The 127953-nt window shown below is 40.6% G+C and overlaps 1 protein-coding gene across 3 annotated transcripts; it reads left to right on the top strand.

Annotated features, from left to right (window-relative positions):
- The first annotated feature begins 9529 nt into the window (after window positions 1-9529).
- On the top strand, window positions 9530-86850 carry SMAD2 (SMAD family member 2). 3 transcript variants are annotated; one of them, XM_045849832.1, is made up of 12 exons: window positions 9530-9848; window positions 10182-10265; window positions 37375-37663; window positions 66847-66936; window positions 67940-68133; window positions 69180-69314; window positions 72067-72141; window positions 77374-77427; window positions 78608-78820; window positions 81556-81693; window positions 81891-82035; window positions 86140-86850. In XM_045849832.1, exons 3-12 carry the CDS (start codon window positions 37428-37430, stop codon window positions 86261-86263), a joined length of 1404 nt encoding a protein of 467 aa, XP_045705788.1. In that variant the 5' UTR covers window positions 9530-9848; window positions 10182-10265; window positions 37375-37427; the 3' UTR covers window positions 86264-86850. The 3 variants fall into 3 exon arrangements, with proteins under 3 accessions (XP_045705788.1, XP_045705790.1, XP_045705789.1); XM_045849833.1 differs by having other exon boundaries at window positions 9791-9903; XM_045849834.1 differs by lacking the exon at window positions 10182-10265.
- Window positions 86851-127953: the final 41103 nt, after the last annotated feature.

Here is a 127953-nt window from a genome sequence, read left to right as displayed (position 1 = left end):
TGGCTGGTCTGTAGTGATCTCTCATAGTGGTTTTAAAAATTTGCATCTCTCTGATAACTAGTGATGCTGAGCATCCTATCATTTGTCTTTGGGCCCTCTGTATGTCCTTCTTAGAGAAGTGTCTGCTAAGTGAAGTAATCCAGGCGGTGAAAGGCAAATACCATATGATGTCACCTGTAAGTGGAACCTAATCAACAAAACAAACAAGCAAGCAAAATATAACCAGAGACATTTCCTTCTTGTTTATGGCCATGAAGTGTTCCACTGTGTAAATGTACCAGAGCTTTTTTACCCACTCATCTACTGATGAACACTTGGGCTGTTTCCAAATCTGAAGGCTATTGCAAATAATGTTGAAATGAACATAAGGGTACATATAGTCTTTTGAATTGGTATTTCAGGTTTCTTTGAATATATTCCCAGAGGTGGAAATGCTGGGTCACAGGCAGGTGTGTGTGTGTGTGTGTGTGTGTGTGTGTAAATTTTTTTTGAGGTAACTCCATACTGCTTTCTTTAGTGGCTGCACTCAGTAAAGCTGTTTTTAAAAAGTAGTAGAGGCTCTGGCTGTTGTGGCTCAGTGAATTGAGCATCAGCCTGCAAAACAAAAGGCCACAAAGGCCACAGGTTAGATTCCTGGTCAGGGAACATGCCTGGGTTGCGGGCCAGGTCCCCAGTTGGGGGCATGTGAGAGGCAGCCTCACACAATGATGTTTCTCTCCCTTTCTCCCTCCTTTCTCTTCTCTCTAAAAATAAATAAAATTAAAAAAAAATAGTAGAGCACATTTGTTATAAAGTTATATCTCAACAGGCTGTGAAAAAAATACTTTTCTAAATAATCTTTATTTGTAATAGTTCTGCATGATACTTCTTGGTAAGTGAAAACCAAATCTCTGACATCTGGGCCTTTGAAATCCTGCGTGCAGAGGCCAGGACGTCCCACTCAGTGCTGACTAGCTAGTGGGTGAGAAGTCACAGTGAGAAGATGCTAAAGATGCCAGCAAAGCTGATGCTCCCTGATGAACTCCAGGGAGGGAGCTGTAAATGAGGTGAGTGGAAAGATTATTCAAAGGACATAGCATAATTAGGAAGGAAACAGTAAAATCACATTTATAGTGTAAAACATAAACACACACCTGGAAACTGACAGTTTCTAGAAAACAAGATTGTTTTTGCGTAGACTTCTCTCCAGCTAGCTGTCAGGTTTGAAGAGTCTTCATTTCAGGCACCAATGTGGTTGACATAGTTGGAAGGAGTGTTGATCTGGGGTTTAGGAGACCCGTGTTCTAGTCCTGCCTCTGTTATTTATTCACCATCCAACAAACAACTATTGTAAGCTTGCTCCATGCCAGGCTCTGCACCTAGCACCGGTTATCCAAAGTTTCAAAGCCACAGACCTACCTCAAGGATCTCACCTTTCAGAGAAAGACAGTAAAGAAGTATGATAACTGCTGTGACAGGAAGGAGGGGACCTATTCCCTCCTAAGGAATGAATGCAGAAGAGGCAGGAATGAGGAAGAGGCTTAACCATGAACTGAAGTCTATTGTTAATTGTTTGCTGTCCCACAAGTACCTCATCTCCTTGAGGAAAGGGAGCCTTTTCTATCTAATTTATTTCTTAAAAACAGCTTTATTGAGACATAATCCAAATACCACACAACTTATCTATTTAAAGTATACAATTCAATGGTTTTTAGTATATTCACAGATTTATACAATCATCACAAGATAATTTTAGAACATTTTTATTACGGCAGAAAGAAACCCTGCACCCATTAGCAGCCAATCCGCATCCAGCCCTCCTTCACTGCCAGACTTAGCTTCCACTAACCTACTTTCTATCCTGACCAATTTGCCTATTCTGGATGTTTCATGTAAGCGGAACCTTACAGTGCGTGGCCTTTTGTGACTGGCTTGTTTCATGTTTTCAAGACTCATCCATGTGGTGGCACATTTCAGAACTTCATTCCTTTTCATGGCCAAATAATATCCCATTGTATGAATATCCCACAATTTGTCCATTCATCAGTTGATGGGCATTTGAATTGTTTCCACTCTAGGCTATTATGAACAATGCTCCTCTGAACACTGTATAGAAGATTTTGAATGGACATGTGTTGCCATTTCTCTTGGGTGAATACCTACAAATGCAATTGCTGTATCATACGGTTACTCTGTTTAATCTTCTGAGGAACTGCCAGCCTGTTTCCCAAAGTGAATGCACCATTTTACATCCCTCCCATCAGTTTCTCTATGTCTTTGCCAACATTTTTTTTTCTGACCACAGATAGCCCACCGGGTCTGGAGTGGTCACCTTGTTCATTTTTGTACCCCTAGTGCCTCAGAGAGAACCTGGCATAGGTAAATGCACAATTTGCTTGTTGAGAAAATTTGAGAACATAGTGGAAATTTGTCATTCGAGGGTTCCCAGCCTCTGACCCCCTTGATTTTGTTTGGGGTAATCTAGTGATTACTGTTGAGAAGCAGATCCCAATTGCAATATAGAAGCCCAAAAAATGTCAGCTCCTTATTTTCCCAGCCCTACTTGCAACCACAGCAAGAAACAAGTGCTGAACTTGGTAAACCTAATACATCTGCCCCAGCTTCAGAGAGGCAGCTGTGATCATACAAAATAGGTTTGGTGGAGAATCCCTTCTGGTGGCAATAACAGGTCCTACAGTGGCATCTGGTTTCCAAGAGCAACAGTGCTGGGAGTGCCAGTGGTAGGTGGCACCAGAATCCACTGCCATTGAAGTGGAAGTGTAAATGGAGGTATCCTGCACTGAATGGTGGTGGCAGCAATAGACACCTCCCTCAACGGGCTGTAGTGCTGCCCAGGCTTCCTTGCTTTTCCTTATTGTCTGAGCCTATTTCTGCAGTCTTCCCAGCAACTGTGTCAGCCTCCCGATATCTTTTCAACCAATTCCCTTCTCCTAGGTCAGCAACACCAATGTCTTCTGTTGCTTGCCACTAAGAACCCTAGCTACTATAATGAATACTGGATGGGTGGGTAGGTCGTGGGTGGATGGACGGATGGGACTACGTGAGTAGAGGTTCATCAGGTACAAATGCCTTCCAGGCAGAACAAAGAGCACAGCACAGCCCTGAGGATGAAGGATCATAGTGTACTGGGAAAACTGCCAGGAGTTCAGTCTGGCTGGGGCAGAAGGAGTATGTGGGTAGAAGGAGTGGTGAGGTGTAAAGCTAACGAGACTAGCCTGGGACAGCTCAGGAAGGACCTTTTTTGCATGCTGAAGAGTCTCGATTCCACCTTGAAAAAAAAGCACAGAAAATTATCAATTTAATCAATATAGTGACATCAGATTTGTAATTAGAAAATATGCTATTAAAAAAGTCCTGGCAGCAGGGAGAAGAATGAATTGGAGGGGAGGAAGGCTAGGTACAAGAAGACTGGTTAAGTAGCCAGAGCAGTAATTCCAATGGAAGACAACAAAGGTCTGAATCGAGGTGGTGAGCCTGGAGAGGAGGCACTGGCTCTGAGACATGTTACAGACAATGGAGGTAGAGCCAAGAATTTTGTTCTCATTTCAGTACATTGGAATTAAGGAACAAGGTAGATCATGGGTGACTCCAAGTTTTCAGCTTAAGTCACTCAGTAGATGGTAATGTCATTTATGCATACATTCATTCATTCAACAAAGATTTAATTAGTGTAGACCCAGCCATACCTTGTTGTGGTGACAATTACTCTACATCAGGTTCAGTTTATGTCTTCTCAGATTTTCTGGGCCTCAGCATCTCTGGGACCCTTGGCCTTTTGCTCTGTCTCAGCTTTCACCACAAGGGATTTAGTTAAGTCCTTGTGGTTTGACTGTCCGAGGCTGACCAGCCACAGGCCCACAGTTTCCTCCCATCGCATCCGGAACCTAGGGCGGAGCACCTGGCTTTCCAGTGGCTATCAAAGCGTATGGATAGCACAGCTGGGCAGTGTGGGAAAGTTAGCTTTCTGTGGGACAATCTTTGACCAATAGGAGATGGGGGACATAGAGTTCCTCACTTCCTCAGATTGTTTCAAGGCATGATTACCCCATACTCTCTGTATGAAAATGCCCTGTATGGCCGAGGAGTTGCACCTGTTAAGAAACCTGCAGTTTCTCTTCAAGGCTTGCCATTCATCAGTGGGTATCATGTTAATACATCACCATGCATTGCTCCCCATTCCTTCTTGCCTTTTCCCTCACTGTTGCCACTTTGGGACAATACCTCCTAAGCAAAGCATCAGCACTTAATCCTTGCATCAGGCTCTGTTGCCTGGGGAACTGGGCTGAGATACACCCAAACAGAAAAACAGGAGATGATGAGCTTGAGTAAACTTAAGTAAAAATGATCCATCCATTCACAAAAAATTTCTTGAGTGTCTCCATGTACATTTGAATTAGAGATACTATGGTGAACAAAACAGACATATTTTCTGCTCTTGCTGAGCCTACATTCAGTGGGGGAGTGGTAACGAATGTTAACTCAGCACAGAAATTAAAGAGCAGGATAGTTCCAAATAGTGACAACAGTTTTAAAGAAAAAATTTAAAAGGTGACACGATAGTGTGACTGGTATATGTGTGGGGATGCTAATCCAGATTGGGTGGTCGAGGGGACGGAGAGTAGGTAGAAGCGTGCTCCAAAAGGAGGATCAGGACTTCTATAAAAAGTCACTGGAAGGATGCCTCTGGAGACAGAGACATTGTCTAGCATTGAGGGATGTGTGGGTAGGAAATTTGCCCTTGTCTTGACTGTAGTTGAGATAGTTGATTAGGACATATGCATGGAAAGTAATGGGAGCAGGGAGATCGAAGAGAGGAGCGAAGGCAGGGAAGCGGGCGCAGAGCAAGGACAGGTGGGAGTGTTAGTGGGCAGTGCCAGAGGAGAAGGGCAGCAACTGTGTGTATAATCCCTGACACTCAATGGCCACAGAACTTTGGAGAAGCCTGGTCCTTGATTTCCTTAGCTCCAAAATAAGAGTATTGATCAAGCTTCATGTATGAAAGCAAGGAGGAGCTGATATGAAACCTCTACATAGCTATGTAATTTATTCCTTGAAATACACCGTTGAAATCTTTAGGACCCAGTAGTAATTGGCTCTCTCCCACCATTAATTATATTCTGGCCATTCACCAGCTAACACAATTGTCAGACTCCTTCAGCAAAATGCCTTTTTCATAACTGAGGACTGTTTACAGTAAGGACAAACAATTGGGGCTCATTAATTCAATCATTAGGACACTGATTATGCATCTATTGTCTACTCTAGTTAGTTATGTTAAATAAGCTCTTCAGTCTTCATCAGAACAATTATGCTAATATGCTTGAAATTTCCCAAGAGTGTTATACTTTCACACACTTATCCTGCCTACCAGCAGCCTGGCTCAGTCAACATGGTCACACACGGACAATTATAAACAAGGTATAAGGTCCTATTGTTGACATATGACTACAAATTATGCCCCTCACAACAGGACTTTAGATAATTTGTGCATCTGTTCTTTTAGGGGTTCGATAGTGGCCTACTTCCTATCATATATGTAGATCTTAGACATTTAAATACCTTTATGGGAATACTCAGTGGACTGGCATTGTAACACTCCAAGTCATATTCGAACATTCATTGATTAGCTATCTAGTGATCAATTGATCCAGCGATCAGTTATACCTTTAAATGTATAGCCAAGAAATATAATATTATCAGCTGTCTGGAGAATGATGAGAGATATAACTTATTTTCACCACCTATTTTTTCTCAACCAGAGCCAACTTCTCTCTTTGAATTTTGAAAACCTTACCTGTATGGGTTTTTTTTCTGAGTGATTTTCACCATAGAATAAGAATTTTCCATCATGACCAACCAATGCTTTTATGATTGGTCATAACAGATACCTGATAAACACTTGCTAGAGTCAATTCTTTTTTCTTGTATATGCTTTATTCTTGTCTCCATCAGATGCCAGTTTTCACTTTTAACAAAAAATAGCATATGCACCTGTGTACAGAGGCAGGTGTGACATCTTTAACATAAGTTCATTCAAAATATAAAATTTCACTGTATTGAGATAAAAACCCAGCTCGTGTTGAATTTTTCCTATTATTATTTTAACCAAAGTAATACCATGTTTTTGCTCTTTACAATTTTTACTTAGATTATCTCCTGCCGTCAGTGCCCTTTCAGGTGCAAGTATCTGGGTCTTCCCTTAAGCTGTACTAATGTTCATTTCAACATAGCTCCACCATGACAAGCAAATACAGAGATCAGGTGTCGAAGAGATGCTCAACAGCTGTATGGAGGGCGACTGCAAACTGGGAGGATAGGGCAAAGCTGTGTAGAATGCCTGCAGACCTACGACACACACAGCATTCTTCTGCTACGCAAGTGCTGCACTGCACTTTTCTTCAATTAGTATTTTGGTGAGGGTGTGGGAAGACAACTGAGAATGAGACACTTTCCTTACCCTTCTGGAATGTAGGCAAAACATACAGACAGGAGAAGCTACAAAACTGTTCAAGACTAAACACATCAAGATTAATCAAAGTGAAGTCATGATAGGTACTTGTATATCATCCTGACCATGACAGAAAATTCATAGGTGAGTGATATTCTTCCAGTTAGAGTAACCAGGAAGGGCTTTGTAGACCTGGTAAGAGAGGAGATGAGCTGAGTTGTGTCTTTTGAAAAATCAACACATAGGTAAATATTTTTAAAATTCCAGCTACAGAGATTAATAATGAAATTTAAGTTTTCCACTCATGACTTCCAGAAGCAACCATGATTACCACTCTTTTAATGTGTCTTTCTAGTACGTTTAACTACTTTTAAATCGATTGAGTTTTTGATTTCAATGATTTTGCAGTGTCATAAATAATGAAGGGTTACATTAGTGTCTACCCACCTAACAAATAAGATACACTTAATATAATTTATGCAATAGGGATTAATGATGATAGGTCTTGAGGTACCCTAGTCAATTCACAAATTGATTGTTGCCCCGGCAATCCCTGCTCCATCTGCCTTCAATTTTGCTTCTGGGCCCACTTTTGTTTAGATGCATTTCTACCAGAGGGGACAGTAGGCATGTTCCAATTTCTAAGCCCTTTGGGGACTGCATTGGTAGCCAGATTGCCCCACTGCCCCTGCCCTCAATATTAGAGATCCTGAACGGCTTCCTAAATGGAAGAGTTAGGGACCCAAAGTCTGACACTTTGTAGAGATGGTCTTAAACCTCAAGCATATCATCCACTGGATTATTGTACCCTTCGAAGTACCTAACTCCCATAGCAGGGTCTTCTGGAATCCCAGCCAGCCCTGCTTCTGTTTCTATCCCTACTCCCTCAGATAGATACCCAAATAAATGCACACTCTGGTCACCTGGGAGAAAATATTTGTGTGACCCACAGGGTAGTTTTTCATAGGGCATTTCATATTAAAATGGTTGGCTCATGTCAGCAGAAAGACAAAAACCAGAAGCAGGATTTCTACTTCTAAACTGAAGTGCCTTTGCCCTGGATCACAGGTGGCAAACACAAGGCCCACGGGCCGAATCTGGCCCTCCACCTTATTCTATCCGGCCTGGCACCTTGTTTCTACCAGGCAGCAGCGCTGAGCTCTCGTTTAACTGTTACGGAGTAGTTACCCTAGTCAATTCGGACGTAAGTTCATGCAGTCCTAAAATCAGATGCAGCCCTTTGAAGGCAACCTCAAGGCTGATGTGGCACCAGTGAAAGTGAGTTTAACATCCCTGCCCTAGACGACCCTCCCTGGTGGCTCTGGGATGTGGAAGCAGAGGCTTAGGAGGTGGGAAAGTTCCATCAGGTGGCTTCCTGGGTCTCCTTCACAAGCTATTTTTAAAAAGGGTGAGCAGAGCTGCCTCTAAGCTGACAACGGAAGAAAACAACCTTGGAGGTCAACTTTTGAAGAATTCCTGCTGAGTAGTGTCAGCATAGCCTAAGTAAACGCAGGCGACTGAAGGGAAGACATATTATCGATGATTTTCTTTTAACTTCAAAGCCCTGTGCTGCTATTCACTTTGATATTATTTTAATCATTGTACAACTACATTAGAATAGCTATCATTGCAGGTGAGTTCCACTTGCTAAAGACCACAGTTAAGAACAGAGCTGAATTCAAAACTACAACTTGCCTACCTCCAGCATTCATGCTCTTCATCACAACCTTCCCATGAGAAAAGTACTTCTGTTTGCGGAGAGAAATGAAGGACATTTTGAAAGGACATCTGGAGAACCTGTGAGATTCAGGGAATGGCCAAATAAATCTCTCTCCAGAAGACCCCTTCCTCAGGGAATGCTTCCTCAGGGAAGCATTTCTGAAAAGATTACACTTCAAGAACTGTGTTTGAAATGGTCACTTGGTACTTCCTGTTTACTTACTCGTATTGTTAGCGCCCCTTTCCTGCTTGTTTCTAAGTCCCTAGTGAAATGAAGTAAGGAGCATATGAGATTGAGCGCTGAACAGGGAGCCAAAATTGTTTTGTTTGTGCCACCAACTACCTGTGTGAGCCCTAACGTTCTTTTCGACTTTAGTTTTATGGTGCTTCCTAACACAGTACAGTAAGTGCTTAATAAATACCTGATGTGATTGATTAATCGGGTTCAATATTTCAGCAGAGATTTGAGTGTTCCTAAGGTAAAAGCTAAGTTACCCGAGTGCAGTCATGCCCCCAACCAGTTTTGGACAGTGATCAGCTTAATCAGGGTCTTGCAGCGCTGATGTTGGGAGCTTACCAACGTCACATGAACAGCGGAAAAATGAAGGGGAAGGTAATCCAGTAATGAAGGGGCATCGTGCTTACGTTTTAATCTTTACAAGGATCTTTCACACCAGGCAGTATTAACAGCATTTTTTATCGAAGAGAGAACCAAGATTCAGGTTAAAACTACCTGGCATCCCAGACCTGGACTTATTTACATTTCGGACCCCACCCCCGCTTACCACCACAAGGGCCCCGCCCACTCGCCCACTCTTTCGCAAATGGGCGCGCCCAGTGTGGGTCCAGTACCGCAGCTTCACCGAACCATCTTTCGGCTTCTCATTCTTCCTGTCCTCCGGGCGGCCCCGCGTTTTCCCAGGGGATGAGCACGTGTCCACTCTCGTCTTAGACTGAACAAGGTGGGCCAAGCAGTGGCCCCCAGCAGGCCCCACCCAATGGCGCTGGAGAGACCGAGGAGGGGGTCCAGGGCCGAGGCATTGAAGGACGGGTGATCGCTGGGGCTGTTTTCCCACCTGCGCTTCCTTCGCCCTCCCTCCCTCCGCAGAGTCTCTTCTCTAGGCTCGCCCGAGACGAAGTCAACCGAAACCGCGGGCGTCCCACCCCACCTCGTCCGCGGCGGCCGTCCCGGCCGCGCCTCGCCTCACGCTCTACGGGGGAGGCGGGACCAATCAGGGAGCGACGTCTCCCTTCCGATTCGAGGCCCCCGAAGCGCGGCTCACACCCCGAGCACCTCGCGCGCTGATTGGCTGCGCGCGCCGCCGGTCGGGCGGAGAGGGCAGGGCGGGCAAGAGGGAAAAGAGGTGGGGAGGTAGTGGCGGCGACTCTCGAAGCCCCGCTAGCGCCCCGGCCCTTCCCGGGCGCTCGGCCTCCTTCTTTCCCTCCTCCGCTCGTCCCTCTTCCGTGCGCGCCGAGCGCTGCGCTCGGCCGGCGTGCCTCGCGCCCTAACGGGCGGCCGGGGGCGCCAATCAGCGGGCGGCAGGGTGCCAGCTTCGGGGCTGCGCCGGCGAATCGGCGGGGCTCGCGGTCCGGGGTGGGAGGCGGGTCTACAGCGCGGCCGCGGCTTCGGAGGAGCAGCTCTTAGCCAGCAGCTAGTGATCTCCGAGCGAGCCGCCCTGAGGTGGGTGCGCCGCGCCGCTGCGGCCGGCGGCGGAGGGCGCAGGGCGGAAGCGGAGGTGGGCCGGCGGGCGCGGCGGGCGAGAGCTGGGCCGTCCGGGCGGCCCGGGGTTGGGGGGGATGCGGGCGCGCGCCTGAGGGGAGGAGGGGCGGTGGCGGCGGGACGCGCGTCCCCACCCCCTCCTTCCCGCGGGCGGTGGCCGGGCCCGCGCCCCCTCCTCGTGCGCCGGGGCCGCGGGCCGGGCACTAGCTTGGAGGAGGCGGGGCGGGAGGTCGGGCGGCCGCGAGAGTGTTTTCAGTTCCGCCTCCAATCTCCCATTCCCCTCTCCCCTCCCAGCCCCTCATCCCATTCGGAAGAGGAAGGAACAAAAGGTCCCGGACCCCCGGCTCTGGCGGGGCGGGACCCGGAGCCTTGGTCCAGGTAAAGCCGCAGCGCCCGGCGGGCCCTGGGGGCTAGGGGTGTGTTTGTGCTGGGCGCTGGTCAGTGAGGCTGGCGGCACCTCCTGGCCATGGGGGCTGGGGGCTGGTGGCTGGGGTGTGGCGAGGTCCCGGGAGCGGTGCGCCCAGCCCTCGGGGTACGAGAACAGGGGGGCCGGACTGGGCTGGCCGAAGGGAAGGGGTCGGCAACCAGAGTGCCTGCCGCCTGGCCTGGGGCTTCGCTGAGGCCCTTCCCCTCTGTCTCGAACACAGTTGGTAAGTTTGTAATTCTGATTTTCAAACCGGAGGGACAGAGCTCTTGTTTCGGGAGTGGTTGGGAAACCGTGTTAGGAGCTTGCGATACTTGGCTTCCACTTTTTTTTTTTTAGTCCCCCCCTCACTTTTGGTCCCGTAACCTTTGTTAACCATTATATCCTTGGAGTTCTGAAGTGCTTGTGTGTACTCTCACACAAACATGTATACGGCTGTTACTCTGTTGAGAGCCTTCTCTACTCACTTGTGAAAGTTGCTCTGAGTGGAGCCTATTAGGTTTTATCACACGTCTTTTGAGAGCACGCTAATTGATTTCACGTATTTCAAACTTGGTTTTCAAACTTGCAGCTTTAAGTGTTTTCTCTCTGGGGATACTGTCCTTGGATTGGGTACTTTTGTCTTTTACTGACTCAATCCTTATGTGGTTAATGGTTTCCTTTTGATCCTAAACAAAAGAAAAACAATTCCTAGGTAGGTTTTGTTATTTTTTTCCTTTTGACCCTTTAAATAGCTAAATGCTACGGTTTTTTGTCAACTAAACCTTTATTTAAAAAAATGAGCTCCAGGTCAAAACGAATTTGGAAGTAGCATTTTTGTCATATCTTGCTTGTTACAGTTTGAAATATCCTAAATTTTGGTGTTTTAAAATTTTTAAATGACACGTGTAAGGTAATTGTTAATAAATAAGTTGACCACGCAGACTTCCTTGGGATAATTTCACCTTTTCAAAAATGATCCTTGAAATTTAAATTAACTTTAGTTCTGAATGATTTTGTAATCTTAGTTTCTTTTCATTTCCTCTCTTCTGATTTCATATGAATTGAACATGAACCACTGATTGTAAGGATATTTTACTTGAGCCTAATAAGATAATAAATTTGCTATTACCCTGTAAATGCATTTGTCATTCTAGATGTCACCTGCTTTAAAAAAAATGTTTCTCTTACATGGAAGGGTAAGCCAGTTAGTTAGGAGTTTGAGGAGTTTTAATGTGAATAAATAAATAAGCAACTGTAACATAGAGATTGGAAAAATAATGTAAAATGGACTGATAAGTGTATCACAGTTTGAGGATTTTCTTATTTGTCTTAAGAAAACCATGCAAGAAAAAAACAAAAAGAAAACCATACAGGGTATCCATAGAATTTTCTCCACGAAAAGATCATTTAGCAAACATTTATATTCAGTTTAGAAAGTAACACCAATTTTAAAATTAAAGTTCCTTCGTTTTTGCCATAAAATTAATTGTGGTAGAAAATAAGAATAGTTCAAGTCTTGTGGGCATTTTTAAGGTGAGTACCCACTTACACCCTTAATGTTACAATTAATTGACTTGAAAGTAATTAATGTAAGTGATTGGGAATATCAATTTCTGGGCTTGTTTTAATAAGAAATTATTCTTAGAGCTTGTTTTTATATGCCATACCTTCTAAAGTGATTTAACATTGTACATTTCAACAAGTTAGATTTTTCAAGGTTGTAACTTCTCTGTACCTATTCATAAGTGGTCAAATTTCTACACAGTCTGTAAGGTTCGTGAAATAATAGTCTTGTGAGAAACTGTGCAGGGCAATTTCCTGTCATTTGTGGCTTGTCAGGCTTGGTGTGTGTTTTAACTCTGAAGTAGGAATTTGGGGATGGTTTTGTATATTTCAGCAGAAATCTCTTTAATTGAAACAAAAGTTGTTTCTGCTGCAAGAATGGCAAAAGGCCTCCTTTTCATATTCATTTTGTAAATATTAGAATTATGTTGCTGTAATTTTGTTACTTGGGGGGAAGTCATTATGAAAAACACTCTGTATAAGCTGCTGATCATAGACCTATTGAATTTTTACATTTTGCAAAACTTTTCAGTTGTGGCTTTTATAAAGGTCTGAATGTTTTTCTTATTATTGTTTGGTTTTGATTCTGCTGGTTTTGTATTTTAGGACTCCAAAGGCCTCATTTGTAGCACTTTTTTTTTTATACAGGTGTATTTGTAATGTATATAAAAGCAGTGTTTAGTGCATTCTGGCAAATGAAGATTTATTCATATTCTTGGGACAACAGTCATTTTTAAAAGATAGAGAGGGGCATGCATGTCTTAGATTCCTTGGGTCTCATGATGGGAGTAGAAGAGCCATTTTTAAGCTCTTAGTTTCTGTAAGAGGAAAGATGTTTTCCACTAAGTATTGCAAGCGTATGTCAGAAAATGTGAAAGATTTCAGAACCAATTCAGGAGCGGTCAAACGTTTATTCATCAGATAACTTGTACTTGTTCAATAAGCCCAAGTTACTAACTTACTCAACAAAACAGTCTTTGATATGTGTCAGGTCCTTAACTAGACAATAAGGTATCTAACAGAGAACAAGTGCACCCCGTCCCTTAATGGGATTAGATAAGTAGAAGCTCCTCCTCTCTCCTGCCCTGTCCTCCAGTGTTTAGAGTAAAAAAAAAAACCCATGTTACTGCAAATTGTGGGAGCATGTAATGCATTACTGAGCCAATTTCTAAAGTATGCTTGCATTGCTTTCCATAATGTAGAGGACAGCACGACGGCTGTCGAGTGTTAACTCACAGTGTCACTGAGAACTGTCAGTGTATGGGGAGTGGGAACTCACCACGCTTTTCGCACGGTCCATACAAACTGAAGATATGGCCTGTCTTTCACAAACATATTTGTTGCTGAGCAGATGAACCCTTGTAGAGCTAAGCTTAATTTGGCCTTAGTTTGTTTATCCATTGTTCTTTAGTTACAGAAACTGGTTAGGGGAAGAAAGCAAACTTGAATCGGTTAGGTTCCAATAAAAGCATCAGAAATAAAGTGTAAAAACAGTTAGCTAAACCAAGAATAAGGATTGGGTTGCAATATCATGTAGTGGAAAGGCCATGGCTTTTGGAGAGAGAGCTAAGCTAGTAGTGGTTTCTCAGTTACTATATTGGGCAAATTACTTAACTCCTGAGCCTTGTTTTTTTTCTGATTGAAAATTGAGGTAATATCTAACTCTTCAGGTTATTATAAGGATTAAATAGTCATGATTTAGTGGGGAGGGGGTAAAATACCTAGAACTTTGCCTCAGACATAAGGGTCTTCCCAGATGATCTCTTGTTCTCTTCTGTTTGTGGGTTTCAGTTGTTTCCTTTCTAATCCAAATGATTTATCTACACTCTTATCTTTGACCTATTATAAAAAGCATTTGAGAAGCAGACACTAAGCAAAAAGGCCTGGGGAGTCAAATCGTCCATGTCCCTGTACCTTACTGCTTTAGTCATAGGGGAGCCATTGAGACCTTTATTCAGAAGCTGTTGGCATGTACTTCAGACATTTCTAGCAAGGAAAGTTATCTGGCTTCTAAGTCCACAATAGATTAGAAACAAGTAGGTTGGGAGTAATGTGGGAGGTTAAAGCAGGGGTGAGAGGTGGGAAGGTGGGGAACTGTTTCCCACTGTTGTAAGAAAAAACAGATGACAGCCTGGTAGAGGTAATCTACAAGACACGGAAACAAATATTCAAAGCCTATCCAGCATGTCTGGGAACATTCAGTGCAGGACCAGACCTGAAAGTGTAGTGATGAGTGTTCATCAATTAGCTTAAGTCATGTTTGGGTAAGTCTTTTATTTAAGAGTGCAGCAATCTACATAATATACTTTAGGTTGCCATTCAGGATGATTAACAAATGTTCTTAACAGGGTAGGACATCGTACTATATGGAATAATTTGTTTCAGAGAAGAACTACAGTACCTGCTAGGACCAAGATGTTTTTCATTTGGTTTGCCATTCAGTGCACCACGATTACAGACTGAAACGCCTTTCATGCTAAGCTCTAGTAGTAAGGAAGGTGATCTAAATGGCCTAGCACCTCGTACCACACGTTTTCTTTAGAGTTAAGTCTGTCTTTTCGTCATTCTGCAAAGATGTCATGTAAAGCTTTTGACGAAGTCTTGGAGATAGAGTATGTTAGAGATTTCAGGGGCCAAACTGATGTAGACATTTGGCTTAATCTGTCTGTCGAGAGCTTTTTGCCTCTTATATGTGACTTCTACCCAATATTAACTTCAATACATTTTTTGATCATCCTCCTTCCTACCTCAGAGTTACTTTCTAAATTACCAACTCCATCAAATACTAATTGGTGACATAATAATAGCCTTGACTGTTTAAAAAAAAACAGGATATTTTTAAACCAGTAGTACAAAAGTAATCAAGTTTTTTTTTCCTTTAAAAATGCACAGAGAGACTTACTGCTTGCCTTTTGTCAGTTTTGATCATTTTTAGATTGGTATAATTGTGATGTATTCAGTTAGGACATATTTCAATAGTGATTCTGGATATATATCTCAAGGATAGTTCTTAGCTTCAATTTCAGTAATTTCATGTATGGAAAATACAATTTTGCCGAGCCAGGTAGATTTAGACACTGCCTTTGGTTTGGTCAGATAGACAGAAATATTTGGGTAATTCTGTGACTTAAACTTAACATTCTAGGATGTGAGTGGTTCTCCTTTCTCTCAGGGGTTCTTTTTAGACGTAGTGGACCTACACTGATAGAGTGGATAGGTGTTTGGTAAATTAATCTATGTTTAGGTTTGCACTCGTAAGAAAAATCCTGAAATGATTGATTCATTCTTGTTAAACTGTGTGAGTTTCCTACGAAATTGTCACTAATTCTTCCAGGTAGGTCTGTAATTTTTCAAAAACTGGAATTACTTTGGCCTCAAGATTAGAGCAGTGGAAAGGAAGTGTAGGCTTTAGTTGCAGTCTGTTCAGTACACATGTCCAGTTTGCACTTGAAAAGCTGCATTTTGTTGAATAATGTACAGTGCCCTACCCCTATCTCCCATCCCTTTTAGTGGGGAGGGTGTAATTTCATGTTCAGTGTACTCAGTAAGGAAGAAGAATAATCTTCAGGGAGCCACTGGAAGTTCATGGTTTTAATTCAGAAAACGATCTGAGGAAGTAGCGTAGTAAATCTGGGGTCTTGTAATTTGCCTGTGTTTAAAGTAAATTCTCATATGCTGCTTCAGCTTCTTCCAGAAATTCTTTAGAGAGAGAGTGGTTAAGGTATTGTGAATATTAAGGAAATGCTCCTTCTTAATCACATCCTTCATTGCACAATGTGGGGCGGTGAATCTGATTTGCAAAGTTCACAGAATGAACTCCTGATAAATGGTGCCGTGGAAGCTGCACCATTGGCTACGCCAATGAGCTTTCTCCCTTGATTTGAATGAACTATGGAAACTTTTTTTAAAAGATGCTCTATCTGTGGCAGTGAATGCAAATTTTCCAAGTTTAGACCAAGTTCCCCCTCCCCAAGTTTTACTTTATAGACAGGTGGTTAGGCTATATAGTTCATGTAAATTATCCAATTAAACTTTTTAAAAAATAAATTGTTTTACGTATGAGGAAGGTCCAGCTTTGGCCCGAGGTCTGTGCATTGATCATTTCTTCTCTAAATCACTAGTTTTCAGACTTAAACCATGTGCGAACGTGTGCACACACAACATCCACGTGTGCACACGACAGCATTGATAAGGCTCGTAAAAAACAAATCAAAACAACAGGCAGAATCTCAAAATGCAAGGAGAGTGGATAGGTGCTGAAGCCCTGCCTGCTTAGTTTTCCTGTCATTCTTACCCCTGGGAAGCCTGGGAAGCTCCACTGAGGAATAATAGATCTTAATGAAAAATGTTTGCCGTAGATCTGTGCTGTCCAATATGGTAGTCACTGGCCAAATGTGGCTGTTCCAGCAGTTGAAATACGGCACCTGTGACTGAGGAAATCAGTCTTAAATTTAACTTGAATGAATTTTGATCTGATAGAAGTTTCTTTTGGACAATGCTATTAAACTTTGTTTTGATTGCACTGTATGCATCTGACCTGCATGTGAGCTGCTGCATAGTAGAGGGTCAAGACAGACCTGGGAATTTGAAGAGCAGTTGGAGTACTGAATATTTGTGCTCATTTCAGTCTAGACCTGTGTGTGCTCCTGAAAAATGGATGCTTTTTCATAATCTGGGGGTGATAACCAGCATGTTAAGTTTGTTTACAAGCTGATTTTAGAACTGTAGATTCTACTCAGGAAAGATAAAAGGAATATAACTCAAGTAAAAAACAGGTGATCTTCCACAGCAGTCCCTATATAATGTGGCTTTCACTGAACTAAGACTACTTTTAGGGTTAAGTTCAAGCTCCAACATTAGGTTCAGCAGTTCACACAATTGAACACATGAGTGTTTTCTAGTTGCTTTGGTTTAAAAGGCACATCACCCATCGTTCTCCATGGGGCCAACTTAAGAGTTCCAGTTGGCAGTGTGTTTCCTTAATAGCTTACAACTTTGGAAAAAGTGTAGTTACAGTGAGAATAGAGAAGTCTGTTTTTTTTTTTTAATGGTTTTTAGTGTAGTTTAATTTTTTAAGATGTTTTCTGTTTTACTGATTTCTTTGACTAAAGAAATTGTAAAAATCCAGGTCATAAGTAATCTGCTTTTTTCTCTACCTTGTGTAATATATGTTGTTCATGGATTGCCAAAAAATCTAGCAATGATTTTATACTATTTTTGGCGGGACCTTCAGCAGTGTTTTTTATGGAGGCAGAACCATTACATTTCAAGTGTTTTATGTTGCAATGTCTAACTTGATTTTCTCCTGAAGTAAAACTTCATGTAGGTATTTGGGAATATTTTGTATTTGCAATGTGAAGCGATTTGAAAATACAGTACATTTGCTTCCTATATTTAATCACTTCCTTTGTTCTAGACTTGAACTTTGTGAAATGTTTTTTTGCCACTCTTTTTCATATTCCCCTTCCCACTGCCCTTTCAGAAGTCATCAGTGAATTCTCAATTGCCAAGTTTAGCGGTTTTTTCTCACTCGTATTACTTCCTTCAGCCTTTGCCGATATTGACTCTCCTCTCTCTAGATCTCCTAAAATCACACAGACATGCTAGAACAGGCACAGATGATTAGGCTCTTTTCTCCAGCTATAACTGTCGGGTAAAATGTCAGACCTGTTTTCTCTTCTGTATAGTTAGTTGATCTACAGAGAGAAAGTCCTCAATAACCAGAAACTTAAGAAAGTCAGTCACTGTTAAGGAAAAACTGGCCTTGGGGAATTGAAAGTAGATAAAGAATCTAGTAGCAGGGGATGGGGTTGTAATGTCATTCTGGGAAGTGAGATAAAACTCTGGGAACTGTATGCTTAAAAATACACATACTGTTCCGATATCATTGAAACATCTGTGGCCTCTGGAGGAAAAAAGCCTCAAATCTCTCAATGGAGGAACTAGAAAATACTAGACTTTATAGGTGGACTTTAAATATCACATGACGTCCAAGCAGGGTCAGTAAAAAGCAAGATACCAGCTAGGTGTAGAAGGTGGGGCTTTTTTTATTTTTAAACACAGCTGTATATTAATGTAATGTGAAATTCAAAAGGGTCAAAGAATCTATGTTGAAAAGTCTCTTGATGTCAGCCTGTCCCTTGCCACCCAGTTGCCATTTCAACGGCAAACAGCATTACTAGGTTTTTGTGAATTATTCCAGAGATTTTATGCATGTATGAGCACCTTTGTGCATATATTAACTTTTAGTACAAGTGGTCATATATTTTACTTAATAATGCATCTTGTAGATTATTCCATGTTTATACATGAGTGTATTTTTATGTTTTCTTTTGGTTGCACAGTATCTTTTTGTGTGGTTGTCTGTAATGTATTTCATCAGTCTTCAATTGATGGACTCAGGTTATTTCCAGTCTTGTGGTATTAAAAACAATGCTGCAACAAATAACTGTTTATACATCACTATATATACACGTGAGATAGAGTTCTGGAAGTAGGTCAATGGATAATTACTTTTGTGTATATATTTTAGGGAATGCATTTATTCTTTTTTTGAGTAGGTAATACATGCATGTGGTACAAAATTCAAAAGGAACAAATCAGTAGATAATGAAAACTAAGTCTCCTTCAGATCATTGTCCTACTACCCTGGTCTACTTTCTAGAAATGCAATCACTATTACTATTAGCTTCTAGCCACTAGCTACATGTGGCTGTTGAACACTTGAAATGTAGCTAGTCTAGATTAAGACGGGCTGCAGGTGTAAAATGCACACTAAATTTATAGTACTTAGTCCAAAAAATAGAATATAAATTTGGATATATTGGGGTGAATTAATAAAATTACTAAAATGATTAATTTTACTTATATTTTACTCTACTTTTTTGATGTGACTAATAGACTATATTACATATGTGGTTTGCATCCTGTTCCTATTGGGCAGCACTGGTCTAGAGAAGTATTCATGCATGTATAAGCATATATTAATATATGAGAATTCCTCTACTCAGGCAGGGTTGTTATTTTTTTCTTTTGCACTGTAATCTGTGGGAACAGAAATCTCTTGCTAGGATGTTGTGTTGTTATTTACTCAACCATTTACCGTGATCATTGTTGGCCCTATCAGTGAAAGTCATGCTTCCGTTGACTGGGATGTTTGTTAACTTCAGGGAGAGACCTGGGGTCAGTCTTGGCTACGTGTTTTTGAACCTGCTCCTATTGGCACTGGTCGCTCCTATACGTGATACACAGCAAGCAGTCAACCTGGGATCCCCCTTCGCCATCATCTTGTGGGGTTTCTTCTCTCCTTTCTTGAATTCCCTGCTCTTGTTTTGCGTTCCCTGCTTTTGATGAAACATATTCCTCAGGACTTTTTTTGAGAGTGTGGAATAAATATTTGGTTATATTACATTGCACATCTAAAAATAATACCTTCATTCTACCCTGATTGGGTAATAGAATTCTGGGTTGGAAATAATTTTTTTTTTAATTTTTCAGAATTATGAAGACATTGCTGTATTGATTTCACTTACAGTGTTAATGTCGAGAAAACTAAAGGGATTCGGATTCTTTGCTATATGAACTGTTTTTTCTCCCTGGAGACTTTAGCCTCTTTCTTTGTCCTCAGCATTCTGAAGTTTCATAGCCACTGGCCTTGATGTGGGTATGTTTTCATACATTATCCTGGGGTCTTGATGGGCCCTTTCAATCTGGAAACTCCCATCTTTCAGTGCAAGGGATATTTCTTGTTTTCTTTGATTAACCTCTTCATTATTTCTAATGTCTCTTTGCAAGTTCTGTTTGGACACTGAACCTCCTGAGTGGTCCTCCAATTTTCTTCACTGTTCTCTACTGTTTTTCATCTTTCTTTTCTACTTTCTGGGAGAGTTTCGTTGATTTTGTCTTCCAGCTCTTCTGTTGATCCCTCCCCCGCTCCCACCCCCATTTCTGCTATCGCGAGCTGTCCAGCAAGAGCTCTTAATCAGTGTTCCCTTAGTACAGCATTCTGCTCTTGCTTCGGGGTGGCTATATCTTCTTATTTCTCTGTGCATATTGAAGATTTTTACAATGTTTTCTTTCTCTGCATAGTCTCAAATTTCTTGAATTTGCATTTTTTTTTGTTTGCCTTTTCCCCTCCTCAGATAGTCAAAGTAATACTTGGTTAAGAAGGTTAGTGTCTAACAAGCTGATGGGAAACTAAGCATGTGGGTGAGGCTGTCTCCTTTCAGTTTCACTGTAGAGAGATCTGAGTGGGCTGTTTGTTGGTAAACTCTCAATATTAGTATTTGTACATTTTTCCTTTTGGGTTGGTCAGGTACCCCAGAGAGGAGTCTCGGTTTGATTAAATGGGTAAAGGTCTAGCTCTCGCTGCTAGTATTTTGGGAGCCAGAACCTGGTGGAGGAAAGGATGGGGAGTCTGCATTTATACTCATGTTCATTTAGTCCTTGCTTCTCCTGTTGGTACCCAGGCCATCTCCTAGTCTAGGGAGTCTGTTTACCCTCTTCTGAGGGATAAACAATTAGTCCTTGGGAGAGGGGCAGTTATCCACCTAATAATCTAAATGCTTCTCAAATGTCTCTCACCCAGTCCCCCAATCCTGCCTATTTCATCTCCTTTCGCCTCAGTTTTTGCTATGACCAGAGCTGTTACTTAGCCTTTTCAGGATCCTGCCATGTAAATCAGGACATTTCCCTGCAGCTAGGCTAGAATTAGTGGTCCCTCTTAGTAGTTCACAGTTACTATTCATCCGTCCATTTTCTAGTTATCAAAATTTTGCCCATTTCCTCCTTGTTCTTCTTGTCCTTGTAAGGATGTGTTTTTTAAAAAAATTTGTTTATTATCGTTTTTAATACACTACTGTCTTCACCCGTCACCCACTGATTGAAGTTTCCTGTTAAAAATGTTTTGAGGGTAACCCTTGGAAAGAATATAACTCCAAGTCAGTGGGGATGGAGGGTTGGGAACAAAAATTGGATCATTTTAATATAGGCAGGAAAGGAGGAAAAAAAAAACACAAAGAAAATGTGTAGGAACTAGAGAACATAAAATGAGTTGATAGAAAATAAATATCTCTATAAGCCTAATACATAACTTCAGATTAAGCTTGCTGGTTAAAGGAGAATGACTACTTTTTTTTAACCATTTGTGATTTTTAAAAGATTATCTGTAACCTTTGGAAACTAATCACATGGAAGTACAAAATTAGCAGATGTCTTAAAATCTGTATATAAAGCATAAATTATTCCTAATTTTAAACTCTCACTCATTAGTGTACCACTCAATCTTAAGGGGGAAAAAAGGGATCTCCAAATATATTCTTATACCATTCTTTAGAAAGGAAACTGTTCTTTTAACTTTACACCTGCCTCACATTGCAGTTTCAAAATACATCATTTAATTGTGTGGGCCATGGACGTTGCCAAGATGAGATTTTATGTTTCCCTCCCATAGCATCTGGTTATCAGAAAACCCATGTTTTCCTTCATTAGAGGAGTTTGCTCCTGCTGATGTTGGTGCATCGCTTCCAGAATTCTTCATCCTCATCTTCCCTTCTGGAGACATTTCCTCTGGATCTTCATCTTCACTCAAAGCTCCTGCTAGTGAAAGGGTGTTTGGAGCAAGAGTTGGAGCTGTTTCTTTAGGTTTACTCCACCCATGTTTGGCGGATATGGCTGAGGCTTTCTCCGTCGTCTGACTGCCCATGGCAAACCCAGACTGGGAGATCTTTGTAGGCTTTGTTGGCAGCTTCTTTAGTTGATCGCTTCTCAGCGCTGTGACTGCAACTTCCCCTTCCATTACCCTGGGGGCTCCAGCTCACTGCTGCTTCATAGGCTTCTCCTCTCCTGTCTTTCCAAAGGCCCACCATTTTTGCTGCTGCCGAGAGTGAAAACTTTTAATTCCAACAAAGTACTTTTTATTACTAGACACACCTAAAAGGATGATGACATAATTTCAAAGTAAAGGAATGAATAAAGATATATACTAGTCATAACCTGTGTCATATCCAGTTGGGCTGCTATAACAGAATTCTATAGACAGATTGTCTTATAAACTACAAATTATTTCTCACAGTTCTGGAGGCTGGGAAGTTCAAGTTCAAGATGCCGGCAGATTTGGTGTCTGGTGCAGGCCTGCTTCCTAGTCATAGACAGCTGTCTTTTTGTTGTAATCTTATAAAGGGTGAGGGAACTCCCTGGGGTCTCTTTTATAAGGGCACTAATCCCATTCATTGAGGGCTCCATTCTTGACCTAATCACTTACCAAAGGGCCTACCTCCAAATACCATCACTTTGGGGATTAGGTTTCAACATGGGTTTGGGGGAGTGGTGACACAAATATTCAGTCTGTAGCAGTCTGTATGGTTAAATTGGCAGCATTACAAGGACAAATCGACAACTGTATAATCATAAGAGTTTTAACACACCTCTCAATAATTTAAGAAAACGTAGATAAAAATACTCGTATAGGGTTTTAAAGTTGCAGTTAGTAAGGATGCAGCAGTCACAGAATATGTATTCTTTTTAAGTACCCATGGAATTTTACAAGAATTGTTTTTATACTAGACTTCAAAACAAATGTTAAGAAATTCCCTAAGAATTTATATCTTACAAATCACATCTTGGACCCTAGTGCAATTAATTAGAAACATAACAGGAGGATAGCAACAACTCTCAAATGTGAAGGGGTATAGTGAAAAGATTATTTCTGAATGTATGAGATGAAGAACAACTCAAAAATTAGAGAAGTGTTTATTTAAACAGAATGATAAAAATACCTGTCAAAACTGGGCTACAGCAAAAGCTCATTTGCCTCTCTGGGGAATTTTAGATAGATCCTTAAATGTTTATTAGTAAAGAACTAAATAAAAATTAATGAGTTAATATACAGTGTAATTAGTTAGAAAAAAGAGGGAAATAAAGTTCAGAAACATTAATGAAAAAATACATATTTATAAATGGAGCAACTAAAGCAAAGGTGCTAAGTTCAAAAGACTAAGTTTGCCAAGATCGATAGAGGAGGAAAAAAAAGGTATAGATATATTAGAAATGAAAGCCTTGACTACAGACAAATTGAGATTTTGAAACTAAGAACACTATTGAACAAACAGCTTTTTGACTTTAAATTAAAAAAATGTGGAATAGACAATTTCTACCAAAATAAGTTAACAAAAGTGGCCTAAGAATAAGAAACTTGTCCTGGCCCTGGTGGCTTAGTTGGGTAGAACGTTTCTAATACTAAAAGGTTGTCGGTTTGATCCCTGGTTTGAGGCGGGGATGGGAGGCAACTGATCAGTATTTCTCTCTCACATTGATGTTTCTTTCCCTTCTTTCCTCTTGAAAATCAATAAACATGTCTTCAGGTGAGGATTTTTTAAAAAATAAGAAACTTGAGTAGATTGTAATTTAAAAACTTAAGTTCATAATTAGAAATCTGCCCACACCGAGATAAAATTGAGTAAAAATCCAAAACCCCCAAAGCAAAACTCAAATGAAAACTCCAGATGGGCAAATTTTACAAACATGAGGAATCAGTAATTCCAATCTTAATACAGAATGATATAGGAAAAAACCAAAAAGTCATTTTGCAAGTCTGCTGTAATTTTGATACCTTCAACAGGACAAGTGTATCATGACAAGGGAAATGTATAGGCCACATCTGAAATGGCAATAAAAATTTTAGGTAAAATGTCAGTATTTCTGAAAAAAAAAAAATACCATGATTAATTAGGGTTACTTCAAGAATGTAAAAATGATTAAAAATGTTAGAAAACCCATAAATGAAGTTCATCGTATTAACACATCAAAGGAAAAAAAGCCATATGATATCTTGACTAAAATTATAACTTAAAAAATTAATCTATACCTTTGCCATAGACAAATGGCGAAGTTAAGTAAAAAACCAAAAACAAGTAAAGCCCAAGTGAAAACCCCAGCTGGGTAAAGAGGGAAAGACATGATAAAATTCAGTAATTGTTTTTGACATGAATTCTGAGAAACTAGAAATATAAGAGGGTGTTGGTTAAAAACAGAAAAGAAAAGAAAAAAGAAACAGGCCCAGAAAAGTACATATAGTATCATTCCAATTACATGAATTTCTAGAACAGGTAAAGTTACTTTGCCAGAAGTCAGATCAGTAATTGTCTGGGATGAGGAGAGAAGATTGGCCAAAGGGGACACAAGGGATTGTGGAATTGTTCTGTTTTCATTGGGACGATGGGTAGATGGACATGTACATTTATTAGTACTCATTGAATTATATACTTAACATCTGTGCATTTTATTATACATAAGTTATGCTTCAGTGAAGTTGATTAAAAAATTAATATATATAAAACCAGAGCATATCTATTCTATATACCAGCAACAAACAAAATTTAAATTAAAAAACCCTACAGGTTAAAATGGGAACACATGTTACAAAATTCCTAGAAAAAAAAACAAAAACGTGTAGGACCCTTAATGGAGAAAAAACAACACATGTTATTCAGATTATAAGAACATGTACCTGTGTTTATGGCTAGAAGACACAGTGCCATATATCTGTCAGTTTTCCTCTACTTGCTTACAAACTTAGTGTCGTCCCAATTAAAGTCCTAGAGAATTTACCGGGTACCAAGACATGTTATGTACCTTTAGCGGTCAAACCGTGATGTTTGCCTTGGATATAGACTAATGGAAGTGCGGGGGGCGGGGGGGGGGGGAGCCCAGAAACACAGGCGACATTGTAATCTGTGAGGGAGAAGATTCAATTTGTGGTGCTGGTGTACTTTGTAATCTTTCCTGGGGGTGGGCGGGTGAGGACACCTGGCTCACACCATACACAAAAACAAATCGGGGGTATGAAAGGCAAAACTTCAGACTTACGACTTTTAAAAGAGCACAGCATGTGGAAGAATTAAGAAGGTACAAATATATATATCATATACGATTTTAAATTGATGTGCTCAGATTGAAATTGATAAATTTGAGCACATTAAACTCACTTTCTGGGTGAAGATACACTGTGGCATGTGTATTGACATAAATAAATCATGTGAATTAAGAAAAAGAAGGTGAAGGTGAACAAATGATTTAAAGGGCTGGAGTCCTGAAAAGTCAGTAAACATGAAAGTATTTTTTTAATTCTTTTTTTTTAAGATTTTATTTATTTTTAGAGAGGGAAGGGAGGGAGAGAGAGACATCAGTGTGTGGTTGCTGGGGGCCGTGGCCTGCAACCCAGGCATGTGCCCTGACTGGGAATTGAACCTGCGATGCTTTGGTTCGCAGCCCGTGCTCAATCCACCGAGCTACGCCAGCCAGGGCGTCACATGAAAGTATTCTTAAACTTCTTAGTAGTTAGGGAGGTGCAGAACATCACTAGCCACCTTTGTGGTACCCACCTTTTGGTAAAAGTTTGAAGGACCACATTATGTCAGATGTTGGTGATACTGGGGAAAATAGGAATCCTTTGTTCTTCGGTGGGAATGACAGTTGGTGTAACCATGCCGACATTACTTAGTGAAGTCGAGTATGTTGTAGGCAGCAGTTCTGCTCCAGAGTATCTGTCCTAAGGCAGTGCCTTTTAAACATTTTTGACAGGCCATGGTGGAAAATGTATTTTACGTGTAACAAAAACTGAATTAAAATATTTGAACTAACTTGTGTTCTACTTTCTACTATATTGTTTTTTCTCAGTTTTATTCTTAACTTTGCATTTGTCATTTCTGCTTTCTCTTTTAAAAAATATTTCTCAGGATCAACTAAGTTAATTTCATGTTCACTAATGGTTGATGACCCTCAGAATTTAGAGGACTAGTAGAATATAACATATGGTAAAATGTTCGTTTTAATTGAGAGAGAGAGAGAGAATGTGTGTATGTGTGTATTTGGTTGCAATGTAAAATGTATTTCTTACTGTAGGGCTTTTTTCCATTTTGATCAAGAAATTTGAAAATTTCTGACCTTGAAGAGCTCTCGTATGTATAAGAAGATACATGCCAAACTACTCATGACAGCTTTGTAAGGGAGGAAGATCAGAGACAGCCTACCTAGTCATCAGAGAGCCTGGAGAGTGGGCCATGCTGGGGCCGCACGGGGGAACACTGTGTGATGACTAGACAGATAGACACATGTATCAGCATGGACAGTTCAAATAGTGGAAAAGACAAGTGGTGTGAGAGCATTAAAATTTCATATAAATTTATAAAATGTACAGCACTTTATTGTATGGATAAAATATGTAACAAACTGTTAAATGACCAGGGGGTGCAAATTAGGATGTTGGTTATCTCTGAGAAGCAAGAGGGAGGGGAATGGGATCACAAAGGTACACATAGGGGATTTTAGCTATACCTGTCTGTACCGTGTCTTATTTTTTCATATTCGATTGAATACTGCAAAATGCTAAGAGTTGACAGAGCTGGAGGACTGAAGTACTTAAATTTTTTAAAATAAACATTTCAATTCACAATAAGACCTAAGATACTGTATTTTAGGACTATAAGACGCACCTAGGTTTTAGAGGAGGAAAATGGGAAAAAATATTGAAACAAAAAATATGGTAAAATATTTAACAACATAAATGACACAGCCCCCCCCCCCCCCAGGGAGCCAGGTAAGCCACATTTGAACTGTAAGATGCACCCCCCATTTTCCTCCCAAATTTGGGGAAAAAGTGCATCTGACAGTCCGAAAAATAAGGTACCTGGAGAAATAAGCCGATTTAACAAGACATAAAGACCTTTATGGAGAAAATGATACAACTTGTTGACAAATATTAAGTCTAAAATGGGTGGAAACATCTCATTTTCATAAATAGGAATAGTCAATATCATAAATATATTGGTTCTCCACATTAATATAAATTAACCACACTTCAATCGAAACCTTATATTGGTGGAACTTGGCAAGCTAAACTTAAAATAACCAACATAAAATTGAAAAGGAAGGAGAGGGACTCACTCTGCAGATGTCAACACTTACGAGAAACAACAATAACTAAAATTCTGTGGCATTAGTGTAGGTATCAACAAGTATACCAATGAACAGAATATAAAGCCCCCATCAGACATTTATTTATAGGGGTTTGATCTGTGGCAGCAGTGGCATTATGAATTAAAAAAAGGTCAACTGTTTTATGGTGCTGATAAAATAGTCTATCCTTACAGGAGATGTTTAGATTGCTATCTCACGCCTTAAATAAAGACAAGTTTCTGATAGGTTGGAAACCTAAATGTGAAAAGCAAAACTAAAATGTCTGCAAGAATACATAGTGGGGAATATTTTTACAACATCAGGGTACTTCTTCATGCCTCAGACCCCTCATTTGTAATTAGTGGTTCCTATCCACCTGGGTTCTGGTGAGATTTAAATGAGTTAATGCCTATCTGACTCTTAGACTAATATGTCATAGAGTTAGCGTTCAGTAAATATTTCCTACTGTATTTGGGGGCAGAAAAGGGTTTCCTTAAAAAGAGGCTAAGTTGTATCATAAAATATTTTAGATTAAAATATAAATTTGTGTGTGCATTCTAAAAGATGTAAGAAAATAAACATTCTAAAGATTTGGAGATTTTTTGGAATACATATTCATTGATAGGGTTTATATCAGAATGAAAACAATAAGCAAAGGATTGATGACTTTGCAAAGACTGAACTGTTTAATACAACATGTAGAGAATGCTATTGTAAAACTGTTACATCGTTATTAATAACTTGAATGTTTTATTTGTTAGTTCAGGCTAATCAGACCTCTTAACTGAAACTTTCCACTGAGTAATCTTACGCCAGTTTTACTAAGGTATCACTTGATGAGCTTTTTCACTAGACTGTAAAGATAAAGTCTTCCTATTCTATTGAAACCTGCATTATATAAGTATCACTTATTGCTGGAGTTAGGAACAGAATTAGTATCTGAACTTATTTTTCAATTCTTGCAGATGTTGAAAAAAATTCTAGCTTTAGTACAGAGCTTGCTGCCGTGCTATTGAAGGAAATCTGTATGTTCTGTAAATGACTCATTCACATTCCAATAACAGCTTGATCATAAATTTAGTTTTCTTACTTTCTTAGTTCATTTTGTCTTCAACTTAGAACATATTGACATTGATTCCTTGTGAAAACCTAAATTCAATCTGTTTACATTTCAAAACTATTGGCTAAATATGATGCCTTAGATATTTAAAATATCTAAGGGATCCTTCATGTAATTTAGAGTTTTGCTCAACTGATTGAAATGCATTCATCAGCATTACTAAAAAAATACTATTTTATTGCATAATTTAAAAATTCTCCAGAAATAATCAGATGTCAGTCAGCTGTGGTTACTAAACATAACTTCGGGCTGATACCTTTAAGTGATCATAGTTCCAAAGTGGTCATAACTGTTGGTCTAAGACATGGGACACTGAAATTATGTGGTAGTACTAGGTCATGAGGTCATTCAAGTGACCAAGACTAGGTTTAAACTTCATTTCCATAAAGGAAAAAATAATTTAAAAGATTTTATAGAAAAGTTAGATCCCCAAGAATAAATCTCAACACATAAGAAACATCCTCCTAACAGAAGTGTAACAGAGAACCCGTTAACTCAGATTCTTCCTAACACTGGAAAGCCCTTTCATTTTTGTTGATTATATAATTTTAATTTTTATTCATTTTCTTAGGCTGAATTCTCATGAATGGATCAATCGAGTCAAAGATACAGACACTTTTAGATAGGTGATTCTTATATTGTGTTTGTCATACCAGTTTTTCACAAGCAGCAGGGATCCTTCATGTAATGTAGAGTTTTGTTCAAAGCATAAAACTGATGCGGTGCCGGAGCAGGACCCCAAGAGTCTTTTGGAACCAGGCATGGAGACTGGATGCTCTTCTTGCAGGACTAGTTGTCTCTGCCTTGCAGGGGCACACACTCTTCTTCGTGCGCTGACGACCCTCTCTTCTCAGCGTCTGCTCCCTGGTTGCGTGGTGAACGTGGCTGCTTATGTGAAGGCATGTATAATGCTGACCCTGTAACCTTAGCCTTCAGATTTGCTCTTCTTTCTGTGTTCCAAATAGTGATGAGTGTGGTATACATGCCGCTCAGTTACATTAGTTAGCAGCAGTTATCTTAGAATCTTCCATTTCCCTCAACTGTCCACATCCAGTTGCTCAGTAACAATGTGCATTTTCTCTAAAATAACTGAAGTAACAGTCCTATCATTACATGCCCTAACTTCTGTCTTTCGGCTTTTCAGTCTGGTCTTCCTCTCCTCTATCTCCTACCACATTACTTTCTTAAATGACCATATTCAAAACATTTTCCTGTCTCTAAAAAATGAACTTTCTGCCTGGTGTATTCTTTCTCTCTTCAGACTTCTGCTCTGGGGTCACTGTTGTGCTCCCTCTCCCTTCAAAGGGCTGAACTCATAAGCGTGTTTTCTGCTGGGTTGAGACTGCATCATCTGGCGTTGTCTGTATAGCTGGCTCCCACAGCTTGCTTTGTGACAGACAGGAGGATTTCGGCAGAGGCCAAAGGTAGCCGAGTACACCTTTTGCTGCATGGTAGTCCTAAATGTCTGCTTTGTATTACATGTATTTGGTGAGTTTTGTGGGTTGCTTTAGTTTGTCAAGTTGTAGTTTTATTGTATACTATGGTGTTTTTTTTATGTGTATTCTAGTCTACCACTGTAGACAGCAGTGCTACTGTCAAGTTGTCATTGTTGTTCCTTACGCCAACTCTGAGCAAACCTTACTTTGCCATAATTTCTCCTGCATTGCTAAAGAAAGTCAAATAGCCCTGCTTATCAGCCCCTTTCAGATTTCTAGTGTCTGAACCACAGCTGGGCTCTCAGGGGTGCCAGGGCAGCATTGTTACGTGGTGTTCCCTGTGATGTCCCCAAAAAAGGGTTTCTGTGGCCAAATAAATTTACGAAATTTGGCATACCGTATTGCCTTTTCTGGAAGACTCCTGAGGCAGTCTCCTGAATTGAGGTTGAGGACTCCTTAATTGTATTTCCCTTTTGAGGGGAATGAATATAATTATAATTAGATAGTGGCCATTATTTTCTAGCAAACTAGATCAAGGCCTAAGTATCTTCATTTGGAAGACCATTTTTGAGAATGGTCCTCTGAAAATTAAGTCTTATTTTTTTTTTTTTTGAGAATTACACTTAAACATTTCTTTCTTTAGTGAATGTATAGCTTTAGTACAGCAGCCTTACCGCTAGGGCCCCATATAAGTTTGTGATTGGATTAAATGTCAGGTAAAAAAATTATCCACAGTCCCCCAGGCCCTGTTCTCCATATTTACCTAAATGTGCCTGCAGAGGCTACCTGCGAGTTGTGGGCAGACACCCCTAGGCTTACATCTTTGGTCAACTACAACCTCCTCCCTTCTGAAACTCAGAGTTTGCATTGGCATTTTGAGGGTTTGAGAAGTTCTTAAATAAAGGAATCCACTTAACTTTATCATGGAACTTCTTAATGTATTGTGATACTAATTTTTTTTTATTGTAATTTACATTGATAAAATGGCCAAACTTGAAATGCTCAGTTCTGTGTGTTTTATAAGTGTGTCTACTCACATGTAACTGCTTCTCATAACAAGAAAGAAAACAGCCCTGGCTGGTGTAGCTCAGTGGATTGAGCGCGGGCTGGGAACCAAAGTGTCCCAGGTTCGATTCCCAGCCAGGGTACATGCCTGAGTTGCAGGCCATAACCCCCAGCAACCGCACATTGATGTTTCTCTCTCTCTCTGTCTCCCTCCCTCCCTTCCCTCTCTAGAAGTGAATGAATAAAATCTTAAAAAAAAAAAAGAAAGAAAGAAAGAAAACAATTTTATAACCTTGAAAAGGTACTTTGTTCCTTTGACCTAGAATTTAAAAAATTTTTTTTTTTTTTTAAATTTTTAGACGGGGGAAAGGAGGGAGAAAGACAAGGACAGAAACATGAACATCATTGTGTGGTTGCCTCTTGTGCACCCCTTACTGGGGACCTGGCCTGTGACCCAGTCATGTGATCAGTCATGTGCCCTGACCGGGAATTGAACCAGAGATCCTTTGGTTCGCAGGCAGGCGCTCAGTCTATTGAGCCACTTCAGCCAGAGCTGATCTAGCATTTCTGTGTCTTCTTTCCTTTTCTGAGACAATCATTTTGACTTATGTCACTAGATTAGTTTTCTCTGTTGTTGGAAGTCATTAGTGGAATCAGTATATGTTTTTGTGTGTCTTTTATCAGCATGATGTTTTAGAGATTAATCCATGCTGTGAAGTGTATAAGTAGCTCACTCATTTTTGATCCCAGGCAGTATCCCTTTGTATGACTATGCCGTGGTGATGTGTTTTTATTTTCTTGATATTAGGGCTGTTTTAGCTATATTGAATATTGCTCCTGTGAATATTCTTGCATAGGTCTCTTTTTGTGGACATAAATTTTCATTCTTGAAAATATACCTAGGAGTGGAATTGTCACAAGATAGCCTAGATATATGCTTAACTTTAGGAAGTTGACAGTTTTTCAGAGGTGCTGTACCATTTTACACTTACATCAACATGTGGTAGGCTGAATATATGTTACAGATCTTGAGATGCGGAAATTACCATGGAATATCTGGGTGCGCCCTAAATGTAATCACAAGAGGTGGGAGAGACTTGACTACAGAGGGAGAAGGCAGTATGACAGTGGAAGCAGAGATTGGAACTATGTGCTTTGAAGATGGAGAGAAGTGGGGTATAAGCCAAGGAATACAGGAGGCTATTAGAAATTGAACAAGTTGAGGAAATGAATTCTCCTCTCAGGCCCTTCAAGTCCTGAGAATACCTTGACTTTCTTTAATTCATTGAAACTCATTTAGGTGAATCTGTGTTGTTTTAAGACACTGAGTTTTTGATAATTTGTAAAGGCAGCAATAGGAAACTAATATACTCCCACCTCACTAACATTTGGTGGTATGAGGTTATTTTTAAACCATTATAGATGGTGTGAAATAGTATTGCATTGTGATTTTAATTTGCTTTTTCCTGAAGATCATTGACATTAAACACCTCCTAAGGGCCATTCCTGTATCCCCTTTCATGAAATATCTGTAATTTGTCTTTTGCCTATTTTTTAACAAAATTGAGTTCACGCTTTTCTTTCACTTGCAAGTTCTGTATACATTCTAGGTAGCAGTCCTTTGTCAGATATGTGTACATACATATACACAGATATATATAAAATACTTTTCTCCAGTCTGTGACTTGTCTACTCATTTTTTAAATGGCGTCTTGTTTGTGTTTTCCTCTAAGAGCTTAAGATTCTGCTTTTCCATTGGGATGGTATAAGATAATGCTTGAGGCTTATTATTTTCCACTTCGTTGAAAAGTTGTTGAAAAGCAGATTGGCTTGGTGCCTTGGTGAAAAATGGATTGACTATATATGCCTGGGTTTATTTCTGGACTGTCTTCTATTTTCCCTATCTGTTTATTTTTTTGTGTGCCCACTGTATACTCTTGATTACTTAGGCATTTTAGTAAGTCTTGAAATAAGATGGTATAAACCCTCTGATATCCTTTTTCTTTTTCCAGGATTGGTTTGTTCAGATTTTTAAAATTTTCATAGGAATTTTAGCATCAGCATATCAATTAATTAATTAATTAATTAAAGTCCTGCTGGAATTTGGATAGGGATTACACTGAATTTGTGTATTAAACTAGGAAGCATGGACATTTAAACAATATTGAGTCTTGTAGTCTATGAATATGTTCTTCATTTCAGTTTTCTTTCACTTAGCAATATTTTACAATCCTTAGTGCAGAGGTCTTGAATATCTTTCTTTAGATCTGTAGATTTTTTTGTTGTTGCAATTTTAACTGGTATTTAAATTTAATTTTCTAGTTCTTTGCTTGTACAAAGAAATACACTTAATTTTTGTGTGTTGACCTTCTGCCTTCAAACTTTGCTCTATGTTCACTTACTAGTTTTACTAGTATTTTGGAGATCCCGTGCAGTCTTCCGTGGAGACAGTAAAATCACTAGAACACACTTCTTTTTTCTTTTCCAATCTTTATGCTTTTTATTTTTCTTGCCTTAGTGTGCTGGCTAAGATCATCCAGTACATCACTGAATAGAAGTGACAGTGGACATCCTTGTCTTATTCCCAAATCATAAGGGAAGGGGATTCAGTCTCATTATTATGTTACTGTTCGAGGTTTTTCATAGGTGTCCTTTATCAGATTGAAGAACAGCTTTCTCTCTTCTATTTCTAGATTGCTTAAAATTTTTAATCAAGGATGTTACATTAACATTGTCATGCTTTTGACATCATGAGAATCATGAGGACTTTTTCCTTAATAACTGCAAATGAGGTGCTTGCCCCTTGGGATAAACTCCACTTGGTGATGATGTATTACAATTTCTATATATGTTACTGGATGTGCTTTGCTAATAGTTTGTTAAGGATTTTTGCATCTAGTACTAGCAGACCTTTGTATTTTAGGATCTTGTGCCCAAGCTAGTTTCTTGCTCCTGTTTCAACGTCAGATAGCTTTTCCTTTTACTCATTCCTGGGCATCAGTGTATCTTTTGTCTTGGTCTGGGACTGGTGATGGCAACGTGTTCTGCCTTCTAGCAGTAGACTGCTTATTGTTAATGGAGAAAGCTTGTTTTGTGATAAGTGGGCAAGAAGGTTGTGACCTGCCCCCTCCATTCCCCAAGCACATAGATTTTGCTCTACTCTTCCCTTTGAGGCAGGGGATCTTCCTTGGGCATAAGAGGCTTTCCTGCATTTCCCCGTCTGGTTGAAGGAGTTTGTTCCAAATGAGATGCCACTAGGGAGAGAAGCTCTCTTCCATCTCTTGCCCCAGGCCAGTCTTTTTCAAGAGAACTCAGTTGAGGCCCTTGGAAAATCGCTTGTGAATGAGTGAAGATTCCCCTTCTGTCTAGTCTTCCAGGGATTCTTAACAGTCGTCATAGCTGGCACTCACTTTTACTCTTATCTTTAATACTCAGTAGGTTTACTATGAGTATCTTTCCTTTGTATCTGTAGGTTGGTATTGGCCATCATTTTTGGAAAGCTGTTGGCCATTATTTCTTCTGCCTCATTCTCTCTTTCATCTGCTCCTAGGACTCCAGTTAAACTCCAGTTGACATTTGGTCTTGGATGTTTTGGGGTTTATCTCCATACTTTTTTCTCTTTGTATTTCCATTTAGGTACTTTAATTGAGCTTTTCTTCAAATTCACTGCTCATTTCTGTCTGTTATTAAACCCATCTAAAGATCTTTAATTTCCAATACTGTATTTTTTTATTTCTAACATTTCCTTGTGATGTTCTTTTATAGCTCAATGTCTATGATGAAATTCTCTGTTTCATTATGCATGTTGTCTCTCTCCCATCAGATCTTTTAGTGTTTTTATCATAGTTATTTTAAAGTATATGCCTGATAATTTCAACATGTGGGCATTTCAACATCTGAGCTTTCTCTGATCTGATTATATTAATAATTTCATCTTTTGACTATGGTTTGTTACTTCCTGTCTTATAATTTTTTATTGGATGCTGGACATTTGTATAAAAACAGTACAGATTGAAGTAAATGTTACTTACTTCCAGAAATGGGCCATCATTTCTTATGTTAGTCTGACAGTTGGGCTGAATCAGTAAGGTGAATAGCTGAGCTAGCTCTGGGCTTTGGTGCAACTTTAGTTTGATTTAGTGTAAGGGTTTTGAGAGCAGGATTAGGACTTTACTTTCTTCAAGATTATTTGTGTGGTTATAATTTCAGTTATTTCTTTGTGCTTTTAGATCCGAGCCATCAACTTTCTGACCAGTGGGTGATTTCTTTGCTTTGCAGCCCAGCTGTGTATTCCTTGGTCATTTTGGAGTTCTTTTGGCTCTTCAGTCCTGTCTCAGGCTTTTTTCTGCCTCTTTTGATAACCTTTCTACCAGTAGTACCTTGCAGGGTTTTCTGCCAGCAAACCTTCTCTACCCTAGCCTTGGTAGTTAAATGTCCAGAGTATCCGGGTAGAAGTGTTTCTCTCAACTCTCCTGTCTGACTGCAGCCCTTGGCAGCTGAGTATCTGGAGGTTTTTGGAGTGATTTTTTTCCCCCTCCTGCCCACGCCTCCCCTCTTCTCATCCCTCCCCCTATCTGAGGGCAGATTCATTGCATTTGAGGGAGACCATAAGCTTCTTAGGGTATCTCTCAGCTTTCCAGCTCAGCCCCTCAACCTTTGACATTTTGGCAAGCATTTGGTGAAGACCTGTGGGAATGAGTAGTGGTGTAGTGCAGGTTTGCTCTGTTAAATCTTTGGAATTCTGGTGTCTGGTCAGCCTGCCTTCATGTTGCTGTTAAGATGATTAAAGTTAGGCTGGTTTCTCCTTATAGTCATCTGTGGTGGGATTATTCCTCCTTGGCCACTCCCAGTCTCTCTTCTATCAAGGCTCAACACTTTCTGAAAGTTAGTTCCACTTAGCTTAATTTACATCCTTAACTCTGATGGGTTCAGAAAAACCATGATTTTGTAGCTTATCTGGCTTGTTGTGATTATTAGGGTGAAAGTGATGGTTTGTTGTGACTTTCTACAGCCTGATTAGAAGTGTAACTCCTCTCGTGGGATACTTTTTAATGTATGGTCTGGTAAATACCTGATAAAATTTATTTAACTCTAGTTCACTATTTGCAGTATTTTTCAGAGCTAGGTTTCTGAATATTTTTCCTCAAAAAAAATTTTTTTAATCCTCGCTTGAGGATATGTATTGATTTGAAAGAGAGAGGAAGGAGGAAGGGGGAGAGAGAAACATCAGTTGGTTACCTCCTGTCTGCACCCTGACTGGAGATTGAACCCTCAACCTAGGTATGTGCCCTGACTGACTGGGAGTTGAACTTGAGCTTTTCGGTGTATGGGATAGTGTTCCACCCAACCACATCACCTGGCCAGGGCTTCATTCCAAATCTTAACTCTCCAGTTCTATCCTCAAGTGGTAAATTATCTTGTCTCTTATTTTGAAATTGAAGTCATCAACATTAAAATTTGATTGAGGGGCTTGTGGATAGTGTGGGAAGAATTTGTGGTAGGTGGATAGAAACCAAGCAAATTAAAAAACTAAGATAATTAACTGTGGGGGAAAAGAAAGAGTTGCACAAAAAGGGAATCGTGATTAGTAGTTGAATGCCAATCTCTCTCATCAGGTACGAGAACTGCAATTGGGAGTTATCTGTCTTTAAGGTTGGAAGAAAGTGAGTGGTTGTGGTTTAAATCCTCATTTTCCACAGAGAAATTAATAGATAATACCTAAACTTGATATTTCAAAGGTTACCATTATAAGCCTATCATAGCAGGTCCCCTCTTATCCATGGGAAATATATTCCAAGACCTCCCAGCGGATGCCTTTTAAAACCACAGGTAGTACTGAACTCTGTATATGCTGAGTTTTTTTCTATAATACATACCTGTGATAAAGTTTAATTTACAAATTAGACAGTAAAAATTAACAACTAGCAGTAAAATAGAACATTTATAACAATATATTATAAGTTATGTGAATGTGGTCTGTCTGTCTGTCTGGTAAGCACTCTAATAACTGAGACAGCAGTTGAGTGACTTCGGGGCTGGGAGAGTACACATGGTGGGTGCACTAGAGAAAGGGATGGGTCACATACGGGGCAGGATGGAGTGGGACAGCACTAGATTCCATCCGGCTACTGAGAATGGCACGCAACTTAAAACCTATGAATTGTTTATTTCTGGAATCTTGCGTCTGACCGTTACGGGCCACAGTGAACTGGGGGTAACTGAAACCCTGGAAAGTGGGGTTGAAGATAGGGCTGGGTGCGGGGAGACTGCTGTACTGAGTTATAAATAGCAAACTAAGTATAAGTTTAAAGATTTTAAAGAATCATATCTTGATGCGAGAAGAACATATTTGACGATACTCATTATGCACATTATTACTTAGGTAAAAATTAAAATATATTTTAAAAAAGATATAATTAAAGGCTTGATTAAAAATCTTTGCAAGGGATGTAGAAGTGAACCAAACCTTTTCTCTAAAGACTCTATTTACCTTTATTTCTGTATTCTTGTTATTTACTTTACGCTTGATTCCTTTTTTCTTCTTATAACTTTAGATTTTGTTTTATGATACCGAGTCAGTTATGAAAATTTAAAATTTTGGGACAGTGGGCTTTTTAAGTGTTTTGGTAATTAGATTGAAGTTCTACAAAGTGGGAAAAGCTTTTCTTTTGGTGAAAACATTTTTCACCAAAATAACTGGTAAAAGTTAAAGTAGTATTGATAGTGATAAACTGATCCAGTTTTGATAAAGATTTTACTTGTAGAATTACTCTATTTACCCATGTACAACATTGTCTTTTTTTGTAAAAGGCTTTTATTTCCACAGTTTGTTTAAGTTAGTAAAGATATTTCATGGGTGAAGAAGATAACTTTTGAAAGTCTGTTTTGAAAGTAATAATTTGAATTTCTATCCCATTTTGCATTTGCTTTTGATGCCATGTTGAAATTATTTCTTGATTTTAAAATTAGCTAGCCCCTAAATTCCATTTTCCATATCTTTTCTAGGTTAGATAAAGGAGGATATTTTCTTAGTGTGGATTGCTGCCTTTGGCAAGAACATGTCGTCCATCTTGCCATTCACTCCACCAGTTGTGAAGAGACTGCTGGGATGGAAGAAATCAGCTGGTGGATCTGGAGGAGCAGGTGGAGGAGAGCAGAATGGACAGGAAGAAAAGTGGTGTGAGAAGGCAGTTAAAAGTTTGGTGAAGAAGCTAAAGAAAACAGGACGATTAGATGAGCTTGAGAAAGCCATCACCACTCAAAATTGTAATACTAAATGTGTCACCATACCAAGGTAAGTGTTGTTAGATCAGAAGCTTGATGGTCATCCCGTTGAAAACTGCTTAAAGGAATCCGAAGGAAAGTTACTGAAATTTTGTCACTTTCAAGTCACCTGTAAATGTTATTAAAATAGTATAGCTATTTTTAGCCTGTTGTATTAATTTTGTTTTACTCTTTAGGCTTGTTTATTTTACAAGTCATTTTCTTGGACAGTGAGGTTTAATCAAGCAAAATAAAATACTTTGATGGTATTTTTATCTTTAGTCTTCATTTGCCTTTGTTGCCTAAATGCTTCCTTGTATATTATCTAATTTATGTGATTGAATGACATTTGAATAAAGATTCAGTGTTTTTCTAGTGCAGTAGTGATAGATAGTTTTCTCCCCTCTTGGTTAAAACTTCAGGCAGTAAGGAGTTAGAAGAGGTTCCTAACATTGTGGTGAATTTTATGTATTTTTTCTTTGAGTTGGAGCATTACTTCTAAGAAGGTGCAGTATGTAAGGCAGCTTCTTGGATGCTACAGGTAATCAGACCTGTCTTGAAGACCTGCCTCTTGTATAGGAAGGACCTCTTACTTAAGAGGTTGAGTTTTATTAGTGTAAATTTATATTTAATCTATAATTAAATCTATAATCATTTAGATGAGTAGCACTCTCAGAAATACTGTTTGTTTTTAAATAATGTGGCAAGTAGTTTTTAAGAGTTTCATTATTTTTTTGTACATTACAGAGTTTTTTGGGCGTCTGTATAAAAAGGGTTGTTTGCAATGTCATACGTGAGTGCTAGCACACGCATATAGCACATGAAAGGATTCCACATGACATATTTCCAGTGAACTTGGGGAAATTCACTGTGGATGCTTGTTGATAGTAGAGCCAGTAACACCCAGCCTACCTACTTGCAAATACTAATAGTTGAATGTTTCCTGCCTTGTTTGGTAGATTAATTATTCATTTATTTTACCTTGTTTTATGTATATCTTAAGTAAGAGGGACTTTTCTTCGTTTATTCTTTTGTTTTACAAATGATTGTGAGTGTCCGATCGGTGCAAGGTACTATATCTCGGCATGTGGGGATACAGTGATGAACAGAACACCAAGTTCTTGCCCTCACGAAAGATAGATGTATACACTAAACAAGTGGATAAATTAATATAATTTGAGATGGTAGTGAGTGCAAAGAAGACAGTGACTGAGGCATAAAACAGCTGCTATGGATTGGATTGTGATGTTTAAGTTAAGCTTGGAGAGTAGTACCAAGCTAGGTCAGGTTAGAGTCTTCTAGGCAGAGGCAAGAGCCAGTATAAAGACTCTGAGTTGGAAGATAGCTTATTGTAATGGAGCCCAATAGAGTTGGAGTAATACAAAACGAATATGGAATTTGGGAGTCAGATCGTAGAGGGTATTATAGGGCACTGTGGGAATTTAAGTTTTAGTCTAAGTATAATAGAAAGCAAGTAAGGATTTTTTAATGGACTTCTAAATTTAAATCCACTTTTAAAGGTTTTTTTAATATTTACTTTTACAGAGACATCTCTGGCTGCTGGAGGCGTAGTGGTGGAGATTGTGGGGTGTGTATGTGTTAGAGTGAATGGTGGGTCTGGCGGCAGGGCGGTTGGAAAAGCAGGAGGCTGTTAAGGTAGTCTAAAGGAGAGGCTACAGGCTGGACTGGCGTGGTGGCTGTGCGGACGTTGAGTGGATGGATTTGGCATGTGTTTTGGAAGTACAACGGTAGGTCTTGCTAATGAATTGGCTAAGAATAAGTGAAGCTTAATTTGTTAGTTTTTCATTGTGTAGTGCCCAGCATTTCAATTCAGTAAGCATCTGTCAACAAGAGCCTGCATGTGTGATAGGCTCTTCTCATTGGAGTTAAAATACAGTTTCTGCGCTTGAGTTCTTTCTATTAAGGGGGATAAACTTTAAAAGATAAAAAAGATAACTTTATAAGGTACAGTAGGTATTAGGAAAGATGTTTACTTAGGGAGTTATGTCTGAAGGAAGGAACTTTTCCTGCCTTGTAGCTTGTGGCAGATTGGTGCCTGGACTGAATCCTGGTGGATGTAAGGGAGGAATTTAGTCGGGAGAAGCCCAGTTCATCTGGAGTAGCACTGTGGTATTGACGTTGTGGCATTGGGGGAGGGCTGGTGAAGGGTTCTTGGTTCACTTGTGTCCCGGGAATGTAAAGTGGTGGGTGGGGACGGGACTCAGCAGGAGTGCCACTTTGCAGGTATGAGGGACCACAGCCTGCTGGCTGGGGAGTTTACAGTGCTCCTGAATATGATTGAGTGAGAGTAGATTCATTGAAGAATCTTAAAGAAGACTCATAGATCAGAGGGATTTGGAGTAGAGCATCTGGCTGCAGTGAGGAAAATGAGACCATCAAGAGCAGAACCAGTGTACATTCTCTCCCTTAACAAAGGGTGTGATTCAGGAAGACGTGGAGCCGTGTTTTCGCCCAGCCTCATCTAAGGCTCAAATGGCTATTGCAGTGAAATTACTGACAGCAGAGCCTGAGAGTAGGGCTGCACAGTTCTGTCCTTTAGGAAGGCACACGAGGTAGCACCCTGTTCATTAAAATTCACAGATACTGGCATTTAAACTGTTGAGGTCAGCTTAGCCAGATTTCTTTTCCTTACTTGCCATTCCCCTTGTTGTAGCCTGTTAGAGACTTTTTCATGTTCTTGGACTATTTCATCATTAAAAAGTTATTTTCTACCCTTTTACCCGATGAAAGTGAAGTGGTGGTTGTCTGTGACCTTGTTTTTTTACTATCAAAAGTTCCTTGAAGCTTAGAAACCTGTCTGTCTAACTTTTTTTTAATATTGTAAGAAATGTAGATTTGTTAATATTGTTTGAGTCTATCAAAAAATTTAAGCTTCTTACACTATAGCTTGGTGTGGTATATTTTATATTAGTAGTAAAGTGGTTATATTATGTCAGATGATTAGTCATTTCTTAACTGAATGTCTAAAGATTCAGTCAGCTCTTAATTATGTAGACTGTAAAAGGTGGGGAATGAAATGGAAAAGGTCCATTGTGGATAAATCCAAACCATGGTTTAAACAAAATTATTTAAAATATAATGGTAAATGGATTTAATGTAAGTTTACTTAAAATTGCAAGTAAAGTTTTAATAAAGTAACTTAAGATTTTACAAACCTGAAAAATACAGACAAGTCCAATTTGATGAAGAACATGAAACATAAATTTCTTAATTTAAAAGTATGGCAAATGTTTTCTGTTAAAGTATCTGTTTCATTGACTCTTAACAGCATGTCTTCCCCTCAGCCCTCACCTCCTAGTGTTAGAGTGGACTGAACTTATGGCAGAAGCATAGTTCTGCCTTACGTCCCACCCTGACACAATTACTCTGCTTTTGTGGTTTTTGTCTCCAAAGGGGTGGAAACTGTAATTACACGTACATGTCACTGCTTCCTTCCCACTGTTGTATGTGGTGACACAAAGCGATTCACAGGTAGATCTTAATCTCAAGCTGCAATGGGCTGAATAGTTAAAAGTTTCATGAATGTTTTGCGTTTCAAACATTTTCAAGACTGAAGAATGGATGACTCCTCAGTCGTTAAGTTGTAGTGGCAGCTGATCTTTAGGTAAGGAGTCAGGCAGGAGAAAAATGGCTTCCAATGCATATTATGTACAATAAGCAAAAATTGAGACTGCAGTGGGGATGGAGATTCTGTAACATTAAAAGCAAGGGCCTGTGGGGTCTAAAATGGCAATTTTATATTCATTCTGTGTAAATGTGTCGGAGTGTGGAATTTATTTCATAAAAATAAATTATGAGGGCTTTCCTAAAGTGCTACTTTGACCATGTAATCCTGAGGAAGACAATCGGGAATATGGTCAAGATTTCTGATTCATTTCAGTATTGTTTTGTAACAGCAAAGAATTAGGAAAAACCCGACCCTAACCTATATAGTTTCCTTAACTCTAATAATAAAGGAAACTTACCCAACACATTTTTTATCAGAATTGAGCATGAATAGTAAAAGAAAATTTCATACATCTTAATTATAAAAATAGATTAAAAAATATAAATAAAATATCACAAACTAGAATTATTCAGAACAAAACCACAAAATCATGACTCCAAGGTTTACTGCAAGAATGCAAGTGTGATTGATTCAACTACAGAAAGTCTGTTCATGTGAGGTACTTCATATTTAAGGACTCTCGTCGTCTTGATGGATATAGAAAGAGTTTTCTCTAAAATTCAGTATGCATGTTAACAAATTAGAAACAACTTTTTTTGACTTGATAAAGCATATCTCTGAAAGTGTTAATACAGTCATGAAAGATAGAGAGAAATACACCATATTGTTAATAGTGGTTATTTATGGATGACCTAAAATTTTTTCCCTAATATTTATATATAAAAATATGATTTACTTTTATCAGTAGCACAATCAAATGTTTAAATAGTACTTTTGGACAACTTAGACTAGTCTTGTCTTTACTTTTTTAACCTTTTGAAGTTAATTTTTCTGTTGAAGAACAATTATGTTTTTATTAAAAACATTCTTTTAAAAATATACATGCAGTCATATCTTGCTATGTGTAGGCTTCAGAACTCATCAAAACCTGTGCTCATTGCATTTTGATGAGAAAAAAGTGTTTCAGCACTCGGTGCTGGCTTGGGACTCATAGCACTTTCTAAAACTTGCATGAGTCACGATGCCACCATTGCAAGAGAAAATGCTTCATCCTTAGGTACTTGTTGGTTTCAGTGTTCCTTGGTTTCAGCACTCCTCACAAATTCTGGAAGGAATTAACAATGAGTACCGAGGTTCCACTACATCTGTATCTGTATCTGTATCTGTTTTAGCCTTTTAAAAAAGTATATTCTTTAAAAACATATTCAGAAATCCACCACAGGTTAAAAGCATCTCTCTTCCACCCCTGTTGTCATGGGACTGGCTACCTAATTTTTCTTTTCAGAAGTAATTGTATAACTGGTGTCTTACGTATTGTTTGTTCTGAAAACTGTCACTGACATTACGATTTTGTTTTCCGTCTTGTAAATTTTTAAACATCAGAGTAATTAAAGTAAACTTCATGTAGATTGTCAGCTTTTATTTCTAACTTCACACTCCTACCCTCTTACATCTCTGGATAACCCAAGAAGAGCTAACGAGAAGTCTTTTCAAACTCAAACTATAGTATCCTTCAATTCTTCTTAAGCTAGTGCTTTTTCATTATTTCAGAAGAGTAAAAATAATTCTCTTGTTTATACATAGATATAGATGATGGGTCTGTGTGTATCTCTGTGTATATCATAATATGTTTGGAGCACTATGGCAGAAGGAACTCTTGAAATTTCAGATTGATAGTCTGTTTTTGTGTCAGCTTCTTCAGTACTGACGAGTGTGAATCCTGGGCATGTGACGACTTTATTATGTATTTCCTCATCTGTGAATGGGGGTAGTATTATCCGAGTACTTTTGCAGTATATTTTTGGGTTTTTGTGAAATAATATGAGATTTGTAAACTGTAACGCATTATAGCCATGAATATGATTTACTTGAAATTTTACAGATATCCTATCTTCATTTTTTTTTTTTCAGTTTTTCTAAAAGAGCTCACATTAAATTGTAGGTAATTAAATTGTATTGTCTACTTTTGCTTAGAAAAAGTTTCTGTCAGGCATCATTGTGTTAATAACAGAGTTTATAATTTAGTTTAATCAAATGTATAATATTTATTTATAAAATTGGTCAGAACAATGAAATTTTTTATAAATTCAAATTAGAACTTTAAGATACTGGATAGTAGCTACCTTTTGTCAGTCTCAGCATCTGGTTTGTCGTTTTCTTTATGTTCTGTGTTTAAGTTGTAAAAAGTACTTCTGGTGAGGTCTAGGGTCCTGTGAAACACAATTTGAAAGACACTTTGCTAGAAACTTGAACCTTTACCTGGAGGCTACATTTATAGTTAGATTTTTTGAGGGTGCCCCTACATTTATAGTTTGATTTTTTTTTAGGTGCCCCTGCTCCAGGACCCTGATATTCAAAGCCCTTTTATGTGTATGATATATTCTGAGACAGATGACCCTGATATTCAAAGCCCTTTTATGTGTATGATATATTCTGAGACAGATAGGACATGTTTATTATTTACCTTATCACTGAAAATACCCACTTGCTTTAGGACCTTTGTCCCTTTATAAAGTTGCTGGCTTATGCCCAGATTAATTAATCTCTCTAAATTTAACATTTAACACCTAACACAATAAGCAACATCCCCACTTTCCTTGTCTCATTACTGTAATGTACTGACTTTAAATAATTCATTTATCAACCTAGCTAAAATAGTGAGCATTAAAAAAATTACAGCCATCTTTTATTTTTCCAGCATCCTTGGTCTATGTCCAGGCTTATCAGGGAACATTCTAGCTTGCTCAGACCATTCTTAACATTACTAACCACATTCTGGGAAGATCATAATTACTGAGGACAACATTTAACCATACTGTTCACTTCTCCTTCCTGTCTTATAAGAGTGTTTCCAGGGCTCTGTGGTCCCCACTGGTGATACAAGTAAGTGTACCACCATCATGTAAAGGACCTGAGATAGGCAGTACCACACATAGGGCTGTGGGGATGGAAAATAATAGTAAAACACCAGGCTAGCAATGTTGCCTTGAATCTTACCTCCTATTTGGCCTAAAATGCATGGATACCACATGTTTCTTATGCTCTGTTCTTTTCATTTTTTCCTCTTTCAGCTTGTGTATTTTCTATTGACGTAAGTTTGAGTTTAGTGGTCCTATTTTGTGCTGTTAAACATATCTGTTAATTTCTTAATTTCACATTTATATATCATTTTTAGTATATTCTTTTGATATTATAGATTTCAAATCTCTATTGATAAATTTTTCATTTTTTTCTATTTTCCAGAGTTTTAAAAATATATTGAAAATAGTTATTTTAAAGTCTTTGTCTGCTTCTGTTATTATCTACTCATGTTTTTGGTTATCATTTATGTATGTCATATATTACATATAGGAGAATTATAGATGTTGCAAGTAGTGCTTTCTCCAAAGTGTGTTTGACCTTTCCTACATCCGGTGGATAGAGAGGCTGATCACCTTGATATAATCAGGGATTGAGCTGCATTGGGGTTCAGACCCCATTTTAATTTGATGTAGTCTACTACTGTCTCATCTCTTTTCTGCAAATAAGGCTTTCCTGGGATTTCTATGGAAAGCCTGGCAGACCTCCATCACCCACTCCCTCAAATACTGAGGGAATCCCTTCTACCTTTTCCATAGTTGAAGTTTGGCTTTTGAGACTGCTCTTGCTTTGCAGCATTAAAATCTGGCAGACACCTTGGAGAGGGGAGACTCTTGTGACTGTCAAAAGTTTTATTCTATCATTTTATTCAGGAGAATTTCTCTTTACAGACCAAGCTTAAACATAGAAGCTGCAAATGACCTCCGGGAAGGAAATGGCAGGCAGTTGTCAGTTCATCTAGAAGAGATTTTTCCTCTTGCAAGCCTTAGTTATTCTGTATCGCAATACCTTACAGCTCTCTCGTTTTCATTATCTTGTCCCCTTTTTGTCATTTTTATCCTCCTGCAGCAGGAACATCAGCCTGCAGGGACCTGCTTATTTCTCTGTTAAAATGAGAACTCTTTTAGTATTTATTCAGAGACCCCAAATCTGAGAAAAATATACTGCAAGTAACCTGCTTTCAAAATTGAGATGCTATCCCATCCATTCAGGACTTGCAGAAAGGATTTCCTGAGATAAGTATTACTATACTTAACTCATCACTGACATCTAGGCCCTATGAATAGAATACAATGTTTGCGTAGGGGGTCCCATATGAGAACTGAGTAGTATACTGGGTTGGCCAAAAAGATTGTTTTTTTTTTTTTTTTCCGTAAGATGGCTCTAGTAGTGCTTAGTTGTCTTTAACTTCATTTGAAACAATTTTGTTAGGTTGTATTGTGACAATTGTCATGTCAGTGTGCATTTAAAAAACACTTATCAAAACTGGTGAATATTTATGTAGCCATTTAAATATTGAAGATGGAAGAAAATAAACGACATTTTTGGCGTATTATGCTTTATTGTTTTGAGAAAGGTAAAAACGCAACTGAAACGCAAAATAAGATTTGTGTAGTGTATGTAGAAGGTGCTATGACTGATCGAATGTGTCAGAAGTGGTTTGCAAGGTTTCATGTCGGAGATTTCTCACTGGATGATGCTCCACAGTCCGTGTAAACCAGTTGAAGTTGAGAGTGATCAAATCAAGTCATTTATTGAGAGCAGTTATAACGTTCTACCATGTGGGAGATAGCTGATATACTCAAAATATCCAAAGTCAATAAAGTTACTGGTGAAAATGAAAAATGTGTCTTTTATTTTACGGGGAAAAAACAGGAACTTTTTGGCCAACCCAATATATGCTGTGGCATTTCTCCTCTGCTCGTCCCAGTTGAGGGACTTTGGGGGACTTCTCAGTTTGACGTGTGTATAAAAGTTTGGGGAGTAAATACTGGTCCTGACTTTTACCACGGGGAGCTGCTCCTGAGTCAGTAGAATGAAGAAAGGGCACAATGGGAATGGCCTGCACCTTCAGAGTTCCTGAGGGCCAGGTAGACTTGAAGGTAGTGGAAGTTGCCCTCCATGGAGAGCCCAAGTGACCCAAACCAACCAGCCAGCGAGGTTCCGGCAACAGGAACTAACTGCAGGTAAGAGGCATCATTGGAGTTTCTGACCTACACAGGGCCCCCCCCCCCCCATGTCGTTTCGGATTTCAGTCAGGCCAACCCTGTAAGGCCGCTTCCCTTTTCTTGGAACACTTCTCTCCCTGCTTGTCCAGCCCTGAAAGTCCTGGAGGAGGGAGAGTTAGCAAAATTGAATGAGAGACTAAAAATTTGATTTACATCAGGGCAAATTTTTAATTTCTCAAAAATGATTTGTTAATACATATATCTGGGAATGACTTAGAACAGACTTGGGTTTTTTTTTTTTTTTGAGATTTTATGCAGAAAGGAGGAAAGAAGTTTGACAGGAGCATAGTAGAGGTGATGCGAGATCTAGAGCAGCGATGTGAGAGGGGAAAGCTCGCCACAGCTGGCTCGTTGAGTAAGCCGCGTTCCTCTCTTGAAAATCGGGAAATTCAGAGGTAGTGATGCTAGGGATGGGCGGAATGTATGTAAAGAACGGAGGGATGTTCATACATCTGCATGAAATATGTGCCATTTTAACAATATAAAACATTTTCTCTAAAGACAAGTATTTGACTATGATACTTGTTAAATCTTCCAATGATGCTTTATTTCCAGAGAGACTATTTTATTATAACTGGAGGTTTCTATTACCATCTTATTTTTTCCTTGTCAGATTATTCTTTATTCTCAGAACTCAGCATTATTTTAACTTTGCTTTTGGGATATAGTTGGGAGTGCTGTGAAATGGTAGTTTTGAGGCACTTATGAAACTGATCATGAATAATGCTTAAATTAAAAATGAAATATATGATTTTTTTATTAACTTCTTCATCCCAAACTACTTTCTTTTATGAACTTTGCTTATCTTTATGGTTTTACATATATGTAAGAGGACATAATTTCCCTCTAGCTTGGTTTACTCCAAGTTTGTTGAGGGTAGGGGGAAAGATGGCAAAGGAAGGCATGTTTATGTTACAGTTGATGTGAAAGTTGGCAGTTAGATATTCAGCAAAAATTTATAATGGAAAATAATTTAAGTAACTTAAAAGAGCTTTTCCGTGTAGTTTTTATGTAATGGTTTATATAATTTATAATTTGCATTACCTGACCTAAACATTTTAACTTTTCCATCCATGTAAAAAGTACATTGTCAACTTCAAAATCCTGTATAGCTCTGAGTTGATTTTTATTTTGTAGAATGCCAGTTTTTAAAATTGTCACTTTAAAAATCTTTGTCTAAAACCAAATATAAGCATCACAAAAAAGTATGATTCAAAAATTAAGTTCTTATAGAATGGAGTTCTGTATTGCAATTCTTGTTTATGCATTTAATTTAAAATGTTGCAGTGACATTTTTTTTGGTTAGGATTTCTTTTGCTGTTTAGGATACTATTTTTTAATTGTTCAAAGCATAGGATGTATATTAAAATAAACTTAGAAAATCCATCAGCTACATAATTTAAATTTTCTGAACCTAATGTTAGCCTTTTTTTTTTTTTTTAAGCAAAAAGTTTCTGTGTTTGGAAGGACTTGAAATATTTCTAGCAACTATTTTTAGAATTGATATTTAAGTCTTTTAATGGTAGGGACTATTTTATTTGTTGGAGATGTTTTGTTATTTTTCAGTGGCAGTGGAAACATCTAATGAGATCTCATAATAATGTGTTCAACATAAAATTCGTAAGAAAAGGTGAAAATTCTTTCAATCATTACCTGGTCCTTCCTTCTCTTCTAAGAATAACTGTATCTAATCAACGAAGAATAAGAGTATTACTTTTTGGAGGGCTCTGACTATGGAAATTCTATTTATTGTCTGCCCCTATTTTAATTTGAAATTGGCTCTACCAGTTTACTTTTTTAAATTCTTTTTCCTGAGGAAATAACTCTTGTAGTGAAATCTCAAGTTTTCATAAGTAAGCACATCCTCTAAATGTTTTACTTATCTGGGATACTGTATCAAAGTTATTGTTTAGTTTTGTCTTATTATGGTTTTATTTATTTCTTAGTATTTTTAGTAACTATATAACAGGGAGGATAGTGTTGATAATTAAGACTACAGCCTCTCTCCCTGCTACTTAGGCCTGTTCCTTTATCTGTGTGCTTCTTTTACCTCCTTTGTCAAACAGGGATTACAATACCTAACTTGTGGAGATGGTGGGGCATTAAGTGATTCACTGTGTTTAAGGGCTGAGTGCTATACATAATACATAGGAAGTACTTAATCATTATAAACTGTATGTAGTGTGGATCCCTCCCCAAATATGATTTTGATGTGAGACTGATAAAGCCAAACAGATACTCTGAGGGCATGAAAAGGATTATTGTTCATATGAGGCTTTCTTGGACAAGAAGGACCGGCTCTCAGGCTGGTCCAAAAAATGAGTTGGGAAAGTAGTGACAGGAGACTTGGGGCTGGGTTGACAGTTCCTGCACCCCTGTGTGTTCCCAGGCTTGCCTGGTTTGAAATTCCCTCCAGCACCAAAGGGGGGAACAAAGGAAGGAGAAAGGTAGATTCTTATCAGCTTTGCTGCAGATTTGAGACATGAGGACATGGTGAGACTTCAAACTATCAGCAGTTGAGTATCAAAAGTGGGTGGGTCACATCCCCCATTAAATTCAAGAAGAATAAATGAAAAGAAAACCACACCTAGGTACACCGTATTCAAGCCCAGGAAAGTGAAAATCTTGAAAGCAGCCAGTGAAAAACAACATGTTACATATACACAATAATGGTACACGTGACAGGTGAGTGTTCATCAGAAGAAAGGGAATCAAAATATTGTTAAATGGCATCTCTGAAGTGCTGACATCAAGAAGCCATGGCTATAAATGTATTGGGTTAATAAAAAAAAGCTTCAAAATACATGTAGTAAAACATGATAGAATTAATGGGTCAGATTCACAAATCTACAATTGTAGTTGAAGTTCAAGTAGGCCAAAAAGTTAGTGAAAACATAAAAGACTTAAATTATACTGTTAACCACCTACTTGATATTTATAGACTACTAAATTCAGTGTCATTGCAATAATACACAGTTTTTCCAAATACTCATGGTAACTTCATGAGGGTTGAAATCAACAAAGTATGTTGTCTGTCAACAATAAAACAAAATTGGAAGTCAGAACCAATAAGACATGTATTAACAAATTCAAATTAACACAGTTCTTTACCCATGGGTCATTTAGAAGAGAACCATGAGAAAAATTAGAATGCATTTCAAATAAAAAATGATAATGAAGCTATACATACCAGTATGTGGAATGTAGCTAAAACAGTGCTTAAATGGAAATTAATAATTTTAATTATTTTAGAGAAGTTACCTCAGACTTCACCTAAGAGATGAGATAAAAAGATCAAAGAAATGGAAAGTGGGTAGAAGGAAGAAGTAACAAAAATTAGAGCAGAAATTAGTGACTAGAAAAGAAACAATAGAGATAACAAGGCTAAAAGGCTCATTAGAAAGATCAGTAATATCAATAAACACCTATTCGACTGATGAGGAAAAAAATGAGAGTTAACAATATAAATTACCCATGTCAGAAATGAAAGGGATTATCATGCTAGACTCTGCAGAAATTAAAAGCATAATACACATATTTTAAACAACTTCATGCCATTGAATTTATAAAGATCAAATTTCTCAAAATGTTTTCCTAACTGATACAAGAAGAAATGGAGAATTTGGATAGCTATATATCAATTAAAGAAATTGAATTCAGCCCTGACTGGTGTGGATCAGTAGATTCTGTGCCAGCCTGTGAACCAAAAGGTCATTGGTTCGATTCCCAGTCAGGGCACATGCCTGGGTTGCTGGCCAGGTCCCCAGTAGGGGGTGTGTAAGAGGCAACCACACATTGATGTTATTCTCCTTCTCTTTCCTCCCTCCCTTCCCCTCTCTAAAAATAAATAAAATCTTGAAAGAAATTCATAAAATGTTTCTTACAAAGAAAGTTCTAGGTCCAGGTGGTATTGCATTAGTCTGATAAAGGACATTTAATAAATACAGCAAAAAATATACTTAATCTTAGAATATCAAGCTTTCTCTAAGATCAGAAACAGGATAAGGATGTGCACTCTTGTGTTTTCAGTTCATTATATATTTTTTTCCAGTGGAATACCTAATCACTGTAGTGAGCCAGGTACACAAAATATAAAAGCCTTAAAAGCCATAAAGATCTGAAAGAATGGATGGGTCAAAGCACTCATTTTTGTAGATGACACCATTATGTGAGAAACCTGAAGGCCAGGGTGTCAAACTCATTTTGACCGGGGGCCACACCAGCCTTGTGGTTACCTTCAAAGGGCTGAATGTAATTTTAGGGCTGTATAAATGTAACTACTCCTTAACTAGGGGCAAGGAGCTCTATATTCGGCCCGTTGAAGGCAACCGCAAAGCTGATGTGGCCCCCAGTAAAAATGAGTTTGACACCCCAGCCTTAAGAAATCTGCAGAAACAACTGTTAAAGCAAATACTTTACAAGTTCAGTGTATAAAAATCTGTTGTATCTTCATAAATATTAATAGCAAACAAATGAAACAATATTAAGAAAATATATGAATAGTAGCATCAGTAAAGTTGTAATAACTAGAAATGCATTTTTTAAAATATATTTTATTGATTATGCTATTACAGTTGTCCCAATTTTTACCCCTTTGCCCTCCTCCACCCAGTAACCCTAATTCCCCCTGGCCATTTTCCCATTTAGTTCATGTCCATGGGTCATGTATGTAAGTTCTTTGGCTACTCCATTTCCTGTAGTGTTTTTAACATCCCCCCACCTGTTCTGTACCTACCAATTGTACTTCTTAATCCCTGCACCTTTTCCCTCATTCTTCTCCTTCTCCCTTTCAACTGATAACCATCCAAATGAGCTCCATATCTATGATTCTGTTTCTGTTCTGCTCATTAGTTTGTTTTTTTAGATTTGGTTATTGGTAGTTGTGCATTTATTGTCATTTTAATGGTCGTAGTTTTGATCTTTTCTTAAATACGTCTTTTTAATATTTCATATAATGATGGCTTGATGATGATGAACTCCTTTAGCTTTTCCTCATCTGGGTAGCACTTTATCTGCCCTTCCATTCTAAATGATAGCTTTGCTGGATAGAGTAATGTCATTTGCAGGTCCTTGCTCTTCATCACTTTGAATACTTCTTGCCAGTTTTTTCTTGTCTGCAAAGTTTCTTTTGAGAAATCAGCTGATAGTTTTATGGGTATGCTCTCGAAGGTAAGTAACTTAGTGCTTTTCTCTTCTTGCTTTTAAGAGTCTCTATTCATCTTTAACCTTTGGCATTTGAATTATGATGTGTCTTGGTCTTCTTTGGATTGAGCTTGTTTGGAACTCTGTTTCCCAGACTTGTATGTCTATTTACTTCACCAAATTACGGAAGGTTTCTTTCATTATTTTTTAAAATAAGTTTTTCAATTTCTTGCTCTTTCTCTCTTCCTTCCAGCACCCCTATGATTCAAATGTTCGTATGTTTGAAGTTGTTCAGAGGCTTCTTAGTCTATACTCATTTTTTAAAAATTTTTTTCTTCTTGCTGTTCTGATTGAATTTTTTTTCTTGTGTTCCAGATCATTGATTTGATTCTTGGATTCATCCACTCTACTGTTGATTCCCTGTGAATTTTTCTTGATTTCACTTAGTGTAACCTTATTTCTGCCTGGCTCTTTTTTATGTTGTTGAAGTACTTTATGAGTTCCTTGAGCATCCTAATAACCAGTGTTTTGAACTTTGCATCTGGTAAATTTCTTATCTCTGTTTGGTTTAGTTCTTTTTCTGGAGTTTTGTTCTGTTCTTTCAATTTGGCCGTATTTCTTTGTCTCCTCATTTTGGCAGCCTCCCTGTGTTTGTCACCATGTATCAGGTAGAGCTGTGTTGACTCCCTGTCTTAGTAGCATGGCCTGTTGTAGAAAAGTGCACTGTAAGTTGGATGGAGTGGAGCCTTAGGTAATCACTAGGGTGGGGCAACCCCTGTGAACCAGGTTGATGAAGTCTCAGATACAGTGCTGCTGCTCTGTGGCTCTGTGTGGGGGAGTGCTTAGAAAAGGGACAGTGGCCGCTTCCTGGCCTTTGGAGTTTCATCTAGGAGGAATCTGTCCTTTGGCACTTGCCCCGATGCCAGACATGTTTCTCCCTGTATGCTACTGGTGTTCTTTAAGCTGTTGCCCCAGTGCTGGAGCCCAGAGGGTATAAGTCTCTGCCTAAGTCCTCTGCATAAATCCATTTTGGGCCCTTTAAGAGGAGATGCCTGAGAACCCTGCTTTTTTTTTTTCAGCCACCTCAACTCCAGCTGGTTTTTATAGCCAGAAGTTATGGGGACTTATCTTCTTGACACTGGAACCCTGGTCTGTGTGGTCTGGTGTGGGGCTGGATCCCTCACTCCTGAGATAACCCTCCCAATTTGTGGGACCTTCTGTTTGGATCTCCATGTCTCCACTCCTCCTACCATCTGAATCAATGTGACTTCGTTAATTCCGTGGTTGTTGGACTTCCATGCAGTTTGATTTTCTGATGATTCTGAGTGACAGTTATTTTGTAGTTTAGTTACAATTTTTGCTGTGGATGTGAGTTTTCAGCTGTGTTTACCTATGCCTCCAACTTCTTGGATTTCTCTAGAAATGCATTTTTTAAAGACACAGATACTAAAATTTCAAAACCTTGATGAAATTAAAGACTAAGCAAATGGAGAGAGAGTTCTGCTAGTTTTTGTCCATGCGGAATGTGCAGGGTAGCTAAAGTTTTAATAAAAACTATCTTTCCTGAATAACCAGCAAGAAGAAAGCTACTGAAGGGAAACCCCAGATTCTGCTTAAAAACTTGATGAAATCACTAGCCTCCCACACATATGTGGGTAGACTTAGGCTTAGTGTAGCCTAGCTAAAGGTTAAAAACTGATTTGAATTGTTCAAAGATAGGTTTGCACTTCTAGTACAAACAAGTTTATTACCTGCCGAAACAAAAACAGTTAATCGTTGTTGGAGGAATATTATAGAATCTGGCATCTTCATCTCACAACTCAAGTGTCCAACATACAGTCCTAAGTTATTCAGCATATAAAGAACAAAGAAGATGTGACCCTTCTCAAGGGACAACAATGGAGACCAACCCTCGGAGGACCTACATGTTGGAACTACCATGCATTAAATCGCCCTGTGATTGTGAACTGGAACAATGGGTACTATTGAGTCACTTCTCCTCCAGTGTAGTCTGATTCATGGTACCCTGAATTTGTTTTTTAGTAGAAATGTAGAAACTGACCCTAAAATTACACATGAAAAGTATAGGACCTAGAATATTTAAGCAATCTTGAAACAAAAAACACCACAATCTGACTTCATGACATTCCATGAAGTCAAGTAATCCGTACAGTGTGATTCTGGAATAAAAAAACAAATAACATAGGATAAGATAGAGAATCTCAAAATAGATACTTCTGTGGTTATTAGATTTTTGACAGAGATGCCAAAGCAGCCCAGTAGGGACAGGGAAGTCTTTTTAACAAGTAATGCTGGAAGAACTGAATGTTCATTTGGAAGAATGAACCTTGACCCCCTGCAGAACAATTCTAGCTGGATCATAGTTCTCACCTAAAAGCTAAAACTTTAAAGCTTTCATAGGAGAATATGTTTATGACTTAGGGGTGGCAAAGGGTTTTTTTTTTTCTTTTTGAAAAGGGTATATAGAAAGATACAAGAGGAAGTTGAAAATGAGAAGTCACCAATATTAAAAGCATCACATCAAAAAAATTAAGAAATGAATAAGCAAATCACAGAGTAAACAATATTTGTGAAATTTACTTCTGACAAGGATTGTATCCAGAATTTTAAAAGAATTCTGTATGTAGCTCAATAGTGAAAAGACAAATAGCCCGATTAAAAAATGTGTAAAACATCTGAATACTTCACAAAAGAAGATACACAAAGGGCCAGTAACAAATAGAATAGTGTGCAGTATTACCAGGAAAAAGCAAATTGAACCCACAATGAAATACCACTGCACAATCACCAAAATGGTTACGTTTAAATGAACTGACCACACCAAATGTTGGTGACTCAAACAAGCAGAAACTTCCACATATTGAGGAAGGGAATGTAAAATGCTACTTTCCACTCTGGAAAATAGGCAGCTTTTATAAAAGCAAACATTCATCTACTCAATGACCTGAGAATTTCATTTCTAAGTATTTAAGAGAAGTTATAGCATATGTTCACAAAAAGATGCATATTTATTTGAATGTTCACAGCAGCAGTATTCGTTAATCACCCCCATATCTGGCAACAGGTCAGGTGCCCATCAGTAAAAGAATGACTAAACAAATTGCGGTCTGTTTATGTAATGGAAAACTCAGCACTGAAAAGAAGGGACTACTGTTACATACTTGAACGTGGAGGAATCTCATAATCATTATGCTGAGTCAAAAATGCCAGACCCAAAAGCGTATATACTGTATGATTCCATTTACATGAAGGTCTGGAAGGGATTACCTTGGGGGATGGGAGAGGGGATGGCAAGGATTGACTGAGAAAGGGGCAGGAGGGACTTTCTGGGTGGATATTCTTGACAGGGTGGAGGGCAGTACAGTTTATGCATAAGATAAAACTAACAAAATGGTACCCTTAAGATTTGTCTCACATTGTGTAGATTTTCAAAAAGAGTCAACAGTGAACTCTAGTTAATAGTATAGTATATATGTACTTAAATGTCTAGATTTGAAGTATCTGCAACTTAATTTTTAAGATAAATAGAGGGACAAACATAGAGCATGGCCCAAAGCCTTCATTGGAGCTTTTCAGGGAAGATGGCATGGGTAATGCTGGGTAGATACACTGTTTAGGATTGGATAATCTGAATCATTTCGGCAGGCTCTGGGCTCTTGGGGTGCTTCCTGGCTGTCCGGTACCCTGCTCTAGTGGGATTGGGGTTAGGGAGGAATATTGGCTTGGTGTTGGAGTTTGAGGAAATAAGAATGTGGGCTCTGGATTGGATGGTTTGTGTGTAAAAGGTGTGCTCTCAAGGGACAGCCTTGCTATCTCTGGAAATTAGCCCTGGGAGGGCAGTCTCTCCAGGAGTAAGGCCCCAAATGCCAGAGTGGCAAGGATAACAAGAAAATAATAGTCATTACCTACTCCTGTAAAAGATGGAAATCGTTGATTTAAGCCATCATTTTTCATACTTGAACCTTGAAAAATTTAGGCCCTTAAGCCAGCCAGATACAACAAATCCTGGCTCTTATCTCAATAGTTCTGTAACGGTTTGAGTTATTTAGTAGCTTACATTTTATTATTTGAAAATAGTTAATTCACTTTGTAGGGCTGATACAAGAGCATAAATCACACAATACATGTAAAGTACTTTGAATAGGTTGAAGCACATGGCAAATCCTCAAAATAAGTGTTGGAAATTTTGAGATTTTCTGTAGCTGATGAAAATTTCTTAGTTGTTCACTTGTATCTTTTGCTAATTTGTTAAGGACAGGGTTGTTCCCAAAGTTGCTTTCTCACTGATGAGACAAAGGTAAAACTATTTGAAGAGAGGCATTTTCCTATTTTCCATCCCCCATCCCTCAGCTGTGGAGTGGTGATGAAGTGCACAGATAGATGTAGGATATGTAATTATAGAGGCTTTGTTTTGTTACAGTGATCAACTCTTGATTTCTGAGCTATTTAAAATAGAAACTTGCGGTCTTGCTGGTCATATATAAAATGAAAGGGCTCTTTAAGTAGAAATAATTACGGATGAATAGTTACAGATTACTCTGTAGATGTCCATACTTCACGAGTACATCAGTAATCAAAATCCGAAGCTTCAAGTGGAAGTTTCTTTTGTGGGCACCATTCAGCTAATGTATTAACCCTTTTAATTTTTCTCAGTGTTCAGCATGCTGTATTTCTTTCCACAGTGACAATTTAGATACTTACTCCGTTTAATTTGTAGGAGAAATATACTCTTTAGGCTAGAAGATCATGAAAAATAACACATTAGTAAAATATAGGCTTATTACTTTTGACGGTAGTGGTTTAACTGCTGCCATAAACCATGCAGATATGGCAGGAACAGTAAGACTTATTTAACAGTTTGTATGATTCTGTGGTAGGAACCTTCACTGTCAGTGTTGCTGTCTTGGAGTTAGTTCTTACTTCCTCTTTGTCATATCCTGATAATAAGTATTTGAGTAAATACACATGTTCTTAACAAGTATATTAATTAACAAACGTAATGTGTCTGTGAACCAGAGTGCAAAATGTTAATGTAGATCTGTGTATGAAATACCAATGCATGTATATAATTGATAGATTGTACACTAGATTTTGAAAAATCTTTATCATATATATTTTTCAGATTTTTAAATTTTAACTTCAGTTTTTAGAGGTCAGTTTATTAGATGAAGAAAAAGCTTTTAATGTGTTAATTTTACTAATATGTACTGTAAAAGTGATACTGGGGGAATTTTTAATTCAATCTGTGTAAGCAAGAAAGTTAGAGTTGATAGGGGGTAATCTGTCTTTAAGAAATTATGTTCTATACAGAAAACTGCAGGACTTTGCATGAGATTCTAACATGGACATACTTGCTCACCTGTTTGTATATTGATGCAGAGAAAGTGTTGTACATTATTTACATCTTATTTCAATAAATATTTGTAATATTCTACGTTAATTGCATTAGTGAACAATGTGAATTTTGACAAGGTAGAATGTGTGAGACCAATTTTTGTTTTTAAACAATTAACATGGTATTTTTCAGTACTTAAAAGTTTTTAGAATGTCTTGAAATCAGATGGTCAAGCCCTGGCTGGTGTAGCTCAGTGGATTGAGCGCAGGCTGCGAACCAAAGCATCGCAGGTTCGATTCCCAGTCAGGGCCCATGCCTGGGTTGCAGGCCATGACCCCCAGCAACCGCACATTGATGTTTCTCTCTCTCTCTCTCTTTCTCCCTCCCTTCCCTCTCTAAAAATAAATAAATAAAATCTTTAAAAAAGAGAAATCAGATAGTCAAATAAATTTAGGGACTGTTGTTTGGAACAGTGCTATCATAATAATAATAGTAAAATTTAATATTTTGGGAGGGATATATTGTTGATTAATCTTTATTATATTTTTTTCCATTACCATTTAGTCTTCTTATATCCTCCTTCCCCCAGCAATCACCACCATACTGTTGTCCATGAGTCCTTTTTCCTTTTTGCTCAGTCCTTCCAACCTCTAACTTAACCCCCGCACCCCCCCCCCACATCTCCCCCGCATCTCTCTCCATCTAAGTCTCTCCGTTTTGCTTATTAGTTCAGTTTTTTCATTAGATTCCACATATAAGTGAAATCACATGGTATTTGTCTTTCTCTGACTGGCTTAGTTCACTTGGCATAATGTCCTCCTGGTCCATCCATACTGTGCAAAGGGTAAAATCTTCTTTTTTACAACCAAGTAGTATTCATTGTGTCAATGTCCCATAGTTGTTTCATCCTCTAATCTGTTGATGGACACTTGTGTTGCTTCCATATGTTGGTGATTGTAAATAACACTGCAGTGAACACAGGGGTGCTTATGTTCTTTCAAATTAGTGTTTTGGGTTCTTTTGGATATAGACCCAGAAGTAGGATCACTGGATCAAAAGGCAGGTCCATTTTTAATTTTTAGGCACCTCCATACTGCTTTTCACCGTGGCTGCATAAATCTGCATTTCCATCAGCAGTGCAAAAAGGGGTTCCCTTTTCTCCACATCCTTGCCAGCACTTGTTTGTTGATTTATTGGTGATGGCCATTCTGATGGGTGTGAGATGGTATCTCATAGTGGTTTAAATTGCATTTCTCTGATGACTAGTGATGTTGAGCATCTTTTTATATAACTATTGGCCATCTGTTCTCTTTAGAGAAGTATCTCTTCAGATCCTTTGCCCGTTTTTTAATTGGATTGTTTGTTTTTGAGGTGTTGAGTTTTGTAAGCACTTTATAAATTTTGGATATTAACCCCTTATCAAATGTATTGCCAAATATGTTTTCTCATTCTATGGATTGTCTTTTTATTTTGTTGATGATTTCCTTTGCTGTGTAAAAACTTTTTAGTTTGATGGAGTACCATTTGTTTATTTTTCCTTTTGTTTCCCTTGCCTGGGGAGATAGATCTGATAAAAAATTTATATGGACAGTGTCCAAGATTTTGCTCCCTATGTTTTCTTCTAGGACTTTCATGGTTTCAGGTCTAACATTTGAGTCTCTAATTCATTTTGAATCTGTTCTTGTGTGTGGTGTAAGAAGGTGGTCTGGTTTTATTTTTCTGAATGTATCTGTCTAATTTTCCCAACACCATTTATTGAATAAACTATCTTTGCCCATTGTATATGTGCTTGCTTCCTCTGTCGAATATTAATCGACTATAAAGGTGTGGGTTTATTTCTGGGCTCTCTATTCCATTCTATTGATACGTGTGTCTGTTTTTATGCCAGCACCAGGCTGTTTTGATTACTGTGGCCTATAACCAAGAAAATTCTAACTAACTTCAATTCAATGAATGATGCTGTTGTAATTAATACTGCTTTTCTGTTTCCATTGTGATTGAGGTGCTGAATGCTACCCACAACTTCAGGTTATTTTGACATCTGTGCCCTGTGTTGTTAAATTCTACTTTTTTTCTCTAAAACTACTGGAAACATAATGTAAATAGTATACCCTGATATCATTTGGACTTTTTGTTGTAATATCATCATGTACATTGAAGTCAGTCTCTGTGCTTAACTCTCGGTGCTAAGATTATGACGATCCAAACACAGACACTGAGATGATGAAGCAGTACCAGATGGGTGCTCATCCAGGTGATCAAAGGTGTGTGGTTAGAAGATTTATGTAAGTTACTCTTTACCGAGAATAAAAATATAACTTAAAAAATTATTGTAGGAACCAAACAGACCCTTGACAGTACTGTATTGGAGGTTTCCAGGGGTCCCCAGGATGTAGTCATCAAAATGCTGAGGTAGGTGGTGGTAAATCAGAAGCTCAGAAAGCCCTCGGTAGAGTGGAAAATGTTTGGCAAGATGTGGGCTGGAATCCTGGCTCTCCCTCCCCTTATAGTTAGGTGTATGGTCTTCGTGAGTTATTTTATTACCCCCCTGAGGCTCAGTTTCCACAAATGTAAAATGAGGTAATAGTACATTGTAGGCTATTATACGATCTGTATTATATTTAAAGTCTTACATAGTATCAAATGACCTGTAGTAGCTAACTTATGAAGGTAATTTTTATTATATGTTTTATTGATTCTGAGATGTGCATTTTTTCGCTTTGGGATGCATCTTATAAATAAAAATGGAAGTTTTTCCTTTTAAGTGTATAAGTAAAATCATGTTGCATTTTAAAGTAGATGATGTAGATTTATTGAAATAGGGAAAATGTAAAAGATCTTTTATATAATTGTTATAGTTGGTGCTATTTCTGTAATATTTTATCTGCATTTCTTTATTTTAGTATGTTTTTAGGAACTTTCCATACTTGTAATTATAACTTCTCACTTCTTATTAACAAATTGAAAACCTCAGAGATCCATTTTTCCCCACTGTTATTTACAGTATTATGAATTAAACTACAAAAATAGTAATTTCGTCATCAGATACCTTGTTTAGTGGGAGTAAATATATATACAGAGACCTTTGGGAATTCAGGGTTTTAGGGGGGAAATAAGATGTAGTTAGATAGAATCAATCTCTATTGAAGAGGGAGTGATTAAAACTGCCTGGCTTAAATCTCTGAGACTACCAGCTCTTAGAAATTGACCTGGTTTGCTAGACATACCTAAAGAGTTAGTAATTAAGTCAAAGGTGGCTGTGAAGGGACTCCCGAAAATCCCTCCCTCTCCCCCCACATGAATGCTTAGGGAAGAAAATGGGTATCAAAGGCCCATGTTAGATAGAGGACATTGTGCCAGAAGATAATGAACATAGTTCAGGCTGACATTGTATTGTCTCGTATAGTAATGCCCAAAATGAGCTGAAATGACACAGAATATGAAATAACAATGTGTACTGCATATTACGCTTGGATATCTAAGATTAAAAGAGTATCTTTTTTTTAAAGCATATCTTTTAAGGGAAATGTCAAGGTGACTTACATTTAATTCCATGACAGTATTTTCTTTTGCTTCATTTGTTTAATTTTGATAAAAGTCAGTGCATTCAGTATGGGTTAAAAATCTATTATCTCTGTATTTATGTGTGCTCATGCAACATGCATGCATTCACACACACAGGACAGATATTGAGAAGTCTCCTCCTGCACCCCAAGTAACTGTTCACAGTGTATCTTTTTCTGTATGCATACACGTATACTTATAATTTTATTTGTTTTTACACAGAATAACTTACTATACATAATTTACTTGCTTTTTTACTTAATGTATTTTAGAGATCTTTACAAATCAGTTCATAGAGAGCTTCATTATATACTAAATTACCATAGGAATTTCTTATTGCTACTTTCCATTCTGAAATTTGTTTTACTGTATGAGTTCTTTTGCTTTTTTTTGTTGTTGTTTTTTTTTATTTTGTAAAATTTTAAAATAGTGCACAAATCATAAGTGCTCAATAGGATTCAGTTTAACAAATGCATATACAGTGTATCAGGATGTAGAACATTTCACTCACCCAGAAAGTTCTTTCATACTCTTTCCCAGGGGTTTCTCTGAGGCATCCCCTTTTTAATAATTTTCACTTTCAGCTTGTTTTGCTCTTTCTAAAACTTCATGTGAATGGAATAATTTGGTATTTTTGTTCAGTCTTTTATGTTCAGCTTCTCTTGGCCATCTGAATATTTCTCAGATTTATTTATGTTGTGTATATCAGTAATGCTTTTTTTAAGATTGTTTTGCTACTCAAGAGTTTTGCATTTCTGTTTACAGTTTAGGTCAGCTTGTCAATGTTATAAAAATACCTTGTTGAAATCATGATTTCAGTGGATTTGAAAAATAATACACCAAATATTAGAGAATTAGAGAAAAATAGTCATAACAGTCATTTAATCTTTGACTATAGTTTGTCTTTTACATATATAGTGGTTTATTTAGTATCTTTCAGCAAGGTTTTTAGTTGTTAGTGTATAGATCTTACACATCTTCTGTTAAATCTTTTTATCTAAGTATTTTTTGGTTTTTGACACTTGTAAATGGAATTTAATTTTTTTAATTTTCAAATTCTTTAGCTAGTATAATAGAAATATAGTGGATTTTTATAAATTGCTCTTTTAGCCTACAACCTTTTAAGTTCACTAATGAGTTCTAGAAATTGCTTCAGAGGTGTTCTGTGTAAGCAGGTAGGTCATTGTCAAAAAAAAGCAGGCAACCTTTTCGTTCCAGCTTTATTGAGATGATTGATATATACCATATGTAAGGTTAAGGTATACAATGGATGACTTCATACACATATTGCAAAATGATTATCACAATAAAGTTAACACCTCCATCCCCTCATATAATTCCTTTTTTGTATGTGTGTGGTGATAACTTCTAAGATTTACTCTGAGCTTTCAAATATATAATACCGTATTGTTGTTAATTATAGTTCCTGTGCTGAACGTTAATCCCCAGAACTTAGTCATTTTATAGATGGAAAGTTTGTGTCCTTTGACTAACATCTCCCCATTCTCCACACCCCAGCTCCTGGCAACCACCATTTTCCTATTTCTTTGAGTCTGGCTTTAAAAAAGGAGTTTTATCTCGTCTCTTTCCAATATTTTTCTTTACTTTTTCTTGATGTATTGCACTGGCTAGGACTTCCAGTACAATGTTAATTACAATTAAATTTAAATCATTAATTAAAATATTTTTCTTCTAATGTAAACATTAAGCAGTAAGTTTTCCTTTAAGTTCTACTTTACAAGACAAGCACTTGAACCAACCAGGCCATAGAACCAGTCCTGTAAGCATTACTTTAGCCTTAGCTTTCTCCCTTCCCAACTTTTTATACTGTAGATTCATTATCATGCCATTTACAATATTTTATAATTTATTTTGTGATTTCTTCTTTGACATGTGGGTTATTTTGAAGTGTTTGCTAATATTCAAATATTTGGGACTTTTCTAAGTATCTTTCAATCATTGGTTTCTAATTTATCTTGTGTTCGAAGAACACAATATAAGATTTCAAAATTTTAAAACTAATTGCCCTTTTTAAATGGCTTCAGCATGTGGTCTCTCTCGTTCTTTAAATGTTTCTGTGTGTGTGCTTGAAGAGGATTCTGTAAGTATCAGTTAGATCAAGGTAGTTGATAATAGTATGCAGCTCTTCTGTGACATAGTTTTTAAATTTTTGTAGTCGAGCTGTCCATGGTTTTTAAATTGGTTGTTACTGAGATTACTCTGCTGGTTGTTCATTTCTTCCTTTAGATCTGTCAGCCGTTACTTAATGTTATTTAAAACTATTTTTAGATCCATACAGGATTGTTCATGTTTTCTGATGAATCTCTGACAGTTATCCCGGTTTTTTTCTTTCTGAGGTTTGATACTGTGTTTTATTAAACTTACTGCTCGCATGAACTGTGTATTTCCATTCTTATATTTTCAGCTTATCTATGTGTCATATTTAGAGTGCATCTTCTTTTGGTAGACATTTTGCATCTTGTATTCTTTCTGTGACAAGTCTCTGCCTCTAATTAGAGTACATAGTGTACAGTGTGTAATATCAGTGCGGTTGGATTCACACCTGAGTCTTCATTATCATCTGTTTTTTGTTTTCTCCTTTGAGGTTAATTAGTTTTTAGTATTTCATTTTAATTTTCTTTTCTTGGGGTGGGGGTGAGAGGTTGCTTTTCCCACCACAATATGTATCCTTAGCTTTGCAACAGTGTAGTTGTTTTTAACACCTCCTGTTGCTTCTCCTGCTGTTAATTCATTACATCCACATACTTTTTAGAGTTACAATTTTTGCTGTACTTGGTCATCTCTGAGCTTTTGTAGAAATTGAGAGAAAAAGAATATCATTCTTTACATTTACTTATATGTCTATACTTTCTAGTTCTTGTAATTTTTCCTGTGATTTAATATTTCCATCTGTTGTCATTTCTCTTTATCGTGAAGAAATTTTCTTCGTGCAATGTCTGCTAGAAACGAATCCTCTTAGTTTTTGTTTATCTGAACATGTTTTTGACTTCTTTTATGAGGATTTTTTTGTTGGGTACAGATTTTAGGTTGAGTTTTCTTTTTCCTCTCAGCTCTTTAAAGATGTTCTCTTGCCTTCTGGCTTCCATTGTTCCTGATGAGAAATTGTTATCCACATGTTCACGGATGATTATGCTCTGGCTAAGGGGTGACATTTTCCTGTTGTTTCTTCATATATTGGTGGTTTTATAGTGGATTTTGGGGATAAAACCTTGTAGAGACTAAATTCTGTTATCTTCCTCTACTAAAGAGTGTTGATAGTTTTGGGTGGCCTCAAAACCCAAAGGGTTCACCTCTGATGTAAGCAACAGCTGAGATCTCAGCTGTGCTCTTTCTGACTTTCAAGTGCTGGTTCTCAGCAGGCCTCCACCTTCTCTCCCGCATGTGTAATTGAGGGTCAGTCAAGGATCTGGATAGAGTTCACGCTAGTATATTGATGTTTTTCCTCCTATTGCTCCCTTCCTTACAGGATTTTCCCGTAATTTTTCCAGCCCTCTTTCAATTCCACTCTGCTTCTGCTGGTCAGTAAAACTGCAGTTTTCTGCTAAGGTCTAATTACCCTGCCCAGCGTAGACTGTGGGGTGCCCGTTGGTCTGCGGAGCCACATCAACGCAGCTCTCGTCCAGTACATTTCCTCTCTTAGACTGACTTCGATTTTTATCTGTTTTTGGTCTCCACTGTTTTCAGGTAGTTGATGGTGTTATATTTTCAAAAAGCTGATTTTATTATGTTCAAAGGGTGTCATTTTTGTCCAAAGAAAGTTTTGCCTATTTGAGGCTACTCTACAGGCAGAACCTCTGTTCTGTTTTGCTTGAGTGTTCTTTTGCTAATTGCACAATGTTTTCATTATTAAGGATTTATAATGTGTTTCAGAGTTTGTTAGGTCCATTCTCTACTCTTCTTTATCAGTTTTCCTAGTCATTCTTGTTTATCTTGGTATGTTATTTCTAGAATAATTTTGTCAGGGTTAAAATTTAATTTTTCAAAAATTAAGATTGTATCAAATACATAAATTTGGCAGAATTGATGTCACTATGGTGTCTTATTTTTCTTTGCTCAGTTTACTGTGTTATTTTTGGTAATAATTAAAATGTTTATTTGTGTAGTTTTGACACAGTTACAGTTATTTGTAGGTGCTTTGTATATTTTGTTATAAATGGATTCTTTTTTTAAAATACGTTTTCTTATATAAGCAAGCAAAAACTGTACTAACTAGAAACATTTTTTTTTAAATGAACCATCCAATTTTGTGAGAGAGAATATTGTAATCGTGGATAGAACTGAGACTTAAATATACCCTAGGTTGGCAGTTGGAAAGTGTCTGAGTTGGAGTTGGGATTTAGGTCTGTCTGCCTCTAGATTGGTTGCATGTTTTTAACAACTACTGTTTATTGTTCTCTCTTTCAAAGCTTGAATGAAGCACAACTTAACCTCTTCATGCTCTATTTTAGATTCTGGTTCTTGTGTCTGTCCTAGAGTTATTGGACTGAAATGTCCAGTCTCATAAGAGCAGAATAGCCTCTCTTTTTTAAAAGATTTTATTTATTTATTTTTAGAGAGAGGGGAAGGGAAGGAGAAAGAAGGAATGAAACATCAGTGTGTGGTTGCCTCCTGTGCCCCTGCTGCTGGGGGCCTGGTCAGCAACCCAGGCATGTGCCCTGACTGGGAATCTAACCAGTGACCCTTTGGTTTGCTGGCCAGCACTCAGTCCACTGAACCACACCAGCCAGGGCCAGAATAGCCTCTTGATCTATTCTTTTGTTAATCACTTTTTGTGAATTATCTTTCAAGAAAGAAGAATAAAGTTGTATACTATTCCTTCTGAGGTTTTAAATTCAGAGTCATAAGACTCTAGAGTTTAATTGATTTTATTGTGATTTTAAAGTACATGATGTGATAAGGTTCCAGTAGCTATTTGATAAAAGTACCATTTTTAATGATTTTTTAGTTAGTACTCCTGGGGGGGGGGGAGAAAAAAGGTCTAAATTATCTCCCACTCTTTTTCTGACTTGCAGTTGGGGAAATGAAAGGTAGACCTCTGTAGCATAAAAAGCTCGAGAATCTGTAAAATTCTTCAAGGTGCTGGAAAGTGTCTGAAAATGCATTTTAAAGAACTGTGCAGTATTACTGTTACTAGAGCCCCAAAGCATGACATGAGATGCTTCCGCTTCCCAGTGGCAGTGCAGGAGGCCCCCAGTGCAAGAGGCCATGTAGCACAGAAGCCTGGGACCCACTCGATGGAGGGTGCTGCCCAGCCACAGGAAGACAGTACTTTTTACCACTGCGTTTTGAAATGTTGATTGAGTTAAGTTTACTCATTAGCAGTGTGTATATCTGGAATTCAATCATTAATTTGATTTGATTTTCAAAAGTTGTTTTGAAATTTTTTTTCTCCTCCTCGAAATTTTGAGGGTTTTGTAGTATGTAAGAAATGAAATCGAGTTGCATTAGTTAGCTTTTTTGACTCAGATTTTTAAAAGTAAAACTTAGGACCTGAGATACCTTGGCAGTTGAGTTCCACTGCAGACTGCCTTTAAGCTCCTCTTCTTCCCTCCTCCCACAGATGAGAAGTTAAAATGAAGTAGTGGCAGGGCAAACGGGGAGAATTATCTCTGGACTGCCCAGGTTCTGGAAGGATTTGCGGGAGAAAAATTTTGAGTTCTTTCTGGTGTCTGTCTTTCAGGAGTACTGATCTTAAAAAAATACTAGATATAGCAAATTTTTCATATGCATACTGTCTTTTAAGAATTTGGTGCTTTCACATACCTTACAGTCCTCATAGAAATTTCTTAAAACTTTTAAGGCGGTATGCTATATTAGAATGAGTTTGAAATCTTCTACCTTGTCCTTGGTACTGATAAAAAGAACAATAATTTCTATAAAACTGAGTATGTGTCTCAAACAAATCTTAACTGTGGATATATGTCTGTTTTAATTGAAAGTTTTCCTATATTAAAAATAACAGTTGACATTTGCGTTTAGGTGTTTTCTTTTAAAAAAAAAACTGGGTTATAAAATGAAGCACTGTTAGGTTAATGGCATAGGTTTTAGATCTTTTGTTGTGAGTAAAGGAAATTGGAAAGGGCGTTATAGGTATAACTTCACTAAGCTAGAGAGCATTGGTGTTCACATTTTAAAAACATAATCATAACTTATCTGGAGTCACATGTTCCATTTTATTGGCTTCCTTCATATAGAAAATATAGAAACCTGCACTAAATGCAGAGAAAAAGTGAAGCACTGTATATTTTCTGGGTGAAGGAAGTATTCTGTACATTTTTCATGTTTTACATCATGGTATTTTGAATAACCATGCTTCCATGTTCACATCAATTTTTTGTTTTTCAATTTATGCACAGCACTTGCTCTGAAATTTGGGGACTGAGTACACCAAATACGATAGATCAGTGGGATACAACAGGCCTTTACAGCTTCTCTGAACAAACCAGGTGAATATTCTGCCCTCTGTTGAATCCTAGCAATCTTGTGGGAGGGTGGGGGTGTTTTGGAAGACCTATAGTGGGTTGCTTAGTATAATTTTGCCTAGGATGTTACCTTAATGTAAAAATAAGGCATGGCATTTAAAATACCTGCTTGCCAGTATTAAAAGTATATTAAATGTTTGAGCTAAAATTTTGATCAATGAAATTCTAATTTCTAATCTTTCAATTATTGCATCCCCTAAAGAATAGGAACTTTGATCATTATATTCTCATTTTAGTTTGAGATCTGTTGTTGGCCTAATTTTTCAATAGATACATAACCAAGTTTGGTAAATTTCTTGTTATCATCTAAATCTCATCTGTATACTAATAATACATGGTTGATTACTGAACACAATTAACACAAGGCTAACTTGTTTTTTATGTTTTTTTAATCACCTCATTCTCTTTTTGAGCACATTGGTATTTGTCCATTTCATCTTACCATGTTCATCACCATCTGCATTTATGTGTGAGTTACAGAAATACATGTCAGTACTCAACACAATCACAACTGGGTAATGAATTGCATTAGTTTAAGTGAGTTTTATATCATTGTTGGTATTTATCATTCTTCACAGTAGTTCCTTTTTTGATAATTTAGTCACCTACAGAATTAATGCCCCTAAAAGAATCCCTGAATAAGAGTTTGATTTACTAAAGATAAAAGTTGACAGTTTTTCAAGTGCACTTATATGATACTCTTAAAAATCTATTTTTTCCAAAATGGTTAGCCATTCACTGACACTTGAGTCATTTGTGTGGCATGTTTTTAAGAATCATCTGCTAGAGCTGCTGTTTACTTTTATGTCAGATCCATTAAATAGTACATTTTTCTTCCTTGTACTCACTAAAACTAACTGTCTATCATTCCTTTCTTTATGCTTTTATTTAACTAATTTAGTCCTGTTCACTATTCCTGCTTTTTTAAACCTCCCACCTTTCTTTTCCCCTTGCTTTGTCCCAATAGGTCTCTTGATGGTCGTCTTCAGGTATCTCACCGGAAAGGGCTGCCGCATGTTATATATTGCCGGTTATGGCGCTGGCCTGATCTCCACAGTCATCATGAACTCAAAGCAATTGAAAACTGCGAATATGCTTTTAATCTTAAAAAGGACGAAGTATGTGTTAACCCTTACCACTACCAGAGAGTTGAGACACCAGGTAAGAAAACGATTAAAAATAAATAAATACATACATAAATAAATAAATGCTTGGACTTAAGTATATTAGGTACTCTTATACCTAATTGACCCAAGAAAATTTCAGTGTAAAATTCTAAATAAACTTTACCTTAAATTCAGTATAGTATTTGGTGGTCATTAAAAATAGTTTTTAAGCCCTGGCTGGTGTAGCTCAATGGATTGACTGCAGTCTGCGAACCAAAGTGTCGCAGGTTCGATTCCCAGTCAGGGTACATGCCTGGGTTGCAGGCCATGACCCCCAGCAACCGCACATTGATGTTTCTCTCTTTCTCTCTTACTCCCTCCCTTCCCTCTCTAATAAATAAATAAATAGAGTTTTTAAATTTTTAAAATATTTTTTGGAAAGTATATCTTAGTGGGAAGGATAATTTCTTGAGATAGCATACTATTTCACCTCAAAGTACACATGCAGGAAATTCTAATCCACAAATTCATTCAGCTTAGAGGTAAACTGATAAATATGTTTACCTGTCTGCTGCATTAACTGTTTTTACTCATTTTGCTCTCTGAGTGTTTGGTTGTTGGGTTTTTTTTCCCCCTCAATACTTTAATGACATCATTCCTATGTAAGCAGTTCAGTAAAACTCATAAGAAGACTTTATGTTTACTTAGCTTTGTACTTGAAACTTTTCAGGACTATGGCTGTATTTTTAGAAGATACCTTAAATATGATTTTACAGATCTTTTCCCAGCTCTTCAAATGGGAGTTTTTGAACTTTCATGGGAATATAATATTACCAGGATCACCTTGTACTCAAAAGTACAAAATAAATTGGATCTTGAAGTTTTAGATTGTGAACTATATAAGTTAAAATTATAATCAGATTTGTCAATTTCTTAATAACTTGTATAATACCAAATGGGTGGGCCCTAAATTTAAAGAATTAAGCAGGCTACTTTTTAAAAAAAAATTGTGAAAACTTTTAATAAAGGTCTTGGCCTCCTACCTATTGCTTCTTGCCATTAACTTGGATTATTTATTTATTTTTTTTTTTTACTTTTTAGTTCTGCCTCCTGTATTAGTGCCACGGCACACTGAGATCCTAACAGAACTGCCACCTCTGGATGATTATACTCACTCCATTCCAGAAAACACTAATTTCCCAGCGGGGATTGAGCCACAGAGTAATTATATCCCAGGTATTTTTTGCCATCTGAATCTCCTAAAAATTGGGATAGGTACAAATTTTATTCATAAACATTTAAGTATTAGTAAACTTTTTCAACCTAGTGGTTTGACTCTTTAAAAAATGCTTTTTGGATTTTAAATAGAGAAGTATGATCTGTTGGGTGATTATTTTGTCAAGTATATAAACCTAGTACTTGAAACACTTCTGTCTGGAGAAAAGTTTTACTTCATATTTCATTTTCTTTTGCAGTGGCTTTTATCAAAGTACTCTGAGAAGCAGAAAAGAAAAGATCTTAGTAAGTTTGTCTTAGTTGTTGAAGCTAAGAGAGATGTAGAATGTAAGCAAAATAAATGATACAGGAAAAAGTATTCCTGAAACAAATGTAATGAAAAATTGACCAGATGATTGCTTTCATAGACAATGCATAAGAAAAACATAAGGTTTCTGTAGGAGATAAAGTATTTTAGTTCTGTAGATACAGCAATACCTATGTTGTACTGAAAATTAGAAAACCTCTATTTTAGTTCTTTTTCATCTGGGTCTCAGTAACTCTAATTATTTCATTACGTGATCCAGCAACATATGCCATGACATGATACAGGAGCCTCCTCACCCCTTTAATTTTCACTGATTTTAGGAAAACAACCAATGTTTTCTTACTTTTCTGTCCCCCGCCCCCTTTTAAAACAGGAACCAAAGGTATAGTATTAGGATGAGGATTGAGCTATACCTTGGATTTTTTGGTGTTAATTTTTTTCTCCTTTTGTGTAATATCCCTGTATCCCACTCTTACACAATTGAAATATGTAAAGAACTTAGAGTTTTAAGTGCATAAAAAGATATTTCTTGCATGTGTCTCATCATGGAAATAATACCAAAGAAGTATTCATTGAAGACAATTTTTAAAATATAAGGATTTTTCAAAATAGCTAATTTTAGAGTTAGAAAGTGTCTTCTAATTGCTTTAATGTTCATTTTCTTTGCTTACTATTTTATTGCGAAAGGAATTCAGGGCTGCTTTTTGGATTGCTAGGAAACGAACTTTTTGAGAAGTTCGGAAGTAGCGCACAGAGTGGAATGCAGTGTGAGGGCTGGGATGAGGCGGGAAGCAGGGCTAACGCATTTCCTAGGGGGAGAGTTGTGGCGTGAGGAAGGGAGGCATTTCAGGTCTTTGAAGAGGGTCTGATGTAGTAGCAGTGCTAGGAAACTGAGGTGTAAGTACGCATCTTGTAAGATCATCTACCCAGTACTTATTTGGAAGGATGTTAATCAGAATGCTTAGTAGCTTTCACATGTGGAGATGCTTGAACTTGCTTTTCCTTTATTTTTTAGATTTGGGTATTTTACAAAGTAGAAAATCCAAAGTGGATCGTACCTATTTGCTCTTTTGGATAGTGGGGTTTACCCCGCTCTGACAGCAGAATCTGAGGGTTTACTTTTCATTCCACTTCAAAAGAAATTTTAACATTTTCTCCAAAATGCTAATAGTTTTATTACTGTTTTATAGGTACATAATAGTGAGAAAAATAAAAGAGGATAAAGTACATAAAAATTCATTTTTTCCTACTTAGATCTCTGAGACATGGTGGTTAGACTGGTAAAACTTGGCTCTGTTTGATTTTATCAGCTTTAACCTTTGAAATAGTGATATGTATTACTCTTATTTTAATGTTTTTTGTTGTTTGAACATATGAAGGCAGGTACATTATTTTATTCTTAGAATTTCAGTATTAAAAATTTGGGGGTACTGACAAGTGAAAGGTTTGATATTAAGAAGTTAAAATTTGTATTTAGCTTGTTGAAGGAAGATTAAAGGGTTAATGAAGAAAACCTTTAGCCCACATATTTTCTCTCCTCCTTTTGGTAATTACAAAATTTTTTTATGTGTATGTATTTGAATTGCTTAAAACTGTCCAGCAATGTAAATAATTGAACTGTTGATAATCATTTAAACTTATTTCTTGTTCTCAAAATTATAATTGATAGAATTGTATAAATGTTTTTATTTTCATGAAGCTCTTTCAGGTATTCAGATGCTTCCTAAGTAAATATTTTGTTCATAAAACATGTCAGAAATGACACACTAGAATCTTACTTATTTTCAGGAAGTGTTTTACCTCGGTTTTGTGCTGTAGTCTGTATTTGAATTTAATTTATTGCTTTAATACTCAGGACTTAATGGTTAGAAATCTCTGGGGAAATACACTTTTTGGGTAGAATTCAAGCTAGACCAGTCCTGAACTATATTATCATATTTTGCCCTGTAAAATTTAGCGAAAGATGTAAGCCTGTATTACTTTGTAATCTGAAACTGTTCATGTCTGGATGGGGGTGGGGGAATCCTTTAATTATCTAGGTACTCATCATGTGGCCATTAGTTAAAAAAAAAAAAAAAGACCCAAAACATTGTAGCTATTAATGTCTTTGAAGCATACTGATCCAGAACTGAGGCATCTTTAAAGTTATATTTTTGGCTCTTGCCCCAGAAAATATACATATGAAAATGAGCCAGATATGTAAATAATAGCTGGGAAAATATGCCCAGAGAGCTCAATTGTATTTCAAGTAGGCTTTAAGGATTTACCTGCAAGATTTGGAGCAGAACCTGAATCCTAAGCTCTCAGTATCCAATACTGCTTTCATAATGATGTTATATAACATTTATATTTGTTATTTGGAGCAATTCGTTGGTTATTTTTGGTAGCTAGGAGAAAAGGTGAGATTAAATTGTAACTGTACTTGATTTTTCTAAACTTCTGTAGAAACGCCACCTCCTGGATACATCAGTGAAGATGGAGAAACAAGTGATCAACAGTTGAACCAAAGTATGGATACAGGTAAAAAATATCTTTCAAAATCTCTCAGTAATTAGATAAACATTTTTTGCCTTATTTGAAACTCATATGAGTTACTTATAACTCTTAAATTTAGAGCACTTGGGATACATCAAAAAATATTTTATCTTGACTTGATTATATTTGAACAATCCACAGCCCCTGTTGTCCATGAAAGTTAGCATATGCTGCTCAGCAGAGTGAGTGGTAGAACATTCTTTTGGGGTAGAGTAAATGAAAATTGAGGACACTCAGACACTTTTCTTTTTAGGTATTCTGTGCTTCTGTTGAAAAGTTTTAGTTATCCCATGAATAAATGTCATTGTGATGAAAAACCATAATTAATTAGCCTAATAACAGATTTTCAGAGGACTTGGGAGGGAAGGAATGGAGCCTAGCTTTTCAGTGCTCTTTTAGCAAAAGAGTGAGTTCTGAATTATAGTGGATTGTTTACCAAAAATATATCTTGTGCCTGACCTAATTGAGTGAATTTCTAATATTTGGGTATTGATTCCAAAACAGTGGAGAAAAGTTTTACCATATAATAAATATTACATCATATCTTTAAAATAGTTATATAATAATGTGTAATTCACCAGAATTGATAGGTTGCTGGTGAAATAGCCATGATGTCATTATAATTGTCTGTTTTGATCCATTACAACCTGTATCATAAGGATTGAACACCTTAATATTATGTACAACCTGACAAATTATATCATTACTATTCTACAGTTTATAGTAGAGCACTCTGCAGTTACGATAATCTAAGTTATTTTTAAATGAATTAACACTGGTGGTGGGCATGCTTTTATAGTAATTCTGTTGTTTACATCCCTCCATTATTTAGACTTCCAAATAAGAAAGCTTCTGCTATAGTTTATCATAGCTGTTTAGAGTAGTAGATAACCAAGAAAGATAGATGATCTAATGATTTTTGGAAATAACATGTTGTATATCTTAATGCAGATATCTTACTGCAAATGATATTTGGCTTTCCAAATATGTCTTTCTAATTATATCTGTATATTGAAGAACTGTATCCCTGAATCAACTATGTTTTTGTTTGCCCCATGATGGACAGCTGCTACTATACATTTAAAAGTGAATGCCAGCCCTGGTCTGGTGGCTCAGTTGGTTGGAGCATCACCCCATGCGGCAAAAGGTTCCGAGTTCGATTTTTGGTCAGGGCACATTCCCAGGCTGCAGGTTCCATCTCCATTCGAGCACATGTGGGAGGCAACCAATTGGTGTTTTTCTCTCGCATTCTAACATTGATGTTCTCCCCCCCCCCCATATCAATAAGCAGGTCCTTAGGTGAGGATTAAAAAAAATAAAAATACATAAAAGTGAATGCCATGAAAAGATGCTCAGCATCGGTAGTCATGAGGGAAATGCAAGTGAAAACCAATGACATACCACTTTGCACCTGCTGGAATGGTTGTAATCAAAAAAGGGCAATAACAAGTGTTGATGAGTTTATGGGGAAGTTAGAGTCTTCATATGCTGCTGGTGGGAGTATAAAATGGCTCACTTGCTTAGGAAACTTAAAATATTGAAAAATATAACCTAGCAATTTCACTTCTAGATATATGCCCCAGAAAATTGAAAACTAAATTTGTATACATCCATGCTAAACTTGTATACAATTGTTGATGTAAAAGAGGAAACAACCCAATTATATATCAGATGATGAATGGATAAATTAAATTAGGTATGTCCATACATTGGAATATTACTCAGTCATATAATGGAATGAAGTACTGATCTGTGGTACAACATGGATGAACCTTGAAAGCGTTATGGTAAGTGAAAGAAGCCAGACACAGAGGCCATGAGGATTCCATTGAGTACACAGATGCCTGAATCGTGGCGAGAGCAATAAGATGAATAAACAGTAGTCCTTCCATATCCTCAGGTAGTATGTTGCAAGACCCCAGTGGATGCCTGAAACTATGGATGGTACGGAACCCTATATATTACTATTTTTTACATACCTATGATTAATTTAGAGGTTAGACACAGGAAGAGATTAACAGCAATAATTATAAAGTGGAACAGTTATAGCAATTGGCTGTAGTAAGAGTATAATCTAAGTTATACTTCTTTAATTTAGTGAATGTGAGCTCTCTTCAGAATATCTTACTATACTCACCTTTTCACATAAAGGAAGCATTTTGCAGCTTCTCTTTGACATAGCTGAATTGCCAGCATTGCTTTTCTTGTGTTGAGGGCCATTTTGAACACCAGCCCTGCAAAACCACAACATTCCATCTGAGAATCCAGGTGGCTAGTAAGTGACTGATGGGCGGGTAGTGTATACAGTGTCGATGTGCTGGGCCGAGGGACGGTTTATGTCTGCAGGTGACAAACTGCGGGACGTGAAACCTTGAATGAAGGGAGTATTTCACATACTTAGTTACCGTTCTGCTCTTCGTTCTTTGCTGTGGACACTTGTCCACTTGTGTTAACACCATTTGTTGGAGACTTTTCTTTCCCTGTTGCTTTACCTTGGCTTCTTTGGTGAAAATCAAGTGATACTGTAAATGTGGGTCTAACTTCCGGTCTAAACTCTTTATCTGATAATTCCAGTATTTGGTTCATGTGTAGGTCTGCTGCTGTTGACTATTAGCTCTTGATTATGAGAGTTTTTTTTCCTTCAATGCATTCTTGTGTTTGTTTTTTTAAAATCCAATGCTGGGTATTGTGTATAAGGTAATACTAGAGAGTAACAGAACTTGTATACAAAGATACATGCATGAGGATTTCTTTAGATGTTTTAGCTACAAGTAACAGAAACCACTGATTCAAACTAGCTAAATAGGATATTTTTTACTTCTCGTAACAGGAAGTTCCAAACTTTAGTAGCAGCATGCATATATGAATAATTAATAGGTTAATTATCAGTTCACCTGCATGCATTTTAGAAAATGTTTCTAAAAACTTCTGTAGCTAGTAAATTGTTAGCTTACTTTAACTTTTTAAAAATTTGTATGTGGTTATAACGAACCTTTCTTTTTGCAATCTGTAATTCCTTTTATCACATCTGATTGAACTCCAATTAGTCTAAGTTAATGAACTGTAATTACTGGTCATTTCTGATAAGTATTTAATAGAAGAGTAAATGGTTAAAAATGAAAAATGGGGCAGTTTCCTCCATGTCTAATAGTGGCTTTGTTTATTTTATAACAGCTTCAGGAAACAGCAGTGAGTTTTAGTTCATTGTTCTAAATATATTTTGACCTTTCTTAGTTGTACCTATTGGGACTTGCCAACATAGTTTTCAAAATGAGGAACACAACAAGAAAAAAACGTAAATTAATTTTGTTATGGAAGACTTTTCTGTCTCCTAAAAAGTAATTATTTGTTCTCTATTTTTGATATATCTGTTTTGTCTGAGGGTTCACACTTCACTTATATTCCCTGGAGTTTCATGTTATGGTTCCACTGGTGTGGGAAGGAGAGGGAGGGGCACAGGGGGTCTGGCCTGTCTTGGTCTACATTTATGCCATTGCTGTAAATGTGACACCTGGGCGCTGTAGGTCATGCTCTTTTAGATAACTTTTCCAAAATATTGAGAATGATGATCAGAAAACAAAGTTTATAATTATATATGATTATTTAACAAATTCACAACAAATATATCTAAATGTAGTTGCATGGAATTGAGTGGTCTCATTTTTTTTTCCTGTGTCTGTTGGTGTGCCTTCTTTTTCTTATTTTGTGTATCTGTGCCCCCTCCCCCGTATTTTCTTGATTAGATTTAGCCTGTTTACTGAAACTGGAACACATGAGTAATTTTCTAAGACAATATAACTTACCAGACTGACTCCAGAAAATAGAGCTATCTTAAGTCAATTTTCGTGGAAGAAGTAGAGAAATGTCTTAAACCCTAAAAAATTCTTAACTGCAAACAATTTCACACAGAAATTTTACCAAACTGTGAGGAATGTGTTATTAAAATGCTATTAAAACTGTTACAGAACATAGGAAAGATGTATAGCTTCTAGATTGTCTTTATGAAATAGCATGACATTGCACTCACAGTGTTAATCTACAGACTGGTATTGCTTGAGAATTTTGATGCAAAAATCCTAAATAAGCAGTGTTACCTCTCTCATCGTCAAAGCCAGCATTATACTCAATGCGAAAAAACTAGAAATATTCCCTTAAAGTTAAGACAGAGTATCCACTGTCACCACTGTTTTATCAAAGTGTGACACACACCAAAATGACTGATACATTTCGTTACATAAAAGGTTTTTTTATTATTTAATCAGAATTAGGATTAAGAGTCATAAGATAGATAACCGAATATCTGAAACTCATACCATGAAAGGACTCCTATCTGTAATACATAGAGAGCCTTCTATAGATTAGTGAGAAAAGTGATTAATACCACAGTAGAAAAATGAACAAAAGAGCAGACTATTCACAGAAAGGAAATGCATTGTCAGCAAGTGTAAAGCTACTCAATATCGTGTATAAGAGGAACACAGATTAAAACAGTGCTTGTTAAGAGCATGTACTCACCTCTTAATGCATGAGCATCCCCTCGCCATTCATTGTTACTGGGAATGCAAACCAGTACACATTCTATAGATGACAATTTTGGCAAAAATCTATCAAAATTACAGAACCACAGCCCTTTGACCTGGCAGTTTCTCTTTTAAGAGCCTATTCTTATCCTTCAGATATGACTGAAAGTATGCAAATGTCCAAGATTAGTCATTGCAATCTTGGTTCTTAAAGAAGAGATTGAAAATAGCCTGTGTGTTCATCCATATGGGATCATAATATACCATAATGTACTGTTATGCAGCTGATAATATAGATAAGTAATTAATAAGGAAACTTATCAACATCTGTGGTAGAATAAGCAATGTAATAACAAACTTCAGAGCTGTGCTACCATTTGTACATTACAAACAGGGCACACAGAACATAAAACACTTGCTTATGTGGTTCGTAGAATATTTCTGGAAAGATACATTGGGTGCCTTTGGGAAGGAGAAGTCTGGCTAGAAGCCAGGGCTGTTTTATATTCTTTTTTACCTTTTATGTATTGAAGCCTCCAAAATTATACTCACATAAAGTAGCTGTATATTTTTAATTCTTGGGATGTAAATTATCTGTGTATAATTTGTGACAATTACAACCAGTTTTTTTATTATTTGGTCATAAGTTCTGGAAATAGGTTCACATCTATTTTTAAATTGATTCCTTTTATTTTAGGATCTCCAGCAGAACTATCTCCTACTACTCTTTCCCCTGTTAATCATAGTTTGGGTAAGTTGCAAACACTTTTCCACCACTGTTTTTATACCATATCACTTAAATATTCTTTCTGGTCATTATTTTATCTATACATGAGAAAAAACTCAAATAGCCAAGTGATTGTTCAAATTAGTGCTTTTAAAAAATAATGGTGATGTGCCTCAATATTACTAAACCTCTTTTCTACTGGCACATAGTATAAGAAACTAATAATATGTTTATTCATAGAAATCATATTCTTTACTCAAGGTAAATTTTATGACCTATTATGACTAGGTTTCTGCAGGTATGTTTTTTAATGATATATTTTACGAGAGCAGTTATTAATAGGAGGTATGTGTGTAAATATGTATACACATCACAGACGTGTGTGTGGTTTAGAGTGCTGTGTGTATGTGTGCGAGCTACTGTGTGTGTGTGTTTATAGACATTCTGTAGTTTATTCTTGGCCTTCATTTTGCTCTGCTCTTTCACAATTTCTCTTCCGTTGACACATTTGAAATTTATTCTACATAATGGTCAGTTTTTTAAATGATATTTTCCTTTAATGGATTATGATGAAAATTATGGACGTTATATGTATGTGATCGTAGTTTTCCAGTGGAGTATATAGGTTCCTCGGATCCCATATTCTCTTTCCCCTTGCACATGCTTTATATTTATACTTTGTTTCTTACCTGTGTGGGGATTTTATATATTTGTAACCAAGGTAACCCCTGAGAATTTGATGTTAAAATCCACAAATGTCAAAAATGTCATTTTACATCCTATTATTATAGTTTTTCCTCTTGTGGCTGTTGACTCACTGATTTTTGCTCCAGTTTTATTCCACTTTATGCTACCAAAAATTAGCTTTATTATGCAAATTGATTTACTTTATCTATGGTAGTTTTCTGTTTGAATGGAAACTAGTGTAAAATTACTAGGAGAACAACTGAATCTCCATGAAGTCGGTTAAAAAAAAAGATCTGAAGATTGGATGACTTAATGAGATGGAGGAAATTGAAAAATTTGAAAATCTGTATGATTCATGAAAATTGGAATTCATGATGTAGATGTTAGGTCTCCTTCCTGAGCTGTTGCCAGGGTAGGCTGGCGTAGAGCATGTAAAGATGATAATATTCAGTCTATTCTTGGCTTGAACTATTCATACAACATTTCTCGCTCTTGTGGATTTGGTTTTTCCCCCCAGATTTGCAGCCAGTCACTTACTCAGAACCTGCGTTTTGGTGTTCAATAGCCTATTATGAATTAAACCAGAGGGTTGGAGAGACCTTCCATGCATCACAACCCTCGCTCACTGTAGACGGCTTCACAGACCCATCAAATTCAGAGAGGTTCTGCTTAGGTTTACTCTCCAACGTCAACCGAAATGCTACAGTTGAAATGACAAGAAGACACATAGGTATGTTTTTTCTCTTGTGTGAAAAACCAATGCCATATACTCATAATGTGAGCATTATGTGGTTTACCACATCAAGAGATTGTGTGCAGGAGAGCCTGCCTTCTCTCAGTTTAAGTGTGCAGCCTCATTTCTTTTCATAGATGCTGTTGATCCTTTCATCTGCAAACTCTTCTCTTCAGCTTCTCTTTAACTGGCACTGGGAGGTCCTTCGATAAATAGGTGTTAAAATGACTTGACTTTGCTGAGTCTCTACAAGTCATAAAATTGTCACTTTCAGATTTTAGGGTTTTATTGTCAACAAATGATGAGGGTTTTTTTTTTCTAGTTTGTTTGCATCTCCTTTTTGTTCCCTTCTTCAATGACTTTATACATTAAATCTCAGTATTAATCTAAAGCAAGATATCTAAAACAAGAGTTGTCATTTAATGAAGTTCAAAAAATAATTCAGGGATCTCAAAAATGTGGCAGTCCCAACAGCCTTTCAGCAAGTTCGGAAGGAGAAAACTAGTTTCATGATGGTGTTAGGGTGCTGTTTTCCTTTTCTGCTCCCGTTCTGTCACATACACAGTGAAGTATTCAGAGGCTGGATGGCATATGATCTTGCAAGACATGATATGAAGTGTAGAGAATCCAACTCTCTTCTGTTAAGTCAGACATTAAAGAGATTTGCAAAAATACATTGCTACTCTTCTCACTTTTTCTTTTCTTTTTTTTCCCTTTGGAAAAGAGTTCTTTTTCATAAAAATGTTATTTATGTTGCTGTGTAGTGGGTTTATTTGATTTTTAAATGAATTAATTTTTTGAATCTCAGTTTTAATATCTAGTATGGTAAGTTTTCATAGATGTAATTCACATAAATGAAAACTCCTGGGGTCTTCAGAATTTTGTTTGACTGAGGTAGGAAAATATTTGAGCACCATTGGTGTAACTGAACATAGTTCTTATCACCTTAAAGTAACTTCCTTTAACATAGTTTTCTTCTGTTTCCATTTAATGAACCATCACCTCCTCCTGATAAATATCAGTGACCTGATAAATAATGCTGGTCACTGAAGAGTGAGTGTGACACCGCGAATGTGAGGGATGTAAGAGGTCTGTTGGCTCCATGTGGGATTTCTCAAATCTTGCTCGATTTATACATTTTGCATAGTCTTGTTAGGGTACCAGGGTGTCTTGTAGGTGAGGAAGGCTTCTGTATCTCCACCCTACTTTAGCTAAAATGGTTGTTTTTTTCTGTGTTTTAATTGGGGTTCTGCATAAAAATTTAACAGATTTCCTCTACCATATTCATTTCTGCAGAGTTGTAGACTGCCGTAATTATTGGATCAAAAGAATATAGCCTGAAAAAAAACTCTACTTTTTAGACTTACCAGTAATATTTTCCTGATGGTCAAGTACATGATTATTCTAACATTTTCATAATGGTCAAGTATGTGATTTTTTAAAAAACAAATCTTCTGTAGTCCTAAGAGAACAGGGCACCAGATTTTGTATTTATGTAGTAAATTTGGCTTGTTGGTACTTTTATTACAGTATTTTGCCATGTATAATACACACTTTTTAGCCCAAGTTTTTGAGGGAAAAATAAGAATATGTATTATACATGGATAGTACTAATTCCTTATCTATATAAGTGTTTTTAATTCTCTTATTTATGCTTATGTGTTAAAAGTGTAACTCTAGAAAGCAATAATGATATCCATATGCAAAATAACACTCTGGAATATCATAATCAATTTTGTTTCTAAATATAGATAAATTAAAAATTGAACTAAAAAATTAAAATGAATTTTTTTCCCGATACTTTGTGCCAAAAACATGAGTGTGCAGTATACATGGGAGCTCATTATACATGGCATACATATTTCTTTTTTTACTGTGTAACATACTACCAAACATTTACCAGCCTGAAACAACACATCTCTCAGTTTCCGTGGGTCAAAACTCCAGGCATGGCTTAGGCGTCTCCTCAGGGTCTCATGGGGAAATCATGGTGTCATCTGAGCTACCTTCTCATCTGGAGCTGCAGGTCCTTGTCCAGCCATATGATTGTTGCAGAGTTTACATCCCTGAAGTTGTTTTACTGAGGTACTCATTTCCTGCAGACTGTCAGCTGGAGGCTGCTGTCAGAATCTAGAGTCCACCTGCATTTCTTGCCAGGCGGCCCCCTCCGTCTTCATAGGGAGCACTGGGGAGTCTCCTGTGTTGACTGGCTCTCACTCTTGAATCACTTTCATGGGGGACAGCCCGGCACCTCGTCAGTGGCATCCCCTGACTAGGTCAAGCCCAACAAAGATAATCTCCCTTTCTCTAACCTCTCGATGATTTTTATTACCTTTTTTCTTAACTTTAGTGGGATCTTTAAGGAAATACTATTTATTATAATGAAGGCATATTTCTCTGAGCATTAGTTAATTCCTTCAAAATTAACTCAACTTCTTTTACTTATTTTAAACTATGTAATTTGTATGAAACTTTATTTTACTCTCCACGTACTTTTCTACATTGTTTAAATATTTTTGATAAGCATGTATTACTTTTACAAATCAATAAAAATCATTGTTAAAATACTTAGGAAAATATACAGTGGTATGTTTCAGAGTTAGACTTCAGAAAAGCATAATTGTGGAAAGTATCTAAATACCTTATGTTAGTATTTCTCCAAGAAGACTCTTCCAAAGTCATGCTGAAATAGTAAATGTTATAAAACTAATCCCATATGTATTTTGTTTCAGGAAGAGGAGTACGCTTATATTACATAGGTGGGGAAGTTTTTGCTGAGTGCCTAAGTGATAGTGCAATCTTTGTGCAGAGCCCCAATTGTAATCAGAGATACGGCTGGCACCCTGCAACAGTGTGTAAAATTCCACCAGGTATGGGTACAACAATGTACATAAACCTATCATATCAACTTGCTGAGCTTTTCTACTTACTATTAATTTGGGGAGTCAGGAGATGATTTGCATGCTTCTGTTCTAGTATCTGTAGCCCTTTTCAGATTATTTTCTTATGGTAATACTGCTTTTACACAATTTTTTTCTTTTTTGTTTTATTTTTTTTTCAATCATAGGCTGTAATCTGAAGATCTTCAACAACCAGGAATTTGCTGCTCTTCTGGCTCAGTCTGTTAATCAGGGTTTTGAAGCCGTGTATCAGCTAACTAGAATGTGCACCATAAGAATGAGTTTTGTGAAAGGGTGGGGAGCAGAATACCGGTATGGAATATATACTTAACTCTTAAATTTCCATAATGTAATTCTTTTTTCTCCCATCCTTTGCATATTCTGGAGTTCACTTGTATTTGTTTTCATTGAGGTTATGGAGTCAACAGATCTTTATGTGTAATTACAAAAGAAAGTTGAAGACCTAGATTGAAAATATTGCAAATTCTTGTGCTGGCATTGTAGAAGATAGAATTGAAACATGTATAGACGTGGACTGTAAAATAATACCTACAGATTGTTCGATAGCATAAAAGGGGTATATTGGAAGGATTGTGTCATTTCCAGGAAGGAGAGCTGTCTTCACTGGGGCTCAGTGAAAGCTTCTGGTAGAGAATGTAGAGATCACGTAGATTCTAAAAGGCGTGTAGTATTTTAGTAGTCATGGCTATGAGAGTATGGCACATGATGATTCTGGCAGTAAAACAGCAGTTCAGTTTGCCCAGAGTATAGAAAATACAGAAGAATAAAGCTAAACAAGTAAGCTGAGACCATTTGAATATAAGATTAAGAAGTGGAACTTTATTCAGTAGTAGAAGGGGTACTTGTTGGGTGCCAGGAAATAAGCTGTGTTTTAAATGCAGTATCTTGTGCCTTTCAGCACTGCTAAGAATTCTGTTACTGTTCTTTTTTTATAAGTTGCAGTCTTCTTAAATAAAAAAATGGTTCAGGCTAATACTTACTTGGAAATACGCTTAGAAGAGATTTGATAATTTGCTCAAGGACACATTGTAAGTGGTGGAAAGCTCTTGTAAGTGGTGTAAGACTTGAGGAAAGCTCTCCTTGACTCTTACCTTCTTCTCTAAAGATAGTGGTAACAGTTACATAATTGAGCTTTACAAAAGCAGATTTGTCGTCAGGGGTAAGATAGATTACTCAAGCTTGGATTCCACATCAAAGAAAAGGAGGACTTCCTCAGTGTGTTCAAGAATAGAATCATAAATAAAATACTCAAATCTTTCTCCTACTTATATTGCTTACTCTTTGAATGCCTACTTCAGAAGACATTCATATAGTGTAGCAATAGTTTTCCTGTTTTATTCCTCAACTTGGGCCCTTCTTCAGAATTTATTTCATTTCATTTGGGCTTGATTTCTGATCATAAACAAGCAGTGTGAGGTATATGATTTTTGAGGTAGTGAGATTTGAGGTCTGCTGGTTGAGTACTTTCATAAATATACATTGTTATGTATTTTTATCCTAGAATGAAGACTTCTCACTGTTTTGCCCGTGTTATATTAGTAGAATAATTCATTTTCTACTGATTGTGCTATAGTTCAGTTTGTTTCCAGGGGTGCCCAGCCTTTCGGCATTTCTGCCACACTGGAAGAAGAGAAGTTGTCTTAGGCTACTTAAATACATTGTGACACATGATCACAAAAAATTCTCATGTTTTAGGTAAATTTGTGATTTTGTGTTGGGCTGCATTCACAGCTATCCTGGGACATATGTGGCCTGGGATGCACGTGACCTGGGCCATGAGTTGGAGACCCCTGCTAATCATTTGCTTTTTGAAATGTGACACCTCTAAAGTCTGCTGAGGTTTCTTTTCCTTTGTATTTGAAGTGACTTGAGTTGATATTAAAATTAGATTCCAGTAGCAACTATCTGATAATCAAGTTTTTAGGTCAGACCTTTAGTTTTCCCTTCAAATGATTAGAATGTTGCAGAACATGGTAGAAATGCAGTTGAATTAAATGTGGACTGAACAGGTGAGGGAGAATTCCATGTTTATCTTATATAGGTCTTCTGCTAAGAGCAGTTTTAATTTGTAGAGAGAGATAGTGCTCTTCATTTACTGTGGACTCGGCCATTCTTTCACCCACAGATAATTTAAAATCTGTAATTATGAGAAGCAGTAATATATAGTATGGTTTTATTGGTGTGGAGTCAGGTGTATCTACTTTGGATAATTAAGAAGTTTCCTTGAACATTTATAGATTAAAATAACTTAAAATACTCATGTCTCTGAACTGTCCTTTTATCCTTAATGACACTGGAGCTGAGGAGGTAGATGTAATGGTTGGATTTCTGAAACTGTCAGTATTTCTCCATTTCTTTAATGCCAGCTCGATTCCCAGCATAAAAGTCAGGAACATAGTGAAAAGGAAATACAGATGTGTAAAGAGTTCGTATTTTATTGAGAAACGAGCGAACCAGCACTGGAGTAACTGATCAGGTAGTGGGATGGATAGTGCCTGGGTGCAACTTTGTGCCCAACCCTTAAACGCACTTCTGCCCTTCGGTGACCTGGATGAAGAATTACTCATGAAGGTTACACTAATGTAGTGATAAAATGATAGGATTGAAAACAAACTGGGAAATATCCAGAATTCAGCAAGCGGCAAAATCAAAGAGATTTTGGCAAAATTACTGCCAAACACCTGATTCAAGGGAGAGATGAAAAGCAGGACTGTGTGAAGGACACAGTGCAGACAGCAGAGGGGAAAATGAGATGCAAATGAGAAGGGTCAGTCTTGCCTGGACCTCGTGGACAACACAAGGCAACTTGCAGAGTGTGCCCAAGCATAGGAGAATACAGAGGGTCTACATCAAAGCAAGGCAGTGAGTCTGTGCGGATCAGATTTGGGACCGTTAAGTTCCGTGTGTCATGCTTCAGTGATGATCATATATCAAAATGTCTTTGTGTCTTAGACCCTGAGACAAGGATTCAGGTGCAAAGAGTTTGTTCAGGAAATGGAAGAAACACTGGTAAGGAAGGAGGAAGTAGGGAAGTGAGGTAGGAGAGGGAAGGCAGCCAATATCATTATTAATCCATCTAATAGGGTACAAGGCTCATTAGCTTTTTCCCTTAGGAAAACTTAGGAAAATGGTAGAGAACATACGGAATGATCCCACCCAAAAGGAAAGGAAACTGGGCATTTAAATGCCAGTTCCTGTGTTGTTGCGTGAGGGCTGCTCCTGGGGATGTTAAAAGTCCTGGCACTCTGGTCTGCTGCGTCTCTGGACAGAGCTCAGAAGTTCTCAGGAGGCAGATAAGTGCAGACATCTGCAGGTGGGGGATGTCTAGAGAACACTGAAAAATCTGAAGTTTATAATGGGGTACTGACACCTCTGATCCAAAAAACTGCATCCGTTGAAATATAGTTTTAAATCATGTGAATATATGTTGCTTGGAGGTGGAGTGTGATAATGGCCTTTTCTTATGTGTGAAGGGCTGTCATGCTGAAGAAACAAGTAGATTTACTGACTTACTGTATATTAAATAAAACAGAACTAAAATCAGTACATAGAAGTGACAGGATGTCATTGAACAGTTGCCCTTTTTGTTGAATTACTAAGGGTGTTTTATAAAAGTCTGCATGATGTTGCCGAAAGGGATGCTGTTGGCTTTGGGAAAGTTGGACTACAGCTCTGAGCATTCTGTGAGAAGCCTAGGTTAGAATTTTGTTTTAGTATTCTTTTTCTTTTTTACGATTTTTAATTTATTTATTTATTTTTAGAGAAGGGAGGGAGGGAGATACAGAGAGAGAAACATCAATGTGCGGTTGCTGGGGGTTATGGCCTGCAACCCAGGCATGTACCCTGGCTGGGAATCGAACCTGCAACACTTTGGTTCGCAGCCCGCGCTCAATCCACTGAGCTACACCAGCCAGGGCTGTTTTAGTATTTTTTAAATTTGAACTCTCTTCCATTTAGACTTCATTTGGTATTTGAATATCTTCTATTCTTCGGTTGATAAATAAGTAGGTAACTATATATTCCCGTTAGCATAGGACAGTCCTGGTTTGCATCTCTTGGCCCTGGCATAATTATTAGTAGTGACTACATTCTCTTGTAAAGGTATCCCATTTTGGATGGTAAATAGTAAGATCACCCTACTAATTATAATTTGAGGGTAGAATAATGTTTTTTATAAATCTCTTTCAAAGAAAAAAATTCTTGGAAATACTTTGGTAGGCTTTGAGGATGAAGCCGTTTTCAAAATAATTAGATATCCAAACTTAACACTTGTTCAACAGAATTTAGGTTTCAGTATATGCAGCCTTTTACTTCATCTAAATTCTTAGTGCATCTAGCTGAACATAGTCATGTTCTTTTAATTTCATAATTATTTTCTTGTATTCTTTTAAACAGAAGGCAGACAGTAACGAGCACTCCTTGCTGGATTGAACTTCATCTGAATGGACCTCTACAGTGGTTGGACAAAGTACTAACTCAGATGGGATCCCCTTCAGTGCGTTGCTCAAGCATGTCATAAAGCTTTGTCACCAATCAAGTCCCATCAAAAGACTTAATGTAACAGCTCTTCTGTCATAGTATTTGTGTGTGGTCCCCATGGACTGTTTATATCCAAAAATTCAAGCGAGAAAACAGCACTTGAGGTCTCATCAATTAAAGCACCTTGTGGAATCAGTTTCCTATGTTCAAATATTAGATGGGAAATTTAGTGTCTAGAAATACCCTCCCATAAAGGAGGAAGAGAAGATTTTAAAGACTTACTGATGTCTTCTTGGGCATAACATTGAATGTCCCGAAGGTTTATTAATAACAGTAGTAGTTACGTGTACAGGTAATGTATCATGATGCAGTATCACAGTATTGTGCTGTTTATACCCATTTTTAGTTTGCATAAATTAGGCGTGTGTGCTGCTTCTTGATTTAGGCAAGCCTTTATAAAGTTACAGTACCTAATCTGTTATTCCCATTTCTCCGTTATTTTTGTGTGTCTTTTTTAATATATAATATATATCGAGATTTTCAAATTATCATTTAGAAGCAGAATTCCCTTGTAGAAAAACTAATTTTTCTGCCTTTTACCAAAAATAAACTCTTGGGGGAAGGAAAGTGGATTAACTTTTGAAATCCTTGATCTTAATGTGTTTGGTGGGTCTTAAACATTTATTCTTGATGATTTGTTTGTTTACTGCTAAATCTCATCTAAAGAAGCCTTGCAGAAAATCTTTCCAAACCTTACCTCCATTCCTACTTATGTCTTGATACCAAAACAGCATAGCGTGACATCCATTGCCAATAATGGTCGCACTGATACTGCCAGCACCAGCCACTTCTGGGCCACAGGAAGAGTTCGTATGGAGTAAGCCGCTGTGTCTTACACCACATTTCAACAGATAATACTTGACTCGTGTGCCCTAGCAGTCCATTGGTTTGTCCTTGCACCTCATAAAAGACGCGCGGTGGCAGTTTAATTATTTTCAGGGATATGCTACAATTATTTCAGTGTGTTTTTCCCTTTCTTAAAGCCAATCTGTAGATGTAAACACTTTTTTAAAAAGATATTTTAAAATATTTCAAAGCAGACCTAGTGTCCTTTGATTTTTCACTTGTTTTAGTTAGATTGTTTTATGAGCGGACCTTTTATAAATGTAATTGCTCCTGCAGAATGCCTAGAAAAGTGATGCTGAGGTATGATCAACAGATAAAGGCCATCTGTTTCTAAAGTATGTTGTATTCAATTTATAAAATCTCTTCATTTTACATAATTATTAATCTAGAATTTTAAAAGTTTGGAGAGACGCAGTTTAGCAACTGTTTTTAGCTGATAATTACCTACAATTTGAGCTGTTCTTAACCAATCTTGATTATACGGTTGACTGTTAGAACCAACCACACGTTGTGCTCTGCAGTGAGCGGCAAGTCCAGAGGCTCTGCCGGTCGTCCGTTCAGCACCAAGTGGTTCCTGGGTCTGATGTGAAGTCGTTGCTGTTTAACACTGCTTGTTTGTCTCCCGTAGAAATGACAAACCACCACTCCGGGTTTCCTTCTCGTAAATTTTTATACTTTTGAAGATACATATCTTAGGTACTTGTTCTTGAAACCATATTCACCTGTCTCTGCAGGTGTCATTTTCGATATTTTCTGTATTTGATGGTTTTCTGTTAGGTATTCCTCATTTTCCAGTATTGTATGTACCTGTATGTGTTACTGTAAACATCTAAATTTTTTAATTCATTCAAATATTTATTGTTTACTGCTATATGTGCCAGAAACTTTTCTAGCTTTTGGGTAAACGTGCACAAGTCAGATGCGGTCCCCTCCTTTGCTGAGACAGCAGTTACTATAACCCTCACTCAGCATCCTTGTCCATGAAGGAAATCAGTCAGATGGAGCGTAATAGAGGGAAAGCTTCTCTACGGAAGTGATGGTTGAGTTAACGCTTGGCATGAGAAAGGAGCAAGCTGCGTGGAGAGCCTGGCGAAGAGAACAGAATCCAATGCAAAGGCTCATGATCAGATGTTAATACTTCATATAAACACCTCTGTACAGATCCAAACTTGAGGATCAGAATGGTTCTACAATTTATAATAGTTGAAGGTGGCCTTATTTGTGACAGACTGCTTCCTTTGTCATTTTCAATAACATTTCTTCTTCCTCAAGCCCTTGCTGTAAAGTTTGTCATGCATACCACCTGCTCAGCACCATTTAACCACTTCTTTAAATCTGCCTTGGGCAAGTTTGCACCGTCACAGCGTCTGGCTGCTCGCTTCCAGACTTCCTGTTGCCCACTAATTATGGCTTCTACAGTGCGTCTTGTGATTTGAGTAAGTGTCCCAGTTATTACCACTGTCAGATCTGCTGGAGATAACCAGGGGAGCCTCTGCCTTTTGCAGGTGTTTACTTACTTGAGAACTTGGGAACAGTTTTGGGGGCAGAGAACAACTGTGAAACTGGCGGAAGGTCCTTACTCTCGCATTGATAGGTTGAGTGAAGCAGGGCCAACTACAGCACGCCAGTAGTGGGTCGCAGCTCCACGGTTACGGCGTGTTCTCTTGTGCAGCGTGGAGCTGGGACTCTGCTCTCAGGAAGCACCTGTTGTATTGAGCAGCTCTGCCTGTTGGGCAGTGGCTTTCATGGTGTGACTATATTTGTGTGAATGTATTTGATGGTCATGGTCATGTTTGCTTTTAAAATTTTTTTTAACTTATAAATTATTTCTTTCTGGAATTTCCCAACCGTGGTTGAGCAGCGGTAACTGAAACCATAGAAAGCAAAACAGCGGGTCATGGGTGACCACTGTTGTTAACAGAAAGGCAAAATCAGCTCATTTTACAGTAGATACAGATGTTTTTAACAGCACCTCCCCAGAGTTTCTTTGAAGATGTTGTATCCAAAAAGCACTTCTTTTCTTCACGTTCAGGTAGTCCCCCAAATATACAGCTGTCTCCTGGGCTGTTCACAATTTAAATTTCTTGGAAGTATTTTAACAAAAGAGCATCAACAGTTCCCAAGTAATAGCCCCAACCAGCAAATTTTTCCGTATTTGTTTTTTAATGCAATGTTGATTTTGCATTGTGTTTTGTCTGTAGTGGCCTATTAATGTTGACCCTTCCCTTTTTATCCCCTCTATAGCGCTTTTCATTCTTCTGAGTGATGAGATCTCTGTTAAAGCTTGTCCTTATTTAATTAACAACATTATCCTTTCACAGTGCTAGTAATTTCCTCAGCTTTACACCGTGAGAACTGAAGGACCGTGCTGTCTGTCACGTGCACGTGAATGGCCATTTCCACAGTGGACTCTGTTTGCAGTTGGAGCCTGATGACATTCCCGCTGACTCTTTCCAGTGGCAGCTTCGTTTTAATTTTATATTGGAGTTCTGCATAGATTAAAAACAAATAAATAAATAAAATGCTTTACTGCTTAGAAAAAAATTTTGAAAAGTCATTATAACCACTGGTTAAAATTAGAAAAAAAAAACTGAATTTTGGACCACTTTTTGGAATAACCTTGCTTGTGTTCCCTTCTCACCTCACTTTAAGAAACTTGCCAGTTAGGTTTGAACTACACTAATTATACTAATTACACACTATGGTATGCATTCGTTCAATAAATATTTATCGATGCCTGTTACTTACCCAGCCACTGGGATAGGCATTGAGTAATGAAACAGTGACTGGGATTTGGTCTTGACCCTCAAGTCATGCTTAGTCTTATGAAGGTTACTTTGTCGAGGGACCTGTCACTTTGCAGGAAGGAAATCTGCCTCGTTTTTCTTGAAAGCTAAATAGTCTTATTCTGCATTTCAAGTATATGTTTGCAAATTGTTGAATATGTAGGGTTTTGTTGTTTTTTTACCTTAAACCATATCCAGTTTTGCTTGATTGATCAATGTTTTAAACATTGTCAAATTTTCTCCTTTGTAAAAATTAATGTAATTTCACTTTTTTGTACCTTGATTGTCAGTTTTATCAAGACTAAAACTTTGAAGGTGAAAAACAATCAGTCTAGTTTCTTGCTAGTTGAAATGAAATAAAAGAGTATATATGCTCAGTTGGCTTCTCTACCTCTTCCAAAGGCTGTCCACATACATCTTTAGGATCTTTGTCTTTTCGTTGTAATAACTAATTACTTGGAACGTTCATTTAATAATACGCACTCTCCTGGTCTGGTTGATGGCAGGATATAAAGTAACACAAGACAATCTTCCCTGTACTTAAAATCTGTCTTTGCTTTTATAGCTGAAGGTTTGGCCCCGCTGCGCTTTCCCCTGCCCCCGTATCTCTCTAGGTGATTGGGTAGTCTGTGGACACTGAAACACCGGGTCCTCGTGTTTTCACTCCAGTATAACCCACTGATGTCTAGACATAAATTACTTCCTGTTTTCTTTGCTCTGTGAGCTTTACTTTGCTAAATCCTTCATATTTGTCAGCTGAATTTTATTCTTTGTCTCCTTCTCTTGACATGTGTTTCTAGTGGTTTCGTTGGTTGCCCTCTTCCTTGCCGACCCTGTCTTATCTGCATCCATTAGAATGTGTCTCTCCTTTGACTTTATTACTGAAGACCAAAACAGGGATGGTGCTGTTCACACCCAGGGTTCTAATTTCTTCATGAACTTTGGTATTCAGATTGGTTCATTAAGAGGAGATATTCTTTCCAGTTGAATGTCTTGGTGACTAGCAAATAGCACTAATTACCATATTTTATTTTAACTCATGTTTAGGATTAGACCTTTCTGGCAATCAGCAGCCACTGATTCTCCCACAACTCTTGCCCCGTTTCCACCTTGGAGCATATTGGATTGTTGTACTCAGTTCAGTCCAAAGTGGTAATGATAGTGTGTGGTCTCTGGAGGTAGTCAGAATCCTGCTATTGGGTTCTTTTTAGATCTTCCTTTTCAGGCTTTCTGTGAGTAGTTTGTTCAGACTACGTTTTATGTCGGGGATTTGAAAGACAAATGATCTCTTGGCATTTGCAGCGTCAACCAGGAAGAATGAACTGCAGTAGATCTAGATGGCCTTTATGGTAAGAACTTGTCTGACATGTTCGCAAAATTGCTTGAGTAGGAATTGTTTTGTCGTGGATATTATAGCTAACTCTATAGATTAACTGCCTTAACTCTTTTTAGTAGGAAATAAAGTATATAATGTGTGTATGGATTTGTATATACATACATGTACTCATAGAAAAACCTTAATGGTAGGGATCATTTTTCTCATATATTTCTTTAAATGTTGAATGCTTTTGTTCTTTCAGTAGAAAGTTCTTAATTTGCTCACAGATATTCTCCTTTCATAGACAGACCATCAGAGTACTTTTTTTTAAGATTTTATTTATTTATTTTTAGAGACAGGGGAAGGGAAGGAGAAAGAAAGGGAGAGAAACATCAATGTGTGGTTGCCTCTCCCATGTCCCCCACCAGGGACCTACCCTGCAACCCAGGCATATATATGCCCTGAGCTGGGAATCAAACTAGCGACCCTTTGCTTCATAGTCCAGCGCTCAATCCACTGAGCCACACCAGCCAGAGCAGAGTACTTTTTTTATTCTGCCAGGGTCAGTTCGGTAGTTGAGTTAGTATGCCATTTTTAGGTAGCATGACAGTTAAGAATCTCAGATGGAATTTATCAGCATCAAATAAAGCTCTGCCATATTACCCCTTCATTAAATTGTTACACATTCATCAGCCTCTGGAAGGTACTGAGTTAGGGTTAACTTTTTTTTTTTTTTTTTTAATGCTAGATTGTGGTCAACTACCCCTTGCCCTTAATCCTTTTCATTTTGGTGCAAGATAGCTGCTGAAGATGCCCTGGGAAGTACCACTACCAAGTTAAATTCTCCTGCCTTTAAGGGTAGCCTGAAGGTGCTGCAGACCTGACTGTCTTAGCTGTGCTCAACAGACTTTCCAGAGTCCTTTGGGCCATCTCTGATGCACAGAGGATCTCCATTCATTTCAATAGCAGTTGTTTTGCTGCTGTGAGGTCCATAATAGACTCAGAGTTTACCATTAGTTTAGATAAGAGGGACCCCCTTGGGAGAATAATGCCACTGGTGATGGGAGTGAGAAGGGTTCATTTGCGTTACGCAAAGGATTGTTAGATTTTTCTTACAAAAAAAAATCCCCCAAAATGATGTTTTCCTAACCTCCAAAAAAAAAAAAAAAGAAGAAGAAGAAGAAGAAGAAAGCTCTTAATTTCTCCAAAATTTCCAGTTTGGTCTTTTGAGTTGGGGGTAGGGATTTACTTTCTATTTCTAATTAAAGATGATAATTTATGGAATCATGAAATCCATAATAGATTGATTTAGGAACAAAATTAAAGTTTTAGAATTATAAAAATAACATTTTCCATTTCACAGTCTACTGTTCTTTCTCCCTGTGGCTTTAAAGCTCTTGGCTATTTTACAATGTTAGTCACCAGAGAACTTGCCGCATTTCTGGTTCTATATTAAGTTCTACCCTTTACAGTGCTGCAGCCTAGAATCGGTTCTGAGCCTTTGTCTGTAGGAATAGAAGCCCTGCCAGAGTCTCTTCGAGAGAGAGTTTCCTTCTCTTGAGTAAGTCCCTGAGAAAATACCTGTGTGTCACTTTCATTAGTAACATTCTTGGATTGTTGAACAGAAAAAAATATTGGTGGGAAAGAGGAGGGCTTTTTCCCTGGTGAGTATATGTACCTGTTTTAACACTGTAGTCATTTGTTGGTTTATGTGACTAATATATACACAGATTAAATTGGGAGAAATAATTGTCTCATATATGGTAGCAAGTGGATAACATGCATGGATTTAAAACCTTTTTTAAACCCTGTTTCTTGGCAAAAGGCATAACACAAATTGGTCATTTCTTAAACCATCTTTACCTCAGGCTTCATTTTTTCTGCTTTTTTGACCCTGGCCTTTAAGGCATAAATATTTGTATCTTTTTATTAGTGATAGTGAAGCTGTGACACTACCCATTTTTATACAAGAGGGCAAAGCAAGAAAAACTATAGAGGTTAAGATAAAAGCAGTTTTGCACTTGCTGAACTAGATCACACCATGGTAGGCGAAATAAAGATGTTTATGTCTGAGAATATTTTTTTGCCAGCTTTCCCAAGGCCAGACCTTCTGGTGGAGCACAGTTAAAAGTAACATGATTCGGGCCCTTGTGATCTGAGGGGAGTCTCTGCGGTTGGTAGTCTTCTTTTCAATGCATGAAGCGAGAATGTGGGAAATAGTTGGCAATGAGTGTTTCCACCTTAAAAAAAGAATATGAAAAGACATATAAAACTGGATTATTCATTTAGCTCTGAAGATCTCAAGAAGATACAGTAAAATATGATATAACTGGACAAAAACAGAATCTTTATAGAGGATTTGCCTGAAAACAGCTTGCAAGGATGAACTTGTATACACTGCTCACAAATTTGCTTAAGTGCTGCCAACTATTCTTCAAATTGACACCATTAAATAAGATATTTATGGGCTTCCTAGGAATTAGCCATTAGCAAGTGTCCTAAAGATATTTTTGAGCTGACACCCACATAGGTAGCCTTATGCTCTTGAAAATTTTTATCATTTCTCTAGAGATACCAGGGAGGAGGAGTGAGTGTTATTTTTAGGGGGAGCAATTACCCTGGTGTGCCTGGAACTGGGGGTTCCCTGGATGCAGGACTTCCAGCACTAAACTCAGGAAGGTCCAAGGCACCCCAGGAGGAGCTGGTGACCTTAGATACTCTCGTGATTTCCCTTCACTCCCTTAGATGTGTGTTAGTTACGATGAAATTCAGCTGCCCCGTGGCTGTCACCATTTCTGGTACATGGATGTGCGTCCTTCAGTCACAACTGTGGATGGAGCGTGGCATTTCCAACAAACAATAACTAACGGTACCGGCGTGGTGGTGAGACCAGCGGAAATCCAAGGGAGGTAACTAGTGGTTAATTGAGGTAGAGAAGAGGCAGCTAGAGCCAAGTTCTTCAGGTCCTGTGTGTGTGTGTGTGTGTAAGTACAGATCATGTCTTTATGGGGTTAACATTATCTGAAATTTAAATTTTTCACACAAAGTGAAAACTGGTGGTGGTGTGGATTTCTTCTCTCTTGAGGGAAAATAGGGCTATTGATACTCTATTGTCCTCTACATTCCCCAGACTCTCCTCAAAAAACCAGAATGTGGTATTATATATATTGTCTGAATGTTGTGCTGCCCTTACTAAATCATCAGCCACTGGCAGGCAAGGAAACTGAACGTCCTGATCCAGCCTGAGCAGTGCCCTCCGTTGCAGTCGCCTCCCGCCCTTGGGTGCTTACCGGCCACGGGCGAGGGTTTTCTGAAACGGCATCAGTTCTGTAACGCGGTGCGATGGACACAGATGCATTGTTCCCCTGTGGTGGTCCTCAGACTGCACTGCTGTGCGCTCCATGTAGATGGTAGCCCTGTTCTTTGTAAGCTTGAATCCTGTGATTGTCGCAAGTACGATGTGGTTCCATTTTTTAAAAGTTAAAACAATGAGCTGAGGCTTTATTACAGCTGGTTTTCCATTTAAAATTGTGAAATACTGATTTCCTTTTCCCCCACCCACACCAAATATTTTAAGTCTATTTAAAGTACAAAAACAGTTCTATTTAAGAAAACATCATTTAACTGCTCTGTGATTTCTGGTCAGTTGTTATATGTCTCTGTGTGTACGTGCGTTCACTTTTTACCTTATTTGCTCTCCCCCTGTGTTACCAGTACTGTCCCCTTTGAAAGGTGAACATGTCTCCTAGCATTAAAACAAAAAGCCACTTGAGTTGTTTACTATGTTATTATGGGACTAAGTTTTTTAATTGGTTTTGATTTAAAAATTATCTTGTTTTGGAGGGGATTATGTTTTGCTTATCCATGCTCTAAATTATATGGAAACAGAATTCTTGTGCATATTTTACATAATGGAGGTATGATTGAGAGTACATCTTTTTACTTTTGAATTTTGGTGTAATATAAGAAATTAATCCCATGCCCAGGTAGGCAGAAATGTGTTGCTTAATATACATCCCCCTGCCCCCCACACATACACACAGCACACACCCCACAGTGCTGGTAAGTTATATGCATTTTAGTTCATTTCAGAGCTTGCTTGTGCCAGATTAATGATCTAATACACATTATCTGCACTGTAAATAAAAGCAAGACTAGAAGGTAAAGCTCACATTTAACCTCAGAATGTATTCTTAGTGAGAAAAACAAATGCTATTTTTTTAAGAGGACTCCATTGGAAAATATTAGGTGGGACAGTGTAGTCATAATTAGTTCTATCATCATCATGAAATAATTGAAAAACTTAAAAAAAAGAAACCTTCAGATCATCCAGAGTTCTTTGTGCCTTGTAAGAGCTCAGTTCCTAGGATGAAGCAATAACTTTGTGGGTAGCAGACTCGTCTTCAAATCACTTAAAACAGACGTGCTTTAGGATGCAACAAAAGGGACCTCGAAAGCTAAAGCACACTACCCTACTTGGCATTGAACAGCCCAGAGCCTAGCTAGCATGGGTTTCATCAACAATTTGGTATCAGTAGAAAGCCTATTTAAGCAAATCCTGCTGAAGTTGCTACACCATACTGTTCAGTAAGCGCCCTAAAAGGAGTCTTCCAGCGTTGAACTTAAAACGTCACTTCAGTTGACAAACTAGCAGAGATTCTTTTCCATCATCGGTCACCTCATCCTGGGAACATTCCTGCTGGTCAGCCTGTTAGCGACACTGGTTTTCTGCACTGGCAGGTTCTGTAACAAGCCTAGTGCCCCTAACAGCAGTATTCCTCAAGGGGCTGGAGAGTGGGGGAGAAGTATTAGGTAATATGTTTGGGCTCTCTCCTCCCTTGGTAATCCTTTTTACCTCCTTGCTTCTAAACAGATTGAAAGCCTTTAGTGCTTCGGGAAGCAGGCACATTAGTGTCAAATTGATGTACTCCAGTGCAGTCTTTTTAAGCACCAAAGGGTGGAGCCTGCTCCTTCACCACCCGAGAGCATAGACACACCGTGCAGTTGTCCAGCTTCCTTTTTAACAGACTCGTGTGTTTTTTTAGTCCTTTTTATTCAAAATACACAAGATGAGCTCAACCTGAAAATGTCATAAAATGTAGGACTTCAAAAGAAAAAGGCATGCAACAGCTATTTTCTGCTATGAAGAATAGGTATGGAAACATTTCTTGATTGATTAAACTGATGGTGATTGGGTAAAAAAGCAACAGCCAGCTAGTTTGTGCATAGGAAGGCATAATACTCGGCCACGTTACTAGAAGGCGAGAACACTGAACCAGACTTAACAGGTAACAAGTCCAGTGATGTGCCAAAACAGACTAAGCATGCTGTGAAAGAAGCTACACGAGGACAGACTGTGTCACGATGCTCCAGTCCGAGCTCTGGGACATTATTGGCTGTGGAACACGTGACGCTGAGATGGGCGTTTTACAGTCTGTCTTTCACAGTTTTGTTGGGTGCTCCTGAGCCCTCCTTCATGCTGCGTAGTCACAAAGTCACTTAAACATTTTTTCAAGTAATTTAAGAAAGATACAACAGGGGAGGGGAAGGTTCTTCTGAACAATGTGGTGCTGTAAGAACATGGACAAAGTACCATTGAAGCAGTCTTCAAGGACACGTTGAATTGGGACGGATGGAAAGGACTTTTCAAGCCAGTTACAATGAGGTCTTGGAGCAGAGCTCCTGCTTGTGGGTGTGAATGTGTATGAAAGCTGGGTGCGAGCTGCTTCTGTGTGTGGTGAGTAAAGCGGACAACCTTGAGCTAGGTAGAGGGTACCGTGAAGCCCGTATCTAATAATAGAGCCTAGACTTCCAGGAGGTAAAAGCCACAGATAACACCTTGGGTTTCATACTCTTCAATGAGATGGTGCTGCTGAGCAGGCAAGCTAGAGCAACCGACAGAAGACCAGGGGCCATACCCCCAGCCAAGGATGGGCTGATGGTTTGTGGGGGAGGGGGAGGAGTTGAAATGTGTATGTGTATTAAGTGAAACTTCTGCTCACTGAACAGCTGGAGATTATTAATCTAGAGAACCCGCTGGAATTCTGTGCTGGATTTTGTGTATATGTAGTTCTTCTGATCAGGAACAACTATCAGTGGCCTTAACGTCGCCCTGCAGCAGTTCTCCACTGAGGCCACCCCTGTCTTGAACTTAAACTAGAATTTGCTCTGATTTGAAATCTTGTTGGAAGTTTTTTTCATGAGAAATCTTATCTCTAAGCTATCTTTGATCACCATTTTAAATATAAATGCCATAGTAGGGTGCAGTTTTTAAGTATGTTTGGGCTGCAGTGGGACAATGAAGATTTAAATAAGCCTAGCTTAACATTTGGAATAAAAATATCCTAAGGTTGCCTTTTTATATTGGAAAAGAAAAAGTGTCTTTGTTTTACCCAAGAACCACATGCTATTTCCAGCTTTTAAATTAAGATCTTGAATAATAGCATGTGGTATCACCACGTTTTAAAAAGTATACTTAGTTACAACACATTTTTAAGGAATTGAATTTTATATAGACAAATGCTTTCATCTGTAACAAAATTAGTGGCCTGAAAACCACTGTGGTTTTTGTGCTACGCTCCGAAGTTGTTAAAGGGGAAATGCTCTGTTTCCAGTTACATGCATCAAGAGCGTATGAGGGAAGGAAAGTTCAGCTCTTAGGTTCTGAAATGACAACCACCGACAAACTGCTTTACACTGCTTTTTATCTAAAGCATCATTTCCCTGTCTCACAATTCCAGTATCCCTGTGCTTACATTTAACATAAGTATAAAATCAAATACTTTAAAGTCAAGCTAGGTTTGGTAAACTACATTTGGAGTTCAAAGTTTCTAGCCCTGTCTGCGTAATACCTCGTGTGGTGTGATTTTCATTCGCCAAAATGTCAGCTTCATTCCATGTCTTGCTTCCCTCTTTTCCAGGCCACCCCTACAACTCCCAGCGATTAAAAAAACCCTTGGAATACTGCCTTTCCTTCGAATATTTCATTGATTTGTGTCTAAACATTTTTCAGAACCAAAATCACACAACACAGATATGTCTTAGAATCTGGCTTGTGTTTTTAAAGTCTGGCTTTTAAAAAACCACCTTTGAAAAGGAGTTCATATTTTGTGTCTCCACTATTCCTAATATATATTTGTGTGAGTGTACTTTTTTCCTACTTAGTGTCACCACCAAGGAATAACTAATCTTCAAATCCACAGTAATTAGTGACTGACTAAAGGGGTATTGAACACAAAATCCTTTAAGATAAAAGAGGGAAATAGTGCAGGGTCTATGTGATTTAGTCTCTGGTTGGGTGTTTCTCCGCTGGGAATAGTAATATTTTAAAGACCATTTAAGCAACAAGAATGCTAAGAGTGGAATGCTTGAAGAAAACAGCCCTGGAATGGTAAAATATTTCAGTTATCTTGGGTGATGGAATAAAAACTCAGTTGCCTTCTTTAAAGATTTTTTTTTCTGTCTTTAATGACTTCTGGAAGAATAACATTATGCTAGTTTTGAGCCTTAGTTATCATTTCTAATATAATGGAAAATGCAGCTGGTCTCAGAATCAGGGGTCTTGTATTTGGGCCCTTATTCTGCCAATTTTTGGTGACTTTAGATAAATCACTTAATCAGTCTGCTTCAAGTTCCTCATTTTCTCAAATTCCTCAAAATGAGGAAGTTACCGTTCAGGGTGGTTAGAGGAATTACAGGAGAGCTCTTGAGGGATCACCTTGCACAAAGCTCAGATGACTGAATCTGCCAGCTACAGAACGCCCAGAGACACTGACAGTGGGGGTCTTGGCCACCTACTGGCCCTGTCAGAGTTGTTGGGGGAGAGAGGTCAGATAAATGAAAACCTATGGCAGCGAAGATCTGTTGCCACGAGAGGAATGCACACCCACCACCGAGACCCAGGGGCGCGTGTCAGTGAACATGCATTTGGTTGATGGGTTAGAGTGGTGATCTGGGCTGGGCAGCTCTGGGTGGGTTTTCGGGTCATGCCCGAGGAGTCCTGAAAGGAGAATTGGCCTTGGTTGGAGCTGCTCAGTCCCACTCCACGTTTCTCTGCCTCGTCGGCTAGTCCAGGCATGTGTTTGTGAGATGGCAGACGGCTGCTGCAGCCGAGCCCAACCTCACAGGCCCCCTTCAGGTGTGCATGCTTCTGCTGGCCAGCGTTTTCCAGACATGAACCATGCAGCTAAGCCCAGAGTGGAAAGGCACTACAGTTAAATGGCAAAGGGGTAGGGCACCAGAGGGGTGAAGAGCTGGGCCCTAAATGCAGTCACCTCCCCATGTCCGGTCTGCACGTTGACTGTTGATTGTGTGCCGGTGAAGAGTGGGAAGTGTGCAGACGCTCAAGAGATCCTAAGCTGGGATCTGTCCAGTTCAAGTGTTTGTAATTTGTGGAGCGTTAAGTAGAAACCTATTCTAGCAGACACCGTGGAGGAGGGTTAAAACCAAGGGAGTATAGCTGCTTGTCTGCCCTTTAGGTTCCTCATTGCCATTGCTCCTGGCCATTAATCACCACAGGACTGGAATGCCCACCCTCTGAACCCTGCTCCTGGCCTGCACCAGACCTAGAAGAATCCACCTCATGAGTGGGGTAAAAAGCATTTGCTTCACAGAATCTTAATGAACGTTGATAGTCATTAATGCCACCTCCAAAATCTTTCTAGCACTCTCATAACTGCAGAGACGCTGTAAACCTGCTGTGCTGTGTGCTGGACGTTTTTAGAAGCGTGGAGTGCTGTAGAGAAGCTTTACCGATAACGATGCTTTAGCAATAATCTGGCTGATCGTGGTATGTCGTAACTGACACAGATTGTAAAAACAGAAACACCACAATTATCTGTCCTGTTTCTATATTACAAGAATAAAAAGTTGTCTGGAGAGTGTGGATTTCTGCAAGGAAGGAAGTTAGGAGGCTTGTTGTCAGTGATCCTGCCATGCTTGGCAGCCCTAGAAAGTAGAGTTGACCTCAGCCTTCAACTTCTGTGTGCCCAGCGTGTCTGGACCATGCTTTTCCAGAGAACTGAACGTGCTTCTCCCTGAGTGCATGTTCCAGTGGGCGCCCCTTCCCCACAATCATCTTCAATGGTCACATGGCCTATTTCGATGATCACATAGATGTGAAAACAAGTATTTTGTCTTCTAATGGCAGCACAATAAATGGGACTATGTTTAAATTTTTTTAACCTTCTAATACACCAATTGTAAAACACAAAATGCCACCACCACTACCAACAACAACAAAACACCTGCATTACAACAACCAGAGAAAACCACTCTCTGGTGTAGTTGTTTTCTACTCTAACTTTTGATATACATGTGTATTCATCAGGAAATGTTTGCAGCTTCCCTAACAGCAACTTCAGTTGGAGAAAGCTATTACAAATCCTAAGAAAAATCTCTGAAATGCATTAAGCCATTCAGCAAGCCGTAATGGACATGTAATGTGATTTCACTTGCTTTGAGCAATACGAAAGATGTGTGTTGGTCTACTTAAAATTTGGTGTTTGGAATTAAAAAAATAAATTTAGATATCCTTTTTCGTGAATAATTTTTATATACTCTAAATTGAGTATTATTTTAGAACACTTGCAACAGACAGGACAAAGAAACATTTGGTTCCAGGCCTCCTAAGATAAAAGTGTGCAGTGGTACCAAAGAACTTGATTGATTAGCCAGCAGTAATCGTTCAGATACAGTGAACATAGAAAATATACTGGCATACATAGTAGTAAACATGCTCAGTTAATTAGTAATGTTACATTAAAACATTTGTGATTACTTCTTTGATAATGTTTTTGAGCAATTGTATAGGCAGTTATCAGGTCACGATCTACAGCTTATTATATAGCTTCTTCCTCCTTATAAAGCTTATAAGTGTGTTATCCAAAAATAGTTCTATACATTTTACACACAATCCAAAATGTCATAACATGCTTTGGGTATTTTTTAAAGCTACAGGGTTATAGAAGGACATTATTTCATAAAAACCAAAACTTCTGAATACAATAAAAAACATGAAATTCCTTTCATTCCCCCCAATCGCCGAGGCCCTCCCTGAAGAAAGCCTCTTGGTGTTTGTGTCTCTACTAGCTGGAATGGGAGCTAACATTTCCAAGGGAAGATGACCCCTGTGAGACACGTCTCGACTGTCCATCCCTTAGGTACCCCCCACCTGCTACTGCCACAGTGACGCCTAAGCTTTCATTCTCCCCACTGCCAGCTCCTGACAGCCCACGGGTGGAGGGAAAGTCGTCTTGTGTCGGGGCTAAGCCACAGGCTCGCCCTCGCCAGCTCTGCAAGACTTCTCCAACGTACTTCCAGTCACTTGTACCTTCTCGTCGCCATGCGCCTGCTCCTACACCCTGCACAGGCTCGGTAACTCCAGCTTTAAAAAGGACAACAGGAAAATTAAGACAAAGTTCCCTGTTACCTGCATAGCTACTTCCTATCTCTGCTGAGCAGTGAAGTGTGTCGAGACCAGTCTTTACCAGTCATTTCCATTTGCTGTCCCCCCTCCTTCCTGCAGTGTCCCCTCTCCTTCCTGCAGCACCCCCTCCCATCGCTGGACACTCGCTGCACTTGCCTTTTCCCTCAGACTGGGAGGAAGTGGTGTTCTGTCCAAGGCGAATGCTTGTAGGAGTGTTTCTGCATGGCGTCCAAAGTGGAGTCAAGGAGAGCTGTTGAAAGGCAGCTTCCCTGGCCTCCCCTGGAGCGTTCTGATTTAGCACGTCTGGGGTCTGCACTTTTACTGCAGGAAGCCCAGGGTGATTGTCAGCCAGCAAACCGCTGCTTTAGACCGTGTCGCCTGTGGGCTTTCAGACCTTACCCCATCAATGTGCTTCTCTTTTCCCACCTCCCACACATTAAAACTCAGACTGTGCAAACAAAGTTGCATTTACTTCATATCATTAGTTTAAAATCCCTCAGGAGCCCCATCTGGCTTTGGCAGGGCGTGGGAAGAGGTAGATGGCCTTAAACTTGCCAATCAAAGATAGCTCTCTCCTTCAGTCTATCTTTGGCTGCAGATGGCCTGTTTGGAATAAATGCTCAGCTTTTCAAAGCCTCTTTCTAGTTTCCTCCCTCGGGTGGCATCTAGCAGATGGGGGAGTACAGGTCAGCTGCGGGTGGCGGTATGTTCTCCAGTGCTATTGCTCAGGTCCTCGGACAGCCTGCTGGTGTCCCATCCTTCTGTCTCCATTGCCCACTGTCCTTGCTGAATATGCTGGCTGATGGAGTGGCTCCTTGGCTTTTGTCCCCGTGTTAGCATGGCCTGCTGCTGACCACAACTCCTTCAGTCCCGAGGCCTCTACTTTCAACAGCCTCCACTTTCTGATTTCAGGGCCGTTGATCTGCTTGGCTCTTGAGTCGGCAAGGGAGGAGGTTGGAATTTGGGGATGTCCTGAACTTCTTGCTCGAGCCTTGGGAAGCCAAGTGTTTTCTCAGACTAGTGTTTTCTCCGTCTATCAAAGATGAGAGAAGTGCCTCCCAGCTGCATTGGGTATGCCTCTGAGGCCCAGGTAGGCCTTCTCTGAGTGACTCACCGCCTTCCTCAGGCTGTGCCTGGAGAGTAGTTTATTAACCCGTCATGCAATTTCTGTCTTATCCTCCGTCCCCATCTCTGCTCCCCCTTCCCCACCCCCCGCACACACACACAAGTTGACCCTGATAAGGTGCAGTAGAAGCTGTTCTTTACGGCCTACTTTTTCCCTAAAGCTCTCTTCCTACCCTAGGAGTCATTCCACTTTCTCCCCAATGAAAGGACTCTCCTTACATCAAATCCCAACTTCCCTCTATCTATGATTTAGAATAAAACTCCAGGTTCTATTGTCTGAACTTTATTTTTGGCATTAGAACTCCTTTCCATTCTCCCTAAAACCACACTTTCAGGATTCCTTATCATCTTCCTAGAGATGCCAAGGAATACTAAAGATTCTGAAGGTCACAGCCAGTAGAACTGCACTATTACTCTAGTGTGCATCCTTTCCCTTCCCATCATTAGTAATCGTCATGGTCCAGCTTTATTGGAAAGACTGCCGGGTTGGGAGCAGGAGGAGGCATGCACAAGGAAAAGGGGATCTTCAGTAATGTCAAAGCATTGACTTGCTCTGCGGGGCTTCGGTGTTTGCCTCTTCTGCTTCTGGTGCCTTGAATGTCCTCAGAGCACCTGATCTAACACGAATCATTCCTCCGCCACCATGGGCCTTCCTTTCTTCTCCCCAGACTTCACTGTCGCTTTTCCGCACGCCCTTTACACTTTGTTATACTGGTGAAAGAGCATCCATCATGTTACAATTAGGCCTATGCACACCTAAGTTCTTTGCTAAATTGTGAGCTCCTTTCTGCCTTGGAAAGCTCTCCAGCCTCTCTGGCTCGGCACACCCAGTTTTAACCCATTCACCTAGACCAGTTTATATTGGCTGTCTCCTGCAAAGTCTTCCCTAACTGTCCCTATTGAAAATTACCCGCCCCCACGCCGGTAACCGGCGGCAGCAGTTAGATGCTTATGAGATACATGCACAGATGCGTGTGTGGGGCGCTGGACACAGGGTCTTGGGCATTCGTGGAAGGAAACTTGACAGGGAGTTTGTAGTACAGCAGGCCTTCAGGGAGAGTGGTTTAGATCTGGCTAGCGTCACTGAGGCTATAAGCTTCTGAGTCAGAAGCTAAAATTAGGTTTTCCTAAACATTTCTTTTTTTATATGTGCTGCATCTTCAAGTCCACGTCAACATTTCCTTATGCACGGCCCACAAGCCATGGCTCTCGCCCAGCTGACAGGCGCTCAAGAGACCCAGCTTGATTGATTGATTCTCTTGCAAGTGCCTTCCTTCCCTGAGAGCTCATTAATTTTTAAGTTGTTTTCCTCGAGATGTTCCCCACCCCTCCCCTTTTCTTTTTGCCTTCTGCAGGGTCCCGTCTTGGTCAGCGGCTCTCCTTTTCTCCCTTTCACAGGTTTTGGCAAGCCTTACAATGTGCTTGTTTGGGGTGGGAGCAGGGGAGCAACCCCTCCAGCTTGCGGAAGGAAAGTGGTCCCATTAGGGCCCAGAAGCACGTCTTGGACTTCAGAGCGGTGTAGACCCTCTGGTGTGGGACACGGTCAGCTCTGTGGTTCTCGCTCTGTCCCTGGCAGCCAAGTGGACGGTGACAAGTCCTCACCTACGTTATCGCACATCTGGGGCTGGGGGCTCGGGGTCAGGCCGGTCTGCATGGCAGCTGTACTGCAGTGTGGTCCTCATGGACATCCTGTGGCACTCCAGTCCTCTCGGGGTGCTCATTCCAACAGAGAAAACGCCAAGTCGGTCATTACTTTCTTTAGAGAACCAGACAGGCACACTTGTTTGGGCTGGAGAAAACCACCATCTGCATCGCTCAAATCACGTGGGAGGAAGACGATGCTGAATCCGGAAGATGGCACAAGGGTACGAAGGCTTGGCCATGGCTGCACGTACTGATGCCTAGGTCCGCTGATTTTCCATTTCTAAGTCAAGTGTATTGGTTGATCAGCCGGTCTTTTCAAACACCAATTTTGTACCTAACCCCATGGGTGCTGTAGGAGGAAGGCTCTCCCTGTTTGGGAGGACCTCAACAGGCTGCCATGGGTGGAAGCAATTCAGATAATAAAGCAGTGTGGAATCAGAAGATTGGAAGCACAGTCTGTAGCCCAAGGTGCTGCAGGGTGGGGTGCCAGCAGGAGCAATTAGGGTGGGCCAAGATGGGCTGGGAGGGTGGGTGGCAGTGAACTTTGAGATCACAGCCCGAGCAGAGGCACAGTGCGGGGATGTGGGCATGGAGGAGGTCGGGGCAGGGGCCAGGGGGTCAGTGGTAAAGAAGAGAGAGGCGTGGATAAGGAGAAAACCCAGGAGATTCTGGAGCAGCAGGGAGATGACTTGCTTGGTAGCTACCTAGTGTCTTTTCTAATGTGTCTAGTGTCTACCTAATGTGTGTACAATTTGGAATTCACTTGGTTCTTAGTATTCCTGAGTCAGGTAAGTTCTCTCTAGGATGTGGAGCCATCCCACAGGCCCCGGGGACCTGGCCCGGGGGGTTCCAGTGGCTCCGCTGTGGCTGCTCAGATAAATCGGTCTCAGCAGCCGGGAGGGCAGGAGCTCTCTGACTTCATGTCTGCAAGGGTACGTGTCTCCACTATATAATTAGCAGCATTTAACAGACTGTACCAGCCCTCTTTAGGATGGCTTTTGGCAAATGGGGTAGAACTCTATTATGCATTTAAATCATGCTCGGTCTCCTCTTTAAAAGGTTTTCTGTGGCAAGTCCATTCGACTCCCCATCCAACTGCGTCTCAGACCATGAGTCAAGAGGAAGTAGGTAGTTTGTTCTTTTGGGCTGGAGAATGAAGAAGAAATCTCTACCCAAATAACAGGTGTGTGTTGGAAAAAGCAACATCTCCCTAAATGCCTAGTCATAAGGCAAGGAGAGGGGCAGGGGAGAGTTCAGCAACAGGGAAACCTCGGAAGATTCAAAGAGAATTACAGACAGACAGGCTGAACTTTGGATCCCATCCAACAAAGCTCTTAAAGGATCGAAGTCAGCGCCCTGTTCTTGACTCTGACCTGGAGGGAAGAAGAGTCTGGGAGACCTTGGCACAGACTCAAGAGCACTTACTGTCTTTCTGGTTCTGGGTCGTCTTTAGCCCCCAGGGAAGGGGGCTGGGGTGGGGCGTTCTTCATGAGTGCACATGGCTAGACCAGCTAGTCCACTTCACAGTCCCCTGCGGGTTTCCTTAACCTCTTCCTGGTTCAGTTTCTAGGCTGGAGGGATAGACAGTGTCCCCGCCGCCCGCACTGACCCTGCCTGCTTCTGGCCTAGGAAGCTTCGATGGCCTTGAACCACCATCTGCCGTGTGCTTTAGGGAACTGAGTACAGAGGAAGGGTGGGCAGGGGGAACTAGAGAGGCTAGAGTGCTTCATTCAGGTCTGAGGTGCAAACAGACTGCCTGTCCACCCCACCACCTCCCGCACAGATGCCACAGGACGGTGTGCGTCCCTGTCATGCTAGTGTGGACAATGCACCTGAGAATTCGTCCTTGAGCACTGCCCTTGACACCTTTAGTAGCTCTTTAGGATGGGCTAGGTCAGTGACCAGAGTGGTAAAGGTCTGACAAGGGGATTTCACTGGGACAATTTCTTCTCCAAAAACATGCTGGGAGGGACAGTAACACACAGAGGTTCTGGACCAGAAGGGGCTCAGATGGGTCCGCTCCCACTGCCGCTGGGCTCAGCTACACGAATGACCAAACGGGCCCCCGGCCGGTCCTCAGTTTCTGCCCTTTCCACACAGAAGCCAGAGCCGTCTCACTACACATTTCAGTTTTGAATAGGAGTAGATTGTTAGGGTATAAAACTGAAAAAGTGTCAGCAGGATAAACATTAAAGAGTTTCTTTTCTTCCTCAGGCAATCAGTTACCAGTTTCCTTTATATCCTTTCAAGACAGAGTTCATGGCTATACAAGCAATTGTATCTCTCTCCCACCTTAAATGGAAATGTACTAGATCCATTGTTTTGTAATTTAATCTTGTCACCTATTTCTTAGAAATCACTCCATATTAGTGAGTAAAGAACACTCTCATTACTTTTTTCCGACTCTTTAATATTCTACTGCATGGATACGCTACTAACATTTAACGAGTCCCCTGCTGGTGGGCATTTAGGTCGGTACCAGTGTTTTGCTGTTATAAATAATGTTGCAGTAACACTGTACTGACCTCATTTCACACAGGTGCAAGTACATCTGAAAGATAAATTCTCAGTGGCAAAATTGCTGGGTCAAGTCACATTTGCCACCCATCCTCATCAACCCAATGTACTTACTATGAAGCTAGTTTGGTCTTAAAAATCTGAAAGGTGAACATGGAAAGAGGTATTGATCTTTTAAAAGATCAGACCCAATCTGATCTTTTTGGGTCTGACTGACCCGATCAGATTGGGTCACCCCTGTGTTCAAGACCGTCGTTGCTTCCCCGCTGTCGTTAGAACACAAACCCCTGGAGCTCCAGAAGATGCGCGTGATCGGGCCCCGCCACCTCCAACTTTGTCTCTCGCCCCTCTCCTCCTGTCCGCTGGCCTCTCATTCTTCCTTGAATGCACCAGACTTGTCCCTTCTCCGGGGACTCATTATTTCATTCATTTGCCCATTCCCCTGCCCACCTTCCTTATTCTCAGTGTTACTCGTTCACTTCTCTCACATGGTTTTGGTCTCTGCCCAGAACTTGTCTCCTCAGACCTTAGGGAAGCAAGCCAGCGCTAACCTCAGCCCCTAGAATAGTCCCAGCCTGGAGAGGGCAGAGTACATGCTTACAGATAATACCAACTAACGATAGTGGAAAATCACCATCGCTTAACTACCAGAGTGATGACACAGTCGTGTAAGGATTGTTAATAGACACTAAAACCATTGGGCAGGAGTTAATGGGAGATAAGGGTATTTGCACATAGTATCTATCTGTTACAAGGGGAAAAGGCTTCTTTACAGCAGAAAGACGTGATAGAAATGTCCCGAACAAAGTGGTCCATTGCATGGCTGGGTTTTCTGCCCAGATACTTAATCTGAACCTAATCATGACAGAAGCATCAGGAGAACCCAAATTTGGGGACATTCTACAAAATACTTATGAGCAAGAGCACAGAGAAGTTAGTAAGATGAACACAGAGAGGTAACAATGAGCCTTGTAGATTATTATAAGGTGCTTGTTTTTTAAGAAAAGCTGGAAGTTTGGAGCCGAGAGCGGCACGCCTGCAAGGAGGCAAGGGTAGAAGCATGTGCCATAGCCCAGGCAGAGGATGGTGGTGGCCAGCACCAGGGTGCTAATGACTGCAGGGGTGGGAAGTGGTTTGATGGTATATGGAATTGCAGACATTTATAAAGACAGAGAGAATAGGACAATAACAAATTGCCATATACCTGTCAACAAACTGCCAGTTATCATTTCATGGCCCATCTTATTTCATTTATATTTCTACCCACTTTCCTTTATAATTTTATTTTTATGGAAATCTAAGATGTACTACTTCATTCTGGACATGTGCTGAAGGATTTGCTAGTGGATTGGGTGTGAAATGTGAGGGGAAAGAATCAGCCAAGGAAGTCTCCAAAGCTCTCTGTGGAGAATGGAGGTACCGTTCACTGAGATGAGGAAGACTGTGGATGGAGTCATCTGGGGAGGAAAACGACCACGACATTGCTTCTGTTCATGTACACTTTGAAGTGCCTATCTGACTTTCCAGAAACTGCTGGATGTACAAGTCTGGGTGTCAGGGAGAGATTGGAGTTGTAGACAGAAATTGGGGGAGCTGTCAGATTAGAGAGGGCATCTCCAGCCGAAAGACAAGACTTCCAGCCTCTGATAATTACAAAGTAGCTTGCATCAGACTAATTCTTGTGCTGATAATAATTATAAACTCTGGAGGCATGGGAGAGTGACCTAAAACAGACAGATACTGAAGGAGATTCAACCCTTTAGAGGAGGGAGCTGCACGGGGTGAGATTCATGTTTATACAGGTCCCTCCCTGCCCCCCGAGGGCACTCACTGGCCCATGCAATACATGGTGAGAACTCCAGCAGCAAGCAGTAGTCTTACTGGGCTAAGGCTTCTAGAGAAACTGGAAATTAAGGAGGGGTGGGGAAAGGAGCCACAAAGCAGAGAGCCTGTAATCTGTGCATAAACTCTTCTTGAGTTCTTGCCTGACTCTTCAATTGTACATGAGGGGTCAGAACTCCAAGATGAAAAGCAACAGCTGGAAAGCTGAAAGAACTGAGCAGAGATGTATTTCAGCTCATCTTTCCAGGCCAGATGTGCTGGTTCCAGATTTTCTACTGAAACTCCAGAAGCTGTGCTTTAGGAGTAAAGATTCATCACAGCACTAAGAGATTTGCCCTACAACTAAGGGAAAACTGAAAAAGACCCACCACAACAGAACCTAAAATTAAGCCATCTCAGGATTAAGATGATCTGCCAGTAATTAAACAGCTTGTTAGAGCAACACAAGACTCTTCAGAAGAGGGTAACAGAATCCAGAGCCTGTATAAGAAATCATCCATAATGTTCAACATACAGTCCAAAATTACAAGAAATTAAGGAAAAAGTAGGAAGATGTGACCCATAGTCAAAGAAAAACAAAATCAGTCAATAGAAGCAGACACACCGCTAACACAGATGTAGGGGTCAGCAGACATCACTCTAAAATAAATTTGATGTCTTTTTAAGAATCAGTAGGAATAATGGATTAATTAGTAAAGAGATGAAAAGTTTCAGGAGAAATATGGAACTGTAAGAAAAGAATGAAAAGAAAAACCTAAAGTTGGAATACACAATATATGCAATCAAAAATTCAGAGAATTGGATATAAGTGAAGAATGAATGAGTGAACCTGAAGACAAGTCATCACCCAAATGAAGCACCCAGAGGAAAATGTATTAAAAAAAAAATAGAGCCTCACTGACCTGTATCAAAAAGTATGACCTGGATGTAATTGGAATTCCAGAAGGAAAAGAGAGAGAACTGGACAGAAAAATATTCGAAGCAATATTAGCCAAAAATGTTCAACTCAAACACAACAACTCACAAATCCAGGAATATCAGTGAATTCTAAGCAGGATAAATGCAAATAAAACCAGTACTATACACATTGTTAAATTGCTATTCCAGCATACCAAAGATAAAAACATATTTAAAATAGCAAGAGGAAAAAGACATAACATACAAGGGCACTAATGTGAGAATGGTGGCCAGCTTCTCATAAAAAATAAAAAATTAAAATAAAAAATAGACAATGAATTAATATTTATAGTGAAGAAGGAAAAAAATCTGTCAACACAGAATTCTGTATCTTACAAAAATATATGTCAAAAATAAATATGAAATAAACACACTTTAAGATAAAGACAGAGAGAATTTGTTAGCAGCAGATCCACACAAGAAAAGATCTCAAGGAAATTTTTCAGGTTGGAAAAAAAGATTAGATAGAAGGGGATGAAGAACACTGAAATTGTTAAGTCTGAAGTTCTATTAGTCTGTTTGGGCTGTCCTAACAAAACACCATGGTGTGGGTGACTTATATCAAATCAATTTATTTCTCACAGTTCTGGAGGCTGGTAAGTTCAAGGTTCTGGTGGGGGCTTTCTTTCTGGCTAGCAAGTGACCACCTTTGAGTCATGTCCTCATAGGGGAGAGTAGTGAGAGAGAGACAGTGAGTGCTCTTTCTCTGAGGGTGTCTGTTCCTTATGAGTTAAGGCTCTATCCTCATGACTTAATCATCACCCCCAGGGTCCTGCCTCCGGATATCATAACATCAGGGACTAGGGCTTTCCTACGTGAGTTTGGGGAGGGCGGTGTGGAGAGGGGACACATATTTAGTCCACAGCAGTGGGTGAACATAAAGTCTCGGGATGAGATCTCTAAGAAAGTGGTGTGGATACAAGGAGACGAGGTACCCTGGCTCCTATATCAAGAAGCTGGGAAAGTGAGGAGGACCCAGAAAAGGAAGAAAGAGGAAAACTGGATGAGTGTGGTGTTTTAGGAAATGGTGAGTTTTTCAAATACTGCTGATGCTGATCCGTGTCAAGTAAGGTGAGGACTGAGACGTCTCTCTGGGTTTCGCATGCTGGAGGCCGTCGATGGAGTGGTGGAGGGATGGGAGTGAACCCTGATCAGAGTCTAAGAGAAGTTTAAAGACGGAAAAAAGAGGGATAGGTGTTAGGAGAGAATCTGTGCTCTCTACCAGATTTCTTTCTGGGTAAAACTGTTTCAAGCTTGAATCATAGCCATGGCCTGCTATTACCCAGTTCTTTCTCCACCTCCCTGTGGAGGGAGACCAGCACGGGCCTGCAGCAGACTGTTTGAAGCTGAGGGGGCTGCCCTTAGGGGCTCAGGGGAAAGTACCAGAGTTCTGTTGTGACCTTCTCCCCATTCCCAAACTCCTTTCATGCGGGCCCCGGGGCCCTGCATGACCTCAGAGCTCTGTAGCACACTGCTAGCGTGGCGGTGTATTCTGAGGCACTGTCCTGCCATATTCGATGTGAACCTGGGGACAGGCTCAAAAAGCCACATCAGAAGTGGCAGCTCCCTGAGCCTATGCTGCCACGGATGGACTTCTATCAGCTTGGCTGCTGGCAGGACTCTCCTGCCTGGGCCTGTGTACTCTTGCTCCCTTCTTGCCCATTGGCCCACATGGCAGTGATTCAGTTAGGATGCTCTGGCCTAAAAAGAACAGAAACCCAATTTAAAATTGCCCAAGTAGTGAAGGAGCTAACGTCTTACAAAATAGAAGTCTCAAAAGAGCCTAGGCCCTGGGTTGCAACGAAGTGAGCTCCTTCCTGTCTCTGGGCTCTGCTATCTCCCCACTCAACTCTTCACACATTCACTCACTCAGCAAACGTTCATTGGGTACCTACGGCATGCCAGGCACTGCTCTAGGGGCTGGCGCTGCATCAATGAACAAAACAAATAAAATCACCTCTCTAGGCATTTACATTCTGCTTTGGGGAGAGAGAAACAAATAAAAAAGGGACACATGGTCCTAAGTGATATGCAGATAAATCAAACTGGGCGAGGGAGAGTCAAGAAGTAGAAGGTGTGAGGAGCCAATTTGATACAGGGTGGTCAGGGAAGACCTCTCTCGTAAAGTGACCTTTGAGCAGGGCCCTGCGGAAGCAAACACCATGTGGATATCAGGGAGAAGAACATTTCAGGCTGAGGGAAGAGACAGAGCAAAGGCCTGATGTGGGAGGTGCTTGGGGAGTTTGGGGACATCAGGAGGGCTGGGGCTGAGGCATGATGGGAGATGCAGACAGAGCTGGGAGTGATGAGCCGGGTCACACCGACCTTTGTAGGCTGCAGTGAGTACACTGGGTCTTACTCTGCAATGAAAGCACTGGAGGATTTTGAGAAGAGGCATGCCCAGGTTTCATTTAGTCCGAAAGGCACCAATGACCTCCACAGTGTTAATCCAATGGCCAATCCATTCTCACCATTCTTACCCACCAGTGGCATTTGACAGTCGCTCCATGCTAGACGAGGGCAAGGGCAGAAGCAGGTACAAGATGTGGAGGCAAGAAATACTCATGGTTTTTGGCCCGCATGCCTTCATGACTTGAAGAATGGAGTTGCCAATCACTGAGACGGAAGGTTGAGGATGGAGGTAGTGGGCTTGGGGGTTAAGATCAGGAGTCTGGTGTGGGACATGCTTGATTTGTCCATCTGGGGCTGTTGATTCGGCAGCTGGATCCACAAATCTGAAGTTTCGGGGTGATGGGTGGAGTCACCCACATGCAGGTGGTACTCGATGTGGAGCGTCTGATGGGTCCATGGAGGAACTGAATTTGGAAAGAAAGGAGCGGTAAGGATTAAGCTTTAGATTCTTCAAAATGTAAGGGTCAGAAAGATGAGTTGAAACTAGTCAAGAGTGAGAATGACCAGTGAAAGAGGAGAACAGAGGGGAAACGTTGTCCCTGAGACCAAGCGTCAGGGAGGGCAGAGCGACTGTCAAATGCCACTGGTGGGTAGGAATGGTGAGAATGGACTGGCCATTGGATTAACACTGTGGAGGTCGCTGGTGCCTTGCAAGACCAGTTCCGGTGGGTGACGGACAGAAATCCTGAGTGGAGTGGGCCAAGAGAGAAGGCAAGTTGACAAACTGGACACAGGGTGTAGAGACAACATTTTTGGAGGAGTTTTGCCATAAACAGGAGCAAAGGAATGAGGTGGGAGCTGGAGAGGGACGTGGAATCAACGTGAGTGCTTTCAACGATGGGAGATGAGGCGGTGTATCTGATCCGAAGGAGAATAATCCAGCAGAGGGAGAAGACAGAGGGGACGTCTAGGAATAGATGGAGGGGGTAAAATCCAGTGCACAAATGCAAGGGTCTTAGGATAGTTGCGTTTGGCGTCCAGGCATGGGGAGAGGAGAGGAGGCAGGGAACACGCGCTCGGGTGCAGCGGAGTTGGTGGCTTTGGTGGCAAAAGCATTTGAAAATTCCCTTCCGGCTGTCTGTATGCCCTCGATGAAATAAGAACAGCCATTAGTTAGCTAGAGCGGAATGAAAGCGGAGGTGCTGGACATTTGAGAAGACGGGCAAGGCACCACACAGTGGCCTGGCAGTGTGGCAAATTAGACTAGGTACACGGAGACTCGTGGGGGCCATCGAGAGCCATTCCAGGTGAGGGACGTGCCTCGTGAGTGGGCCTGGGAGCTTGTTAGGTGGACTGTGTTATTTGTGCCGACATCCACCAGCTCCCTCCCTCCTCTCCCCTGGGGAGAACTCTATTGTCCAGCCCTGATGACATCAGTCTTGGCCATAAGGCCTGTGCTGACCAGCAAAATAGGAAGGAAGTGATGTGTGTCACTTTGAAGCAGAAGCTCTATGAGACAAGGGGTGCTCACCATGCCCTCTTTGCTCTCTCTCCCGAGACTGGCCTCAGCAGAGGCGGCTCCATCCACGTGGACGCTGCAGTGAAGGCACTGTGGCGCAGAGCGACACGCCAACTTGCAGTGGGACACCGACTGTTCCCTGGACATGTAAGCCCCTGAGATCTGGGGGGTGTTTGTCGCTGTAGCACAACCTGTGCTCACTGACACCACACTGATATGGAAGTTGTGTGCTTTTCTCCGGCTCCAGCCCCTTGCTTACGTGTGGGAGCAGAGAAGGATGGACTCGATTTCACCAGCACTGGGCTGTTGCTAGGGAAGCATGACAGCGGGAGGGAGAGGCGAGGAAATTTAATGAGGCCTGAGCTGGGGGAGAGGGAACTGCGGGAGGTGCTACATTCATCCCAAGGTTCCTTCGTATCCTTAGAGTTACCAGAGGGTGGCCAGAGACGGTCAGGGCTCCATGCTGCTTCCTTCTTGTGTCCCTGTGTCGACTTGGACCTTGTGGCCACACTGAGAGTCATCCAGCTTTCTTTTTGCAAAGGCTTACTTTCAATTGTTTCCTGCAAGGCCTCTGCCACAGCCACTCCTGGTGCCTCCTGAGGTTCCCTGCTGTGCTCTGCGTCTGCCCCCCAGGCCAGTAGGGATTTCTGCCTCGTACGGACTCTGCGTGTGCTTGGGTGTGGATGATCCTGTGAGGCCTGCCTGCACACGCCCTGTCCCGATCCCTGGCTGTTCGTTTTAATCAGGGACAGGGTCCAAATCACCTATTTGGGAAGCTGGGCAGGCAGGAAGCTGGTCTGACTGACTCCAGGCCCACCTTCCCCTGTACCCTTCCACCAGGGTTTCCCATCCTTAGGGTCCCCTTGCCTTTACTAGAGAGGCCAGATGGACCCTCACAGGGCTCTGCCCCCAGAGACGATGATCTGCAAGTTCTGGCACCAGCCTCCGGGCCCTCTGCCTGGCCAGGCTCAGGGGAGCAGCGGCAGTCCTGCCCGATGACGCTCCTACCGCCCACTCCTCCAGCCAAAGACACTGGACAAGAGCCCACATGCTTTTCCTTAGCCTCCTTCCGAGCACCAGCCCTTCAAACAGGCAGCACGGCAAAGGGGGAGAGTGTCCAGACAGGCCCCAGCTTCCAAGATTGGAGAGTGTGTGCCTTGGCTAGGCCAAAGCACCCCTTTCTCCCACAGGGACCTGGTCTCGCTCCAGGCTGGCACCGTGGACCCACATGCACCCTCCTCCGCCCTTGGCACAGCCCCCGCTGAAGGCCTGGGCACGAACGAGATGACCCCACAGCCGGGGCTGTGCGGGGGACACAGCACTCTCTAGAGCTGGCACGATCCAGTGATGAGATCCCTAGAGCTTTTGCGTCCGGCGTCCCTCACAGTGGCCCGATGAGGCCTGAGGAGCAGGGGCGTGTTTTATGGAGGGAAAGCTGGGACTCAGAGAGGGGAACATGCACCCGAGATCACATGGCTTGTTGGTGGCCAACCAGCCTGTGGCCTCATGACCCCAAGTCTGTTCTTTTCACTGTCCCGTTTCAGTGGCACCAGCATTCAGTGTCAGGTTACCTAGGCCACCCCCACTGGGGAGCTCCGCCTGCTCAGGCCTTTCCCGTGACCTCTGCCTTGGCTAACTGGTAACCCCTGACCGAGGCTCTGGGCTCGGCTGTGTCAGGGAGGGCTGGGGCACCGCGGGGTAGGCAGGGCCCCGAACGGAGGCTGCCTGGGTGGGCAGGTAGGGAGAGCAGGCGAGTGAGGGTGTGGCGGAGGGGCAGCCCCGAGGACTTTGGCGGGTCCCCTGCTCTCCTACAGGACAGACCCTGCTTTTGTGTCTCAGAGGGAGCAAGTGTTATCTGCTCACTGACCAGCCTCTAACCTCAGGTTCCTTTGAACAAGCTCTGAGCTCTTGGGGAATCCCTTCTTTTTGCCTCCGTTTCCCCATGGGCTTTGGATTCACTGGTCAAACACGAGGATTCTGAGAAGACAGGACAGCGGGCCTGGTTCACGGGGGCGCCATTCTGCCGCAGGGGAGGCGCCCATGCTGGCTATCTGGCTGGGTAGGGAGTGTCGGTAGTTGGAGCTGGCAACTGTGCCTACCAGAGGCCCTGACTCACCGCCCTGGGGCTCTGAGCAAGTCAGGCAGGCCAGCCTCAGTTTTCCCAGGTGCAAAATGGGTATCAGGCCATTTGCTTCCATGGGAGGGCCTGCAAGGCTATAATTATGGAAGGGTGTGAAAAGCCCGGGGAGACCATGGACATGGCTGGGGTGTCCTGAGAAAACTGCCAGGATGGCCGTGGGTTTTAACTGGCGGGGGGGAATTAGGGAACTCCTTTAGAAGAAAGAACTACGGGGGAGGGAGGGGGAAGGAGTGGGAGGGAGGGGGAGGGAGGGGGAGGGAGGGGGAGGGGACAGCCAGGCAGAGAGCGTCTGGCGCCCTTGGGCAGCCATCTTAGCGCGCGCCAAAGCCTGTCTCACGGCGCAGTCAAGTCGCTGCTTCTGTTCCTACCAAAAGGGCCTTTTTAAAATAAAATTAGGCTCTGTTTTATTATGTGTGACAGCCGAGGCCATTAACCATCCCGACTATTAAATCAGACTTCATTAAAAAAAATGGAAGTAACTGTAAATTGCCTTGGGTCACGATCATTTAGAGCCGAGACGTTGCAAAGAAAAACATTAGGGAGCTCACCACCATGATGAAGTTAATCAAGTTGACACCCCTTGGTGGGGCGTGTGCACCGGGAGAGCTGCACACTCGCCTCTCCCCGGAGGCGGGCTCCTGGGGTGGGGGTGGGGGTGGGGCTCCGCCTCGCCCCTCTGTGGAGAAGGGCCCGGGGGCACTGAAAATAGCTTGAAAATTGGGGGTGGAGGGGAGGAAAAGAATGTCTTTCCCCCCAGAGAGCCTTTGTTGGTTTTCTCTTCTGAAAAATTATCTAAATATATCAAATGTGATACCAAGTCATACATAATACATTTTATGTTTTTGCACCAAAAACTGACTTTAGAGCTATAAAGAGCAGTGCTATATAAATATAATGTGTCTCCCCAACGCCCAAAAGTAGGACGGTGGGCGGCGGCGGGGTGGACTTGCTAATTTTCGGAGACTCTGCGTCCCTCCTCAGGGCCTCGAGCCTGGCGTCGGCTCGTTGGTGGGTGCCGAGGGGGAGCCTCTGTGTTGGGCGCATCTTGGCCTCCTCTCCCGTGTGCGGGTGGGAAGAGGGAAGGAGAGGGCAACAGAGCCCAGGGGGCCTACAAACTCCGGGAGGAGACCCAGCCCCTTTTCCCCCTGGCCCTGCCCAGCCTGAGAGACTCAGACCCCAGGCCACCGCCAAGCTGGGGCTGGGGAGCAGGGCCTGGCCTGGGAACCAATCCAAGGAGGCCCCAGAGCAGGATGGGGGCTGAGTTGTGTCTGGAGCAAGTCCCTGGCCTTGAGGTGGCACCAGGCAGGGCTGAAGGGGGAGGGTGGGCAGAGAACACTCAAGGCCACCCCAGGCAGGCGTCGGGGACAGTGGGAGCCGTGGCCCTGTCTGCACCAGCATTTCCTGGCTAGATACTTAGCCTACCCAGGTCCCCCTGGGCAGTGTGGGGTGTGTTCATCTGGGAGGCAGAGGTCAAGGAGCAGGTGGCTGTCAGCTGCTGAGGACACCTCCCTTCTCCTTCTCCCGTCCTCTCACTCTGCTCCTGCAGAGGCACCAGGGCCCCCGAGTCCAGCTCACCTCCCTCTGGTGTGGCCTGGGGTCCTGCGCAAGGTGCGCCTCTTCCATGAAGCTTCTACCCAGGCTGCACCTCTGTGCTCAGGAACCCTCTGGAACCCTGGAACTTCCTCCCTGCTCTGCTACCCCTGTCCGAAAGCTGCTAAATCAAGTAGTTCCTGGTCAATAGCTTCCCTCCACCCCGCCCCTCAGGGACTGCCTTGTCCTCTCTTCTCCACTCAGGGAATTCCTACAAGCCGTAGGCCACCTCCACCCGGAGACCCTGCTCAGGTCTGCCAGCGTTTGAGTCACAGCATTTTCCCTCCGTCCCTTCTCTCAACAAATATTTAGTGCCCAGCCCTATAATAGGAGCCGAGAACTCCAAAGTGAGGAGGACAAGGTCCGTGCCCTCACGGAAGTGACATTTTTTGGCACGACAATCAACAAATGTAAGATCAGGTGGTAATAAGTACCATGAGGGGACCTAAAGCAGGGTCGGGGCCTGGGCATGATGGGGGTGAGGGCAAGCGGGGCCCTGGGACGGGGGCATTCAGTGGGACCTGAAGGGGATGAGGGAGCAGCCGAGGCCAGGGTGGGAAGTGCCCCATGTCCCCTAGCACCGCCCAGAGATGGGACAACGCTGTGGCCCTGTTTGCATGTTTTGCCACAACTGTCATTATTGAAGTTTTTGTTTCTGCAGGCCTCAGCACCCCGTGTGGTCAAGGGTGGTGGCCTCATGCCCTCTGGATCTGCCCCGGGGCCCAGCCGGGCAGCCGGCCCCAGAGGGCAGTTGGCACACGCCAACTGTAGAGGGTGGAATGGATGAGTGCACGAACCAAGGGGGATGTGCACGCCTTTCTGGGTTTTGGCAGGCAGTAGGGAGGAGAGAAAGAAGGCAAAATGCATGTGGTTTTTGCGTTCAAGAAATTTTCAAGCAATTACGGAGAACATAAAAACAGCTTTTAAAAAAATTTATTTTGCATACAAAGTTAAAGAACTTTATACCTAGAAGTATCATTAGATGGTATCTTAAAATCAATCAATTAATCCCACTTTTATCTAGGGAGAGTCTCAAACCCTGTCCTTGGATGTTCCTACAGCTAACCTGAGAATATTCCAGGACACGTCTCTGGGGCGGCTTCCCAGGCCGCTCTCGAGTCATGAGTTGCTCTGGACACTCTGCGATCCTTTCTTGCTTGTTTTCAGCCCAGATCTGAGCCCCTGTGTGGTGTTGCTCCGTCGCTCAGCGGCTGCTGCCCCTCAGAGCAGCTTCTTCCTCTGTCTCCCCAGCAAGCTCCAGGGAAGAAATTCCCTCTCTCCCCTTTTTAAACAGTTGCTTGGGGGGAGCCAGTAAGCCTGCTGGGGTCGGGTTATTCATTGCCATCTCACTCCCCAAAGCAGAATGGGAGCTGCCTGAGGGCAGGGGCCGTTTCTGCCTTGTTCCCCAGCTTGCAGCAGGGCTGGCTCTCGGCAAATACCTATGGAATGAATGAGTGAGTGTGCAGGAAGACTGTCTTGCTCCCAAAAACTGAGTCCATTCTGACCCTGGCTGGCGTAGCTCAGTGGATTGAGCGCAGGCTGCGAACCAAAGTGTCACAGGTTCGATTCCCAGTCAGGGTACATGCCTGGGTTGCAGGCCATGACCCCCAGCAACCACACATTGATGTTTCTCTCTCTCTCTCTTTCTTCCTCCCTTCCCTCTCTAAAAAATAAATAAAATCTTTTAAAAAAGACATTTTAAAAGAACAAAACAAAACTCAGTCCGTTCTCAGAAGGTGGAGATCGTTAGCCCACCACAGAGAGGAGGGGCCTCCTGGATGGTGGGGCCTCGCTGCCTTGGTCTCAGCATGGTGCTGGGCATGTAGTTAGTGTTCAACAAGTGTTAAAGGTCAGGCAACAGAGCTGGTCACAGTGTGTGACAGTGACCGGAAACCTGACTGCAGCCAGCCCGCACCAGGTGTGAGAGGGCGGTGGCAGATGCCTGTCGGACGGCAGGATGAATGGATGGGTGGACCAGGGGAGAAGTGAATGGGTATCTGGACCTGTGCCAGGCGCTGTTGATGGTCTGTCCCCTGGTGTCCACTAAAGCTCTCATCCCCTATCATAGGGTGACAGAGCCCTAAGTTCTGGCCTCCGGGCTCTGCTGCACCAGAGCCCCGCCCTGGGGCTCTTATCTCCAGCCAGGGGCTGGGCCCTGGGAGCTCCCCGGGGCCCCACGTGGCAGCCTGCGCATCCTTCCCTCCGGACCGTGCCGACACTGAGGGGCGGCAGTCTGTGTTTAGCGGGACTGACATGCGGCGGGCTCTCGTAATAGAGAGCATGGGTCTGAACGTCACCTTGTTTCCTTGTTGGGATCATTACCGTATGTGCTGTTTTCTGTAGGCATGGGGTTTGATCCAGAGGAGAAGGAGGCTTCTGGTGTTTCTTTTGGTAAGAAGTCCGAAATAACAGTCCTTAAAAATGCTAGCCTGGGGCAAGTGACATCTAAATGGTTCTCTCCACAGCTACTCACACCTGTGATGTGATGGGGCCAGTCACTCCTGGTGAGGTGGTCACATGATCTGTGCTTATAGAAGCAGACAGGCCCACTGAGGTCCAGCTCTGCCTTTGCCCCTGCGGCCGGGCTGGAGGTGGTGTCCCAGCCACAGCCAGAAAACTGGCTTCCTACAGCAGGCAAGCACATGCCCCTTCATGTCCATCCTTCCTGCACACTGCTCATCAGGCGTGCTGGAGATCCGGGCTGCTGCCAACCACGTGATTTCAGTCCTTCTGTTTTTCCTTCCTGGAGACCAGGCCCTTCCCCAGGTCCATCCGTGCAGAGTTCCTCCCGTGCACTCCTCTGCCATTTCCACCACGGGCTGCTCCAGGGGGAGGAGTGAGCCACTTGAACAGTCGCAGCCCCTCTGCAGAGGGGTGGGCTGCGGCGAGGGGCTGGGGGCAGGGGTCCCACTATTGTTTGCCTTGGCCCTTTGCTTGTAGCCCAGTAGAAGCAACGTTCTGTTCTGTCCTGGCGCACGTCTAAGCGATGGCCCGAGCTTGGCAGGCCTCTGGTTTTCCCTGGCAGCCGAGGTGCTTCTCACAGCTTTGGGCCCTGAGAGGGCCACTGTCTTCAGAGGAGCAGAAGGCTTCCTGTTCCCACCCCACTGCGGCCAGTTAACAATGCGGACACCAGAGGGGGTGCCCAAGGTGTCGCTGGTGTGCCCGGGGCAGAGCTCTCCTCACCCTGGTGTCCTGCCTGCCGTCACCTGAGTCCCCCTGCCCCAGCTCTTCGTCCCTGGGCCTGGAGCCCGACCTGGGAGCCAGAGGTGGTGGGCTGCAGCACAGACTCTGCTCTTCCTCAGCTGGGTTGTTTTTACAAATCTCATCCCGCCCCCATCCCCGGAGGCCCCCCGCTTCTACGTCTGTTAAATGAGGATGAAAAAGAAAAGTTAAAAAAATCTCCACTCTGTCTTGCCAGCCTCATGGAGCAGGAGCCTGTCTGAAGCTCCAATTAGCCAGGCTGAAGGCAGGGCTTAGAATGGGCAGGGCACTACGCAGAGAGATACGTGCTTGTGGCGATTTTGAACTTCGTGGCCTTGTGCTGTTCTGGGCAAGGCATTGGGTCACTGCCCCCTCCCCCTGCCCCCATCCGATTTCTCCCTTTCTCTTGAGTCAATCTGCTGGTCTCTCTCTCCCATTCCAAAGAGAACCGTCTCTCAGCTCCTCGCCCTTCTGCTCGCCTTCACCGTGAAGCTTGTTGGAAGAGGTGCCCTCGCATCCTCATCCTCCTGCTCTCCCTCACCTCCTTTCTTCCCGGGTCACTCCAGGCGGACTTCTGACACTGAACCTGCTTTTCCGGCACTGCCTTTGTGGAGGTCACCAGTGGCCCCCACCCATACCACTAAATCCATGGGGCACAGTTCAACGTCCATCTGACTTGCCCTCTGAGTCCCTAGCGACCCAGCTGCCGTCCTGCTCCCTCTCACCCGTTAGCCTCAGGGCCCCTCGCTGTGCTGGCCAACCCTCTCCTCTGCAGGCTCTCCTGCCTCCTCGTCCGACTGCCGGGTGCTGGAGGGCTTCAACGCTCTGGGCTGGGTCCCTGTTTTCCTTTGAACCTTTTTGGTATAGAAAATTTCAAACACGTATACAAATAGAAAGAATAGCACAATGAACCCCTCGGTGCTCATCACCCATCTTCGACTATTACCAACTTATGGCCTAAATATTCCTAATAGTCATTCTTCCCTTGGTTTACTTTTAGGCAGGTCCCACACTTTATACAATTTTATTGTAAACATTTCAGTGTATTTGTCTAAAAAGTAGGACACCTAAAAACACAGCCTCAACATCATTAACAAATTCAAAGCCTGAGTAACAAGAAGTGATCAGGCCCTTTTTGGTTCTCCCTCCTCAGGAACTCATTTACATGCATGGTCTAACGTAGCTTTCACAGGCCCGACTCCGGGGTTTACATCTTCAACCCAGACCTGTCTTTCGGCTCCCAAACCCCATCTTTAATTCTTTACTTGGCATTTCCACATGCTGGGCTCAGAAGCATCTCAGACTTAACGTGTCCCAGGCAGAGCTCACGATTTTCGGTCTAACCCTTGCCCCTCCTCTGGGCAACACCATCCTTGGTCCACGACATTGGTCCGTGACTCGCTCAGGTGCCTGCCCAGGAAACCCGGGTGCGTCCCGCACACTCTCTTCACTCCCACCCCCTCACCCAATCCGTCACCAGGTCCTGTGAATTCGTTCACCAAAACCTGCTTAAAATATCCTGACGGCCCATTTATTTCATCCTATCTCCACAGCCAGGCCAAGCCCCCAGCCTCCTCGTGCGCACTGTGGACGCCTCTTAGTGGGGTTCCTTCCCTCACTTGCACCCTCTGCTGGCACCCAGCTCTCACGCAGCCAGCGCACGCCGGACATGAAACACCGGAATACCTTCCTTCCAGTGAGTTGCTGCCCTGAGCCACCCACCCCCACCTAGGGCCCCACCCCCACCCCAGCCACCGACCTCCCACGTAGACAGGACATCAGAGACTTTGCTACAGTGTGAGTCTTTGTGCTCAAATATTGAAACATTCGTAAGGGGTTCTGATGACCCAATACTTTAGGTACTCTCCCTAGTGAGATGCAAGGGAAAATCCAGAGAACTCTACACTCATACCCTCCAACAGCCTGAATAATATATTTTAAAAATATATGGAACCCTACCTTGGAGAGGAGGGGGAGTAGTGACTGGGAGGGGAGATGAGAGGAACTTTTAGGGTATCGGTAATGTTCTGCCCTGGAGCTGGGAGGTGGTTACAGAAAAACGTTCACTTTGGCAACGATTCATTGGGCTGGCACTTACAATTTATGCACTGCTCTGTCTTATATTTCAGTAGAGCTGGAATGGGCCATACCAAATTGTGCTGTGGTTTCTGCCTAAGATGGCAGGAACCCTTAGATCTTATTGTTTGTTTCTCTTGTTCACATGTCTCCTGAAGGCTCCTGCGCCATCCACGGGCTTTGCAGTGATTACCATATGTTACCACTAGGGGCGCTGTGCAGGACCCCAAATATTTGGTGGACGGATGGGCTTGAAACACGACTCTTCCACCCTGTTACTCTCCTCCTCCTGCCTTCACAAGATCAACTCCTCCAGACTGCTCAGGTGGCTGGGAGTTTCCTATCCAGGGGATGAAAGAGTTTCTGGATTACTGAGAGCCGGGGTAGAGACTGACATTCTGCCTGTTCTGTACTTTCCCTGAAATCTCACTGGGGGTGGTTCCTGAAGATTCAGATCATTAAAGTAAAGCCATGAAAAGATGCTCAATATCACTGCTAAAGTGGGAAAATGCAAATTAAAATCCCAGTGAGACGCCATTTCATACCCATTAGCTTGGCAAGAATTTAAAAGTCCGATGATACTAAGTGTGGGGAAGGATGTGGGAAGTCCGCATGTCTGCAGGTGGGAAAATAAATTGGTAGAACCACTTTTTTAAAATCCTCCCCTGAGGACATTTTTTTTCATTGCTCTCACAGAGAGGAAGGGAGAGAAAGAAACATCCATGTGAAAAACATTGATGGGTTGTCTCCTGTATGCTCTTGGACTGGGGGTTGAACCCGCAACCTAGGTATGTGCCCTGACTGGGAATCAAACCTGCAACCTTTAAGTGATGGGAAGACATTCCAACCAACTGAGCCACACGGGCCAGGGCGGTAGAACCACTTTTGAGAAACGTTCAGTGATATCCATAGAGGGAAAGATGCCCTTGACCCCTGACCCAGGCACCCACATCTGGGTCTACATGCGGAGGAGCGAGGGAGCCTTGTCGGCACAAGGATCTTCTTGCAAGACCATGTGTAACATTTAAAAAAGGGGGGGGGAGGGAAACAAACGGAAGATGTTAAAAAATTGTGACCTATTCATATAGCAATTAAAATGAATCAACTATAGCCACATACAGTCAACATGGGCACAAACACAGATATCACAGCTCTTAAAAGAAACCAACTCGGCTGACACCTCGATCCTGGACGTCCAGCCTCCAGACCTGAGAGACAGCACATCTCCGTTGCGTCAGCCCCCGGTCTGCGGTTCTTCGTCGTGGCAGGTCCAGCACACTGCTCCGGGGGATAATAGCACCGCTTTCTGGCGGAGGAGCTGAGAACCCCTGAGAGCCATGGCTTGTCTAAGGTCACGCAGCCGCTAAGAAAACTGAGCTCACACTTGCTTCCTCTGACAGTGTCACAGGCTAGCCGGACAATTTATATGAGGGAGTCAGTGATTTCACAGAGGCTGGGAATAAAAGCATTGCAATTTATTCTTCTATTAAGCGTGACAGGTTGCAGCCACTTCCTGGGTGGTCTGTTGCTGAGCTTGATCTAGACGGTGTTTGAGAAAAACAATACTTTTCCTTATCACCCGCACAAGATCATATAACAAGCCTGATTAATGGCATGGGACCCGTCATAAAGACTGCAGCCTTCAGACACGCTGTCAGCGTGCTGGTAATTATAACGAGTCTGGCATGTTTAGCTGCTTAATTTATAGGACCTATGGCATTTTGGCACAGCTTTGGCCTTCTGATCCAGGCGTCCTTTCTGCTTTATATCCTTGGGTGTGGATGATTCTAATCCCTTTTCTCTGGGCACGATCCCTTTCCTCCCTGCCGCTCTGCCAAGCTGGTTCCCACACTATGCTGTCAGGCTGTTGGTTGGCATTTTGAACTGAGCAGTGGGGAGTGTGGAGATGTGGGGTGGGTGGTGACCACCAGTCAGGAGGTCTGGGACACAGGTCTAGCTCCATCTCTCCATCCTTAGCTGGGTGGCCTTGGCCAAGCCATTTCCCCTCCTGGGCCCCGGTTTTCCCACTAGCTCTTTCCAACCTGGGAGGAGCCTGGAGCCCAGCAAGGAGGGTAAAGCATGCCAAGAGTGGGACTGACTCACCAGCTCTTTCTGGCGTTTTCTAAGCTCCCATCTGAAGTAGTGGCTTTTTCTTAAGCAGGAGCCTTAAGCAGGAGGCAAGTGTCCAGCGTCTGCCAGCTCAGCCTGGTCCTGCTGTGCTACCCGGGCTCGTCAGCCCCTCTGACTAGCAGACATGCATCTTAGGTGAAAAATACAGGAAATAGGAATTAATTCTTAATGTGTACAATTTAATTGGCAAGTGACTCTTAAAACAGAAATCCACTGGGGGGATACTTATTAAAGGATTACGAAAAGGTGAGAGCCACCAGGCCAGGGGTGCCCCAGATTGCCCTCTCCACTAAAAGCCCGTGATCCCAGTCCTGTGCTTGGGGCGATGCCCCCCAGCTCTGTCTTGGTGATCTAGGTGGGTGGTCACCCCGGAATCCGTGACCCGTGTGTGAGGTTATCATTGCCTGTTCCTCGTAACATCCCTCCCTCCCTGGGTCACGTCCCATCTCCCCCATTCAGACTATGATTTAAGGTCCTCTGTATGAGAGGTTTCCATCTCCAACTTGCTGGTAGTTGTCAAGACCGTCCTTGACAATTTTTGTAGATATCTTCAGGTTGAGAATGACTTCTGTGTATGTCTTTGTGTCAAATGTGGCATGCCTTCCCTTTAAGACATGAAACTCCCTGAGCATCAGGACGGGGTTCCGACAGCCCAGAGATCCTTCCAGCCTACAGCCGGACCCTCTGCCTCTGGCACGAGGTGTCAGGTTCAAGGAGAACGAGTCTCAGAGAGTAAAGGGTGACGCCCACCACAGTGGGGGCGGGGCAGAGGCGGAAAGCGAATCCAGATCTGACGGCTCTCCCAGCAGCGTCCCCTCCTCTAACAGTGCTGCGTTGGACCACAGCCCCTTTAACTCCGGGGGCCTGTAAGACACGGGCTTAGGGAGCAGGACAGGCTGTAAGGGGCCCAATAACAAAATGTAACTTTAGTAGGGAGGGAGAAGTGCTTTCCTCAGCTTGGAAGGTGTCCAGAGCAGCGGCAGGGTCAAGACCAACTTCAGAGGCAGGTGGAGAGGTCTGGGCTTGCACTACCTAAGGTCAATCCCCGACGCAGGCCAGTACAACTCGGAGAAGCATAAACTCACAGAGACGGCTCTCGTCTGTCTTCTTTTTCTCTAATAATATAATCCCCTGGTTTTTTCCTTTTTTTAAATAAGTTAGGCACTTGGCTGCCCAACATAAAAAATTCATTTCCCTCTCTCTCTGTGTGGCTAAATTGTAGCCAATGAGATGCAAGCCAACAAGAGGAAGTGTTCTTAAAGAGAAGGGATATTCCCTTTTCTTCCCCTTTCTTCTTGCTCTGTGGAAAGCAGGCGTGATGGCTGGTGTGGGAGCAGCAATTGTGGGCCTGGATGTGACCTTGCAGGCTGCACCCGAAGGCATCACCAACCAGAACGTGTCTCTTTACAGCACTACGGGGTGTTATACCAGTCCTAGCCCACCTGCCTCTGGACTTTTTTGTGAGAAAAAATAAATTGCTATTTTGTTTAAGCCACTGTTCCTATGCGGTTTCTATTACTAAATCCCAAATTACAGATAAGACTCTATTCTTTTTTCTTTTTTAAAAATTCTTCTGACTACCTTTGGGTGCCGGTCTCTCATGAACATCTTGCTAACGTTTGCCAAATCTCCCCGTTGCAGCAAAGAGCAGAGCTCACTCAGGCTGGGAGCCTTTGGCAGGCAGCGACATGTAACTGATTTATTGACATTGTTTTGTTTCTATGGCCTTTATTTTTAGGTTACCATTTACTTAAGGTAAATGATCCTGCTTTTCCACTTACAATAACGACATGAGGTCACTTTCCTTTTTAAATAATTTACTTAAGCAAAAACAATTGAGTGGATTTAAGAGATATTAAGTGACTAAGAGCCCAGGGCACGTCAGCCACGGCAGACATCAAGCAGGTGGCTAGAGCGCACAGCTGAAGCCTGGGAAACGAGGGCCCCGGCTGTGCTGCTTCAGGAAGCGTGATCTATCACAGACATTTCTTCCTCCAATATGTTACGGTTCTCGTCTGAATACTTCATGCGGAGCATTCTTTTAACGGAGCTTCCTCATTCCTCAAGGCAGGAATTCAGTAGGCGTTTCCGCACACCAGGCACGGTAGGTGCAGAGTGCGTGTGCTGCAGCCAGACTCCCTGCGTTCAGTTCCGTGCTCCCGCGGTTGCTAGCGGGGTGACCTTGGCCAAACGGCTGCGCTTCTCTTTGCTCCGCCCCTCACCTGTGAAACGGAGTGGATGCCGTTGCCGGGAGGATTCAATGACACGTTGCGTGTAAATGTGTCTGGCACGCATCAAGTACGTTAATAGTGGCAGCTGTTACTGTGATCGCTGTGTCTGACTGCAGCGCATCAAGAAGTCGGTGTTGAAAGCGTGATACTAAGCCCTCCGGAGTGGAATTACTCTGTCCCAACGCTCAAGAAGTTTCACATCTTTCCCAGTTTTTTTTGCTAATATGTTCTTTTTCTGTTCCAGGATCCAATCCGGGACACCACATGGCATTCATCTTCATATTTACCTGTTACCCCCAACCTCTGAATTTCCCCAGTCTTTTCTGTTTTTTTCGTGATTTTTAACAACTTTTAGGAGTACTGGTCTGATATTTGGTAGAATTTCCTACAATTTGGATTAGCCTGATGCTCTCGCACTATCAGAGGGATGTTGTTAACTTTGGGGAGGAATACCCAAGAGGCAACACGTCCTTCTCATTGCATCCTAGAGGGCACATGAGGCCGGCATGTCTTCTGACCAGTGATGTTAATGACCTTGAGCACTTGGTTCAGGTGGTGCCTGCCGGATTTGTCCAGGTTACCGTGTGTATTTTTGTCTTTTTCTACTTTGTTTGTGAGATGAGAGTCTAAATCCAGGCCACACTCACAGGGAGGGAAGTGAAGGCCCATCTCCCAGAGTGAGGCGAATCAAAGAACTTATGAATGTATTTCACCACAGCGATTAACAAATGTTTTGAGGAAGATATTTTGAAGCTATATCCTGTTTTTTTCTTAAACTTTCACCTGCTAATTTTAGCATTCATGGGTAGATCTTGCCTGCAACCTTTGTTATGTGATTTTTAAAATATTTTATTTATTAATTTTGGAGAGAGAGGAAGAGGAAAAGGAGGAGGGAAGGGAGGGAGGGGTAGGGGGAAAGGGGGAGGACCGAACGGAAGCAGCGTCAGCTTTTCTATGACATTAGCAGCCA

The sequence above is a fragment of the Phyllostomus hastatus genome, unplaced genomic scaffold (assembly GCF_019186645.2).
Source record: "Phyllostomus hastatus isolate PE091 unplaced genomic scaffold, TTU_PhHast_1.1 phas_contig_80, whole genome shotgun sequence".
In the NCBI taxonomy this organism is placed as follows: domain Eukaryota; kingdom Metazoa; phylum Chordata; class Mammalia; order Chiroptera; family Phyllostomidae; genus Phyllostomus; species Phyllostomus hastatus.
Note: the sequence above shows the minus strand (reverse complement) of the source record. Positions and strands in the feature narration are given on the sequence as shown.

Excerpts from the sequence above, each read along its gene's own strand:
- SMAD2 (XM_045849834.1), top strand. The coding sequence starts at position 37,428 with ATGTCGTCCATCTTGCCATTCACTCCACCAGTTGTGAAGAGACTGCTG. Across the intron at positions 77,428-78,607 it reads CCCTGTTAATCATAGTTTGG|ATTTGCAGCCAGTCACTTAC; the intron begins GTAAGTTGCAAA and ends TTTTCCCCCCAG. Across the intron at positions 78,821-81,555 it reads AATGACAAGAAGACACATAG|GAAGAGGAGTACGCTTATAT; the intron begins GTATGTTTTTTC and ends ATTTTGTTTCAG.